The 144,179-nt window shown below is 45.9% G+C and overlaps 1 protein-coding gene across 5 annotated transcripts; it reads right to left on the reverse strand.

Annotated features, from left to right (window-relative positions):
- Positions 1-1,314: 1,314 nt before the first annotated feature.
- LOC135400276 (sodium-dependent transporter bedraggled-like) lies at positions 1,315-110,916 on the reverse strand. Of its 5 annotated transcripts, none has more exons than XM_064632063.1 (17): positions 110,721-110,916; positions 47,392-47,413; positions 20,015-20,329; positions 12,962-13,170; positions 10,399-10,530; positions 10,167-10,319; positions 8,793-8,856; positions 7,861-7,999; positions 7,630-7,761; positions 6,745-6,848; positions 6,532-6,650; positions 5,471-5,730; positions 4,530-4,661; positions 4,361-4,463; positions 4,130-4,248; positions 3,727-3,933; positions 1,315-2,659 (listed from the first exon to the last, which is right to left on the reverse strand). In XM_064632063.1, the coding sequence occupies exons 3-17, from the start codon at positions 20,251-20,253 to the stop codon at positions 2,342-2,344; spliced, it is 2,430 nt and encodes an 809-aa protein (XP_064488133.1). In that variant the 5' UTR covers positions 20,254-20,329; positions 47,392-47,413; positions 110,721-110,916; the 3' UTR covers positions 1,315-2,341. The 5 variants fall into 5 exon arrangements, with proteins under 5 accessions (XP_064488133.1, XP_064488134.1, XP_064488137.1 ...); XM_064632064.1 differs by lacking the exon at positions 110,721-110,916 and adding an exon at positions 64,602-64,659; XM_064632067.1 differs by lacking the exons at positions 47,392-47,413; positions 110,721-110,916 and adding an exon at positions 41,469-41,538.
- Between the last annotated feature and the right edge of the window lie 33,263 nt (positions 110,917-144,179).

Consider the following 144,179-nt stretch of genomic DNA (forward strand, 5'->3'; position numbering starts at 1 on the left):
CGGAACATGCGAACAGTTACGACAAACTGAAACAGAGTTTGCTCAAAAGGTTTCATTTGTCAGCAGAAGCGATTTGGTTGAGACTGAGGGACGGGTCAAGTAGAAAGGTCTAAAGTTTCGCCGACCGAGGTTTGGATGTAAAAGCAAACTTGTTAGAATAGATGCAAAGTGTTGAAGCACTTGGAGATGCCGGAAATATTCTTGAGGCGATCGCGCTTAAGCAATTTGTGCAGGTTCCCGGACGAAGTGCGAAATTGGGTCCGCGATAAATCGGGTTGGCTACAGTGAATGCCGAAGATCTGGCGGATGAATATGTGTCACGCAGGGGTTTCAACGTGAGTGAGATCAAGAACGTGGCAATGCGTCAGAATACAAGGACCTTTTCTGATCTACAGAAAACAAAGCAGAAAATTGGTGCTACTGCTAATCAAGGTGATTCTGCCCGTGAATCGGCTAGTTCGAAGGAAAGTGAGAAGTCACATCGTACAGAAAGAGATGCTGACGCATTCTTCGAAAACAATAAGCCACTGTTATAAGTGCCACGAAGAAGGGAACATAGCAGCAGGGTGCCGAAAGGCGTTACATGACCATGGCATTTCAGATGGATGGCAAAGATCAATTTTCAGGACATGTTTGTGTACTCCCAACGTTAATGGCAAGAAATTCAGGGTTTTGCGCAATACGGGAGCGTTGATTGACATTGTTCACAGCTGGTACGTTCTGCAGCATAAATACACTGGGAGACGTGTTTGGGCGCGACAGGCCTTAGGCAGTGAGCACACCAGCCTGCCTCTAGCAAACGTACACTTGAGTGGAACATTTGGGGAAAGTACAACGGCTGCTGTATCAGACGCGCTTCCCCATGATTTCTCGTACATACTATCCAAGCGGACGGTGCATCTAGCGCAGAGTGGATTAGGAGTGCGCCTATGGGAAGACCACCACAAAGAAAGGTCAAGTCGTAAACAATGACGTGACTACTTCTACGTATACTGAAGTTGGTGTACTATTCGTGTGCGACCTTGGAGCAATCTTGGAGCATCGTATGTAGAACAAACCCGCACTGGGAGGCTGCCAAACAGGGTAGAAATTTCAGCGAGAGAAATGGCATCGGAGATTTTCCCCTCTCACACTCTTGAACGGAGCATCGCTCGGGGCTCGGACATATGTCTTTCTCGTTTGTTTGACACACCATCCACACTTTTCTTTCTTTCTTTTTTGCCAAAAAATTTCGATTTCCCACCTTGGTCGATTTAGAATGGAACTATCTTACAGACACGTTATTTAATTTGGCTAAAGTAAACAATATTAAAATTATGCCATGCGGACAATGATTTATTATCTCACCACGCTTGTGTGAAAATATATAATACATGAAAAAAGGCAATGAAAAAAAAACTGTCTAAACAACCAAACTGTGACATTTTGGTGGGTCATGACTGAGCACTCTAAAGTTTGTGCAAGTCCTGCATTGCAACAATTAAAAATAAATACACTTGCCTAGTTTCCTGAAAGTATTCACTGATCAACAGTCAACAAAGTAAAATTGCTAGGCGTAAAGTTCATGCATCACAACTGCATAACTACTCCATCAAACACTTGGAGTTATTGTCCTGCAAAGCAGGCTGTAGTCCTCAAGTACTCTACGGGCATTTACACTACTTGTGTCCTGTGCAACAGAAACAAGCACACAGTTGGTCCCAAGGGTCACATATTACATATATCACTATCTAAGCATCTATTCACAGCATGTACACAGAAAGCTCTCAGAGCTTAGTCAAAGGGTTTGTACATATGCAGATCACATTGTAGATCTCGAGCTCATTTATCAACCTAAATAAAGTGATTGCCAACGACAAGTGCAGCACAATTCTTCAAAATCAGACCATGCACGCTTTCCGTAGCAGGAAGCCAGTCTGGTTCAACATCTCCAAAAAGAAGACAAAGTGAAACGTGTACAAAATGCACACATATACAGGGTGTTCAAAATTAAGCTTTCACTAGCACTTTATAAATAGGCGAACAAAAGAAAACTGGTGCTATTCTTCACGTTCCTTGAGTAAGAAACGGGTGCTACATAATTAGCAGCACCTGTTTCCTACACAAGTAGCGTAAAGTTTTCATCCGGTTTCCTGTCATCGTTGTGTTTGTGTAGCACTCGTGAAAGCTTCATTTTGAACAATTGTATGTGCGTATGATGGTCTTAACAAGAAACAAAATAACCTCAGAAAAGGAATTAAACAGCATGTATCCAATGCAATGTTGCTTCTAATGATTTGTTTGATTTAGACAAAATAGATTAGATTAGATTAAAATACTGAACCCCCACCCCAAGCCAATTTCAAGCTTCTGAAGAGTTGTCCTTGAATCTAGGTGACCGTATGAGACTTGCCGATCCCATGTGGAAGGTAAGGTTATTTTTTTCTGACCCCTGTGTGACAAAGATTCTACTTCCACTGGCCGTTGGCTCTGTCACACGCAGTTCCTTGAGAAGCATGCGCGCTGTTGCAGTGGAATAAGAGGGCGGCGGAGAGTACTTCGGAGGAACATCTTCTTCAAATGCTACATTTGATACACCTTGTGTTGTTTCAGGCGTCAGGGAGGACGTGCTTGCAGCGTTTGAGGTAACAAACGTAGGGCAGCACCATGATTCAATGCGCTGTAATGGTAAAAACATTTGCTTTGGAATTTCCCACTTCTTTTGAGATATGCAGCAAACTTTTTAAGCAGAACAGCAAGAACTGTTAAAATATCATGTGGTAACAAATCTATGCTCATGGAAATAGTTGATGTGGCTTCATGATATGAAGCCAAGGGTTAGAATTCTGCATTTTGTGACAACCTTCTTGCTCGTGGCACAGCCAGTTTTTCTATTAAGTATTTATTTTCGTTTTCTTTCTGCAACTGTGAGAAATGTAGTACATGATAAGCACCGAATTGCCTGGGTGTACAGTTTGAGTAACATTCGAAATTATGCTAAAGAGGAGCAGTGCAAAACTGAATAAAGGCACACAAGGGAGAAGTTAACAGGACGATCCCTTCCCGTGAACTTCTTTCCTGTGCAAAGTGCTGGATGTACTAATGAAAACGTCTACAAGTTTTGGGGTCACAGAAAGACCACTGAGATTGGTGCATGCAAAAAGAAAAAAGAAAGGCATCATTTCAAGGTGATGAGCGTCATTTCACTTTCTAAATAAATTCTGCGGGCGCTGAGCAGCACACTGTCCATCTGTGCATTCGAAAAGCATGTGCAGGTGCTAAAATAATGACAAGGTAAACTCAGAACTGTACGTGGCACAACCTGTAAATTATGGCAAAAATCTGGTTTGCTTTTCAGATATGCAATTCATTAAGCATCCTGGGTGTGAAAACATCCAAAAACGTCTTTCACTGCACGAGGAACGACAGTCATGAAGATATACGTATATTCAGAAAGGTCTCTCGATATGCGAGAATGACGTGTCAGAATTATGCTAGAGCATACAGGTTTATAGTCAGTAAGGGGCACGAACAGCAGTCAATGAAGAACACTGCAACCAATATCAACTCTGATGCAGGACGAATACGTGTTTCCTAATGAATATCGCCACTGTATGGCGAGATTAACTGTCCACATAAGGCTGCCGTTCCTCGTGACTGAACCTCAAAGTAGGGAGAAAATAACGTGAAATCGACAAGCATTGAGAACACCAATGTGAAGCTGACGAAATTGTCTCAGTTAATTACCTCATGAGTCTGGTTAGGCGTCTTGTTGAAAACAACTATCTTGAGACCCTGAGCAACAGCTACCACTGCTACGGACAGCAAGGGGAGCGTCTGCAGTAGCACACAAAAAGATCCTACCCAGGGTGACCAGTATCGGTAGTACAGGCCTAGCGACTCGGGCGAGAACATTGACAGATGGCCAGACCTCATGAAAATTATTGATAACATCTGAAAGCAGATAAGGGACAGATGTTTAGAGAAACAGTGTTACTCTTGGTACAGCTCAATGCAGTCACGTGGGCATTGGGGTAGTGGGCCACAACCCAGGTGGCGAATTTCCCCATTCATCATCATCACTGTATCTGTTCTTGCTGGTACACCTTGCTCTTGTTCTTCAAAGAAGCCCCTGTTACGTATTACTTACCAAGAATGAAATTGGCAGTAACACGTTCCAGTGAAATGTAAGTACGGGGAGGTAGACGGAAAGCTGAGAATCTTCCTGGATTATCATCCTGACTAGCTTATCTGTGCCAAAGGGTTTTCCTGGTATGAAAGAAAGTGTCCTAATGAATTAGCTGCTCTCTGTAGCACTGCTAATGGCATTTACTGAGAAGACATCTTAAAATATGCATTAAGAAAGACAGGTTATCCTTACCTTGAATAAATAGCACCACTACCAGCATGATAAAGTACAAGGCAACAATCCACCAAAGTGATCCTAACCATACATCTACAAAAAGCATTACTTGTAAACATGCCTGGAAAGGACAATACAACACAATTAGCCAAAATCCTGGAGTATACACAGTACATTCAAAACATACATCAGTTGTGAAGAAAAGGCCACAGAGAAAACCCAATATGCAGGCACCAAACGTAACTATGGTTCTCCACTTGGCAAGTAGTTTTGGCCGAACAGCAACAAAGGCATCTACGATGCAACTCCAAATGCACATCTGAAACACAATATAGGCAGTGGTTATAAGTTTTACAACTTCATAGGGGCTGCATATACAATGTGGTAAACCAACCATGATAGAAATTCATAGTAAATAACGTAGGCAATGGAGAGACAAGCGGTCAAGGGATTTTTTTCTGCCAGGAACATTTGCCACATATTGGGACCATTTTTGTTTCATTTCAATTGATGAAAATTTAATTCCTTCAACTGAACTCTGAAATGTCCCAAGTCTCTAATCCGCGTGGCTTGCCAGTTGACGGTGATGATGACGTTTGAGTTCAAGTACTCGACAGCAGGCGATCTTCAATACTTGGTAACAGGTTTATTTACAGCAATAGAATTTCAGTGGACAAAATTTACATGATATGGCAAAGTGGCTTCTCCGAGCCAGTCTGTTTGCTACGGGGTCCGCAGGCGAAGTCCCTCTAATTTCCCAGACCCTAGCGCACCCTGGGTTGTTTTTTGTCGCCCCTCACCCGACGCCCTCCTTTCGCGCGTCTCATGTTACACACTCAATAAACTATAACAAAACAACCCCGTCACACAACAGTACGACGACAGTTATCGGTAACCCATTTCGCATTTCAGAATTAACACACCCTCTCTATGGCACTACGTTTTTGGGATTAAATGGGTGCATTAGTTGTGTGAGAAAATAAGTTATTCATTCTGGGAATTTCACATAATGCTGTTGTGTACCTGTGCTAATAAGAAGCTGGGAAAAACGGCCACTTGCAAAAGAAGCAGTTTTGCACTTAACGATTCCGCAACCAGACCTACGCAAATATCACTGAAATCTGTTACCTGTTGACTCAATCCCAGTGCTGCCAGCATTACATAGAAGCAGATTGGCCAAAATGGGGATATGCTTCTCCCACTTTCGGCAGACAGGGCTGCTGGAAAAACTTCGAATGCCAGTCTGGATATATGATACCCACTGAGGTGATTGTGCGTCTTGGAGGTCTGTAGTAACACCCCAGTAACCAAGTTCACTGCGGTGGAGTTGTACATGGGCGTCCATGATCCGTTAAAAGATTGCAAAAATCGTATTGTGGACTCCTCCTCTGAAAGAAAGGATGAGACATGTTCAACAACTGTAGAAACGCCTGCCATGGAACGATCATTTTTTCTCACATAGCACGTTGATAACGTGTGGAACGACACAGTGGATTGCTGCACTTAAACATAGTGTGTGCTTTTGAAGTTCACGAAAATGAGAGTATCCTCCAAAGTTTCTTGCCTCACCCTCAGGGATCCCCAGGGTCAAGTGAAGGGACTCAATTTTATTGCTTGTGCAACACTGTTGGATTTTCTGTTGTGGAAAATGTCTGCCCTTTCTTAGCCCAGTATTCCTTCACTAATATGTTAAGGTCACTCGTGATTGCACCAGTGACTTCGCTGAACATTCCTCTGGTATGCACTCAACTGTGTAGAAATGGGAAGAAGAGCCAGATGTCATAGATGTAGAAAAGTATTGACTTTTCTTGATTGATTGTGATGTTATTTGATGTGATTATTTGATTTTGAAGTTGAATTGTCAATTGAGCCACCAAGTGACGATGGTAGCTGCTGGCTCTATTGCCGCTACGTCGTGCGATCACGGTGCCAGCCCTGGCAATGAGCTGTCGATCACAGTCACATACGAATGCTGGCCGAAGGCAAGACTTGGTACGCAGGAACGTTTCAGTCGTGATAGCTCGACAGTGTCATGTTTGCTGAAGCTCAAGACAAGTTTCGAGGAGCCACTGCCTTAGCCTAATCATGTATCCCACAAAGCTTTGACGAGGTCTCTCTCCTGCGTGCATGCATGCAATCTATCCATGTTTACAGATCGGTTTTACAAGTGTGTACTAATGTCTACTCACCAAATGTGGAGCTGACTAGAATCATCCCATGTGTGTACAAAAGGTGGACCATACTAGCAAACAGTGATGATGCCAGCACTAACACTGTGCAGACTAGTGAAGCAACGCAGATCATTGTCCTGGAATAAAAAAGCATTACCTGGTAAGTATGCCACAAAAAATACACTTGGCAAAGCGAGCCAGCCATTTAGCGGAAGCATGTCGCGGGGTTACCTTGTAACGTTGGCAGTGATTTTGTTGTGGCTACACTGATGCAGTGCAAGAGCTCCGAAGAGTCCCCAAGTCATGAAAACTTCACGTGCTGCCATTATCCAAGACTGCAAGAAACATTATAAATTTCATTTGAACTGTTTCATTACAAAATAGTCTCTCCGTCTTGTAATCTATCTACACAATTTTTTTTTATGACAACTACTGGGTAGCATAATGTGTGGAAATTTCAAGGGCACGTGCAAGGAAGCTACGTTGCGTCACCCACAGAAAGCCCAAAGAGCTCGTAGCACTGGGTCGGTGCAAAGATAACGGATCCTCAGGGCAGCCATCCGAGTTCGACAAATTGCCTCACCTAAATGTTAGCCACACTTCACCTCATCTCAGCCCTTTTCCTTAAAATTTTCCTAACCTCACTACAAAGTTTGTGAGATGATGGCGACGTGAAAGTGAGGACGTCCTCACCTTCGGCTGAGAGAGTCCTTACCTTGTTAAGATGCCAACCTCTGGTGGTGATGCACACCTGTACAATGTGCTATTCCTGTGATGGCCACACCATAATGCCATATCTACTTGCATACTTAACTGACATTTTCTACTACAAAATGCAGTGCCACAAAGGGGGTAAACACCCCCTTACGTGAGAAAGAAATTGTTGTGCTCAACTATCATATTCCAAAGCAGGGAAAAGAGGGGGCGTCCAACTTAGAGTGCATTAATTATGCCAGGCAGTTAATTATGCGAGTAAATATGGTGTCGACAGGACATAATTCGCTGTTTACAGATTTGACATTGATTTGAGTTGTAGATTTGACAGCTTTCTGTGCAGCTGTATAGGCAGCTGTTTCTTAAGCCTTCAGTGTCTCCTATCAGTTATAGTGTACCTACCGTTGTGTCTCCCAAAATGCCTCTCCAGTCAGCTACAAACAAGTGAATGATGCCTGCTCCCCACTGTTCGGTCATACGGATAGTAACAAAGACAAGCAGGCAAAGGGAAAGCAGTCCCATCACTAGGAGAATCTGGAAGTAACAAGTGGTGGTGTTACATAACAGACTCTTCAGCACCAGGACATAGCATTCATTCCAGAACCTCCCTTGGAAATTGGGAATAAAAACTACCTTTCCAAATGACTTGAGGCTTCTACTGAGAGCGATGAAGATCAGAAGCCAGATGATACCAAGGTTGAATGCCAGCTCAAACTTGATCTCGCCTATACCATTTGCCTGCAGCGCTGGCCTTCTGTCTAACACCCTACCGCTGAAATGTGAAAAGTCAGAACTGCATTATCAGTGTCATAGTTATGCAATCATTATGTGAGAACTACATGGTTTTTTATCGCATTACGCTTACTCTGCTGCATGTAGTTGATAAAGCTCCTTTGAAACAGCAAACGCTTCAGACACACCAGAAACCCATCGCAAAGAGAAATAGCATGACAAGAAGAGGAGGGCAAAAGTAGACAGTACATATGGGGCAAGTGCTAAATTGCAACCGTAAAAGTCTATTGAATACACCACACAACTGAGAAGCCCACCTGCATCACAACTCTTGTCGAAGCACCCAAACACCAAAAGCGTCCGCGACCGCATTCTTAATTCCGTGCAGCTGCTAAAATTTCATGTTCCTTTCTCTCTTTGCTTCGACCTATAATCCTAGCCTCCTCCAACAAGAGATAGCACCTACAGGCTTACAGTGCTCTGGCACCGGGCCACTTCGGCCAAATTTTCTCTATTGGCCATGTCGTTTCTCTTTGCTGTTTGTTTCAAACAACTGGGTAAACATTTGACACCGTTAACATTAGAAGTAATCTGCATAGACGTTCCTTCCTTGGAAAATAACCCGAAGACAGCCACTAAAGGTGGAGATGGTAGCGTCATTATCAGTAACAAGCCTGAAGTATGCAGTCAGTCAAGCCTGTCAGTATATGTGGCCTTATCTAGTGTATGCATAGTTGATAACAAAGTTACTTACACATCTTACACTTCAATATTTTGTCCTTTTAGTATCTATCTGAGGAAAGAGTGAATCAAATAAAAGCTAGGCAGCTTACTGAAAGTATGACGCTGTCGTCCACCCTAGGAACTCTGGTGATGATGAATTGCTCTTGTAGCAACCTAGAACGAAACAACTTTTATGGCTTCAAATGGCACTAAAGAAAGCGTTCCTTTATGCAGAGTGACATTGTACGAAGGCAGTAGCATCTCCTTGGGTTGGAGGAGTTCACAGGGTCAAAGCGAAGAACAGGATGAGGAGATGCTACCGTCGTCGCAATTACAATAGCTAGCTTGCCTGCTGTGGCTACCTTTGACATTTTCCACTTTTCGCTCTGGTCACTAAGAAATGTCTACCACAAAGCCCTTTCTGATTCCTGTACCACTTCTTGGTCATGTTTCCGACTGCGTTCTGGACACTCATTTCTGACCTGTTCTACGGCGAGCTAGCTTGATTTAGCTTGAAGGTTACTGAGTCACATTCAGTGAAATATCTGGAACATGTACAGATCGTGCCTCGTTAATGTAGACCTCGTTAATGTAGACCCCGTTAATATGGACCCCGTTTATATGGACCCCGTTAATATGGACAACTCGAATTAGGGACGATTTTATTAGGACAAAATTTTTCAATGCATTTTCGTCTCGTTAATATGGGAAATCGCTTTTCGAACAATGGACGGTCCTGCAAGGTACAAACTATATGTAGTCCATGTAATTTCTTCTCGTTATCATGTACGGTATCGGTATGGTGGGCAAGCCTCTCCCCACATTCTACTGGATAACGTTTGAAAGTGGGAGGTTCCGTTGCACAAAAGGAGCCATGCCCTCTCCTTCACAGGAGCATAATAGGAAATGGGGTTATTCGTGGACATGCAGGGCATGAAAAACGATAAACTGAAATGGAAATGAGTGTTCCGAGCACGTCCACTAGCGATTAACCCTCGTGCAAGGGGTCGCGGTGTCTTTAGTTAAACACAGTGCAGTCGCCCGGCAGCTTACGAGAGGCGGCACAGTTGTCAAGGCAAGTTGTCACGCACTGACGTCGACGACTTGAACGACGCCTAGCCAACGGTCACATCTGCTCTGGCTCAAGAGCGACTACAAACGGCTCTTCAATTCTATGAGGACAATATGGTGATCAGCAGCAGGCTCTACGTATTGCCGACGTTTTACTCAACTTAAATCGATGTGCAACCATGTATACCTGCCAGCAGACACTAATTCGGGATTTTTTAAAAATAAATCATTGCTTTTGTTATTTCCTTTATGTTCAAAAAATATGGACGATTTGCCTTAAGGACATTTTCGTCGGGGACGAAAATGTCCATATTAACGAAACACGACTGACACGTAGACAATCCTGTACAACGAATGTTGGCTGTACAACGAATTGCAACTGCTGTGTGTTCAAAACTATGAGTGGTACTTACCTCCGTAGCCAAACCTCGCTTGGCATATGGACCACTTGTACGAATCTCTGGCTTTAATGAAGGAATCGCGAAAATAGAAGAAAAGCCATGACACTGGCACTGGAAAGTAGATGCCACAGAGGAAGTACACAATGACAAATGCGAATCCAACTCCTGGAACAAAAATGTAACACGTCAGTGACGCTCCGGAATACACAACCAACATGCAGGAGCAACAAGTGCAATAACGAACCTTTAAACGCGGGCGAAATATACCACATGCTTAGGATGCTAGATCCCAAGTATTGCCCTAGGGTCATCTGAAGATAGAGGAATGGTATACCGAATATTGCTGACAGAACAAGAAACTCGAACAGGAAACACGCTGAAAGAAACAAAATATGTAGAGGGTTAGCCCTTCGATGGCATGAGTTAATTCAACTTTTGTGTATCATCATTACAATAGTGGCTTCCACGATGTGCGTAGCTGCACCTCGGTGGGGGCTTATGTGCTACAGGGTAGTCTGGGAGGAAGAGGGCACCGAAATTGGCACTATACTGTAGAGCCATATAGGGAATGTGTTAATTACATGAAGAAAAAATGGACACCAAGCGTTCTCTTTACTTTTTTTACAGCGTTTGAGTCGCATTTCCGAGAATGACATGCACTCGCTTATCACTTCAATCACAATGCTTTTAAAAAAAAATAGCGCATTTGCAGCAATGTGGTGAAATGTTAGTCTTTCACCTAAGCCTGCGTGCTTTGAGTCCAAATTTTTAATCTGATGCATGAAATTCACTATAGTTCGATAACCGTGAAACTTAGGCGCTTATTAGTAATAATATTCCCTTATTTCTGTAGCAGAATATATTTTTGGTCAAATTATGCATTCATGCTATAGTGCCATTCCTTCACTCATGCTGCATCCGTCTGTCGGTTTTCGTTGGTTGCAAATGGCATACAATTCCACAAGGTAAGACTGCAAGAATTATTTTCTTGTTTATCAGGGTACGTTGTACAGTACAATCCCATTAATTCGAGGTATCTTAATTCCAACTTTCGGATAATTCGAACGAGATAATTCGCTTGAGTCAAAGTGCCTACTTCAGCGAGAGAAGACTCCCGGAAATCCGAACATATGAACGTGCGCAACGGCTTATGCGAAAGATGCCGCACGGTCGCGCCCGATTACGCACCGGGCCGGTAGCGCACGGCCGGCGTTCCAGAGACACGTTTGTTTATCAAGTGTTACGTTTACTTATTACTTGTAAGACCATTACTCTTCAAGGCGATACTTCTGCAAGAGGGAAGAGGAGCATGGAACGGATCACCGTAATGGTGTACGCAAACGCGACTGGCACGGAGCGATGCCGCTCACTCGTAGTAGGCTAAGCAAGTAGTACCCCTGTCACACGGCGAACTGAATGGCATTACCAGCGAATGACAGTCGCACCGAATGTTATTCGTTTGTTTTACATCGAGCTACACGAAGAAACAGAATGTCATTCGCAAATGATGTCACGTCGATAATCAGGACACCAGGGCTGAACATATGAAGCATTACACGGTACAGCATTACACAGCATTAGTTTTAGTTTTATTACGTTTTCTCTAAACTAGAGAAGCATAAGATTATTTCACAATATCGATGTATTTTCAATGACGTTTAGTTGGCTAAGTATCACAAGTCAAGACAAATAAGAAGCCTATCTGCACCACACCTGGCAACATGGCGACTGGAAACGAGGATAGTTATCCGAATAACAGTGTGTCATTCAGTGCGAATGTCATTCGCTGGAAATGACATTCTGTTTGCCGTGTGACAGGGGTATAAACGACGATTAAACCTGAGAAACGGAACAGAAAAATAACAACACTACACGTTCTCAAAAAAAAAAATTTCTGTTCCGTGTTTCAGGTTTTATCGTCGTTTTACAATGTACCAGCTCGCCTGCACCCTTGCACTTCTACAGGGGTATAAGCCTCACTGTTTTGACTGGGATAAGGGCCCTTCCTGATGAATACACAGCACGCAAAAAAGCATGCGTGGTGCCCCATATGTTCGCGAATTGGCTGACGGGAGTTGCGTTCACCATTTGAACATCGCGTATGAAGAAACGAATGCAACGTGTATAATAGGCTATTTTCTGACCCGAGTTGTATTGATGCTGGCGTGTAAATCAATATTACGGAACACGAAGGAGCCTATCATCTCCTATATCTATACCTCCTATATCTCCGCTTATATCTCCGGCATTGCGCGACCGCGAACGTGCGGCAAGGTCTAGCGAGCCCTGACGCATTTCCGAAGAAGCTGCCATGCGTTGCCAACGCATCAAGCCATCATTCAGGGACACTCGCTTTAGTTATTTATTTCTTGGTTCTTTAGTTCTTAACTCCGCTTTACTCGAACAAATCTTCGGTTTCTTTCGAGTTCTAAATAGCGGGATTATATTGTAATTGTAAATTTTTAGCTTTTATTATTTTATTTTTTTTTCCTGTCTAAAAACCACCATCCATCACTATATTTCGTTTTATGCACTCGTGTGTGAGATAGTCGGTATGCGTGGGAATAACAACGATTTAATATGAGTAACTAGGAACGAGACAATACATGTTGGAACCTATGTCTCCAGACGAATCAGCCAGAAGAATCAGCCAGAAGAATGATCCAGGCCGAGCTCTCGCGCATCGTCTTCAGTGTCCGCAACCCAACCCACTAGCGCCACTACAGTGTGGAATGACATCCACTGACTGACCTAACAATGCAAGTCATCTAGACGGACCCAAGATACGAGATGCAGTGGAATCTCACCTTTATAAATATATGTGAGCAGTGCGAACCTTGTGAGGTTAAACAAGCCGAATATGCTGGAAAATGTTGCAAAGACAGTGAAGATGTCATGTGCCCAGACACCGCGGTAGCTTCGTAATGTCCCCTCTTCATCTCTTTGGTCGTGTGCGTTTGGTCCATTCTCTTCATTTGGATCCTGCCTGACGGACGGCTGACTCCTGGTATTGTTACTGCATGAAAAAACAAGCAATAGCAGTGGTCATTATCTGCATTCCTGAACCACATGTCTAGCGTAGTGGTTTTTCCCACTGTTCTAAACAATTCTTTAAAGTATGTTATTTAGAAATAGCGAATAGCTGCATTGCCGCATTCGTTTGAGTCTCTCGAACGTCCTGAAATCTTTCTGCACTTTGATTTTTTCGCAATTTCTGAGTCATCGGGTGTGTTGTCCCCATGTGACTTTTCCTTTTTTGCTAGAATCCAAATGTCATTGACAAAAAAATAATAATAAGGACATTGGGGACATTCAAACAAATGTGAAAAAGAAGTTTTTCTTTAGTTTAAAAAATGCTTTATAAAACATTTCACTCAGTAGAAACAATACTGGTTGAAGTGTACCGCTTCGGAAAGAGACTACTTCAATGGTAATACGTAATATGTAGTAATTGACGCTTTAAATATTAATTCAGTTTGTAGACTTCTTTTCGACCAGTCCCCTACCTACTTCTGATACAGCGAATTGCATCTACAACCAAATCAAAGGAAGCAAAACTGAATGCAAATTGTTCCACCAAATGGCACATGTCCTATAAAGATGACAGCAATTGCGGCAAATACTATAGTATTGCGCACACCCGACACAAGCACATTTACTCGTATTAAAAGACCGTGAACCGTATTTCTAATCGCACAGGTTCATGGAGGTTAGTCAGATTTGTTTGTTTACTTTTTCGAGTCTTCCACCCAAATGCAGGTTCCCTCTTCAGCAATCCCAATCGGCACGGATGTACCCGCGAGTTCCTCGTCAATCAGCGGCGAACAGCGCCATCTGTTAACTGCGCAGAGGTTCAAAGGAAAACCGCGAAATGTTTTAAATGTCGCGCATGGCAACGCGCCAGCGCTCCCTATAGTACCGACGCTGTGGCTGTGAGCGAAAAAGGACCTCTCCTTCCTTTCCTTTCCTTTCCTTTCACTTCCACGGTACCACCAACACAGGCTAAGAGCGGATTTCACCCACACCGAGCTCCACAGCGATATGCGCTACGACAGTTTGGGCACGTTAAGTAGCGGCTCCGCCCAACGCGCTTGGTGTACTCTGTTCCTCGTGCTCGGATGCGTCGACTAAACGGCCTTCTTTCAGAGCAGGTACGCGCTCGGGCAAAGTTTCCAATGAGGTTCATTTGTTTTCCGGCTTCACCTTCCTCCATACGTCACGGAGCAGGAGTAGCACTTGCGTGTCCCGCTCAGCAAGCCAGAGCTGAGAGTTCATCAAGAGGGCCAAGCACCGGAAAAGAAGTGACCGCGTTTAATAAACAGGGGCGCGCTTCCTGCGCGCCGCAGCTGCTACTTGACGCGCGTGTTCTTCCTTTCCTTACCTTATCTCCTTTGTTCTTAACTCTTTTTTTTCTTTTCCTTTCCTTTTCTTCTTTTTCTTTCTTCTTTTCCTTTCCTTTTCCCCATTTTCTTCTTCTCCTTTCTTTTCTTCCTTCTTTTCTTTCTTTTCTTCTTCTTTTCTTCCCTTTTCTTTTCTTATTTTTCTTTCCTTCCCCTTTTCTCCTTCTTTCTTCCCCCTTTTCTTTTCTTATTTTTTCTTTCGTCCCCTTTTCTTTCCTTCCCCTTCTTTTGCCTTTTTTGTTTGGAATAGCAAGCCGGCCTTCGTCTGGCTGACCTTTCCTTTCTTTTTCTTAATAAACATATCCCCCCCCTTGACGCGCCCCACATGGGAGAGGGCAACGTATGGAAAGGGCACATGACGAAGTGTCTGTCCACACAGAAGGCAGTAATAGCGGGATATTCGAAGACCGGCGTGGTTCCACAGAAGAAACCACATGCGCCTCGTAAGCTTAGTTATTTACTGCTACCTCATTATTTGTGAGAGGGACCAATGAGGTCGCCCCATGGGCAATACAGGAAAGTGGGAACTGGGGAGCTGCGCAGGCTGTACCGAATAAACGAGGCGTATACGGAGGACGCAAACTATACGCTACGATGGCTAGATAAAGACCCTCGGCAGCGTATAGTTTCCCGTCCAGCAACTCAAAACGATAGCTATGGAAGCTCACCGTACTCGAGTACAGAAGTGATTTTTATTCGAAACGTACAGATTTTTGTCCCGAGCATCGTGGTTGAATTTGTGTAACCAGTAACCGATGTGTCTGTCTTTTACTCTTTTTTTTTTCGGTCGTTCCAGCTCTGTCGCAACGTCACGCACGTCTGCACACCCTACGTCTAACGTGCCTGCAGAGAGGACAAAACCGCAGGATAATACAATAGAAATACAGTAGGTGTCACATAATAATATTCTGAACCTCCATGAATGCGCACCACGCAAATAATTTCAGTGCCGATAGGCGGCGTGAAAGTGTACTTGACCACAATGCATATGAAGTGGAAACCCTTTCGTGTACACTAAAAATGTAGGGTGGCGGAAGTTGTAATCTTTTATTACTGAGCGGTTTGGCTGCCCATATGGCAGTATATGTTGCCCGAGAGAACCGTGCGCCTTGGGTCGACTTCATAGGGAATTGTGCCCAGGTTTGCTTTACAGCCTCGGAGGAAGACCCAGGGAACACGCACAGACGACGCGGGGTGAAGTGTATTTTACGAGGGTCGTCGCTTGTTCCTCTTACATCTTACCCTGAGGGAGGGGGGGGGGGGTTCAACTAACTCTGTCTCTCAGTTTCTTTTTCTTTCCTTTATGTCTGCGTGACTATGTGCCGAAAACTGTCTCGAGATTTTTAGTGCACACCCGAAGTGACCGTACACCGTACAAGGGGTTTGCCGTTATTCAGTACACATTTTTAGAGTAAAAACAAGATAGAAAATAACAAAGACGGTTAAGAGCATCAACTATTTACTATATACATTAAAAGACAAGTCTTTCGTGCAGTAGGCTGCACTTCTTCAGGTTACCTGAAGAAATGCAGCCTACTGCACGAAAGTCTTGTTTTTTAATGTATATAGTAAATAGTTGATGCTCTTAACCGTCTTTGTTATTTTTGATTCTGCATCGCCGGAAACTTGTACATTGTTTTTCTTCACGCTCTACGATAAAAACAAGATATCAGAGCATCACACTGAAATGCCATTTTCGCGAGCGGATTATACGGCCGGGCGGACATGCTGTGGAAAAGGGTGTATAAACATTAGATGACCGTAATCACCTACAAGCACGTAGCCATCCGACCTGGAAAGGACGTTGTTCTCCTCGCGTTGGAAACGCGCTTGTTTCGCTTCTGGCTCATTTGCATAGCAAACTTTGGCGATGAATACTTCAACGCACTCGCTCGCTTAAGGGTTTTAAAAAGTAGGGTGGCCTTAAATAGCGGCTGGATCAAGTTCTGCTATCCCATTTCACCGAACACCTCTAATTATTAATTGGCGAATTTTAGGTAACTAGGTGCTTTAGTGGATTTTCATGCTGACCTTTAACCCTTTACATACTGCCCTCGACAGAATGGTTAACGTACTGGTTAGCCCGCTGCCATAATCTAGACATTAGAGCCCTCCAGGAAACCAAACGACCCTCGGTTGAGCGGTAGAACATGGCTATCGTCAGGTGTTTTGGGGGCTTCATTCCATGTATTCTTGAGTGGGAGGTCGGGCGGGAACCTTCGGACATTGAAGTCGAAAGTATTTTCATTGAAAACGGAATGTTAGCTGAGGTGAACAGTATCACAGAAACTTCTCCCTGCACGTTCTCCTCAAAATTTCTGTTGAGGGATCACAAGCCTAATCTACTTGCCAGGATTGTACTTCATGAAAGCTAGTGTCAACATTTATTCGGAAATCCCTGTCAGCTGTAAAGGTACCCAACTCTTTGTCCCTTAAAGAGGGAGACTTCGCAACCAAATGGATTTCAACCTTGTGACATTCCGACAATCATTTACACGAACAGAGCACAGTTGTGAAATGTCTCCCTTGAAAACGAAGCGGGAATCATATAAACGACTTTTGAAATTTGAAAAAAAGATCTGGCTTCGACTAACAAGCCTCGTTGGAAGTATTTCTTTCTTTCTTCCTCTGGTCGACCAACGTCATCGTGCATTAGTCGTGCGCTGTTTCTTGACTCTCAGGGAAGTGGCTGACCGTTGTTTCTTTCCATCAGTGTCTGAGTACTTTGATCCCGAATTTTCGTCCCTTGCTTTGTTTTGAGAAATGTAACGCAGCGGTTGCGACCGGTTTGGTATACTACTTGTCCGCTCCATGCAGAGTCAACGCAGTGGGCTCGGGAGGAAAAAATTTCGGCGACCTCCTCTCGACGTTCCTGTTTCGGTTTGATTGTTTCCTTATTTGAGGCATAAATCGACACATGAATTAGAAACAAAGTTAATGGCAGGTGTACAGTGGATGCGTTCCTGTCATGCGGCGATGTTTTCTTTATCTGGGACGTTCTCCAAGAAGAACGTCTACTTGAGTCGGCTGGCCGAATTCGGTACTTGCAGATCAGACCAGGAACCGAGCTCCCGTGGGACGTACTCATTTTTTAGGCTTGTACGCGTTGTAGGTAGCTCGTCACATAAGGGACTGCAACGATCCTCCAGTTGGGTCCTGTTCTTTTTTGAAGAGGTATGTGATATCGCTGTACAGTTTTTCGCCCCTCCCGACCAGGCAATGCGACGGAACTTGCCTGGCTTCAGGTGGCTTGTTTTATCAAGCGCCACTGAGTATTGAATGACTGAGCTTTGTTCTGAAAGCATATCTACATACTTCACAGGCATGTGTATTATTTTGTATATAGTGCAACCTGTGCATCTGGCATTGTAAATGACATCAACCCCTTCAATTGTAACTCTCTAAAATAAAATGCTTTAGGACTGAAAAAAAAAAAAGAAAGAGTAGTGGTTTGCGAAGTGGTTAGCGCACTTGACCGGAAGTCCAGAAGGGCATGATTAGATTCCCGCCGCTGTCTGGCTTTCTCGAGGACGGCCGTGTTTTATTTCTTCCAGAGAATGTTCTTCTATAGCCCCATAACCCACTTGCAAGAATGGTATCCATGCCGCTTTTCGAAAATCTCTCTGGAATAAAAAAATGAACACTCTGTATAATAAATAAGTTTGTCCGAAGTCACAGAGCCTCTTCTCTCTCTCTCTCTCTCTCTCCGCGTCGGTCTTTTTGCCTACATTCTCGGCAGGTGGCACTGTCGTTCTTCCAAAATACTCCGGGCAACGGTCGCTGCATCGGTGAGAGGATTTTTAACATTACTGGCATACAGACTGCGCCTACGATTACCTGCAGGACCATACTGTTGAGATACGAACTATATTTTGCATTATGTGTGTTTATCACTACTCAAAACGCGAATAGTTTATCCCGTAAAATGGAAAAAAGAACGGCGTCTCATTTAGTAGCACTTTTCAACAAGCATTTCCACACTGCACGGTGTCAGGCACATGTAAGGCCGAAAGAAGTGATCCTTCTATAGGCTCAGCTGCATGTGCAACACAAACGGTTTCTGAGCGACTTCGAAAAATGTAATCAGTTACTTGCTCTGTAATATGCTCCACTACAGGTATCTTGACTTTTGTTCAAATATTTCAGCCTTTGAAGTCACAATAGGTGGTACAGCTTGGGACAAAAGTTTACGGAACACCGGGTGTCGCATTTCTCCGTTGGAACGACACCCTAGCAGCAAACAGAAGCGCATACACATACTAAGGGAAGGGTAGAGTACCCGGTCACCCGTTTCTTATTCGATATCTTCATGATATCCAGCAGGGGGCCGCTCGAATGAAGGAATACCCCAGTGCCGTGTTCCGCAAACTTTGTCCAAAGCTGTACAACACGTTTTATAATAGTTGCGCGATGGATGCTTTGACTGCAGCGTGTCGACGTATCACAGAATTACTTCTGAAACTTGTAAAATAATAAACTTCGGCAGAGAACAAGTAAACCAGACAGAAAAAAAAGGCAATCGAGAACAGCGTACGATCAAGATATGCCTGATCAACAACGAAATTATACCAATCTTCAATATGATGAGGAACCCATACCGTGATTCGCTTCTTTAGGCTACCATTTGATTTTCTTCATGTCCACGATAAACTTTGTCAACGGGGCACATATCAGACATTTAAATTTTACGTTAGATGAGTTGCCACCAACTATGCATATTCTGTAGAACCGCACCAAATGTGCACGGCGTTTTATCAGGTTCCAGAGTGCGCTCCGCCATTGCAAATACTGGCAGGTGCACTGAACAGCACCTGAGGCTCTGAGTACCCAGCCAAAACTGGATTCATAGCGTTCGGATGCTGTTGCGTTATCAGCGGACCAGAAATTTTAAAAAAAATGAAGAAACAGCGGAAACTTGGAATTTACTCCCAAAATTAGTAAGTTGCCTCATACAGGAACGAGTTCCTCAAGAAGCTACTGGAACTCAAACGTAAGGAGTTACGTTACAAAAAAGCATAAATTAGAAAGGGTAATTGTGAGATACCCCCCACACTGCATCGTATACAGGTTTCTCTTAAATAATGACAGTCCTTTTTATGAGAAAATATGAGAGCAGTACAGATGCCAATTTTGGAAGTGAGTTATACGAGTAGGCGACCATTCTTTGCAAGTCAGTATGTAGCTACCAGAGATGATTAACAAACCAAATTTTATTTATAAACTTTTTAAAGCCTTTCGTGAAAGAATCAGGCAACAGATGTGAAGGCTCCCATTATTTTAAGACTGTCATTTCTACAAGGCTGCGACAAAAACATGGTTTAAGATCATTGATCACCAGAGTTTTCTATGCGAATCAGCCAAAACCGAAACTACGGGCGTCAGGAGCATAAGAAGAACTAATATACCGATGAGATGAAGAACTAATGAGCTAATAATATGCCGGTTTGAGTGAAAACATACCTGTCTCCATCGGTGTTAACGGTCACAGCAGTTTCAGACAACGGTGACCCTGTGTCGGACGGAAACCTTCGGTGTGATGTCGGCGGTGTTGTCAGGACAGCTCCTGTCGCAGGCAAGACGGGCGCCGTTGTTGAGAGCGGGGTTCCCGATATGTGAAACACGGAGGCATCCCCTGTTGGAGGAGTGGACTCGGCTGCGTCGCCGGCCCCGGACACAGAGGCCTCGTGTGGGTTACCCATAGGAAGGTTAGGTGTCCTGCCCGTCACCTAGGTTGTAGAACACTTCTGCTCCGCTCTCCGTGTCTCATGGGGTCAGCTGTAAAGAGCAACAACACATGCGTGATGATAATGACATGGGGCGTTTTACAGCAGGAGTTGAGGCACTCTACGCAACTACAAGCGGTTATCGTAGATGAATAAGATGAGTAGCAGATGGAGAACGCACATACACAAGCGTGCAAGTGACTAGAGGTGTGCACTGCTGCGATTGTACTGCAGATCCACGACATCCTCGGTCATGGATAGAAATATAACGATTTCACGCACTCTCGCTTTTTCAACGACTGCTGTACTTCAATTGTTCATGTCCTTAGGAACTTTAAGGATTGTTTTGCGTGCGTGTGTACGTACTTCAGCTTCAGGATAGTTATTTTCCAACTACTGTTCAGTTTTAGGCGGGCCGACAGGTCCGCTTGCGGCAATTGTCCTCTGAGTCAATAGTGGAATGTACCCAGTCATCATGCAGTAATACAGCCATAAATTGCACATTAAATCACATTATCATAACCACAGCTGTAAAGAGTGCACGACAAAGGTAATCGAACTTATTGTGCAAGTGCAAGCCGAGTGATGAGAGGCCTTTCCTGACCCTCTTGAGTTTTGTATGTAGAACACGTGGTACGGTTAAAATGACATCACCATCTCAACTGAGCGTATCCCTACCGTTGCCGAGGAAGAACTGGGGACTGCTGTGTCTGGTTCACAACGAAGCAAGCAAAATCAAGCTTATCCCGAGAGCCGACAATCTTATCTAAGGCGAGCTTTACTTCGATATGTCGGACCGATGGAATCGCGAGCTTTAGAAATTCATTTGAATTAGGAATTCATTTGTTCATGTACCGCACAGACTAATCGTGGTCAGCTCTTCTGCAAAGGTCCACACACAGACGGCCGCGGACGTAAACGAATGAGATTTCTTGGAGATCGTTCTTGTCCCTCGAGACCCTGTCTGAACGACAGGGACGGTATTTGAACAGGCGTCTATGGGAGAAGCCACTCTCTCTCCCTTTTCTTCTTTCTGCTTTTCGTTGTAACGAAGAATGAAAATTCTCATTTCTCGCGTGAAAAAATACTCCAGGGCAGTTAGTATTTCGTCTCACTAGGGGACTATTGGTCTGTACAGCCTTTGTCGTTGCCTAAAGAGCTGTAATTACAGATATAGCGTATAATATAGACGTGGTATGCATCATATAGTCGACATTACTGACTACCAACGTTCGAGAACGCTCTTGAAAATTATCTTTGTTACCAGCGGCATGGCCGAGTGGGTTAAGGCCTCCCGCCCGTTGTTGGTAGCCAAGGTCGTGCTCAAGACTGGGAGGTGGTGGGTTCGAATCCTACAGCTGACTGTGCTGTCCGTCTGATGTCTTCCTTGGGTTTTTCGAAACTTTCCAGACGAATGCCGGCAAAATTCCCCCTGAAGTCGGCCCAGGACGGTTAACTACCCCCTGTTCCCCACTACTTCCTGCTGTCTTCTCTCCGTCTGCACCATGTCTGTACGCCGCTCATAGCACCAGTTGCTTCGCGGCGCTAACACGGATAAAAATATTTGCGTGTAAAGTGTAGCGCCACCTGTTTTGGCATGTATCCCGCCATCATGTAACGCCCCGTGGGGTGCTCGAGGGGCCGTCACAAATAACTAATATATCATATAATACAGATAATCGATCACTGAACAACGCATGTTTCCAGAAGGTTCGTTCAAGGACAAAGCGCGCGTTACCTCCTAACACCCCCCATCAGCGGAAGCACTTACCCTTCAGGCAATGCTCTTCCACTTTGGCGAGAACTGAAGTAAAATGACGTTCGCAGGACCCGGTTATAGGGGCACGTTATGAAAGTTCACCCAGCGCTCATCCGTGACGACCAGAGAATCCCTCAACGGCTGCGGAAAGAAGCCCCACGTCTCTGGGCTAACATTCGCACCACGCGAGGTGCTTGAGTTGTAATTGTAGTTTTATCAGGGTATCCCCGCTGTGACCTCGGACGCGCCAAGGTGATCGACTTCCGCTGCAACAGCCTTGAAAGGACAGCGTTTTGCGCGAGGCCCACTGCCGCCCTACTCTTCGGATGAGCGCGCGTGTAGTATCACCACCTGTGGATTACTGCATGATGAACTAAAGTGCTTGCGACATTTTAAAGAGAAGGTTCTGACCAATAGCGTAGCGCGCCTTCTTTTCCTTCTTCCTTTGTTTTTGGCAGCGTCCGTCCCGCGCCTGAAGCAGAGCAGTTGACAGGTCGCGTCGGCTAGCGGACGATTTTCAGCAGCCAATAAAGAGCGGGCGACTGACCTGACGTCACAATGCGCGTGCGAGGAGCACCTGGGGGGATATCGTCACTGCCGCCGTTGGTATTCTTGTAAAATATATTTTTCCGAAAAAGAAAGGAGAAGAAACGCGCTTTTCAACAGAAAGGCCAGTTCCTGACTGTAGTTTACGTTCATATCACGCAGCAAGAAAAACATACGCGTATATTCGAGAAGCCTACCATGCTCCTTTAGAGGTATTTCGACACTTAGCCCACGTTATAACGGATATATACAGGGTGTTTGCTCTAACGTGTCCAGAAATTATATTTAAAGCGAGTGATAAAAGAAAAGCAAGTGGCACTTTTCTGTTACTTGAGTAAGAAACAGGTACTGCTTCACTAGTAGCACCTGTTTCTTAGTCAAGTAGCACAAAAGTAGCGCTCGCTTCTCTTTTATCGCTCACTTTAGATAAAATTTCTGGACACGTTAGAGCAAACACCCTGTATGTAACGGACGGTTATTTGTATCTTTGTGAATCTGCACTCGCGCTTTATAGGAAAATGAGTAACAGACGCGTAGAACATCGGCACCGCAAGAGCTGAAACTGTCGCAGCTCTGACGTCACGGTAGACGCCTCCGATACGGAAGTCCTCTCACTCTTTCGCACGTAGACGTATAAATAAGTCAAGATGTCAGCCAATCGCCGCGGACGATTTCAAACACAAGCTTTCTGTGGCAATCCGTGGCTACTCATGTGGCTCATGTCGGCTCTTCTGTTTAGCTACAGCTGCCGAAAGCACAGTTGTGATTGGCAGGCTCATAGTTGTCACGTCGCGTCGTTAACTTGCGTCTTTGTTTCTCGGAGGCGTTGGGCTGCGGCGGGCGAGGTCCCGTGCCTTCGAGAACCTATGGGAATGTCTTTCGCTTCTCTGACGTCAGAGCTTGACACGGAAGCTTGTTCGAGGGACTGCATCTGGAGGATTACGACATGCAGAAGAATAATCACTATTTTCTCAGTAATCAGACGCGTAGTACGCTGATCCAATCAACCACATCTGTCATGGTGTCACGACTCCTTTAAAGCCTTCGTTGCTTCGATTTTTCGCTGTTACAAAATGGAACACATCTGTGGTGAGATCGCACCGGCACGATAAGCGCGGCCATGTACTGAAACAGGAGGAAAGACGTCGTTACCGCTGATAAGGGGATATCGTCCAAGGCAACAGCGCATAGCCCGGTATACACTTCCAGGAAGCTGAAACTCGATGTCGAAAAAAATATATAAAATTCCTTGCATCACCGGATGTTTTGCTTCCGTATAATAGCCTATAAATACGAGTATAATGAACGTCACTCGAATCGCATCACGGACCGATTAAACGTTGTTACGGCTTCCACAGGAAGGCCCGTTATCGTAATGAACAACAACAATTATATTTGGACGATGAAGTGGGGAGATCTTCCACTCTTGGAGTGGAACGCTACCCCATCGCTACCCCATATCGTTATGCGGCTTACACATATCACGTTAGTGACGGCAGTGATATTGCAGTTGTCCTCTGCTACATTTTTGTCATGTCCGTTTTGTGTGTTCGATGGTGGTGGTGGTGGTGGTGGTGGTGATAGGGCTTGCCGTTGTCGGCCTCACGTATGTGGGCAACGTCACGACTCACGCCCTGGGGGAATGTGCGTCCTGGGCCGACTTCTAAGGGAACTGTGCCGACATATGTGTTCGATATCAAGTATGTCGAGAATCACTTCATCAGTGAATCAGAGGCTGTTCAGAATATGTTTAACGGTTTCTTCATCTTCTTTCCTTTTTTCCGACGCATGCATTATTTATAAGTAGGGTTACCCGTGGTCGGCATTTGAATATTTTATTGGTAATTCGGTACATTCCGAAAAACTCCGAATTGCACTCTTGCATTATGGTGCTACATGCCGAAATTGCCGGTACCCGATTGTATTTTTTTTCCTCCGGGGCTTCACGTTTTCGCTTTTCCTTTGTCTCGTTTCTAGGTGGAATGCGGGGAATACCGCTCTGCGGAGTCGCTAGCCTTTAGTTCAGAAAAAATCTTCCCTTGGAAATCTTTTATTCCTGGGTCTAGGGTGTTCAAGTGCACATGCAAGGCCCCAACAAACGAAAGGAAATTGTAATTTGGCATCTGTTTGGCACAAACGTTTTAAAATGCCGAAAATATCCGAATTTGACAAAACATATAAATGCCGAAAAACAGCCGCCCAATCTCCCCAGGAATAAATACCGAAAACGTTGAACTCTATTTGTCAGCACAATCTCAATTATTTTCTCCACTCCAACTGGCCATGATGGAGTTATCAAAAATAGTTTTATCTATTCTATTCGTCAGTTTGAACATATTTGGTATCAGTGATTACGTGTGATTGCACTCTGTTGCATGCATCTCTTTCATTTAGTATCTGTATCCGCTCTGTATAAGTTTAACCGGTAATTAAACGCTGCATTTCTTCAACTTATTTCCGAACGCACCCTGGTTATATATTACTCAGTACTTTTATCGAGTTAATTCTTTGTTAGTTCTTTTTTTTTTTTTTTTCATTCGGCGTGTGTCGAGCCTAATGCCGCCATGGCAAAATGTTCTCGAGCTCCTTTTCCACTTTTTTTGTTGTTTGTGTGTGTGCACTACTACTATAACGTTCGCTTGAGACTACAGTATATATAAGTAAATGAATAAATTAATACCAAAATATACTTGACATCTTATTCACACCGGAAAAATGTAACTGACCTCGCATCACATCACGCAACATATAGGCCACCCGTGCCATCTAAAAAGTTGTCGATGGTGTACAGTGCATGTAACATTGTTCTATAGATGCGATACATCCTGCCTACATACTGATCAACCTCATACAACCTGCATGTGCGCCATTAACCGACATTATGTACGGAATAAAGCATGGTATTCTTTTCTCTTTTATTTTGTTTTATTTTTACGGGACAGAGCTTCGCCTGCCTCAAAGACTACGTTATGAATATTCCACGTTATTTTAATAATATGCGTTGATGTGTTACCGTTTTGTTGTCGTCGTTTGCATCATCCGGAAGTAAAACATGCCAAGCTAGACCAGACACCATGTAAAGCCCACTGGGGACAACGAAGCTTAATTCACAGTGGAAAGTTGTCTACTTATTTTGCCGGGGGAAGGGGGGGTCATACTGAACAAAGAGCGAAAAAAAAAAATTTTTTTTTTCGCGCTTCCCGTTTAGTATGCGCGAAGCTTCGCATTGAGTGGAAGCGAAAAAGCGTGAGGTCGACGCAGCGTGATTGCACACACCTCCAAACGAAGCTCTAATGAAACACTGCCATGGCGTGACGGCGAGTTGTCGTGCGCTACCAACAGCTGTGGACGATACACATTAGCCGTGTGGGACAAACTCCGTGCCCCCGCCGTAACATTGTGAAACACCGCCGGGATCGTCAATTACTGTAAAACCCTTACTGTTCCGGAGTCCCTCATATTCGCGAATTTTATAGGTATACCGTGAAGCAATAACGTAGCAAGCTCACGTGCTGTCATTTAAGAACTTGTTACTTATAAATATAGGTGTTCTCGTTTTCGGCGATTATATGTTATGACGTATTACAAAGCGTTGCGAAGATTGGTGAAAAAGAGGACCTATACTGTTTTGTTATAACGCTCATGCCAATTCGGACATGTGTCGCAGCAAAAAGTTTTGTCTTTTTCCTCTCGTTCTTTTTTTTTTACACAAAAATAAAGAACATTTATTTAAAAAAAATTTAAACACACAAATATAAAATATGATAAAGAATAATCGAGAAACCGTAGAGTTACAAATGCATCGCAACGGACGCAACTCGTGATATATCGCTCTAATATTGTTTATTTTCTTGAGAAAACTGCAGTAAAAAAGGTGGAAGCGACTCCTAGTGTGCGACAACCCACATTTACACTGGCGCTCCAGTATCCAGCATTACTTCGTCTTTTTTTTTTTTTTTTGCGACTTTACTTTCCCCGCGGAGCGCCGTGAATGCCGCCTCGTTGCACCCATCATTACGCACTTGCAATGCAGTTTTGCAGCGACACTCGTGTACTACCACTGTAGTATACTGCCATGGCTAACAACGCATGATGATGTTGAAAAAATTTAGATGTAGGTCGCGTACTCAAATCTGACTGGTCAAGTGGTCTAGTATGGCAAATAGTAATACATTTGCTATCTATTCCCCATGCGAGAGAAGCAATGGCACAAATTACTACGTGACCTCCAACATAGCACGGTCAACGCGTTGCTCAAAAAGCTGCAGAAATATACTCCCGACAACTTACCCTATACTTGAGCTCGGAGATGCCCGCACATCAGTCGGCAAATAGGCGTCATGGAGCTAAGCTCACCGCGCAACGCGATGCTGACTTCTGTACGCGTGTCCCACTGATACAATGCCCCAGAAGAGACGCCGTCTGCGCCGGCATGTAGAACGCTCATAAAGGGTGAACCAGCGTGGGTCACTTTCGCAAGGCTCTGCAGCGGAAAAGGGGACCGGTCGTGGCGTAATCACCAACAACCGGCCCACGCTTCCTGTCGTATCCCATTATACGGGGCAGATTTCAACATGGCGCAGATTACGAGCTATGGCTTTTCTTTTTTTACCACGAACAAACACGGGCTTTCCACGCTTGTCGAAGCAATCGATGATGGCGGGTGTTCGATTGGATTGGTCTCAATTGGAAAGGAAAACAACGTATAGCCGTCTACTCTTGGTGGTGGTGGTGATGATGGTGGTGGTGGTGGTGGTGCTTCTGAAAGACCTCGTCGTTGTCGGCCTCACAGAGGTGGCAAACGTCACGATTAACGCTGCGGGGGAATGTGCCTCCTGGGCAGACTTCTAAAGGAAATGTGCCAACATACGAACTGCTAATCTTGAACTCTTAGGGTTGACTGCGCAACCACCAATAGGGTTCGATAAGGTCAATATCGAAGTGACAGCAGAGCCGTTCATGAGGAGAAGTTTGGCTATTCTTGGATCTTTCGTCGCCTCGCAGACAGAGATGCCGCTAACGCGAATGTCGTCACAAAGGCGCCCATTGGGCATTGACATTCTCTAGACGTCATTTTGGAGAGTCCTGCTAGCTGACATGTTCAAGTAGCTGTACAGTTTGTGTACAGACAAACCACGTATCTTGTTGTCTACGTAACTGACGAACTTCCGGTGGCGCACGATGGCGCATTTATGCGTGCGAAATCTACAGAACAATCTTGGAAGCCATACTCAGCTTTTAAAAAAAATAAACAGAATTACGAACACGTCGGCCTCAGTGCATCAGAGTACGACAACATGGCGGACGCAGGAGAGTTGCATTCAGGTTCCGCTATGGGAACTATCGCAATAGAAATCGAAACGGTGTCCCACATGGATGCTCATCGGTAGTGCCCCTATTGGTACCTGCACATAACTCTTCTGAGACCTCCATGCACTACCATGCATTGCCATGACCGCACTATTCTAATGCACGGAAGCCGAAGTTTTCGTCGCTCTGTTTATTTTTACGCTGAGTATGGCTTCCGCGATATTTCTGTAGATTTCGCACGCAAAAATGCGCTCTCCTGCGCCACCGGAAGTTAGTCAGTTAAGTAAACAACATAAGAAGTAGGCAAATGATAGTTAGGTTTATCTGCACACACCCTGTATGTCACGGGCGCACCGAAACTCGCTTCTCGATGCACACAGGCGTACACTCACTACAGGAAACATACTGTGCTGTCTAAGGTGACATTGTCGCTGCCCAAACACATAAAAGGCCCCGTCCAAAATGGTGGCACTGGCAGCATGGGCCCTTTACGCCGCCCGTCGTGCAACTTAAAATGTTGCGCAAAAAATAGGCTCTTCCCAACGGCCAAACTCTCCTCATAAACAGCACTGGGCGGCAGGAAATACAGGTAAGAAGCGGCTCTTCGAAACGCGGACAGTCCTTATGGTTCTGTGGTGAAACGCCCCATGTCGTCATATAGATGTTGTTGTTGCTGCGGCGGTGGTGGGGACAATGCGAATAGCCAAAGTGAACTGGTGCTTGCGATTGCCTGAAAACGCTATCAAACAAGCGCGTGTAGAACTTAAGCAGCCGTTTATTATGAAGGCGAACTCATTGTCTACAAAGGTTTCGTACCATATTTCGTAAAGGAGTACCTTTAAAAAAAAAACGGATATAGACTTTCCCTGAACATGCAAAGATTTGGAGATGTAGTTTGCCGCCACCAACATGAAAAAAAAAAATCCCACACAGCTAAAAATTACAAACATACATCACGAAACTCCGAAGACCGTGCCATTGATAATTCCAGTTAGTCGTCGGTTACTTCCATGATCTCACATTATATTACCTATGGCGAGTGCCCAGGACAAGGTGATGATTTTGGCACAAGTGATCGCTCGATGGTGTTGACAAACACTGCGGGAGTAAGACAGGGCGTTGGTGGGCACGAACCCTCGTTTAACGCTGGCGATTTGGCCACTTGCATTACAGATAGAGCGCACGCGGTTACGGTTCAAAATTCGTAGCTTTCTCATGTTTTCCTCGTTAAATGCCACTCGATGATGACATATCAATGCTCAAAGAAATGCGTTGTCTCTCGTTGGTGGACAATGTCACGACCTGCGCTAAGGTACAAATACAATACGATGAGAATACTGGGGATGGCACCTTGGCTCTTGTCTCTAAGGCCGCGTACCCACATGCGGCAAACGCGCGTGGCAACGCGCATGCGGGGTGCAAAGATTCTTGCCGCGGTATACCGGAGAAGCCACCACCGCGTTCGCTTTTCCTCGATGGTACCAGTGATTTCCCCAGAAATTCACTGCTGGGGGGGGTGCCGAGCTTTCAAGGAGGGGGGTATACTTGGTGAAGGTTGCACTTACGGAATTTTTCTTAGACACGGAAAGAATCGTGGCACAATTGTGATATATCTGCACAGCTTTCCCGTTTTATTTGTACATGTTATTACGTTAGAACACAGTACATCAGTATATAGATTCATTATGATCGGCATTTCAACATTAAGGTCCATAATCGCACGACTGACAAAGAAAAAAAGACTAGCACCTTGTCTCACGAAGCTCAATGAATACCTAGCAACCAAAGGTGAAAACCTTGGACGAAAAAAGCAGAATACCTTGCTTGATTGAGTTGGGCGCAAATGGTTCTTGATGATCCACATTCAGTTTGCGTGCCTGCACGCATTTTTGCTCGTATATGTGCGCAATACATACATTGAACAGTCACTTTCAAATTATTTTGGACAAATGCATGGTACGATCATCTGCATGACTGTGGTCCTACAGCATAAGTTTGAAGGTACAGGATGTAATTCGCTGCGCCGGACTCACTACCAGAACGTATTGGTGGCCGAGCTAGGTGGAGGCACCTGAGAATTTTCAGGGGGGGGGGGGGTGTTACAAAAATGCAGGGAGGGTGTACACCCCCTCTGGGGGGGGGGGGGTTAGGGAAATCCCTGGATGGCGCAATGGAAGATTCTTAGCGGCATGCCGCGCATCATCGGCCAATCAGATGGCCAACGAAAACTGCGTCACGCACTTGTTTTCTACCGGCCTCCCACGCAGTCTGCAGCACGTTGACAGCGTCGTCAACGCAGATATTTTTGTGTGTTCTAGTATGTCGTATGCTGTTGCGTTTCCGCGTGTAAGGGATAGCGTGGTGCGCGATGCGCAAAGCTCTGTTTATGTATTGCGCGTGCGCAGAACCACCAACGCTATCCCTTGCGTATAACGCAACGGCGATAGCGTACGATATCCTAAAACTCAGTAATTGAGAACCGCGGAAACCGCAGGCGATATATAGCGGCTGCACGGAAAGTACTCTTTCTTGCCGCCCAACGGCAGCCAACAGGCGGTTTCCGCACATGGACATGGGCTATAAGATATATCTCCTCTCCGTGTTGAGATGCCACTACAAGCGTTCCATTTAAATCCACTAGCTTCTATTAAGCGGACGAGGCACTTCAGTAGAAGACCCTAGTAACAGGAAAAGCTACTTTCCACGCGACGCAAGACAATTTTCCACAGTCTCCCTGTGAAAAGAACTGAATACCGGCGCAATTTGGTCAGTGGCCGCCGTGGCTGCAAAGGACTTGCCCCCTGTATCTCCGTGAACTGATTTCCTTGGAACGCTGCTCACCTGTGAAGCTGTCGTACGAAACGGCCGCTTGATTGGCAGACGTCTGCATGTACCTGGGCTGACCCCGATCGTTGGATGTAGATGTGCGTTGGTGATCGTGACCTGACCTGTTTTGAAAGCGACGGTATCGCGCGAGATCGCCTGACAATGGAATACAGATGGCTGAAAGTGGGTGGCCATCTCCACGGCCTGACGGGTTTCCGATCTCCTTGGCGAGAAAGTAGGAACTACATATCAAACAGAGGAAGCGCATAGTGCCGCCTCAAAAGCGTCCGGAGCTGCCCAAATCGTAGAACGCCCACATAAGGTACTGAATTGTGTGCTGAATGATAATCTCCGCGGGAGAAACGGGCACAAGCGGATCGGAGACAAGGCAGAACTTGTAGCGTTGGTACCATGCTGCACCCTCATTTCATCCCAGGAGGCCAGACTGCAACGACCTAAATTGAGTCAGGTGCATTCTGCCAAACGAAGGTGACAAATCTGTAGTTCATGGACTACACAACAATCCCGAAATGACAACTGCGCAACGAAACATAAAGCAGCAGACATGCAGTTTACCCGCACCGCTACAAGTTAAAAATGTGACAGAGAACGTTTAATATTTTTAATGTGCTACCAAAACTGGAGGCAAGATGGCTGGGGGCGACATCTGGTGGTAAATAAATCCACAATTCGTCAAGCAACAGTGATCTATGTTCCCGATTGGCTTATTGCTCCTGTTGGCTACGTAGCCGACACGTATAGCCAACTTATTTTGTTTCAGACCTAGTGTTGTTCGCACGCAATGTAGTTTTGCCACCTGACTTGACAAGCAATGCGCAGTTGGGGACCACTTCCATGCAGTGTTGCCCGTAATTTTCATTTTTAATTTTTAAGAAAAACTGAGTGCAATAGGGAGGACGAAAATTGTGACGTAAGAGTATTGAGAGCGCAGGCTATCCAATATATATATCTTTCGAGATTGCACCTGTTGACCGCGGTCCAGGACGGTTTCTAGTGTTCCTATCTCGAAAGAAATCGCAAACAGATTGTGACGATGACGTGTGAGACATTACGTGACTGATATGAGAATGAAGTGAAATAAGTTGAGTAGTTCACAGAATTATTGAGGAGTCCTTGAACGAATAGAAGACGAAATTAAGAAAAGAGCACCGGAAAGGAAAGGAGAGTGTGTGAGGAGAAGAAAGAGGAGGAGGAGCACCGGAGAGGGGGATATATTAGAAGAAAACTAAAAAAGGGGGAAAGGTTAGCCCAATGGAGTGTCGCCTTGCTACTCCGAAAGTAAATAATCGGAAAATAAATTAAAAATTAAAAAGGATGAAAAAAAAAACAGATGACAGTAATGTGCATGAGGGTGAGATTTGAGGGTGGGACACTGACGAACGAGATGACACAAGACTTGCACCGGACAAGGAGAACAGGGTGGCATTCGAACACGGTGTATATAACTACCATAGTGTAACACAGTATAACATTAAACTGTCTGGAGCCAACCGGTGGTCAACAGGAATTCCATTATCATTTGAAATCTCGACAGTAGTGCGCAGGGTTCCAACAAGGGCCCATGACTGTAGCCATTGCTCTGTACTTTCCTGGAGAAAAATAATACCGGTAAACTATTTGAGACAAATATATAAAAGGGTACGAAACTTCTCCGATGAAAGAATTCAGGACAATGACAGGAAGCACGTGCTTCGTATGACAGTGACTGCAGCCCATACACTCTAAGAAGAAGAAGAGGGAGTAAAATGGGGAGTAATTAATTACAGTTCCAAGTACCATAGATCGCAATTACTCCGCATTTTAGTCCCCTGACATCGAAATTTACCTCCCAGGAACGCAAATAGTCACTGAACAGCGCAGATGGCCTCCTGGATGCAACAGTCTATGCATAAATATGTGCGCTTCGTGAATTTAATGGAATAAGACGATATAACTTAGCTAACTTTGCTTAGCATTCTTGCGAAATTGTGTGCTATGCATGTCGTAATATCTTATATAACTCGACATACGGTTTAATTCGAAGTAGTTTCATTCATACACATTAATTATTTACATATGAGACTATTAGAACAGAGCGTGCAATGCAGTCTAAAAAGGGACACATTTTTTGTGGCAGAGCATCTAGTCCCCAAACGGACGAAATTTATTCTCGTCCCCCCCCCCCCCCCCCCCTTCAAGTGTAGGTGAAAGAAAGCCTACTTCAAAGGCGAAATACAAGCCCTGAAGCCAGCCACGGTACAAGCGGTGACACGAGCCAAAATAATGTGGTCAGAACTGCCGTGACGAGGCGGATTTAGTTCGGACTGCACGCATCACTTCCCGAGCACTGTGGCTCCCCCGGTGGCATCCGTCTCGCTCGTGCGTAACAACCTTCTGGTCCTTCTCCATTTCGAGCGGACACCATCTGAAAAGCGGACCCCATCCCAAAGCGAAAATTGTCATTGTGGCAGAATTGTACTGCACGGTCCGCTGACCAGCTATAATGGCCTCCGACCGTTCGGTCTCCGACGTCCCGTTGTGGTCTGCTGAATGTTTATTCGAATGACATGGACGGTACCCGTTGGCTTTGACCTCAATAGCACGCGACATCGAAGAGCAAACGTTCATAAACGTCATTTTTTGCCTCGCTGTTGGCCATGCGGGTTGTTGGCCGTACTATGGGACCGGTGTGCACAGTAGTGACACGGCGTCAGCTACTAGACCTTCAATTGAAATAAGGCACTCGTGGAAAAAAGGCAGACAACGGCGGGAATCGAACCATGCACCTCTGGTTCTGCCTCAGAGCCATTACTTTCCGTCTGCAGACCTTCAAGTTCTGCAACAAGTAATAAAGACTCTGCAAACAGGACTGTGCTCGTTAGGGGCAATTCGGAGTCTTTGCTATACAGCTATTTCCTCTAATATATGGCTTGGTAGTAGTAGTTTGTGCCTTTGTGTAATGCAACTTTCTTTTTTCCTTCGTTTGTTGTTGACTAAATGCCAGACGGCGAATGTGAGCAAATCCGTACTATTTCGCACCAGGAACTCGCGTTCGTCATCAGATCGCACATCAAACGAGCGATAGCGTGGATGACTAAATTGCAGACTTGTGCCCGTTACTCGAAAAAAGTAATTGATTACCGTTACTGTTACTTCTGTGGAAAAAGTAATTGATTACCATTACCAATTACTCGACTTCAAATGTAATTGAGCAACGAGTAGAAAAATAACGCGTTACTTCGGTCGTTACTCTGCATTCACGCAAATTATAACCGTCTTTGTGTGCCTCAGAAAAAGAAAAAAAAGGTTCAACAGCTGAAATAACACAACAAAAACACGTAGGACAAGGAGATCTGTACGCCCGGGAAGACGTTGACACGATTGTGGAAGAGCAATGCGTGGAACTTCCCCATGACTCACTAAACCTCCAAAGCTTCAGGTACCATCACACTGGTGTAGGAAGAGATTAGGGAGAGAGACTCTGAAATTCCAGAGCATTATTACAATGACCTCCGTTTGCTATAGTAGAACAGCCCAACAAAGGCTGATGGCACCAGGGGCTTGACTTGGGGCAGAACATCTGAAAGATAAGCTAATCTCTGCCGGAAAAGTAATCAATTACTGAGTAATCGATTACTCAGAAAAGTAATTGATTACTCGAAAAATTACTTTGACAGTAAAGTAACTGATTACTCGAAAAATTACTCAAAAAAGGTAATTGATTACAAGTAACGCAATTACTAGTAACGCGTTACGCACAAGTCTGCAGTAAATTGTATGGCTTCTTCAGCAAGACAACAACTGTTCGGAAATACAAGTTTTTCAGGTTTGTTCGTGGGCCGAAAGGATATTGTGCGTATTGTAATTGCTGAACCTGGGCATGTTAATGGCCGGATATATAGTCGCCAATCTCGTTCTTTGACGCAAACAGCATTGTGCCTCGAACAATTTGACTTCATCCTGAAGCCTTTTTCGTACCAACGATGGCTGTCACTTGAAGACATCAGCACTTGTCTCAAGGTCCCAATTGTGCGCCATTTGAAGGTTAAGCGACTGTACGCGCTGTGATACGCCTCTTCTCACGGTAAATTACAGCGCGCATTTCAAGGAAGTACAAATACGTGTTGCGTTCGCGTGACGACTTTGAGAAATGCATCGACTGGCAGATAACGGGCGCAGTGACAGCAAAAATGCAAACGCCTGCCATCAACCTTGAACGACCCGGTCTGAATCACAATAGTTCATGCGAGGAAAGCCAGCAAAAGCTCGGAGGAAACGCCGTTGAAACAATGAGGCAGGTTATGCAGCGCAGAGTTTGGCCTTTCCACACAAAAGAAGAACTGAATGGGGCACGAAGGAAAACAACACAGGTTGTGTGGCCACGACCCTAGGGCGGCCCTTACTCTACTGGGGATAGCTTTGTATCGGACGTCGAAGCCGTACCATTTGCTCCACGAAACAGTTCGCTGCTTGTGTAGCAAGCAACAAAAAGCTCCGCAAATGGGACACGGTTGCAGTCATTCCTATTGTTTCCGACACACACGACCGCCTGAACAGTTGAACTGAGCGAGAAATAGACATAAAAAATGTCAAACAGAAAGCATGCTGTTTATGGCATTGCATACTATGTGTCGTTGTCATTTCATTTAGCTAGCGACTGATAAAACAGGAGCATACAGCGACACAACGACAATAACAGCTACATGTATATCCGCATGACGATGTGATCAGGTTGTACGAATGAGATTATATGTAGGTAACACTTCCATGGGTATGAGGAGGAGATACGAAGACAAGAGACACGAAGGGACAAACTTGTTATATTTTAGCTCTTGCTGATAGCGATTTTGCATCCAGACGTATTACAGGAATAAATCGCAGCTATCAGAAAAAGTAGCACCACGAAAAACAGCAATGCAGAAGCGTCTGCAGGCGATGTTCTCAGATGGTGATCGAGCACTTGCCATGCTATAACAACAAAAGACGCGTAATAGTATGGGAGGAAATTAGCACGTTCCGCACTGCCTCAGTACAAACGGGTGCTTAATGTTTCGTGCATTACACATCGCTCTGGTGGCCATATAACGTATGGCGTATAATGTATGGTGGATGTGACGCTGGAATGTTAGCAATGCGTTTGAGGTAAGCGCACATGTACGAGTCCAAAAATTACCAACGTAGCCGCCGGAACACCGGAACCGAAACCGTTCTTGGTCACTCTCAGAGCGGCAGCTTGCTGGATCTTGCAGACATTGCCAATTACGAGAATACGCGAGCGCGTTCACTGATGCCTTCAAATTATTATTTTCTAAATGAGATGTGCAAGACGATGACAGAGAGGCTTCAGAAAAAACAGCCTAGTAAAGTTAAAACTTAGCAAATGCAGCGCACCTGACAGGACTTGCATACTGAAGGGCCTCCACACAGATTCTTAGCAAAGAAAGGACGCTAAACAACTACAGAGTAAATTGCTTCTGTCCCTTTGCAGCGCGAGCGCTCTGCCAGACCCACTGTGATGACAGCAAGAGCAGGAACTCCACTAAAGAGCACCAGAAACGATGTCTCTTCAAAGGTCATTGTGCGAAACCGTTAGGCCGTCTGCTCAACAGAGCGCCGCATCTTCCTGGTCCGCTTTAGTTGGCTCGGAAGCCAGCCATCTGTAGAGCAATGGTAAGGTCTTTCACCTGCGCATAGTAGTGTACACAGTGGCGCTACCGCGACCAAGGGCAGCGACGTTCACGTGCACAGTAGTGCTTGACGCGCCTTGCGAAGTCGCGTTCGTGCTTAATGTTCGCCCACATCATTATCGGGCAGCATTTGTTGGCATAAAATGCGCATAAATATGTCATGTAGGCGTTCGCACTTAGAACTGAATTGTTGTCCCTTTTGTGTTCAGAAAAGACAGTCTGAATCGTGACCCAAGCTGACGCCCTCCTCTTGTGCTTCTTTTACTTCCTTTGTTGTTCTTTTTTTTTTTTAGTGCTGTTGGCCTTGCCGTAGGAACATTTATATCCCGGTGAAAACTACATATTAAAAAGCCAAGTGCTCAGATAGACTGAAAAAGAAACTGTGCGAAACAGAAAGGGACAAGAGCCCTGTAGTTCGTTTATACCCTGTGTTTCGTGGATTCATTTGAACTGCATGTGGCGGTGAACATTAGTTCATCATGCAGTCATTCTAGACGCGACACATCCACTTCGAGATGAGCACAAACCATCAAAAAGACGCCCAGTCAACACTAAAATGTTGTCAACTAAAACAGTCACTTTGTGACCGTGCCAGAAAGGGAATCTGGGTCCCACTGATTTGTACGATACCGATGTGGCTTTACTATTTTGACAGGGAAATAAACTTGACAAGGCCTATGGAAGTCTGTCTTAAAGATCACATTGACGCTGGTTCGCTCTCTCATCCAAAAGCGGCCCCCGGTCACTCTTCCATTTTCAGAGAAGAAAAAAAAAAAAAAGGTGTTATTCCGTGTATAAAGACATGAAAAACAAGCCAGGTCTTTGCGGCATCCCGTTCTCGATCTGGGCGGCTCCATCGGCGGGAAAAGGAGAGAAACAACTGACAGCAATATTTGTTCCCCTCAGCCCTCTGTTCTGCTCAAATCAGAGCCACACGTGCTATTCGCTGCGAGATCGACCTATAGGAGGCGACACTGTCACCACTCTAGTGCGGATAACACGTGGGCCGAATTTCGAATTTAATGGTCCTTTTCCGTAATTCTTGTGTATATTCACCGGAAGATCACTTGTGCCGCGATGGTACGATACTATTCGGTTCCGCATACGGCACTGAACACGGAATAAACGCGTAAAAGCAGACGACGCGCCCACACTGCGATAGTTCTCCGTTCTCCGCAGCGCGCCGACACCGTTCGATCTCGGAGCGAATAGGTTTATTCCAATGACGTCATACGCAGGAGAGCCCCACAATCGATTTCGAGATTTGCCGCAGTTCTGTATGTCCTAGTCGTACTGACACTCATCCTCATCCCACTCACCACCCCATCTGTCGTTTCTAAGGTCTTGTGCTGTACGAATATTGTAGTCATTTTTTTTACATTGTCTCTAATTTTCATATTTTCCACGTTAATAGTACTGTAATGCTGCCCAGTATGTAATGCTAACACCAGCGCAATCTGCCACTCATCTGGCAACACACATTGCTCCTTGAAGGTAGGTTTCTGTCTCCTCACCAAAGCTGCTGGCAAACTTTCAACGAGGTGCGCAGAACGCTGTTGCTAGGAGACAGACGCCAGAGCTGCCGACGGTGCCACCCACCCGTGGAGAATCCGAAACTATGAAGTGTTCAGGGTTCTTTCGAAAATTCGTGAAGGCGCGCGTTGCTCGCTGACGACATTTCTATTTTGCGCACTGACTCTTTGTGCGAAGTTGATCTTTGTACGAAATGAACCTGTCTGTCGGTGTATTCGGATATGTGTCTGAATTATCGAGTAAAGGCTCCATTAAATAAGGGACTATCGCATCCCGAAACGTGTGTATGAGACTGATGCGGTAATGTTCGGCACCGCTTCACAGTCTACTTGACCAAGTTTCTCTTCCGAAAGCAGCTTACGTATTAAATGAACGAGTTTTAAAGGAACGGTAGCATCCGTTCCAGTTGATTTCGAAACTACAGTGTCATTTAATTCCTCGCGAACCACGGTATCGAAAATCCCACGCAAAATACTGGTGTAGTTTCACTGTTATTCGACGGACCACAAGACAAAAGCAGACGCTGGATGTTGAGAGTACGCAGGAATTCCCTCTCTGGAAAAACGAGATAACGTCATACTGTATCAGGCCAATCATGGCACGCCTTTGAGAAAAGGAATGGCGCGGCCGTCTCATAGAGTTACATGGGCGGCTTTGCCTCCTCTGCGCGCAGCCCTCTCAGTCCTCCGCTTACGGAGTGATGTCGCGCCGCTGGAGCTTCCGCAGCCGCGGAGGCAGCGCTGATCTTTAAAATTCATTCACTTAATATCTAGGCACTTCTCGTACGAAAAAAATAGAGAGGTAGGGCCGAAGCCGAACACCGTGGTATCGGTTTCATGGAAGGGTTTCCGGATGCGAACGTCCCTTTAAAGGTTCGCGCTCCCTCTGCAGCTACGGAAGCCCCAGCGCCAGTAACATCATGGTGACGTAGGCCACGCACACGAAAAGGAGCGCGCGCATTGTCTCCGATCCCGTCCGCTTCGCGCTCGCACCACAATATATTGAGTGAGAAGACCTCCATAAATACGCCGTCTTTCCCTTACCAGGGTGAGTCCCAACGCGCCCATGTCGCGTGGATCAAATAGTGTTACGCTCCTGGCTGTACGAGCACGTTCGACGCTAACACAGAAGAGACATTCTGCAGGCCGATCGCAGACTCTCTGCGACCTGCAGACGCCGTCCCACCCGAACGCCGGTTACCAAACGCCCTCCGGCCGCTACCTGATTGAACATGTCGGCACCGAAGAGCGCTCCCTGATTGGCCTTGTCCTAGTGACGTTTTCTCCTATTTTCAGAGATGAAACTCCGGCATACTCTCAACAAGCGTCGTCTGCTGTTGCTATATTACATCAAATTGCACAGAAAGTACTCCACTTTTTCGCGTCGGATATTCGGCGTTATTGTCGGCGATGGACGAAGAGTAATACGACACTACAGTTTCAACCAACCTGGACGGATGCGACGTCTCTTTAACGGACATTCTGTGCAAAAGGGAAGCAAAGTACTCGCTCCGAGGTTCTCGCTACGGTGTCGGCGCGCTGCGGAGAAACGATGAACTACCGTAGTGTGGGTAGTTTCCTCGAGTCGTCTGCTTTTACACGTTTATTTTTCGCCCTCAGTGCACAGTATCTTACCATCGCGGCACAAGTGATCTTCCTTTGAATATACACAAGTATTACGGAAAAGAACCATCAACTCCGAACATCGGCCGGCGTGTTATCCACACTAGAAAGGTAACGGTGTCGCTCCCTATAGGTCTATCTCGCAGCGATATTCAGCGTCACCGTCACTATGGCAAACCGCCGAGAACAAAAAATGACAAAGCGGCATTGACGAAATGCATTAGAGACAAGTACGCGACGCCCCGGCACGGTTCTGCAGAGTCAATGGCCGGATCGTCGCAGACAATATGTCCTGCTGTCACTTTCCGTTACAATAATGGGTACGACCGTGTGACACTGATGGGTATCCACAGCCGCTTGGTCACTCCTTCGTGTCGGTTGACTGGGGCTATAGCGAGCCACGAATACTCCATACCTTGCAGATATGCAAATGCTAAAGGCAAAGATTAAAAAGCGCACCTACTTCGCCCCGTTATTGATTATTTTTTATGTTGGCAACCGATCAATGTGTAACCATGATTTTATCAGAGCGGAAGCGATCAAGCGTGTTCATTGTTTCCCGCTACAAATCGTGCTCCGCTTTTCTTTTTCGGTCGCCACTGTTCTCCATAATACTCACGCAGTGATCTCTAAAGCCACGCACAAAATGTACCTTTTTACACTTAGCTGAACCACGGTATTGAAGGCTAGGCACGTAACTCAGGAAAGGAAGCGTCGTAAAAAAAAACACCCTTAATATTTACTTAAATCCATTTCAATTAACATTCAAAATAAAAATCCTTATACTTACATGTAAGTATAAGAATCACGCTATTTTGAATGTCTTCGAACGACTTGCCCCTTCTGAGCATCGTGTGACGGAGCAGTGAAGTAAGGTAATGATACAACTGTTATCATGCGCTGAACAATAATCATATATTGTTTACGACCCCCGTTCACCATTTGCAATTACAACGTGAAAGCAATCTTCGCGAAGATTCCCAGCTCTTCATTTGACGAAAGGAACGAACGTACGACAGAGACGTGAGGAACGACATCGTGTAGGTACGCTCAATAAATGTTGTTGTAGCCTGCAAGTCCCCACTTGCGCTGTTGAAGCTGATGTGCTACACCTTCTTCTCGACTGTCACAGATTCGACACCCCTCGAGCCACGTTGAGACGACGCCTACTCGAGCTGCGGTGCACGGACTTTTCTCTGGCCACTCTGCTCGGCCCAGTACGAGATCACACACAGCGGTCTGTGACCAAAGCAGTTCTGACTTTCTTGAGAGATTCAGGTCTGATGAACAGCCTGTGAACTCAGTCGTGAAATCTCATTCTTCTTCTGTGATTCATCTCATCATTCCTTCACCGTTTGTTAGTCATCTTTTTTTTGTCATCTTTGTCATTAATCTACCTCATCCTTCTTTGATCATCTGTTAGTTTTTCGTTATTTCCCCCCAAATTCTTTTTCTTTATTTCTTATTTCTTAATTTTCTTCCTTTAATTCTTTCTTATTCCTTCCTATTTCTTTCTTTCTTTAATTCTTATCTTTTCTTTTTATTTATTAATTATTATTTCTTATTTCTGGAATAGCAAGCCGACGTCCCGTTTGGCTGACGTTTCCCCGTTTTTTTTTTTCCTTTTCGTCTAATAAATATATCCCCCCCCCCCCCTGCAAGTCGAAAATATGCGCACATGCAAGCATGGTATCCATCTGTCAGGAGACAGCGCCGCAGCACATAAAACTACCGCTTACGCAAACACCCCGATAGCGTGTCGGCACAATCAACAAAATTTGTGATCGCGAAGACTTACTCTGACGATACCAACAAAATGTTTACGGCTAGATGTTTCCGTCTCATATCAGCGACGACATCGGTTCATATGCACTCGGTTCGTTGTCATACAAGAAGGCACACACTCACCGTCTTTTACGGTCAATATACGGTTCCAGAAGACGAGCAATATCCTTTCAGTAACGCTACAACACTGGAGTCTTCATCTCGTCCATCCATCATCGGTGCACGTGAAACAGCGCGATCATTGTGTATACGTCACGGAACACGCCTCGCAGGAACGACCGATCAGCGACCGGACGTTTCCATGGAAACACGTTGGACAACAAACCACTCTGTGTGGAAAGGGTCGTGCGCGGGCTGGTACAGAGAGGAACGACTCGCTATGACAAAGCAGATGTTTTTTTTTTTTTTTGTTACCGCGGGCGACACTGATTGATCAGGTCACCTGAGCATTATTATTGGCAAGAATTTTGCGGGCGCTTTCTCACAAAAAGCGCTTGCCCCAAGGGTACGTTCAACCCGATCAATATATATATATATTTTAAGTCTAGTCGAAGTCATATTTGGTGTAATTTTCTCGTTCGCAGTGCGCACTTCATATTACCGTTTATGTTCAATTTTAGGAAATGCAATGTCGCCTAAGAAAATCGGGAAACAGAGAGTTTGTGCCATGATGTCTCGTCTCCAGTGGATGCCGACTCAGCAGTTCGATAAGTTTTCGCTCGCAATGTTTCGCATGCGAGAAGCAAGACTAGCAATATACAAAGGCAGGGGATATATGAAAACGGATATGCAAAGAACATGTTTCCTCGCAAAAAAAAAAAGAAAGAAAAAGGAACCAGCTACTCTGCGTTCATAGCTTGCCAGTTGTTAGTAAATGAACCAGGTGCTACCAAAATAAAAGTGCTGGTGGGATACGCCCGAATGCACCGCACCAGCATTGTCCTGTATGCGTAAAAAATCGTATACGAGAGCTTCGATGGTCCAACGGCGCAGACGAGGAATTGACCCGAGGTCAAAAATGGGCCATGTTATGGGCGGCCGACAAAAAAAAAAATCTACCGTGTTCGCCTACACGAAGAGATTACGTGCAAGTGATATGGACGAACGCGGCACGATACGTTGCGGACTGGACTACAAAAACACTGATAATATTCGGATTAAATCTAGGTAACGTCAATTAACGGGTGAAAACAAACTGCGCACAAAAAAAAAGGAGAAGAAGAAATGCAGAAAAACCGTTGTACGATGCACACAAATTGCGTTCTTTACGTTTTTTTTTTAATTCCGTGCGTGCGCGCGCGCGAAGCAACTGTAGCTATGAGTCACAGACATGGACAGATGGAGAGAGGACAGCAGGAATGTGTGGGAGACAGGGGGTCAGTATGCGTCCTGGGCCGGCTTAATTCAGGGGGAACTGTGCTGACATGCGTCTGGAAAGTCTGTCGGGAAAAACCCAGGGAAAACCTCAGACAGCACAGCCGGTGCGGGGACTCGAACCCGCGTTACCTCCCAGTCTCGGCGTGGAAAGTCATCCTATAACACCCACTATGCCACGGGAGCTAGTTTACGTAAATTCGTACGCAACGCATTACAAAGGCTTTACAAACTGCCCGTTAGAAAAACACCTTAGACCGTTAATTACTCTATGGAGCACAGCGTAGCGCGCTAACCGTTCACATCGGAGTCGTTCAAACCTGTGAGATTTCGAAAGTCGGTACGACTAGTCTCCAAGGATGTCGTTATCTTTACCATCGAGACACGCAAATATATACGGCGCACTAGACCCAATAATTTGCTTAATCTGGATGAATTGCACCGAAAGGTCATTGGAGAAACACACGATTGCCTTCTGCGAAGTTTCGCATTCCTTACAAAGCGAACGTGACTTTAAAATGCGGCGCAGAAGATGGCGCAGCGTATAGAGTACGCCGGATGTCGTGATGTTTCATCACGCATGCCGGTATACGTAGAAGGGAGTTTCTTGTAGATAGGAGGTAACCCTACGAAAACGATAGGGTATAGCTGTGAAACGAAAGGTCAGCGACGTGACTTACGGCATTTTCTTTTTCTTTATCATCATTGGTTGCGTTCGTTTATTCAACAGGTGCGACCCGAGAGTCGGAGTCGTGACGTGTGAGTGTCATCGTATACGTCATCGACTCCTGGGAGTCGACTTTCGAGCACCTCTAGTGTTGATTCCTCGAATTTTCGAACGGGAGTCTCTGCCAGGGCGATGACGTCACGAGAGCCTCACCAGGGCATTTTCGCCCAGCAAGAGTCGACTCTGTCTCGGCTCTCGAGTTGCTCGAATCCAATAAAAGAACGCAACCATTAAAGTACAGATTTTCACAGAAATGCATGTTTCTTTCTTGACATGGTTTCGTATCTGGACGATGCCCCATTTTTGCACATTTTTGGTCATGGTTTGGGTCTGATTGCAAGCGTTTCGGTGCATTTAAACGCATGTTTTGCTTGTTATGGCATATTCTGCACGAAAATACCCACATAGTGAATAATTTGCCATATTCAAAGATGGCCAGGTGCGAAGCCCGCTACTTCACCTTTTTAATTAAGGTTCTGCTGGCTTCGGGAACGTTTCCGGTTTGCTTTCGCGAAAATTTCGGTCATAATAGAATATTTTCGATGCTTCGGTGTGATGTGGCGTCCGGCCCTTCCCTAGCTGCTCCGCTGCGCGAAATGCTACCCCATAAATGTTCAAGATACTGTAGAAGTGGTTTTTTTCGCGCGGAATTATTTTTCGCGTTTTTCGCGCACACCTCCAAAATCGCGAATTTAAGTTCCCGCGGATAACTCTGGCCATATGAGGGCGAAAATCGTTCGGCGTTCGACGCTATACCGTGACTACCTGACCTTTTCTACTCCATGTAGCGTAGGCAGTTTAAGCAAGCGCAGAAGATTGTTTTGTCCCATCCGGCAAGATGAAAAGAAATGAAAATTCATCATGCTTTTGTTACTCCTATAAACGCTTTGCACTATACATGCAATATACCACTATACCACGAAGCCAGAACATGCCTTTCCCCGCATTCTCAAAACCAGCTTGAATGATAGTACCACATCTCAACCGAACTGGTCAGTGCCCCGAGTGATAATTAATGAGAACTGCTAAAATAAACTGGCTAACTTGCACACGGCCAGTACTATCGCCTCCTACAGGGTCCCTAAAGGCCATTTGACAGGGCCTTTCCTCCCATCTCTGTGAGGAGAAGAAAGGAATAGACCTAGAATGCCGCAATCCACGTGAACAACGGATGACTTAATACGTGCCGAAATATGCCCGAGTATTGACGGCGGCACGATATGCAAGATCAAAGCACTCCCGGAAACCTGTGTCGCGAATTTAAGTTCTCGCGAGTCAATCCTCAAAGCAGCTCTGCTCGAAAACGCGAAAATATTTTCCACGCGGAAAAAACCACTTCTACAGTATTTTCTTACAGCGGCGCTCAAGGCTTGCGCAGTGCATTCGCTGCGCGTCTATGGCCAGTGGACCGTACTTCGCCTTCGCCACTTTATTTGCCTTTAGGAAGAGGGGCGTAGTTCGCATTTCAATCTGCACTGTCGCGCAATGCCGAGAGAGCAAAGCCTTCAGCCAGATTATTTATGTCTGTAGTGCGAGCCTTTTGTATTGCTAGTAATACGCTCCGCTATGTAATACGCTCCCGAATGAAGGTATGTTATCGTGTGTTCCCTAATATCATACTAAAATGCATGTAAAATATTCATTACATACATTGCCTCCATGAAAAGCAGTGCATATGTTCACAGCGCTGAATATTTCCAAGGTTTTTGCTGCATAGTTGCGTACATATTTCGGGAGCTTTCTGTGCATATTTTTCCCACGCTCTAATCATCATCATCAGCAGCAGCAGCAGCAGCACCGTAATGCCTCACTGCAGTTAGTACAGTACAGCATCTACTAAGGACCGTTGATAACGTTACCGTGAGTTATCTTACCGGAACCAATGGCACCGTTCACGTCTCAGAATCTTATACGTTGATTACATCAAGTAGATACAGTACTTCGGAAGATACATGCTCGACGGTTCTCCTACCACACTGTACAAAAACTCGTTAGTGCCAGAACGCGTTTATCCAGCCAAGCGATCGAAACCCGCAAATTAAATTAAGCACACGCAGAGACACGCTCAATTTCCTGCATGAATCTGTGTAAATCACTTCACCTTAATGAGCTACGCGACGTTCATCTTCTCCGCCGCTGACAACACATTGCAGCGACACTACAGAATCTGCTTCCCGATCGAGCCTCCAGATGGAAATATATCGCAATTACGTCACCGGAGCCGACGTTCGCGTCTCTTGAAAGGTGCTTATATAGGATGTCATTCGAACAATATGTATTCCTTTAGCGGTATCACAGCTGACATGAACACCTGCGAAGGAAAATTCCGATGGAGCGCCATGGCGATGCCCCTACGTCAGCAACTGCTAACAAACAAAAAGAGATAAAACAGGAACAGCTGCCGCTCCAGACGGTGCTGTTGCAAAACACCAGAGTGGAAGCCTTCAATGAAGGTACGTTCACACCGATGCGAGGGCTCGCTCAATAAGATGGACTCGATAGAGCCTTGCCTAGGATACAAGCCTCTTCCGTATCACTCACAACAATCTCCCTTTTAGTTTTCTATAGAGTTTAGTTGCTGGATCGGTCCGTTTGCATAACAGTTGAGTATAGGCACTCAATCTCAACAGCATTGAGGACGTGTTCGCCGCGGGAAGCGCTGCCGAAGCTGTTCAGATTGACGCGGCGTCATGAGACTCGAACTCAAGTTGTATGCAAACGAGTCATCGTCGTCTCCTATAATAGATTAGGAGAAAAACATGGAGATGTAGCACCACTTGGGATGTGATGTGACACGTGAAGAAAAAAATTGGGGACGTAAGTCACGACGAGGTCAGAGGAGGTCAGATTGGCTACCCCAACCACTTACCTAATTAGTTAAAAAAGGGGGGAGAAAAGCCTGTAGTGGGGGAGGGGGGGAGAGAGACATCCCGGACCAGAGGGAACACTTACCACAAACGAGGGACAAGAAATTGTCACAAAATCTGGATCAGATGCGTTTCTTGCAGCCGCAGAAGAGCCGCTGGCTGAAGAGCATACTCTACTTGTGACTTATAGTGTTTTGAATACGCTTTCCTATATAACAATTTATTATCACATATTGCAGCGTAATAAAAGGAAACTGCTCACAGACACCTTATTACACACTACAAACGTACAAAGTGGAGTGTGTTGAAGTTCACTTTGCTTTGGACTGCCAAAAATTTACCGAACAACAATACACGCCGTAGCGTTTCATCGTCGTGATGCCATTATAACTACTATTACTATTACTATTGCTATTACTATTGCTATTGCTATTACTATTGCTATAACTACTATCGCTATAAGTACTATTATAACCTTACTGCTTAGTTGTAGACCATAGTTATAGTAGACCATAGTACAATTTTTGTGTCACTGTACATATGGCACTTTAGAGCAGTGTTGCGAGCGCAACATGTCGACACTAAAGAAAACTCTGCATAACACGGACGCACAAAGTATTACGTTTCACTACTTCTTTTCCATTCATGAGGTGTCTCACTCTTAACGTCATGAACGGATAATAACAGACAAAGCAGATTATGATTCGCTTAAGCTGAGACAGCTGACCTGAGAAGAATGGAAGGAAGTCCTACGCAGATGGCGAACTCTACATTTTATTATCGTATGCAGGTGGGAGTATGTCTTCAACAGCTTCCTTTCTGCTCTGAAGACGTGATCACGCTCCAGAGAGCTGCAGGTGCGAACTAATTCTTTGCAAGCAGAAGTATCAATGCCACATCGGGGTGAAACAAGATATTTGTTACGATCACCCTCAAAACTGCCCAAGGAGGGGAATCCACTTCTACCATGATCTGTGGAAACGCAAGCGTTCCGACCCCAACCTCGACCCAGTACGCACACGTAAACGTGGTCGTTGTTGTGACAGCGCTAAAATTTGGTATGAAATATCTCTCTTACCTTAGCTTGGGAAATCCAACGTCTGTAAAGATGGAAAAGAAAAGTACAAATTAGTACTTGAGGTAAAATATCGTTGCAAGTTATGGAACCACAACAATAAACCTCCCTGTGACATCATCCGTTAAAGGTGCAGGGACTACGTCGTAGCCTATCGCACACGTAGCACGTTTTGTAGGACACACACACAAACTCTTCACCCAACTCATCCCACACGCACATATAACATTATACTGCAGAGTGCATGCAGGATAACGGTGATTATCAACAACAGATGCATGCATCCATTACGGGCCTAAAGCGGAGTCATGCAAGAGGCACATCAAGTAATCATGGCGACTGTGCAGCGATGGAGACCATCAAGGAACTTTTAACGGGATCGTCAATTATGCGCCATTACAGGATCCCTGCTGGGGCCGGTGCTTCTATTTCCATCTGCTATACAGCGAACCAGGACATGACAGATACACATTGGGCCTCCCTGGTTAAGTACGTATACTACTCGGCCGATAAAGTAGAGGCTCGTATTAAGGTGGCATCGGCGGTTGGTAGTCGTTGCGGAGTCCGCTTCACAAGATGAGCTCTACAAATAACATCCCTAAGTTCTACACTTTCCCGAGTAATATGCCGGCAATACCAACGAATAGGTCGTTTTGAATGGGGCACCCAAGTGCTCTGGAGCTCCATGGAAATAATGCGTCATCATACGCATGTCCAGAAACCATATAGTGTTCTGCGCAAAACACGATGGTCACTCATTATCTCTGTGGGATCTTAAAGCGCTTGCACACATTATTATAAGACGGCCTAATGTCCTACAGTTTGTCTACCGCGAATGCTCGTTTCATAAATCATAGATAACTGCCACACTGCTAGGACATGCCAGCAGTCCTGCTAACATAAGAAGTGTTTAAGCACAACATCGTATTTTCGTTCGAGGCAAGGATTGAGACCATCATCTCATTTCTCTCGTCGTGCAGGCCGCAGCTGCTTCCGTCATCACTCCAAAGCACACGCATTTAGTACCAGCTGTTGAAGACGATAAGTGGCACTACGTCAGTATCCGCCGGTGTCGCCCAAAAGGTGTCAGTTATAGGTGTCAACACGGCACTGAGATGGCATGTTGTGAACGTTATCCCTGTATATGCAATTTGAATTACGGTTATTCAACTGTTACATCAGCCATCAAAAAAAGTGAGGGAGGGAAAAAGCAGGACAAAGCAGATCGAATAGCCTGGAAAAAAGAAAGACAAAGATCACGCGCCGACTTCTGCGTGTTCCCGCTCTCCAACATGCCAACACAAATGTGTTGTACACCTCGCAGCAAATATTGCGCCAGAAAACACAATGCAGACCTTGCCTGCTTTTCTAATGTATATTGGCTGCATTTAATTGTATTTTTTCGAGTGAATCACAAATATTTTCAACGCAGCACCGACAGTCATATTCAACGACCGACATAGGTGACGTCCATGACATCCATGACATCATCAAATAAAGCCGTAGATCTCATAACGCTCGTGGTGCGGCCCACCTATGTGAGTGGAGCTAAAGATATCCCGGCGAGCACAGAATAGTTTAGACAGGGAGCCACATGCGAGTTTGATGACAACAAAAGTATCCATATTCTGCCGGTAAACGCGTGTTTGCGCACCGAGATCGTAAACTTGTCTGGGACTTACACCGTCGCAACATTTATAAGTATACAGGCTTCCTCTCATAAAAGATGTCCAGAAAAACGCAAGGCTTTATCACCACGCATGTGTCGATTTCGCCAATAGGTGGCATAAGACACCGGCCGGAGTGGGCAGCTTGCATTTCTTCTACATCGATGCTCGTGAGAGTATACCCAACGCTTGCTCTTCGAATCCCACGGAATCTCAACTGATGGGGCTCATTGTCGCTTTCACTGGCCGGCAACGTTACCGCTTGCTGCGACAAGTGGAATCACCAAGGTGTCATCCACACTCGCCTATCTAGACAATGTATGACTGCAGTCTGAGGGCGGCGCAGACGCGGTAAATGTTTATTGGAAGAAAAAAACAAAAGAGAGGAGAAATGCGAAAGTCGGAAAAAATAGGACCACTTTTATTTTTATTTGTTTTAGCTTGCATATAGGTGGCTGGAACCACTCAACAACAACCACTGTATGTGACTATCGGTAATCTAAATTCGACATAGCTGATCGAATTCAAATCAACTATCCAATCGTGTTCTTCCGAGGTCAATTATGCAAATTAGATTAAGTCGTGCATTAAGTCAGCACTAGCTAGGAGACAGCGTTCATGAATGGTACAGCAGCGGCACAAGCTTCTACGAGCAGCGCTCTTCCTTTAAAAAAATGTGTATTGGTCAACACTTTACATCTAATGTCCATACTTCATAGCTTCTACGCAGCCAACACTCCTTGCAGCCTCCATGTTTTTCCTTTTACCAATACAATACAATGCTTCTTGAGGCGTACGTCGTACGTGGCATCCAAATGTACAAAGCACGCATATCCGTGCAGTACATCCTTTTACTTTCTGGGAACTCCGTTACATAATTTCACCCGGATGTACCTGAGGTAAGTTGTGCACACAACTCTCTGAAGTCATACCCTCTGAGAGAAGCCACGCAGGACGACAGGAACATGCTGACGCCATCGAGCCGGTACAGCTCGCAACATCCTCAGGAAAAACTTCCCCACAGCAGGATGAAAAATCAAGAGTGCGTCTGCATCCGCGACACAATTCCAACAGCCGAGAAAGGGGTGGGAGATGCTTCTGCTTATCATACTTCACGTTTGTGGGACAGCGCCACGGCACGGGGAACGTTACTAATGGCGAATTCGGATGGTCATTTCGTGGATTTGTTTTTTTTTTTTTTTGCCGGATCCCGCTTGCTCTCGCCAGTTTTGCCAGACCTCGCATGTTCGCGTGGTTCTCATATTCGCAGCTAGCACTTTTGCCGCCCGGCCTCGAAACGACAGGGCAGCGGATTGCCCAACTATATCCGCGGTGACGTCACATCCGCATTGGCCCGCACGTCGAAGTTCACGTGGGTTAGCAGACGACGGAACCAGAAGGCGAGCGACCGCGATGCCCCTAGCGTGATCCAAGCGTCTAAAACCCCTAGATTCCTAGCACTCATGTTCGGTTGGCAACTGTCACTTCATTCAACGCTGGCGCCGACGTAGCACTTTCCGAGCGCTAGGCCGTGTTGCCACGAAATGACCATAAATTATCTAAGCCTAAATTATCTAAGCCATAAATTATCTAAATTACCACGCCATAAATTATCTAAGTTAAATTATCAAATTATCTAACGGTAGGCGAGCAGAAAAATTATGATGAACAGAGTGATCCAGGGAAGCCTCCTCCCACGAGCCGCTCTACTCTAAAAACACAACTTCGCCGCGTAGCACGCTGTGCGCCAACCATGGCCACGAATGACGGGGATATCACCATTGCGTAGGAGAGAGCGAGGCGTACGCCTTTTAGTGTCAATGGGTGACTTACAAGTGCAGAGGTGGCGCTATGCAGGCTGAAACCTCGAGCTTCCGCTCCGAAATTTTAGTTTCGCTCAATTGGAGCAAAGCAAAAGTTTATGGACTCTGGCTTAAACGACATTAAGTGCCTCCACCGCTTAGTTCAATTTTTTTCTTTTTTTTTTTTTACGTTGATTACATTTTTCCAAATCCGTAGGACCCCAGGGTACGCGATACATTTTATGTCCTTTTTCTGCAGAATTAGTGCAGTTAAGTTCTGAACATCCGCCCATTTCTGCCTCAAGAACGTTGAAAACCTGGTGACGCTATGCGTCTCCAGCAGAACTTCGGACCAGAAGCATAAACCCACGTGACATTAGAACTTCGCTTACGACATTTTGACAGAAAGTTGCAATCCATCGAAATTGCAGCAGAAAGGCGTGCGTCCTCCTCTCTCTTCGAATCAGCGATAACCCTATCATTCGAGTTAATGGTTGGCGGACAGCGTGCCATGCGGTGAAGTTGTTTTTAAAGTGTCGAAGCTTCTTGTTGCCATCATGTATAAAACAATTTGTGTGTATGTGTGTGTGTGTGTGTGTGTGTGTGTGTGTAGTTGCGCTGTTCCATTAATTTCCTTGAGTCCTTATCTTGCAATTTTTTGTGGTGGTTTTTCTTACCTCACTTTAAAGGAATTCGATCACTTCGTCTCGATTGCGTTGCCTAGACAGAATCCGCTCGTGTAATCAATGTCGTGTTGCTAATTAGTGTACGCAAATATAGATTCAGTGACGCCATGCATTAGCCAACGAGGCTAACCTCGAATCGATCAATAAGGAGACAGATGCCCAGGGTTATGGCAGCACTCGAAAATAGCTACAAGCGAGTGGAGGAGATCGCTCAAGGTGGCCCTAGATGGCTGACGTCATAACGTGTTCGGGGCGATGAAAGATTGGCCGCTAACAACCCAACGAAGTATCACGTTCTGGGCTTTTACCCACTCTTCGCCGTACGCATATGCCCGGATAGAAATAGCGCGAGAAAAGCGGCATCATTACCGGGAGGCAATTCAGTCTCGCGATGGCCATCTTTTGCGCGCGGGAGTACCGGTTCGTGCTTGCCCCATAGTAGGTTGCATAATATTGCAACAGCCACATGCTGCAGATAAACGACTGCCGACCCATTAATGGACTAATTAGGTGGTAAACCAATATGGCTATAGGAAACCTGGGAATAAAATTAGCGATCGCGAGCGCATCAGTGAAAAGAAAAAAGAAACATCAAGCAGTATACAGCTTCTGCATGGTGAGAACAACCAAAGCGCAAAATATCGGCACATAAAAACGTTAAATGTGTAACTCAACAGCATCACTCCAGTCACAAAACTAGTCTTAGCTACTGCCGCGAAAATGTTGTACAGTTTCCAGAAGTAAGCAGTAGTTATAGTTAAAGTAGAAAAGAAGTAGTTATCGTCCGCCTCATGGTATCCAAGGTTCTTGACAGCGGCGAGGCAAAAGTGGTTGCGTCCGCACGACCGGTGAAAAATGCGCTTAATCGCTTCGCAAGTTCAATTTAACGACACGAGACAGCTGAACGAGTCGTTCATGCTAACGAAACGAGCATCTTTATCGATGCTTTTTGGTCACAATCTGCGCCCCTCGTGAAGCTGAGCCTCAGTTCAGAGTGCCTCGCACTTCGTTAGCTCCATGTAGGCGATGAAGCCTGAGAGCACGGGAACACACTCGTTGGCCAGACAACATCGTCCGTCGTTACGCGAGCGAGAGATTACGCCTTTGTCTCGTTAACGAAAAAAGCGCGTCACGCGTCACGTGTTCGTGTTAACGAGAGGCCCGCCCCTCGTTAGCTCGCGAGCGGTGGAAGCGATAAAAGCCCCCTGATCCGTCCACCTCTAGTATCCACGCCTATTCATAATGGTGAGGTCGTGGTCGTCAAACAGCTAGTTGAGGTGCGTCACCCTGGCATACAGGACATCATGCAGAATCACCGACCCTCTCTTCCCACGAAAGATCTTCCCCGTGGTATGCAGACAATGCTCCATCGATTACGCACAGGATCTGCGTTCACGAACTCGCAACTGTGCAAGATCGGCTCCAGGGAGGACTCCAGTTGCGGACACTGTAATCATCCGGAGACAATTGCGCATATCCTGACAGAATGCCGTGCATACCATGCCATGCGGGAAACCCATCTTGTGCGGAACGACTTTCAAAAACTCGCGGCCTCGTGCGCTTTCTCCAAGCAACGGGCCTAGCGGAGAGACCACTCTAGTGCACCTCTCACCTACAGTGTGCTTCTGTCCCATCAGTACCGGTCATCCTGCTTCTACATCACTTTGAAGTCCTCAACTCCCCTTTCTCCCACCTTCTTTTCCTTTTTTTTTTGGCTATAGTCGTGACGATGCCCACTTGAGTGCGGCCAACAACGGCAAGCTACCTCGACACCCCCCCCCCCCCCCCCCCATAATGGTGAGGAACCGATGAGGCCGACGACGGCGAGCTGCCTCCAACGTCACCACCCATAAATGTGTTTCAGTTAGTGCGACTTGCCTGTGATTCCTTCTCGATGTGACGCACCCGAGACAGGCGTTTCATTTGTCAGTTTATGCTTCGTTGCAATGTTTATGGAGAAATTTTATCTCCATCGATCCGTGGGTGCTCTCCCTAAACGGTCCAGAAATTGGAGGCGATTGTTCCCACGCTTCGTCTTCTGTTCAAACATTAAATGTGTGTCGCGCAAGCACACAGAAGAAGTATAAGCCGGCCTTTGTCCCCTCGCTGTGAACGGCGCTCTTCAGTAAGAAACAACCCGCCATGATGGCGTAGTGTTACAATTACAACTTTCTCAAGTATAGTTGCTGCATTGTGTTACAAGAAGGATGCATATGTACATGCGCGATACGTAGGATACATATCGTGACGTGATATCAGAAGAGGAGAGAGCTACATTTTTTTTTAATTCCGTCTTAGCGCCACCAAGCACCTGTGGCTATGAGCGTATTAAGAGATGTGGACAGCTGGAAAGAGCAGAGCAGGAAGGAGTGAGGGGGTTAGTATGCGTCCTGGGCCGACTTCAGGGGGAACTGCGGCGATATTCGTCTGGAAAGACTACAGGGAAATCCAGGGAAAACCCTATACAGCACAGCCGGCGCGGGGACTCGAACCCGCGTCACTTCCCAGTCTCGGGCGTGGAATAGCGGACATCCGAACCACTATGCCGCGGGATCTGGTAGCTCCCAGTGACTCGCTCAGACAGTACAAAGCAGGCTTTAGCGAGCATACAGATCGCGATCATGATTGGATAGTTGAAGTATGAATTTTGGACGTGGAGAAGCCGGCAGACGGCAGTAGCAGACGAGAGCAACGGTATAACAACGTCGCTTCCATCAAAACATGCTCTTCCCCCCCCCCCCCCCCCCGCCACCACCACCACCACAAAATGAAAAAAGGAAATCTCGCAACCCCCAAATACCGGCCAGAAAACCCAAAACGCCGAACGTGGCAGATATGGGCATGACAGACAACCTCCGGGACACCGCCCCCCCCCCCCCCCCTCGCAGATGAAGATCCTCGGAATATCCCTGATGATGATGTAATCAATTTACAATTTACGATTTGTGCAAGGGCAACGTGTCCAGTGGGACATGTCGAGCTTGTCCAATACTCTATGCCCAAGCCCTATTGCCCATACCTTACTGTTCAACAACAACAACTTTATTTCGAGATGACGGGTAGGGAGCTTCATCGCCGGGGGCAATACTCTACCCCATTGCTGGTGGTGATGCGGGGGATGAAATAATGATCCCCTTCACAATAAAGAAATTCAAATAACGTTCAAAATTTTGCCAAGAGTGTGTGATCACAATGAAACAAAAGTGAAATCCGATTGCTCAGCCCTGGTTAGCGTATTGTACGTAAGAAATTCGTCCTGACAATTTTTATCCGCCCTCGCACATATTGAGCGTCCTCGCCTTGGAGGCATATAGTCTGGTTGACAGAAGCACAAACTATAGTCAGCTTTTTTCTTTCTTTTTTTAATACGGTACGATATCGACGAAAGAATTTGATCTTTGTGACAATTCCGTTGGCCCCAGGAGGAGATATGTAAAAACGCTATATACAAATTAGAGGCTAGTCACAAAAAAATAACTAATGTCCTACTTTTTTTACACCATCCCCTGTTCTTGAACGTAAGTTGTGCGAAGAATGTCACTCTGACAAGCATATCCCTTATCATAGAGTTGTACTCACACACGTCCATAATGGAGTATCCTAAAGTTGCCTTTTGCCACCACTAACATATACACGTTTTCCTTTTCTCTGTCATCATCATCATCATTACCATAGCACGCTTCCCACAAGGATAGACTAAGTTTGATGTTGACACGGCGACTATTGCCTCCCATTACAGCATATGCTCATCTTTATTTGGAAACAGCATGACCTTAACACCACAGGAATGCAGCTACACGGGCCTCCATACAGCGGCTGTCCGTCACGGCGCTTGTCATTCCATCCTAATTCGAGAGAGAACCGACAAGGTCAATGGATGACTATAGAAATAAACGGAAGTCCGTAACGCGTGTCCCACGGAGTGACGGAGTTAACGGAGTTAGGTGAACGGTTACGACCTATGACGTGCCTTCTGCCGTTTATATAACGACGAAAACAGGATGAGGCATACCGGGCAGCCTGGTTGCAGCATGGGTTTTCGTTTTCGAACGTGTACTGTCCACGTTACTCTTTTCTTTTCTTTCTGGTATATGTTCACTTTGTCCTCGAACTGGAACTGATCGAGGTCACCTGAACTGTATAATTCCAGTTCAAGACGACACGACTGTTTTACAGGAAACAGTCACGACGACGGAAGAAACATCCAGCTGCAACCGTGCACCCGGACACAGTGGTATCCCATATTGTTCAGTAGACGATAACGTGCCAGGCGCACGCAATGCATTCTGGGCAGGTTCTGGTTACACGTCATCGCAAGTCGCGACAGCAAGTTCATGTACTCTTGTGACGTGCCCGCTAAGTGAGTCCCATCGTCAACATCACTTTCATTAGTTTCATCAGTACAGTTTACCGCTCCACCCAGCCCTGCTACTGGTTCTTTGGTTTCTTTCCTTTTTTCGTTTTCTTTCTATCTTTTCGTTCCCTTTCCTTTTTTTTTTCGAGGCATAGCAAGTCGGTCTTTGCCTGACTAACCTTTCCTTGCTTTTTTTTTCTCAATAAACAAACCCCCCCACCCCACTACTGATAAAAAAAAAAAGAGAAAACAGAAGGCCTACTACTGGGTGATGAGCCCATGTTGCCGTTTTTAAGGATCCATAACTTTCTGAGAGACACTGGCTATCTATCTGCTATGTAGTTCAATATACATGTTTGTACCGTATCACGTTACTGTTTATACGCGTATATCAAGTTGTCAAGCATATTGTTTTTAGCATAAACGTTTAATTTTTAACTAGTTACAAATTTCACCGTTGCTTTGGCGCAATATAGCCTTAGTTGCTTGTGCGTCATTAAAATCGAATCATTATCATCATCATCATTAAAAATGAACATCACCGCAGAGCACGCTCGTAGTCAACCGTCGTCCCGAATGACATCGTGCTCGCCCCTGATTTGTTGAAAACGGGAGGCGCACACCTTTTTTATACCAGTTATGTAGTACAGGACTGGTAGTGATGTTCATTTTTAAGAGTGTAGCTCCAAGGAGTGAGGAATTGCATACACGCGACTGCAAGAATGGTCACTTTCACGATTAGCGGCCAAGCGGTATGCAAATAACAGGATTGCTGTTTCCGGGCGTCGCTCTATAACTTATTTGAAACGCACTGATTAGTTTGATTCGATACCGTCACAATAAAATATGTAGGTTTGCAAATGAGGCCTCGTAATGGTGACCCATCCCCCATGCACATTATGGTCATGTGTACAGACTTTAACTACGGAACTTCACCGCATAGCACGCCCCACTCCCACGAATGATAGGGATATGGCACCTATGATTCGAATGGAGATGCGGCGTACGCCTTTTTGTGGCAATTTGGATATATGATAACTGCCACAAAAAAGGCGTACTCTTCGGATGAGAACCGATAACCCTATCATGCGTGGCAATGGTTAGCGCACAGCATGCTACGCGGCGAAGTTCCGTTTTTGAAGTCCGTCTCTTGGCCGCTATGTCACTGCTCCACGGGATAGATCACAACAGACAAGATGGCATACACTCGGGCAACCTGGTGGTTGAGATCCATCAAAGCAACAGAATGAGTATGGGCAGACCCTGTCGTCTTCTTTCCGTGGTTACTGCTCGAGCTCAGACTGCGTTGTCTTCGTGGATGGATCACAACCTCACGCACTCAACACATTCGCGGACGCCCGACTACTGCAGTCGGCCCAATGTTCCCCTCGGTCAGGCGTTTTTCCACCGTAAGTGCCTCACCATGCTATTCCCAATCTAGGCCGTAGCACAGCAAAAATATCGCTGGATTACGCCTTTTCCTTTTGCCATAGCTCCTCCCACTATGGTGCTTGCTTGGACAGCCACTGCCTCGTGATACACGCGCTGCGCTTGTAGCATGCGTTTCTAATTAGACTAAGTTCATCCAAAAGTTTCCAAAGTTGCCAGCATCATCATCAACCATAATTGCTATACCTTTAGATAGGGAAGTCAATGAACGATATATGAACATGCCACTAAATGCAATCATTGCAATTATTCTGCATCATTATAAACAGCAAGTAGAATCTAATGTGCGTGCAAGGTATTCAGTTCCAGGAACGCCGCGCTGTGCAGGCGACCCGTGCTTCAATTTTTCTCAAGATTTTCCTCAGCAAGGTGACCCCTGTGCACATGTTCAATTAGCAGTTTCACGACAAAGAAGATTCGCATATCGAGGCAGGAAACAACAACGATGTCACTTTTGTTTCGGTTTCATCGGGAAATTCCAGAAGGGAAATCCCAACACCTGCAGCGCCTGTATGTGACGCAACAAGTTCGTTGTTACACGAATGTTATAGGAGACGTACACAGACTGCCGGGGGATGTTTACTGCGTTGAAGGCCGAGCTAAATTAAGAATTAAAATTCGCGCTGCAATGCGATGAGCGAGATTAGCGGGACGTTTTCAAACCGACCGTAGCAGCGTTATACCGTTGTCTGCAGGGGGCACAGGAGTTATGCCGGTCAGCTGTGCATCACATGTCGAAGCAATCTGACGTGGTTCAGGGACAGCAAGAGATACTCATAAGGAGAGCAATTTTGCATCTGTAGCAGGAAACAAGAAGCGTGGGACGTACGGTACGGCTGGCAAGATATCAACATGTTACGTTGTGCACAAAACATTACATAATTTTGGAAGATGCAGCGCAAGTTCAGCGTACCCTATGTTCAGCGGACGGAAATGCATACAACGCACGAGATTTTTTAGGATAGGGTTTCCTCACCGCAACCCGAAGCGCAAGCACCTTGAGCTTGCAGCACCTATGAAGCGGTAGCCACAGTATTCACCTTGTGTACGAAATCCGTTAAATTTGAAAAAAAAAAAAAAAGAGTACAATTTTTAGTCCCAAAGATCGTTGTTGAGTAGTCTAAATTTTCCTGCTAAATTTTCCTGGCTCTAGAGATCTTTCGTAACATCTCAAATCAGGGTATCAATCGACTATCTGAAATGAAATAAATTGAATGAAAATCTCGCGCTTCATGAGTGAGACGATTTTTCTTTTCATTCATTTATTCTGTTCACCAAAAACGTAAAAAAAAGAACAAAAAAAAAACGGCCATGTAAAGTTTACATGCCATGTCTATATGTGCTTGTTCGTTGATCCCGAGTGGTTTTAGCGCATTGGAACGCGTCCCGAGTTCAAACTACCGACAAGTCCAAAAGGAAGGTTTCGTGATGTACACATGCCGTTACGGGTCATGCCCGGTATAATTCCTCTAATTTTCTCCATAAACGGAGGCGAAGTCCGTACACATACTATGGGTGCATAATTTAAAAACGTAAATTTCAGGTACGACGAAGCTGCCTTGGCGACCCCACTTAGGAAACGGTAAGCGCGCCAAAGGGAGCACGAATGATGGAAAGTCGTGCAACGCCCGAAGCAGATGCCATGAATCCCGCATGACCTCATCAAACGCTTATTGATTTACGATCGGCTGTCTCGCATGCGAGCGATTTAGTAAGTGCTCCGGAACGGTCACTTACTGCGTAGACCTTGACAGGCGAAGGCTTTGTAGGAGGGGAAGGCCAGGCACGTGCACATTGTCTGCGGTCCTTGGCGGCTGCCGTCCAGGAAGGTTGGGGAGGCCAATGTTGGATTCGGTCGAAAACAAAAAGATAGGGAGCAGTTGATCCCGTCGCCCGACGAATTTTGCTTAAGTCCCATGCTGACCCTCCCTGGCACCGTCGAATATAAATAAGAAATGGCCAACTATGTTTCGAGAAAGGGTCAACTCCGCAAACAAACCTAAACATGTCTGTGATTGGCCTAAGCGGCCAGATGACGCTTTCGAGTCACGATACAGTGCACCTATACGTGCTTCAAAGTGTTGGCTTGTACACAGGCCATCTCGCGAAAACACACGACGGAGGCGACGTACTTCGATCACATTTACACGCTGTTAAAGTAAGCGGATAAAATATTCGCCTTCACAAAACATGTGAATCGGCTTCCCCCGTCTCCTTGGCATCCGCCATCTTCTCGTATTCTTTACTCTCGATGTGTGGACTACATTATACAGTGGCGGAAGTATACCTCAGTGAATGCAGCTCTTTAGTTGCCTCGGAGTGTAAGTGGTTGCTCCGTAATGGTACCCCACCTCATGAATCTTCATCTTGTCGCGACAGTAGAAATACGGCGAACAATAAACAGCAGCTACCCCACAGAATCCTGGTACACTTTCTCCATACCACAGCTCACTAGTCATAAGTGCTGAGAAGTCATGACGGTGAGAAGTCGTGCGAGTTGGAGAATGTCTAATATCAAGAAAATGCCTCGCTGGCGTCCTCGGCAGGGATTGAACCCGCTACCATGGTATCAGTGAGCGGGCGTGCTAGAAACTGACCCACCGAGGCCGGTGCGAAGTTATGAGAACTTGCTCCAAGGACTCAGCAGCTCAGCTGCGAGCGTGTCCGATCAATGATCGATCGAATCAGACTGAGGACATCAGCAAATTGCTTACAGGCGTCGTCCAGAGACGTGCAGAGACTTGAGAGCTTTCTGATGGCCCTTCAGTTGAGCACACTTAGGCCCGTATTCTTAAACGATCCTCGGCTCGACGCTCCACTCGACCTACTCCTTGAGACCTGTTTTGTGCATCAAAAATCTTCCTCGACTCAAGACGCGCCCCGAGCAGAGAAAGTCCTTCGCACTTTCCCCGAGTGCTACATGGTAGCGGCGGTGCTTCCTTGAAACCCATTCGCTCGTTAAGTGGAAGAGATCTCCTTTCCTCCACTCACTGGAGTCGAGGCGGGGTACGCAGTCGAGGATCGTTGAAGAATACGGCCGATAGTGTCCTTCACTATCAACCCCTAGTGGTTCTTGTTCGACCAACTGTTGGTCGGTTTCAAATTCGTGGAGCCACAATGACCATATTATTTTTTTTTCTTTTCAATCCAGTCATACCCAGTCCAAGATTAGTTCACCATCCAACCACCGCGTGGCGCCGCTCATTTTCACTACTATCTCGAGAAAAAATAATAATCATAAACAAAGAACACCACGATGTGATGAGCCCCATCGCCTATGCCAACAGACACTGCTCACGGACAAGTGCACGGACGGAAAGCAGAAGCGCTAAATACGAAAGTTTCAAAATTATCGCGCGGTCAGATTGTGGAAGCTATTTCTTTGAACAGAGTTCATGCGAAACATTTCGCATCAAAAGTAGCGTGTTCACCTGACGAGCCGCTTCTTATTTATTTAAATGGGGCGGTCGCATCCGAAACCACATCTATGAAACTGATACATATTCGGCATCGACCGACGAAACACCAGACTAATTTTGTTAAATAAACGAATTTTAAATATGAGCTCTGCTTCCGCGGCCACAGAAGCTCCGGCGGCGTGACGTCACACCCTAAGCGGAGCAGTGAGAGTGCGGTGCTCAGAGGAGGAAAGGAGCCATCCACTCTAACCCCGTAACACTATGAGACGACAGCACGTCCGCGGCATTACTTTTCCCAAGGACGCGTCCTCGTTGGTTCATAGAGAGTGACCTTTTCTCGTGTTTCCAGAGAGGGAATTCCGGAATACTCTCAGCATCCGGCGTCTCCTCATGTTGTGTATTCCGTCGAATAACAGTCAAACTACGCCCCTATGTCGCGTGGGAGTTTCGATAGCCTGGCCAGTGATCCAGGTGGAATGAGATGACACTATAGTTTCAAAATAGACTGGAATGGGTGCAGCGCTTTAAGCGAACGTGTTCTTGAACTGGCAGTGTGTATTGAGTGCATACATGTTCGGCACCAGGTGTTTTGCGGTGAGCCGACGCGATCAGCTGGTGGTTCGCCTACGCGCGGTAAAAAAGCGAACATCGGTTCCCCGTAATTCGTTAACAACAGCAGATTGTTCGTTTCACTTTGTGCTAGAATTAACTTCATTTTAACAGAAGAGGAAAAACGGTGGTGAACTAGACTGAACATTTACGAACGAGTTTATTGTGTTTCAACCATACGTCCAGCTGTTTTTGTGAACAAATAAAACTCACACGCTGCTTGTATCACGGCCTGCAGTGCATGAGGTCAACCATTTAGTGCAATGTACATATCTCGCATACCCTTATAAGCACGACGGCTCTTGCGAAATACAAAATTGTGTGTGCCGTTTCTGCGTACCACGCATAACGGTCGTTTAGCGGTAGCTGTCCCCGAGGCGTACTGAAAGCAGTAGAAACATAGCATCAACGTCAATCAATGCCGGCCTTTGGTAATCAACGTCAGAGAATCTCCTAGGTAAAGACACAGTCGCCCCTGTAACACGGAGGGCGTGCCCGTTTTGTTTCTTTATTTCCGCAGCATGCGTTCCATTATCCTAAGATTATGGAACTATGCAGACCTCATACGGACATGGAAGCAAATGGGGAAATATTATGGGCCAATACAAAGAAAGGGAGCGTTCCCATATAAAGTTCCACATTCCACCCTCTCTTCACTTGAACGAAACGGACAAGAAAGGTGTAACATGTACTACGAAAGCCGAATGTTTGGATTGGTGAGCAAAGACGCCCAATCACAGTAGAGTTTATTCACATGACGTCACTCGCAGAGGAGCGCCACTATCGCGGGGCGAATCCGCCGCCATACTATATGCCCTCATGCATAGACTGTTCAAGCCTTCACCCTCGTCGTATTCGGCGTACATTTTGTGTTTCTAAGTTCTTATATTGGGCGAATGTTGATTGATTGATTCATTGCAAAAAGAAAAAAAAAAGTTGAGATGTTAGGACGCCAGGACGCGCGAATTAGGACTCAGTATACAAAAAGCAAATGAAGGAAAAGGAGGGTGGGGAAGAAAGAGTTAATAATAGGGATGTGCCAACCGAATCAGCGAATCCTCGAATCCTAGGCAGGGACTCAAGATTCGGGAATCGGAATCCCGGTGCCCAAAAACGACGAATCGAATCTTTCGAATCCACCGACCATGTTTGCTCGTTTCTTTTTTCGAATTGGCGCCTCCGGAGTCCGCTGAAAGCCTCATTGACCGACGGGTATTTTCTTGTTTCTTTGTTTACATTGCTCTCGACTGAAAGAGTTCAGGCTGGAACTGTTACATTACAAGTTAAAAAGCAATATGGTTTTGCTTTTGATTGTTGCTTTAGCTTTATGGAAATAATTCAGACTCGAGAATTTATGTATTTCTTGTAGTCGATGAACAATATGTTAAATAAATTAAGACCTATATGGGTATACTTTCTCCCGAAACTTAACTATTATTTATTTATTTATTTATTTATTTCATTAAACAAACGTATCATATTCTGCTTCAAAACACTCTCTAGTAGAAGTTTTTTTTCTCTCTCTCTCTCTCTCTCTTTGAACTCTTTTTGAAGAAAGGATTCGAAAGATTCGACATTCATAAGATTCGAGGATTTGCGGAACCTTCCTTGGATTCGAATATATATTCGGATTCGCAAAATTCTGTATTCGTACCATCGCTAGTTAATAATAATAATAATTCGTAGCCTTGTGTTGTGAGACAACTCTGATCATGAGAGAAAACAGAAATGCAACAGATCGACGCATTTGTGAGGCACACAGGGCCAAGCGCGAGCAAAAAATAGAATAGGTGAGACCATCAGCACATACTTGGGCACAAAATGGAAGTCGACAAAGAAAGTTTCATACAACAGGACCACTAGCACATCACGCACAGCGCAGGAGGAGAGTTGAATGTACGAAAGAAAGCATCGTCACAGAGTGTCAAAGAGGTCCGTCGGGACGAGGAATGGCACAAGGGCGCGTATGGCAAGCATGAGTTGATTTCTAGGCCAGCACCCCAGAACCCTTTCGGTGAAGAATGGGCTATTGTCCAGGCGAGCCAGCGTCGACACAGGGGCAGGACAGTCTGCACTGTACCTCGGGCAAACCTTGGAGGATGCGATCCATATCCTCAACTGTACCGCGCGAATGTTATTTCCAACATATCCAAGTAATTTCCATGTTTTCAACCTTAGTAGCCTTCCGAATAACATATGACAGCGAACGAAAACCGAAACCAAACTCCGTCGGACGTACATCATGACGACAAGTTCGCCTTTTGGATGCTACTGCCCTCTACAGAGTGTCCCAGAAAACGTGTCATTGAATTTTAATTAAAAAAACTACGCCACATAGAATCATGCGGTCAACGGCATTTGTTCTTACTAGGTTTTTGCCACCTCCTGATGTGCACGTCATGTAACCGAAGTTTAATTATGTAAATTTTTGCGAACTGAACTCGAAAATCGGCGAAGTAAAGGTCACTTTTCTTACCCCACCAATGTGAAGAGCGTGCCGAATTTACTCAAATTAATGATAATTGACAATTAATCAAAATAATGAATATTGAGGAGCTATCGTATCGGAAAAAATAGCCGAAAATCATGCTCTACGGAGCGCGCGCGACGAATTTTTCAGCGAAATGATTGTCAGTCCGACGAAAGGAGGTTAGAAACCCAACCCACACGGGCACGGTAGAAAGAGATAACACAGACATAGCTTATCCCGCCCGGCTTCGGCTGGGACCATACCTTTCCTCTCCCAATTTCAGGAACTGTCACTTTTTCTACTATGACTCTGTGGGCTGGGTTTCCAACCTCCTCCTTTCGTCGGACTGACAGCCATTGCGCTCCCCGGGTGCCAGTCCTCGCGCGTTATGCTCAAGTGCCCCGAGAAGCATGATGTTCGGCTATTTTTCCCGATAGGATAGATCCTGAATATCACTGTCAATTATCATGAATTCGAGTAAATTCGGCACGCTCTTCATGTTGGTGGGGTAAAAAAGTGACCTTTACTTGGCAAATTTCCGAGTTCACTTCGCAAAAATTTACATAATTAAACTTAGGTTACATGACATGCACATCAGGAGGTGGCAAAAACCTAGTAAGAACAAATACCGTTGATCGCACGATTCTAGGTGGCGTAGCTTTTATATTAGTATTGAATGAGACGTTTTCTGGGACACCCTGTATAGCGGTGACGTCAGCGAAGAAACTCTATAACAACCAGTTTCGAAACTCCTTACCCGAATTAAGGTATCTGCTGTCAATACTTTACAGGTTCCAGCCATCTGAGAATCACGCATCCCTTATGGCGACTCCGTTCTGATGCGGTTTGGGTTTCCGTTACTCTTCACCGCCTGAACAAAATGCAAATCACCGTAGGCGCGAAAGCTTCGCGTTTCTGGAGATCTGTCAAGTGCCTCACAAGGTCGACCTCTTTATACTGACGGTCAACACGCATGAGCAACAACGGCATGAAGGACGTCCTCCTTCCAGAGAGGACGGGCTCTTCCGATATGTATGCAAAACAGTGTGGACTAGAGACCACCGCATCACTGTCATGGGACGACGGGTGCGAGCGAGCTGTCCAGCGTGTCTCCAGAGTAGCTTGTTACTGAAACGACGAGACAGCGCAGTGTTGCCCGTCAAGTGGATTACGTCATGCGGCAACAGCCTATAGTGGCCATTTATAGCGCTATGGAACGTACTTGAAGCACAGCGATTGATCCCGTTCCTGTAACGCGGTTTGTACTAAAGCCGCATTATGTCACTGAGGGATTACTAACCACGGCATCATTGTCCACCACTTGATTTTTCATTGTTGCTGTTCTGTTATTAATTGAACGCGATTCGCTCGTCAAAGTGTTGTTGTAAATGGACAAAAATACGGACAAAAGCTTAGGACGGCCACAAGACCCTATAATGTGTGGACCCTGTAGTGAGTGTGGCGTTGTAGAGGATGTAGAACACATCCTTCTCAGGTGTCAGAAATACGTCGATGCCCGAAGGACATTAGAGACAAGCCTCTCTCGTGTGGACTCCCGAGCCTTCGACATCACGAAACTGTTAGGTCCTCCTTCGTCCGACAAGGCGCTAAGGGCACTTGAAGACTTTTTGCATGCAACCGGGCTTATGGACATCCTATGACACGGTGAATGTGTGATGTGTCCTGTGTGCCCCCGGCGACTCCGCCACTTTACTCTCACTTGGGCGCAGCTCTTGAACTTTTGACCTACATGTTGAACTCCATTATCATCTCTGTTCGACTCTGGACATCATCCCTTTGTGTTTTCATCATCTCATCATCGGTTTGAACTTTCTGTATTAAGTGTACTGGGGTAGCCAGTTTGACTTAGTCGAAACTAACATCCCCATTTTGTTCTTTATTCACATCACATCACATCGCATCACCCTATAATATGAGCGGAGTGCTACATCTTGTGAAAAACATGGTTGGTTTGGTTTGGTTTTAAGACAAAACAGAATGGAGATTTTGGCTTCACTAGTGTGGGGCCCGCAACTCCACATCACTTGCACCAGTTACCTTGGTCGAAAAACACATCGTTATTAGATGTGGCGTAGAAAAGGTTATGGGTAGCTGTTTGTTGTCCCTTTGTGGGCAGATAATCTATCACATCTTTGAACATACAAAAGCATATTTTAAAGAAGTACAGAGGGCCATCCAAAAAAAAATTCAGATTAAGACATTTGATGAAAGTGTGTGTGTCATTATACCGAATAGCGCGAAAGGTTTTGATGTGTGCAATTTGTTTCCCAGAAAAAAACTCACATAAACATAGCTCCGCGCCTTCACCCTTAACTCGCCACTCCAGCTATAACGAGGATGAGGAGGTATGATGGCACGTCACCGATGACGGCATAAGGAGACTCGTTCTGGTTTGCCGGTCAGTGGGGGTCAGCGCATTGTCCCTTTGCCGCCGTAAACCTGTTTTGCCAGTTTTCCCGGAGAATTGGGGATAGAAAGAGCGGCCGAAGCATTACCGAGCAAGGAGAAAGGCTTTATCAGAACCCCGAACAGCTGAGTAGCAGACGACAGCGGAGTAGCAGACAACATTTCTCCAGGCCAATCAGCGAGCGTTCTCCTTATAGCGTCAGCGGGAGCTTACAGACAGATCACAGGCTGGTACTGTTCTTCACCACCGTTGCGCACGGTCGCTTTTTGCGGCGTATTTTAAATTCAATTTCTGCGATAATTATGACTCTGTGGTATAAATTACTTCGCATGGTGCATCTTACTGGCAAACTTAACAGTTTTATAGGAAGAAAACTGGGTGTTAAAAATGACTTCTGTGCTACTTTAAAGGGAAAAACTTCCTAGTTTGTAGTGTTACGATTAGGGCGAGAAGGAAGGACGCGTTTGCCGTGCCATGCTCTTTTAATTTCCCGCCGAAAAACGTTCATAAAGAATACTGAAGCTTTGCTTCTGAATGTTGGGCTTAGTTGTTACATTCCTGCGTAGCAGCTCCTAACCTTCAATAATCCAACGCGAAGCTACACTGCAAAAAGCCGTCGAAAACATTTCGTGAAGTCGTAAAAGCGCTTATCGTAAATAGCGAGCGGATGTCACGCATACATGGCCGCCATCGTTTAATGCCCCGATATGGCTTGAACGTGTTTGATTTCAGCGATCCTTCAACTGGTGTTCTCTCAAGGCAGTCATATGCAGAAAAAGAAAGAAACTTGGACATTTGCCTAAGGCCACGTTCACACGGGCCGATTTTTTGCACCACCTCGAACCAACGTCTCATGACCAACATCGAGACGGTGCAATGCCCGCACGTACCAACCCCGTAGCTCCACCCACAAACAACCTCACGCCAATCGGAGGCTCTGGGTTGAAATCCAACTGGTGGTGACTTTTCTTTGTCATTATTTAAACCTAATTCTGTTTATTTCACCAAAAGATCATCATTATATTGAAAAATGCCTATATTGATATATTTATGTGGAGTTTATTAAAAACAGAAAAAGTAATTAATTTCTCAGCTACGCCTGTAGGATTTGAACACATGCCAGGCAGTACGGCACGAACGAAATCACATCACGCCATCGGGAGTCACGTGACAATGCTCCTCTCGTTGATTGGCTAGAACACCACCAACTCTCCAAAGCATTCGGTCGGCGACCGACTCGGAGCAAAACCAGCTTGAGTGGTTAGCGTGCTGGCCACTCCACGTCGGGGTTGGGAGGTACCCGGGTCCGAATCCCGGTGCCGGCTGTGCTGTCTGGGGTTTTTCCTGGGTTTTCCTCAGACGCTGTCAGACATATGTCGGGACAGTTCCCTTAGAAGTCGGCCCAGGACGCACATTCCTTCAGAGCGTTAGTCGTGATGTTGCCCACCTCTGTGAGGCCGACAACGGCGCGCTCTTTCAGCAGTGCCCACCACCACCAGATTCGGAACAACTCGACCTGGTCGTGGTTGGTGGTGTCGGCAGACTCGGACAAACTCCAAAGTTGGTCATAGTTGCTGGAGAAAGTTGGCGCATGTGAACGCAGCCGAAGTCATGATAACCCGACAGAATCTGGACAATTATTTCCCTTAGACACAGACTAGAGTATAGGCAGTGCTTCGGGAACACAGCAGTAATAACTGCCGATAAAACGACCGCGTAAACTGACAGATGTACCCGTGCGTGTGCAAGTGTAGCGACAGTGCACTGGACAGTCGATAGACATTCCACTTCTGCATTGAAGCGGTACTCTAATGCAAAGAGAAACTCTTCCGCATTATACGGGAATAATGGTCCTTGTATATGCCGCCTGACTCATTCCACAGGGTGGAATGTGGTATGGTTCATAACAATTCCAAACATGTCTCCACCATTGCGGTGGACGCGGAAACATCGAAAACATCGTGGAAACGTCACCCGTTAAAATAGCCTGCACTGTTGCAATAGAGCTTCGCCATATAACACCTCTAGACGTCATTGAGAACGATATAGTTCTCTCTCCTGTCTTGCTGACAACACAAATGTACGCCTCTTTTGAGCAACTCATTCGAAATCCCAAGTGTACGAAAAAGACACCTCTCATTTCTGACATATCCCCACCCCCACCCCCACCAGAGCAACATGCCGCCAGCTAGTCAGGCAGACCGCTCGTCTACCCAACGTTATCCCCCCCCCCGCCCAGGAGATAACATATTGTTAAGTGGAGAACCTCAGGACTAGAGCCGCCGGTATATCGAACAGAGACTGTTCTTCTGGCAAAAGCAGTCCCAGAAGGAAAACTCTCATCCAACCCTTCACCCTTCATATCGTTCTGGTTATAGTCGTGACGATCCGCACTCGCGTCTGGCCAACAACGTTCACCGAGTGATGCCATCAGAGCCCAGAATCGAGCACGCTTCCTTCTTGAAACGGGGCTACCTCGGAGACCTTTGTGAGGGGCTAGCCCCCTAACTTACTCTACTAATCATGTCACCTTCTCGCGCACAAGTGTGACAAGCTGCTCGCGCCATTACCACCGGCTGATGCAATAGCACACCTGGCAACACTGGCAACAGCTTTCCGCTGACGCGTAATATGCGCAAGCGTGTTTTTCCTCTTCCGACAGTGGGACATATGCCGCGCAGAAAATATAGGATCCTCCCCACTTTGTTTACCTGTTGCCATGTCACAGAAGCTCTGCAATGTGAGATCGCTCTCTGCGTATGTGGATGAGTCATCTCAAACGCAAGTAACGATCGACCGGCCAGATGCTGTCGCGTCCCCTTCATCCATATTGATATAGGACTGGTGTGCGAGTGTGCCACTGAGAAGGTCAAACTCCCGCGGCGTGGTGGACGAAACCGCGTTCGCTGTTTCGTGCTGCCCGAGCGCTTTAATCAGCGCTGTTTATAGGCCGCAGGCGCTGCCGAGAATTAATTGACAGCCGAAGTTGTACGTCCCACGAAGGTCAGCTACGTGAATCAGTGACGCGTGATCGTCTGATACCTGTTGGAACGAGAATTGATGTTTGGGATGAGCTGTCACGACTGCGACGGGTACCGTACACGTGCATTCCTCTGTGCGTACACATACTTAGGCTGGTTTCGTAAGCACGTTTTCCTCGGCTTTGTTTTTAACAGAGCCAAAACGAACCCATTGAAACCTACGGAGGTCGGTTGCTTTCATGGTTCTACTTTTGAAGCCGACGGACGACAAATACGGTTGTGTGTAAGCCGGCCTTAAGCAGAAGTCCGAGCAGATTGTACACGTAGCAACGGTATAAAGAAAAAGTAGTTGTGCGATACACTGCCATCTCCGGCCTATACTGGTTGACGTACGACCACGAAACGTGGTACATTCACTGGGAATGACCTCCACACCTGCAAATTTTTGCAGCCATTAAGATCCACTGGTTACGGTGAGCGCCATGTCGCCTTACAGAGCCGTAGCAATAAGGGGGGGGGGGGAGCCGCCCCCTCTCCCATGGCAGGCCCTTGCAAGGCCTGCCATTCGGCGCCCTCTCTGGCAGGTGTTTCTACAGTATGAAGCGGGAATTAAGAGAATTTTAATTTACGATATCGGCAGTGCGAATGAGCGTTTACTTATCTTTGTTTACAGCGCTTCTGACTGCAGTGAGAGAGGGCGCTTCAGGTTTACCCTACTCCGGGCGCAACCCCGCCTCGCAACAGCTCTGTCGCCTTATGATCCACATGATCAACGCAACCTCCAACGGAATCTCCAGCAGCCACACGTTCCTGTAGGAGACAGGAGTAGCTGGCACGCCGAACCAAGGATTTTCATCCCGTGGGGCGTTGGAATAGGTTATGTGTCACGCCCACATCGGATGACTGTTCGTGCTTTCTGTGCCTTTTTTTGCAGGTATTCATGGTAGGAGTGCCAAACTTGTGGAAGACCAGAGGAAGCGTAACGCCTACTGGTGTACTTTAAACCCTTCATATCAAGTCTCACAGACTCTGAAGAGTGCCCTGCATAGGCCGGACGGTCGACCACGCAACGTGGTGAAGGTGCTGAAGAACTAGCAGGACTAGCGGCATGGTCGAGTGGGTTAAAGCGTCGTCTCGTTGGTGCTAGCCAAGGTCTTGAGACTGGGAGGCGGCGGGTTCGAATCCTACCACCGGCTGTGAGGCTTTCCCTGGGTTTGCGGCAGACATTCCAGACGAATGTCGGCACAGTTCCCCTTGAAGTCGGCCCAGGCCCGACTGCTAATCCTCCTGTAGCCACTCCTTCCTGCTGCTTTGTCTCCGTTTGTCCACGTCTGTACGCCACTCGTAGCCACAGTTCCTTTGCGGCATTAACAGCGAATAAAAAAAAAAGAGCAGCTCCCCGATCTTGAACTTTCACATAGCGACCGTTATCGTTATATTTAAAGTTCGTGCCCTCCAAAGCCGCTTTGATTGGCTTACAGTCACTAAATAGGGGTACAGAGTATCGTATTCCCTTTTCCGTGCCGGAGCCGCCGTTCGGTGTCCGCGATTGGGCCGATTCTGTCACGTGGTTTCACCTTCCAGGAACTCGCCGTCCATGTTGAGTCATCCCCATGCAAAACTGGTTTCCTGGGTTGCGAGCTGGCTCGTCTGCGCGGTGTCCCCCGCCGGAGAAGGGGGGGTTGGGGGTTGACGTCCCATTGCTAGACGACGCAGCCGCGCCTGACTCAAAATGGCGAGCGAGCTCGCCGGCGTGGCTCAGTGTCGCTACTCTACTCCCTAGTTAGTGACTCTACGTTGGCTCAAACAAGTGCTCGTGGCGAATTACAGGCCGAAGTGACGTGCCGTCTCTCGACGCGATATGGCGTGCTGGCCATGCCACGTCGAGACTGGGAGGTACCCGGGGTCGAATCCCGGTACCGGCTGTGCTGTCTGGGATTTTTCCTGGATTTTCCTCAGACGTATGTCGGCACAGTTCCCTTAGAAGTCGGGCCAAGACACACATTCCCCCAGGGCGTCAGTCGTGACGTTGCACACCTCTGTGAGGCCGACAGCGGCGAGCCCTTTCAACACCACCACCAGCACCACCACCGAAGTGATGCATTTAACGCGCGGTATGGGATAACGACAAGTTGACGAACAAGGCGCTGGTCAAATGAGCAAAGAAAACCTGTACTTTGCGCATAGGTGTGCGTTCTGAAAGCTAAACGCTCATTCTGCCTCAACGCTCACAATGGCCCAAGAAAGCGAGTAGGTGTTCTGGGACAGCTGGCTGCATCATTTATATCTGTCTCCCTCTCCGGCGTGCAGTGAGTCTCATCCACGAGAATATAGTCTCGAAAGATAGACTTTCTTATCCGTAACTATTAAAATTTCACACTTCTTACTGCCACTATGCGAAAAGGTACAATCAAACAAATATTCTTGTCGAGAGATGCCACAGGGAACTCCTAACTGAGGGATGCAAGTGATGCTATAGCGACAAATCCCGGTGAACGTCTTCGCCCATCATGTGCCGGTAGCGCCCTACAGCGTCTTTCACATTCCAATATCAAAACAATGGACCGTCCCATATCAAAAACCTACGCTATGTTCATCAGGATTTTGCCAACAGGAATAATATGCATCAGTTTTGCTCTGTTTTATGTAATGTATCGAACCACAGTAGTCTGAACCTCGTACCAACCCTTACAGCACCGCATCTTCTACCTGTCCGCGTTTCCGTGTCGCACCTGTTTCTCTTCCCGTGGCTCCACTACAAGAACCTCTCAACTCATTCTTTCATAAAAGCTCTTCACATACGCACTTGACGTCCCCGACAATGAAAGCACGAGCCTAATATGGCACCCGCAGTCTTCCGGAGAGCAAGTTTGCCAGTGTACACAAGCTGATAAGGCCACATATGGTAAGAGAAGCAACGGAAGCGCATCGTTATCGTGGGTGCGCCCACAAGCAGGTGGGAAAACGGCATGGTGCAGGTGTATTGAACTACGATTTGAGAATGTTACGCTGTCGGTTTTATAACGGTTTGCATCGCCTGCTTCGGAGCTTCTGCTCGAGTCGAACGCAACACCAGATAGGCTAGGACCCTGTGTTGTTGCTAAACTGTGCTAGAACACCGGCACTCGCGAATGCGATTATTCAAAAACGTGCAGTAGTTAACACCGTCAACGTCACTTCTTCATCTTCTTTCGTGGACCTCTCCTCTTGTTCTCTTCTTCGTCCTGCATTGATTACACACACTTGGGGGAGTCCGTCTTGGGAGAGTCCGTAACACTGAACGCTGAAGAACCAGTTGGGATACATAACGGGAAAATAACGAGAAAGCAATACCTGTCCCACATATTAGTGGCAGTTGAAATTATAAAAGCCACCATCTCACTCTTACATCTTGCTGACGCAAGAACAGAGATGATTTAGGGCTTCTAGAGGCCAGCACAGTGCGTGCTCGAACATGCACGAAAGCTTGGTTCTTGACTATTTGAAGAGACGTCTTCAGAAATTCCCAGAGAGCTTAGCGCCACTTTGAACTAGGGGGACTTGCATGGAAACATAGGAGGAGAAGGTCTCCAATCTGTTTCTGTTCCGTCTCTCTAGGCAGATTGTCCACGAGGAGTCAAGGTCGGCGAAAACGAAAGGTGAAGGGAGAGTTCATTCTAGTTATCTCCCTGGATGCAACGCGTACGCAAGGAGCACCGGGATTTTCTGAAATCGTCCATTGAGTGGAATTGTGGGGAGAAAACGGAAGAAATCCAACGCCTCACCCGACGAAATCTGCAACCGTAACATTGCCCCAATTCGGTACAGCGAGCTGATTCATGTGCAACGAAAGCGAGGACAAATAAAATATGCAGAGCAGAACAAGGAGCTCGAAAACACAAGCGTACCACGTGAGCCTAATACAGTGGCTCCACTAGATCCTGGAGTAGAAAGAAACCATTCTGCGTCCTTGCCCGATAGAGGTCAAGAGAGGTCAGTCAAATTACGTGACTTACTACTCTTCACCTCTTTGATTCTTTTCTCGTTCCTACGTCTTTAAATGGGTTGGGACACTTTCATACATGCGGTTCGTTACATCATGGACACATTGTACTGCATGCCAGAATACTGGGGAAAAAAGAATTCTTTTTCTACTTGTCGTACTTAGCGAGATACAAGCTCTCGAACACAACAACACAACGTTCAATGCAGGTTCAGATCGGTGCATAGAACCGTCTTTTACGTTTATCTGAGATAACCTGGGATGACCTGTTGCAACCCCTTTAAATGTGCCATGATGCCTTATCGGCTTCCTGTACCTTGTTTCCACGCAAGGTCACCCGTGCTTCTCTGATTATTTGCTTTTTGATGTAGCCTCGTCTCCAGTGTCGAGACTCCACGTGTTTGTAAACAGCAGGTCGCTTAGAATCAGCTCAGAAACAACAACAGCTAGCTGTTGTGCTCCGTAGTGTCAACCAAAAAGCAATTCCGCGATAAGAAAAAAACATAAGCACGTCATAACCGCTGTCATTTATGATCCGCTATTCTCCATGTGATAACAACTGAAACACTCTGTATATAGAATATAGATAAGATGGAGGGAATTATTTCCGGCGACACTTAGGAAAATCGTTATGCCGTTGTTATATCGTTTGGTTTGCCCACACCTTTCCTGTTTACCCTCAGTGTCGTAACCTGCCGCCGAATTAAATGGCAAATTTCCTCATTCCTTGTCACTTCATGTTGTTGGGTGGCATTCGAGATGCTGGCATACCCAACGTCATGTAACGAGTTATTTATACGGACACATAAACATTGGCACACTCACGGGTTTTCCAAGAAGCAAAACACCTACTATAATTAAATACGGCTCTCGTTGTTTATCAGTGGTGATTCATCACATTTCAATGTAGTTTGGTCAGGATGACGAGTTTGGAATTCGTTTCATGAGGGAGGTGCCCTCGCATTCGCAAATCTCCTATACACATTGCTTGTTTCGATTGTGTTCGTCTCGGTGTGAGAGTGACTCGAGAGAGGGAAAGAGACGTGTAGAGGGTGAATACGTGTCCTTGTACTTCGACTGGAATGGCTGTGTTCACGAGACGATGTAGATTCCGACGAGTTGGAGTTGCAGTTGGAATGAGGAGAGATAAATATGGAGATGGTGGCTCCTACGAGACACTGGAGCCGGCTACTCCAAAACACTTGAAAACAAAAATCAGTAAGTCTAAAAAGTTAGAGGCGCTGTAATGTCGACAAGAAATGTCATTAAAGCAGCTGTTGCACGCTGTCTAAGATCCCCCGTTCATTCTCCAGGAGTTCACTAAGTCTAGACGACGGTGGTCCAGACTTTCCAAGGCGGCTCTGAGATCATTACGTTGGACACTGTAGCTGGAGCAGTTAATTAATATATGTTCAGTGTTTTCCGCTTCATCACACGTGAGGCAGTTCGGCGAGTTTATCTTTCCCATCTTAGAACAACAGGGCACTGCTGAAAGGGACGTCTAGTCGAAGGCGGTGCACTAATGATTCAGTGGCACGCGGCGTGCGACTCGGGAGACAGAAGCGTAAATTCGAGTCGACCCTGGCTAGCAAGCTGGACTCCGCGTCAACCAACCATGATTCCGACGAAGTACTCCGCCTCGGATAGGGCCTCGCATAATTAGATAACAGGCATCACCAAGATCGCGTAGTATGACAGCCATTGTATGAACAAAGCTCCGTCAACACTTTTTTTTACAGTGGCAGATCATGTGCACAAACATAAGATCACGAAAGGAAGTAGAGATTACATTAGAAGGAAATTAGATAGTACAGCTACCCATTATCGCTTCGGTGACATTGCCTAAGGACATCGGTTCATAACGATACCGATTGTCAGGAGGCTAGTTCGACACCTACCATTGAAATCACCACAGACCTCGAAACTCAGCGAAGCATATCAGGCAGACAACAGATGATAGAGGAGAATTCTCACGAAACAACCTGCTATAGGAAACCCAAGAGGAGGCTGCGTGAATGACGTGAGACAAGCAGAAAGCAAGGGCGCGTCTCAGAAGCATGACGACGACATCACGCGAAGCGGACACGCGAACTCCCGAAACACAAACACAGAGCATGGAAAAAATTGTCAACATTTGGTCGTCCGTAAAAATGGTAACGATCTCGTAAGTACAGGTGGGCATGGGTGTCGTCGATGAAACTCACCAATCGTAATCATAAAATAAAGTTTGTTCTTGGATGGGTTTCTGCCTCTCGCCTGGCTATGAATATTTGTCTCGACCAGATCACGGAATCATCATGCCACACACACACACATACATTGGATGATGATGAGGTGGGCGATTCACCGCCGCTGAGGCGGTACACTGCCCCATTGCGCGTTGGGAACGGATGAGGGGATGATGCCCCTTTCAGAGGGTCGTCAACAGACCGGTGGAGCACAAGTACACTCTTAAAAATGAACTTCACCACATAGCACGCTCCTAGCCAACCATCAGCCCGAATGACAACGTTCTCGCCCTAGATTTGTTGAAAACGGGAGGAGGAGCCAATTTTGTGCCCATTATGCACGGCACAAAATAGGCTCCTCCTCCCGTTTTCAACAAATCAGAGGCGAGAACGTTGTCATACGGGATGGTGGTTGGCTAGGAGCGTGCTATGTGGTGAAGTTCATTTTTAAGAGTGTACGCCGCAAGAAGACGAAGGCCTTGCATCTGGTGTGCATCATGCCACAATGCTTTGACAAACTAAGTTTTGCTGCTGTTGGTCAGGAACAAGCGGCACGAATATTTTTGCTTGTTTGTTTGTTTGAATCTCAAAGCAATCTTTCCGGTTTTTCTTTTCTTTTTTATTTCGTGTTAGCGTCATGAAGCATGACTGTGGCTATGAGCGGCGTACAGACGTGGACAGATGGAGAGAGGACAGCAGGAAGGAGTGGGGGACAGGGGAGGTTAGTGTGCTTCCTGGGAAGGACTTCAGAGGGAACTGTGCCGACATTCGTCCGGAAAGTCTTCGAAAAAGCAAGGGAAACCTCAGACAGCACAGCCGGTGATAGGATTCGAACCCGTGTCACCTCCCAGTCTCGGCGCGGAAAGCGATCACCTTAACCACTACGTCACGGGAGCTGGTCATCTTGCCGTTGTGTACTATACATTGTCACAAAGAAACTGAATGTCCATTAGGACTCGGCGACCTATAATATGGATCGTTGCCATTTATCGTGATAAACATAGTTGGAAATGGTAATTAAGAATTTTTTCGTCTATACATTGTACAGAATTCTTGTAAATACCTGTTTTTATTAAGATTGATATTATTTACATACTCGGGACTGCGTCTCCGGCTTGCCCTGCAGTCCTCTGTACCCGACAGAAAATGTATATATTGAAATATAACAATAAACAAGTAAACAAATAAAAACTAAACAGAAATGAAATTTCTAAAGTGCGGGACGCTCTCGCTTTGTATTGAACAGTCTCCGTTAAAGGTCCATTTTCCTGGTGACCACTTGAGGGCAGCAGGAAAGTCTTGGTACAGTTAGAGTCGAGAGCAGCGTTTCACACGATGTTGCATTGCGGCTGGAGTGGCGTTACGGTCGGCGTACGATGAAGGACAGGGAAAGTGATGATATTATAGTGATGACGAAGCCAGCGCGTCAATTTTACATGGCGCGTTGTTGGATAATACGTATTACTATATACAAGGTGGCCCGAATAACGTACACGAACAATAAAAAAAAAAGACAGTGCTCTACGCGAAGAAAACGAAGTGAATGTCGTCAGCAGTGTTGTATATCCTAGTCATCAGTACACGATATTTTTTATAGAGTTGTCTCGTGACGTGAAGCCCAAATTATTATTAATTAATTGTACGGATCAGACTAATTAGCTAACGCCTAAAATATTGGTCCGAGGTGTCAAATGGAAAAGTTGTATACAGCACCTTGAGAAACGTCCGACCGAGGTGTCACCACGGAAAAATCTACAAATGTTTTGTCTCAGCCCCAGACGGTCGTGTGGCGGTCATTCTAATAACTTTGCGTCTACCATATGACTGCCTTATTTTCCATATTAGGCACAAGGACTGCCACAAACAAACCGACAAGAAAAATGCTTAAAACATCTAGGACCTCTTATGTAACATTTGGTTTACGGACAGCGATCATGGAACCTGTATATAAAGCGGCGTAGCCCTACAGTGTAATAAAACAGCAACGCAATAACACGTCATTACACCGCAACTGGAAGAGACAACTTCACTCAAAGGCAGCAGTTCTGTATTTCTCAACATCAGCGTAAAAAACATCGCCAATATTTCTGTGCTGCTCGCGTTAAGTAGCGTAGGAGGCAAATAATTACCTGGACGGTGTGACAGACAGCTGCAGAAAAGTGACCCAGCATTCACATTTAATCCCCTCGAGAGAACACTATCAGCATCACAATTAATCGCAAAGTCTTCATCATACACAATGACCGTCACTGGTGACACGAATGTGTACGGTAAGACCTACTTCTCCATCCTTTGGCTCAACCACAAGTTCCACACCGGGAACGAGATTAGCGGGTAGTTTGTGGAGTAGTTGTGGTAGTAGTGTGTGTGGTAGTAGTTTAGGATCGCACCATTGCCGTGAGGCAAGCTGTATACGTACCTAACCGGGCTAACTTCACTTAACAAGGTTAGCAGGAAGCGACGTCATACCACAGCAGTGAGGCAAGCTGCGCGAACCTCACCTGTACTAACCTCACTGTGACGCGTAGATGCCGGTCAGGATAAAACGCCGTCTGCTTGCCTCACCGCCAATCTCGTTCGCGATAGCTACTCTTATGTTTAACATGTGTTAACTCTTGTCTAACTCTTGTTAACTCTTCTCACTCTTCATCTTTCCCTACACTCGGAATGCCTTCGGCCGTACCGCCTCCGTACGCCGAGGCGCTGTCCTTCGACACTTGTATAGTCGTACTCTGAGCGCCGTGACTTCGATCGAGTGACCGGTCATACCCCGACTTGTTGATCACCCGCACACAGTTCGTGCTCTTTCCCACGTATGAAAACCGAAAATGAAATGACCTTCAAGAAGAGTTCCCACAAGTGGTGACACTGAGATGGCAGTGATAATGTGGTTTCATGCTGTTTCATCCTGTCTGGCTGAGTGCTTACATCTTGGCAATGCTCCATGACGGTATAACCCGTTCGTCCACGGAGGTGTGCACTATACAAAAGTCATGAAGGCGAATTCAAGCTGGGTGAGCTGCGTTTGTGTTACTGCACAAAGTGTTAGGGTCGAAACGATGACGTTGCTTCCTCAAACCTGGGTTGACGATGTCAATGTGCTGTTGGGCTGCAAGATGAGGAACGCCCGGCGGTTCAGTGAACACATTAATCTTTTTTTTCTTTTTCGAATTTTTCTTTTTGATATAGTAATGGAACTGAACTCCCTCTACTGGCGCAAGAGAGATATGTTGCACTGCACTGCATTTCCGGTGTTACGACTTTAATGCTCGATTGTGCTCCTTCCTGGGCGATTTATGGATGTAAAGCGGGTCAGCATTGAAGCGTACAAACAGACAAATGAGAAGTTCTAAAGCCTGCCCTTAAATATTATAGCTGTAAAGTACAGCATGCTCCACAAACAAGCTGTATAAGTGATAATAGCCTATAGTCTAGCCCGTGTGTTGGACGATGAATTTTGGATATAGCGTACATAGGTTATCCATTATAGTGCCTGTCTTTTTTCCCGCGTTGTATATAGTCATTAAAGTCTCTAAATTTCCTAGTTGCCATCTTTTTCCCGTTTTAGCTTTTGTTGTGTACCAGTTGTGTATTACGTAATTTTCCCATAAGAACAACTAAAATAAGAACTAAAAGCAATGAAATCAAAGAATACACACGTAATACTTAAGGATTGCGACTCAGTCACTTTCAATTAACGCACAACCTCTACATCACCGAGGCGCTACGTTGTTCCCAGCAATAATACTATCCTGTAATTAAACAGGTCGGTCCGTTAATTTCGCAGTTCACCACGGAAACAATTTTACGCAGGTCCGTTCATTGTAAAGAGAAAAAGAAAGTGCGCAGGAACCCGCGAACTTTCCAGGTCATCATTGTTACACGAAGGTAAACGTTCTATGGGAATAAGCCGCGAAAACTGTAATAAGATGCGCTGCAGGAAGGCTGTGAAGCCGGCAGGAACAATGCTTGAAAATCTGGTTTCATCGTTAATTTCTCATTAAATGTTTTTAAGAGGGTAGCTTCCTTCAGTTCGGCAGTCAAAGACCCTCGGCACGCGGAACACCAGGGTTCCGGAATCGGGTCTTGCATTCCGTTCCAATTTCATTCCGAGGAATGGAGATTTGCGATAATTCCATTCCTTTCAATTCCCCGGAATGAAAAGGTATGGTCAATTCCCACTCCTGGAATGGCTTGGCAACCCAATTCCATTCCGTTATTTCCCTCAAGAAAAGAACAGGACCGGTAACCGTACTGGCAAGTCCAGCAGTGCTAGAGGTGATTGACATTGCCAAGCACGGAAAAACCACAAAGACAAGGTTATTTCACTCTTGACCGTGTGCATGGTGCGGTGCAAAGGATGCGAGAGCAGAAACCAGCACGTTGAAACCAAAATTGCCACCGGGGCACCCAGACCATCCCATTCCAATTCCATTCCAAGGACAGTTTCTGCCATTCCATTCCAAATCCATTTCAGGCTCTGCTAAATCTGGAATGATTCCGGAATCATTCCAACTCCGGAGTGGCAACTCTGCAACCCTGGAGGACACTGCCGTCCGAAAAGATACCCAAGTAGCACAATATCTTGGCCGAATGTTGGCTGGATATCGGCAACACTGGACCACTACTGGGCCGTTATTGCCAATTTCTAGCCAATATGTTGCGCTGATTGTGTAGCCGCAGGGATGTCCTACCATATGTCCGTCCATAGACGATGGCGTGCCAGGCGAACGCAATGCATTCTGAACACGACCTGGTCACACGCCATTGCAAACGTCAGCATGCACGTGGCCAAACAAGGCGACCGCTGCTTTTGTAACTTCCCTCAATCTCGGTAATTAGTTGTGTCGAAAAAGACAGATTTCCAAATGGGGTCCCGTATACTGCTAACCACTCCCGGAAATGCGATAACGGCATCGGCGCTAAGACTCACTCAGCTGACGCGATGCGCTCGTATTTCCGAGTAATAACTTACCATGTCGGTGTAAGAAGTAACGCATAATTTACGCGGGTAAAATACGTCCGTTCGTTCCTCTGTTAGATGCTGATGGGAATATCAGCAAAGTCACATGACCTCAAAATGACGTTTCTTGTGACGCGTGATCGGGACATGACAGCGATTTCGTCACAAGTAACCACGTGAGCAGGTATAGTTGTATACTTGAAGTATAGTTACAAAAACGTAGACCGTAGGGGGGGGGAGGACGGGAAGTCGATATCGGCTCACCGTTGTTGGCTATACGCTACGACAGTTTATCTCTGCGCAGGGGAGAGCAAAAAGTGTGGAGAAACCACGTGACGATGTCTCTCTCCACTTACAAGGCAGCAATAAGGGAGTATTCGTCGACCGGCATGGATTCACAGAATGACCTCGAAATATTACTCCCTTATTTGGGATAGAGACCAATGAGGTCGTCCCAGGAGCAATAGGGAAGTGAGGGAAACCGTAGAGCTGCGAAGACAACTAACTAACTAGAGGTGACGTAAGCAAAGGATGAATAAGTAGTGCACTTCGGATGGGGGGTCCGATAGAGGGGTCCGTGCGCGAGGTCCGTTATGTTAAGAAAACGCTCAAGATTGCGAGTGTTTGTGAGCCGTTCAGCATAAGAACCGGGTGTAGGACATCCCTGCTGCAACATGGCGTCGGCGAATCATCTAGCGATTTCAGGATTAGCCAAGAGACACGAGCTCGTTTGCTAGCAGCGCACAACAGAAGATGAGGTCAACAGACAAGCATATTTCGAACCGGCATTGCATATGATATCCTCGATACGGCATTGGGTGACCCATTCGTATATTGAGGTTACCCGCTAAGCGATTAATATTCGCAGAGCACCGTAGCAGGATCTTGCCAAGAGGAAGCCACTTCCGTCTCGTCCTCGTATTACGGCACAAAGGAACGGAATAGAATAGCGCGTGTTTTTGTACATGTTTTATTGCGGACCCAAGAGCATTCATTTATTCACACACTATGGAGTTTTAGAATAGGTGGCCCCATTTTAGCGTGCCCAATATGCGGCGCGCAACGGTGGGCGGAAACAAAGACAACGCCAGAGAGCTTTATGAAATGATTTCCCCGTTGCAACCCAAGACGCAAGCACCTTGCGCGTGTGCAGCACTGTTAAAGGAGGTAAGAACTCCGATCTGCAGGTATTTAGTTACGGGTGCAATAGGTGTAATATTTTTCTTCTACGCTTCGTAATTCTATTTACAATTTATTGTTCAATACTTCTTCTTCATAACGTGTGCAGCGTTGATACAAAAACGCACTTTTTTTTTCGGACACGGGCGAGTAGACTTACCGCCATCCAGATACCTCTATCCACTGTTACGTCATTTGAAGTATTGTAGCACCCAATCAGACGCCAACGCGGAGGTACACATAGGTTCTGCTCTACACTCTTAAAAGTGAACCGCACCACAAAGCACGCTCCTAGCCAACCATCATCCCGAATGACGACGTTCTCGTCTCTGATTTGTTGAAAACGGGAGGCGGAGCCTATTTTGTAGCCGTAATGTCGTACATAATAGATACATATAGGCTCCGCCTCCCATTATCAACAAATCAGGAGCGAGAACGTTGTCATTGGGGATGATGGTTGGCTAGCAGCCAGCTATATGAGGTGAAAATACGGACCTATGGGATTCATCTATACAAAAGGTGTCACAACCAACAAGGTAAAATCGCCGTTTGAAGCTGACACAGTCGGCGGGATAGCTTGGGAGAGTTCATAGCTCCTTTAGGCCGCAGCTACACTGCTCGTTTCCTGCAGGAAATTCATCGTAATTTGAGAAATACAAATTTCTATCTGAAGTATCGTCTTTGAACTTACGTTACACTAAACGCGGTGTGTTTCATTCACTTTTCCGTAGATCGCGCTGCGCGAGGATGACGTACCTATGTTCTCCTTGCGGCGAGCTTGGGCACCCACGGTATTTGAAAAGAAAAGAAAAAGCAAACATCGAGCGCAAACCGAAACTCAAAACGCTCAATGCTTTCTCATTTTCACACGAATGCACTCATTTGCATAGCAAAACTCGGCGATGGATATTCCTAGCTTATACGGTGGAAAGTAACGGTTCTGGGGCAACGTATACGCGCTCGTAGCAGGATTCTGAAAAATGGAATGACTTTCAACGGGGACTGTCGATTGCCTCCTATTCTGCTACGTCACGTTTGCACGAAATTCCCTAACTAAAGAGTACATTAATAAATCTAATCATCTAATATGTCCGCGCTGCCGTATAAATCAACTGCGGAAACGGCATTCACCTTAACTCTCGTAACCTTTTGCATTAAATTGTTGCGAATAAGAAAGAAACTTGTAGTTTGAACGGCTTTCACTCAACAGTTTAAGAAACTCAACATTAAAAAAAAAATTACTAAGGAAAGCGCATTCTGCAGAGAAGGGGCACGAAAGCAGAGCTCAATCTCATTGTGCAGACTATACCCCGTACGTGATAGCAGGAAAGAATGAATGTCGCCCTTCGTTAGGTGACGGAACAACATTTGAGGAATTACTGTCCTTCACGGATATGCGAGCCAACACAAACCGAGACCCGAAACACCCTTTAAAAAAAAAAAGAAGTATACCATCCTGAGCATCATTGACGATCAACCAAGGGGCAACTCGTTAGTCGCTATCAAAGACACTTACGTGAGATAGCGGATGCTCCGCAGCACTTCTGCCATTCAAATAATACGTTGTTTTTAATCCGAAAATGACCAGTGCATACCTGTGATATTGATCCACATTTCAGATATAGTCCGGACCACGACCTACTAGATTATAACGACCACGTCAGGCGCACCACTCCCATGCGCCGCATTTTTGGAAGGCAGCGGTGGCGCTTCTGATCGTCCTTGTTATTGCTTCCTCAACTTCTACAATACTTTGTACTTCAGCTTACCTTAGTATTTCTGTACAAGCTGTGGACTTCCACAGATGTTTAATTCTGAGGTTGATTATTATCATCATTCTACGCGTTTTCATGGGAGCTATCGCTGTCGTGTGCTACGGTTGTCGTACATACGCTTCTGCGAGTTCAAAATTCAAATTTCCATCGTCCAATCGTGCGCCAGTCTACCAGGGTGCGTCAGTAGCGCCCCTGGCGGATCGTGCGGACAGGCACCTCATAGGGTTTGCTGATTGTGACATGGTCGTTACAATCTAGTAGGTCGTGGTCCGGACCCAACCAAGGAGAAAACGTAGCAGTCGAATGCTGTATTATGATCCTTACCGCGTACCGTACGAGCGACTTTTCCCGGAGTAGAGCGTTTTAGTTCATCGTACACTATCGACTTTGCGTTGGTTGTTCTGTGCACTGCGCGAAGCTCTCTTTCTGTTATGGGTGTGCGCTGAACCATCAACGCCATCCCTTACGTACGCAAAGCCGATAGCGTACGATGTATTAAAACTCTCTAATACTCCAGCAGAAGGTGCGAGGGACGTCATCGCTTTCTGCTGCACGTATAAGCACGAGATGTCAACAATATGCCTTTTCTTCGTGCTCTTCTTATCATGGGGAATGTCCTGCGATTCAGCCACAACTTATTTATTTATTTATTTCACAGTACGCCAACGGTCCTAATGGACATTACATGGAGTTGGGAACACAGTGATAATTAACAAAGGAATGTTAACTATGCACAGGTATACAATACTAAGGTGTGATATGTTACAACAAACAATACAAAAACATGCATACCGTATATATATATATATTATTTAGATATTTATTTATATATATTATTATTATACCGTAGCAGACGACAGGGCCAATGGTGTCGTCTGCTATTCGTGCGCACGAGGCCATTACCGATATTACGGCGCCGGCCGAGCGAATACATAAGACGCGGTGTAACTTCCACTAAAATATTCCGTGGTAATGTCGCTCGTGTTAATACACGGTAAGAGTCATCGTGCGAGGCATTTCAATTAAATTCGCAACCTGTTATTTCTAATGCAATTTTAAAGGCAGTGAATGCTTTTGCAGTCCAGTCGACAGTTGCTTTCGGTATTTCGTTCTGTTAAGCAACTGAGCCATCCGTTCGAGAATAAACTTGCCGAGTACGCCTTACGATGCCTCAAAACAGCCACACGTACCACGGTCATGCACCCTGGTGACGTCTGCCAAGGCGTCGTACCTCATGCTTGCGTCATGCTGTGCTACCGTTCAGCTCATGCAACTGTAGAACCGAAACCGGCCTAGCATCAAAATGACGTTCATTCTTCTTGTTTATCACAAAAACTACGACATTCTGGTGGATGAAGTTTAACATTTTGCACCTGCTCGTAATTCCACAGCTAAATAAAGCTCTAATCTCGAAATCAGTTTAAGACTTCAGAGAGACGCCCAAGGGACAACATGCTTCTCGTATTCTCATTGGGGGCGACCTCTGTACGGTGTAGCGGCGGCGTAGGAACGCATTTGAAGGTTAAAAACCAGTGCCGGTAATTCTTCGCGAAGGTCGAGGTACGCGCACAGACGGTGATGACTGGGCACGTCCGTCTCAGGGCTGTTCACGCTCGATTGCGTGAAGCGATCCCTGCTCTCCGAATGAAGGGATCTCGGATGGTTCTCGTGTGATAAAGAACACTCAAAGCGGCGTCCAAACAGGAACAAGCAGGAGCCACAAGCGTCGGATAGTTCGTCGCCACAGATATGACATCGCCACAATAATGTTGGAATGATTCGTGCAGTTTATTTATTTATTTATTAATAATACCTCAAGGGCCCTTGCGGGCATTACATGAGGGTACATAGTTGGCATATGGAAAAAATTAAATGATGCACAACAAACATCAGGAGAACATAAATGTACGTAGATGATTTCGAAATGTGTCTGTATTATCGATGATGGCCAAGGCTTTGGGAAGGTCATTCCAATCTTAGCTGCTGCGGGGGAAGAAAGATTCCAGGAAGTATGACGTGTGGGCGACATGCAGCTGTACTTTCATAGGGTGATCTCGACGCTGAGAGATGTGTGAAGCAGGTGAGATGTATAATGCAATGCAATGAACTAAACTCCATAAACGCCATAACGCCATACTCTAAACGCCATAAACTCCCTTTCTCTTTTTTTTTTCATTCTGTTTACAAAGCGCACAAAAAAGGATCGAATAAACCTCCACCCGAGAAACGTCATCGTGACGTTGGTAGACAGAGTGAAACCGAAACAAAATCAGAATGGGACGGCTGGGTTCCACGAATGGACATTTGTTCGCTGCCTCCTATTGAAAGAAAAGAAAGACCAAAAGTCGCATCCCTTTCAGGGACCATCGTAATCCCCTCAAGACCGTGGATTTCGGGCGCGACCTTTTTCGCCCCTATAGCCTCCAGCGTAGTTCAACTCTACCAAACTGCTGGTGCTGCCGAACTATGACGTCATTTGTTTACAAATAGGGAGAGGTTTATTGTACAATACACGCTACCCGGTGTGCAAGAAACACTCCACGCAGACTTGGACGTATCTTGAGTACGTACTCAAAATACAGAATTTTATATACTTTTTCCGGTATTTTTGGCACTCTACTCAATAGTTTTTGCGACAAGTATTTTTGAAGCATTTAAAATACATTTTTCAGTATGTGCTACTTAGTGCTCAAAACACTTTCCTTCCTGGTCAAGCCGTATCCGGCACACTTCTCCGCCGTGTTTACAGCTCCACCAAAGCAATAAACACGCTTCCAGTACTTAGTACTCTACTCTAATTCCTTTTAGTTTTGACTATTCTGTACTCTATTTTAAATACTTTTTACGCGGAGTATGCAATATATTATTTTAAATACTTTTGCGTAGTATTTTTGTACATGTCTGACTCCACGTACGTGCATGCTAAACAGCTTCCACTTACGGCTGTATAGTCATGTTGAGCCTAAAAACTGTCCCCTAATTCTTTTTCTTTATTTATTTATTTCTTATTCCTTCCTATTTCTTTCTTTCTTTAATTCTTTTCTTTTTATTTATTTATTATTTCTTAATTTTATTTATTTATTTATTTATTTATTTCTGGAATAGCAAGCCGACGTCGCGTTTGGCTCACATTTCCCCCGTTTTTTTTTTCCTGTTCGTCTAATAAATATATCCCCCCCCCCTAAAAACTGCAATAGGGGTGCCTCTGTTTCTTCCTGTATTTAACCAGTGAACGACGACATTGTTTCTTTGTTTCTTAGTTTCTCCGGGTCATATTTCCGTCTGGCAAAACTTATTTTCACAGTTCAATGTAATCAGAATATATTTCAAAATTCTCCTTCGCAGATACCGAAATTCATGCAAGCGAACAAGCAATATCCGCGTGAAAATGCGCCTAAAGGACAGAATGCCGTGCAGACATCATGCCCGATCTCGAGGCGGGCGAGGGCTGCCACCATCCGACGCCCTATAGGAACTGGAGAGCAACATTCGTGGGACGGTGAAGTTTGCCAGGCTATCCACCCTGTTAAGCAAATCGCCATATCCCGTTGTCAAGATGAATAAACTGCAAAAAAAAAAAAAGAGAAAATATCAAGTGTGTCTCCGCTTAGTATTGTCACAGGCTGTGCAGCTGCAATGCCCATCGATCACTCATTGTAGTCGTCATAACATCACCACCTGTCCGACTGCACTGCGGCCAGTTGGACGGCGATCAACCGTACTATCATCACATTTCCGGTGCACTTCACATACAAACTCAAGAGAATCGAATGAATGAAAAGTTCCCCTCTTCTGAAACGAATGGTGTAACAGGTGAAAGTGAAAACATCATGCATTTTGTGCGACGACCTCAAGACTGACAGCGTCAATAAATAAGAGCAACGTAAAGTTGACCAACCGGTACCTCGTCCCAATGACCCAACCTCTCCGGCTGAAAAGCGGCAACAGTGATGAGGAAAATATACCCATGTATGTATTTGATAATAATGTAGGGGGTGGGGGGAATGGTTTAATGCAGAGAAGAAGAAAAAAAGAGAACGGAAAGGTTAGGCATGATGTAGGCTTGCTATTCTCAAAAGTAGGGTTGTAGTACATCGCCTTATATTATTCAACCTGCGAAACTAAGCCTGTATAGAGTTATTCGAATATGTGGGTCATGGAGGCGTTTGTAGAGCTGACTAGAACAAAAGCGACAGCAAATCCTGTCTACACTCCGCCTGTTCATTCGTACCCCGCGAACGTTTCTGATTTCTGGAACGCTTTCATGGTACTTTCCCATCAACGGCTGCTTCCCATTCCCTATTCTTACCCTGCAAATATTTTCCAGGCACACGCCCTAGGCGTGTATTGAAATAATCTTTGTGAACCTTTCGAAAAAAGCGTGAGCAAGAACTCAGTCCTCCTAAGCCTATGTCCCAAGCAGCAAAATGTACTGAAAGTCGGGTGCAATAGGGGTGGACGGGTAGGTGAAAGGCCTTGAACAGACTCGTGAAACTAAGGAACATCGATAAGACACATACCGTCCACCCCTATTGCACTCGACTTTCAGTGCATTGTGCTGCTTGGGGTGGAACTTCCGAAAAAAGCATGAGCAAGAAGAACTCAATCATGATGATAAGGATATGGGGAAATTATCCGCTCCAGGAGCAGATCCTTACTTGATTAACTTTGGGTGTAATATGAGGAGAACGATAGTGATGTTAAGAGTAAATGCTCAGAAAGAAAGAAAATAAGGAACAACACATAAATCGTGACTACGACTAATGGTGATTCACCGCTAGAGAGCAGTACCCTACCCCATTACACCGACCCAACCCAACCTCTCCCTAACCTAACCATTCCTTCCGTTCCCCTCTTTTTTTAAACCTGACCATTAAACATATTCCTCCCCACTATACGCGAAACATTAGATCAAAAGGTGGGCCGGGTCCAGCGGCGCAGTGGGAAAATGCGAACGCTATGCGACATCGGGAAGGGAGGTCGGTTGCGAAAGGTTGACAATAGAAAGCGATTTTAATTTCTGTCGCATTATCGCAAGCATTGCCAGGACCGAGGATGGAGACCAAGCTGACAGGTCGTAATCGAGACCTGCTCCAGGATTTGTTCAATGTTGATGTGCCACGCTCCGTGTGGTGAGCGAGCGGTCTGCCTCGGCCTCCTCTTCTACGCTCACGCACGTAAAGATAGCAATATATCGCGATGAAGTCGCCTTCATTCAGTTATCCCCGGCCTCGACTTCATATCGTTTATCCTTGGCGAACGCGCAGACAAGCAACAGCACGACCACAATCGCTATACCCTCGGGAAAAGCAACCGCCCTCGTGGAAATCATATACTCCGTACAGCAAAATAGATTACGCATTTTATTCCGTCGATAACTTATCTAATCGCTGATTGCAGCTTAGTTACGCTTATTTTAGGAAGATCTCGGCGTCCAGAGTCTCGTTATTATGCAGAATTGACGATCGACCGGAAAACTGCGACGATACCACATCTCTGGCGGAAAACCAGCGTTACGAGGCCATTGCCGCGGCTGTCACCGACTTGCTGATGCGAACCAGGACAATGCCACCGTTCAATGCGAGTTCCGCTTCCCTGGGGAACTTCCTTCTTTCGACGTTCATCTCACAGGGCCTATTGTTCACGTGCTGTCGGCTCGTGTATCTTGTTTTTATATCATTCTCCTCCTCTGCAATGAAGTTCGTTCTGGAGGCGCTCAAATGTCGCCGAGAAGACTTGCTTGAAAACGTTGTCCGTGACATGCACTCACGCTGTCCTTGCAGTTTTGTTGTTGCTAAGAGCGCAGACGGCATGGCCGTGTCTAGTGGCTCTTCTCAACAACAACGGAGCTCAACAGTGTCCTCGATGTCGTGACTTCGTGGATGGAGTACATCTTAGTATTCCGCGAACCTTACAGCGAAGCCCGCCTCCTGCGATCGGAGTTGGCAGCACCGGACAACGGGCTTTTCGGTGTCTTCAAAGTACTTTGGCCGTGACAGCCTCAAGTCAGTAATCGGGCGTTCCGCGCTCTCGTAAAGTATCTCCAGGACATCCACGTGGACACCAAGTGTAGAAACATAGTGGCTAATCGAAAAAAGTTGGAACCTAGCGGTCATGTATAATAATCCCATATATCCCACTCTTTCTCACTATACTTCGTTTTCTTTTTTGTTACTTCACCATTAATCCCACTAATCCCGTCACAGATACAGGACCCACGCCCGTCGTGATGCAAAGTATATCAGTCAATAATTCGTCATAGGTATAACGCCGCACCAATGAATCAGCATTGAGGCGACATCCTCGAGATTACGCATTTCGAATCAAATTCTATCACTCTGGCCTTGACCGTGCGTGAGTTGGAGGACAACGGACCGATACTGAGCTAAATTGCACCTTTCAACCCAAGCAGCACAATGTACTGAAAGTCGAGTGCAATAGGGGTGGCCGGTATGTGTCTTATCAATGTTCTTTAGTTTCACGGGTCCGTTCAAAGTCTTCCACCTACCCGGCCACCCCGGGTTTTGCACTCGACTTTCAGTACATTGTGCTGCTTGGGAAGTTTCCCGAGCGACCAGATAGCGATAGCCGTATATTACAAACAATCGTTTCTAGTTCCTAGAAAAACTGGAGGAACATCCAGTATTGTGTTATCGTTGATCAGTATTCATTTATTTATTTATTTCGGCTTAATCGCCAAAGTCCGGAGGACAGTGATATGAGTATGATAAGAGGTGTGAGCGACCTAGGCACTTAATACCACTTCCCGACACTTGTCGCCGGTATCATTGTGCCGGCAACAAGAATAAGATGTCCGTTACAGTGGGTTCCCTGTTAAGTGGGGGAAACACAGTGTCACGTCGACGACGTAAGCGCCTGTGCGATGTGCTTTTGTAGATGACGCATCAAGCGTATCAGCTTTGCTTTGTAGATCTGCAAACGTATCAAAGCGGCGACTGCGCCCACAGACGCGGAGTACTGGAGAGTTCTAGTACGGCGAAATCAAGGGTGCACACAACGGAAGAACTCGATATTTACGGTTGCGAAATACCCGACGTCAAAATTTACTTTCTCGAAACAAGGAAAATCAAGGAGAATGCTCGACTGCTTCGTAAGATGATGATGATGATGATGATGATTCGGGTTTTCATGGCGCGTAAGATGATGTGCCGTGTTTAACAAACACGTCATCACTATTTAACCACTCGAGCTGACGGGTACTCGATGTCTGTCCAAGTCGTTTTAGCCAACGAAAGGCACATTAGGCACGTTAGGCTTGGCAGGGCGGACAAGACGGAGTAGCGTGTTGGTTAATTTATTACTATTTTAGTCCAAGTTGGGTGCTTGCATTTATACGTCCAAGTTACTCTACGTTCGCTGTCGGCAGTTTTCCGCGCGCGACTGCGCATTTTATAGTCAGAGCCATTTATTTACAGTATATAGTCTATTTTTCAAAGGGGATTTCGGTCACTTTACTTTTGAAAGGTTTGCGTTATCGGCGCACAAAGCGCTTTGCGTAGTTTGCGTGTGCCTATGGTGGTACCTCTCCAGTTATCTTTAATTGCTACTGCGCTGGAGTACCAAGGGCGCAGCAACCATATCCATTTCGCGCGGAATACGACAGTTCACTTTAGACGTTTCGACGACGGTGTCACATTTTGCATGGGGCGTACGCACGAGGCTGAACGCAACGCTAGACACTCTATTGGCTGTCTTCTGTCTGCGTCATCCACGTGTTCTCCAAACAATTTCTCTCCCCAACAACTCTGTATAATCCATTTTTTCTAATAAAATATCATACACTTCACAAAATTGTTCGTCATGTAAGAGCCATGAACAACCTCACGTGCATTACGACGTCTCCACATGAAGTGACACTAGCGATAAGGTGCCGCAATAGTGAGTTTTAGTATATCGAACGCTATCACCTCTTAATTTAATAATAGTTAATTTGATTAATTAATTTAAGTTTTCTATAACTTAGAGAGCATTAGTTGTAGCGCAAGCAGTCACCTTACATACACAAGGACGTAACGTGCTTGTCGCACAGCGCACACGCCAAAGCCACGTTCTGCGCATGTACTCAAACTCTCATATCATTAATGAGTTTTAGCATGTCGTACGCTGTCGCCTTTGCGTACGTGAGGGATTAGCGTGGTGGTTCTGAGCAACGCGCAAAGCTCTGTTTATGCCTTGCGCATACGCATAACCACCAACGCTATTCCTTGCGTACGCGAAGGCGATAGCGTACGACATACTACTATTACCAGTTGGTCAGACGCTGTGTATTCTGCGAGCAGACATTACGGTGCGCGTGAAATGAACCGCGACGCACAGCCAAAAAGGAACACATCTCTCTTGTACCTCAAGGTCACCAAGGGGTGCCGGAGGTGTTTCCTTGTCAGGAAATAAGGAATGAAAAAGTTCCGGAGAGTGCCTGGAACGCCATCACCTAGTTTCAACACATCGGAAGACGTTCACGGTAACGGTTCCGAAAGTGTATGATGACTCAACCGCGTTGTTCCTCTGAAATAGTTGACATCACATTAGTGAGCTTCATGAGTCTCCGACCGCCGTGCCCATTGTGCTGTCGAGGGGGGGGGGGGGGACTACTAACTGCGCGGTTTCAGCCCCTGGCTCTGCAGCAGTGGCGCCGGGACATCACGGATGAATCTCTGGCGTATTCGATAGAACCAAAATTGTCGTTTTCTTTCCCTGGCCGTTTATAACGCTCCAGTGTATGAAACCCACCCACACCGTCATTTCCATGAGTTTTACACATACCATTTACCTCTCCATCCTTCCCTTTTACTAGGGGATGAAGCTTTCGTACCGTTTGAACGGATTTTTAACTTCTTCCAAAACATTGGTCTTTTAAATGCACTCTAGTTTTACAGCTTTCTTTTATGCCTTTCGATTGGTAATGCGTTATTTTTAATGAAATCCTTATACCTTTTAATGAATCACTGGATCATTTTCTCTTAAACTGTTAATGCTTTTATCATGGTCTTGGCGCATTATGGCCATAGTTACCGCTGCGCCATTAAAACACGAATCATCATCATCATCATCAGTTTATTACGCAATTTTACCTCCCTCCTGCGTGGACTCCGCCACAATGTGGCTTTCACCCCACAATTCAAATGCACGATCAGATGCTGTGACACAAGCCTCTGCTTCACCTGCGGTGCCGTGGCGAACACAAAGCACATTCTTATGGAATGTGCACCCAACGGCCCGCAAAGGCGGATACTGCGTGATGAGCTTGCTCGGATCAGCAAAAGACCGTTCAACTTCACTGCACTCACTAGGCCTCTATGAAGATCCTGTGATCCATTATCGGGTTCTTCACCTGTTCATGGACGTCCTGGCGTCCACTGGATTGCTCCAGACGCTTTAATTTGTTCTCGTGTTTTCATCCTTCCTTCATCATCTCCATATAATGTTCCACGTGCAATGGGGTAGGGTACCGCACCGCGGCGGAGAAACACCCCATCTCATCGTCAGCATGAATTGTTGTTGTTGTTTTAGTAGAGCGGAAGCATTCTACAAAAACAATACAATAAAGGAACCCTTATCGTGAACACCCCCCGGTACCAAAAACGCGCTATTGTTGAACTCGGATTCCGGCAGCTATCATTTACCTATAGAGTGATTCCGATCTACTAAAAATCGCTACTAACAGATGGTTGCCACAAGCTCGCATATCCGATTCGGAGAAGGTCACAGAGGATAAAAGAGTTAGGAGGAAAAACACTTCCTCGTTGCACGGATGCGACTTCAGGAGGAGAAAAGATACAGTCTGCCATACTTCCCACACGTGTTTGTGCATGTTTAAGGATAACAGCACCCGAGGCTGTACCGACGTAACTCGAATATCCGGCAACATATTAATCACGTTCCGGTTTCTGGTGGGCGTATTCCGGCTCATATGTGTCTCTATTCCCGAAACATCACGAATAGACCCTGAAGTTTTAGGGTTAAACCCGATTTTTCCTCGAATTTGCACCCCGAATCGAGGTTCACCGGTTTAGGGTTAAACCCGATTTCTACCCGCAAAACTGCACCTAAGCTAGGCACCTCACGGCAATGCCATACTAATTTTTCACAAAATACACGGTTGATCTCAACGTCTGATAACTCTGGATAGGCTGTACAACGAACGTTTGTTCGACAATAGAGCCCGATTTATCCCCAAATTCAGTCCGATGGTAATTTTTCCGCCCGAATTTGGATGAATTTTCGACATCAAGTGATTGACCCGAATTTTACCCCCCGAATTTGGAAAAAAATAAAACCCGAAAACTTCAGGGTCTAATCACGAAGCGTTTAATTTACGCTGCTCTATCATACGCTTGAGACCGCGTGTGACGCTGCATCGTTTCCTTTACCGTACCTTCGCAGGAGCGACATCCCAAAGGAATATTCTAGTAAAGGGAGAAAAAAAAAACTGCTTACGGTGCAGTAGCTTCTCCGCGTCACATGTTAAAGGTGCTGTAAAGATGCAGAGCTGCAATCTCATAAACTACTCTATCTATTCGATACACTGAACTCTCACTTAACTTTTACGAAACAATTTTCGTCCAAATTGTACTCATAGTTTTTTAAATTTCAATTGAAAATTTCGGTGTCGAAATCAAACTGCGCACTGCTCGTCAATTACGGCTGCAAAACTACATCGCATGCGCATAACGCTGCGTCTAAAACAAATGAAGATGCGTCTCAAACAAACAAAACAAATGAAAGAAACGGCTACGTGTCGGTACAGTGAACTAGAAAAGTACAGTGGAACGGCCGGCGCTCTCTGCGTGACTGTCGCGGCGTCGACAGTCAGCGGCGGCGCTGCAATCGACGACTATGGAGACGCCATAGACTTAGTAAAGGAGGAAGCGCGGAATAAAAAATACAATTATTATTGCAATTATAATTAATTGTTCTCAACAGAATAGAGAGAACAAAAAATCTCAATTCGCAAAATTGTTGAGACGCAGACGACACGCTCTGCAGAGCATGCCCGCGAGAGTTGGCGACAGCGGCGCCGCCGCAACTTTCGCCATTTGCTCTGACAGTCGTCCCAAGGTGCAATCCCCTTTGTTCGCTGCATTATGCCTCTTCTAGTTCACCGTAGTGTCGGCAAGCCATTCGAGAACATAGATCAATGTTGTTTGACACATTAGTGATGATTTCCCACCAGGCGTCGCCCTGAACCGTTTTAACGCCAATTTGACTTCCAAATTAGAACTACTTAGCGTTCCCTGCAACATGTGTTTACAACATGGGATTACAAGCAACAAGCTGTCATACTTTGAACATTTCGTAGACAAGTGAAATAAATATTCTATTCAACCACACCGCCAATATAACCTGGTCTCTCTGCTGCTTTATGATACTGCTTTACGCTTTACGGTACGCTTTACTGCGCTTTACGATACCAGACCACTCAATAACAAATGGAGTAGATAGGGGAGTAATTACAGCTTCTACTCCCCGAAATTGCAATTACTTCCCATTTTGATCCGCTGACCCTCGAAATTTGCTCCTTAATGGTCCCTAAACCTCGCACAAACTTCCTTGCAGTCCCGGAAGGCACTAGTGGTTGTAGTAATTCGTCTGTAGTCCCCAAAAAGAACTAAAATCACAAATATTCACTTAAAGTTCGGCAGTGCTGTGTGGGCGGTTTCGCTGAGCGGTCTTCCTCAGACGTTGATACAAATGTAAAGTCGGCTCTATGAAGTCGGCCTCGGACGCTTGATTCCCCGAGCAACGTACCGCCACAACAGCGCGTAGCCAGCCCGGTCACAACAAACCACCAACAGGAAGGGGGCATCCGTAAACACGAAACCATACTTCACACCATGCATGGGACGGACATGACACGGACGCTGAAGAAAACAAGGTAAAAAGAAAACAAAAGACAGAGAATACGCGGACACGGACGTCATGAGGGATCTCCTATATTTAGAGTCAATGAAGCCAACGTAGAGAGAGACCCTGAGAGTGAAGGCCGGGACGAAATAGACGTAAAAAATAATGGAACGAAGAATAGGTAATGTCAAGCAGACTGGGTGGAGCAGTATTCGCACAGTGCAGGGGCGGTGTCCATGAAGGCTCAAGGTCCATTTGTGCAGCAACGAGACCGTTACGGGACAACGGGAAAGTCGGAAACCGTATTTAGTGAGTCGAAGATACGACCTTTGCAGGCTTCGTTCACAAAACGTACCCCTTTATGCGCCAAGACAATCGCCATGATGACCATCCAACAACAGTCAGCAGCTCTACATGCACGACAATGGGATGAGGTATTTCGCCGCAGGAGCTCAGTGCATGTGGGTTAATATACAGGGCGTTCTTTCTTTTTAATCCTTCACAGAATATTTGAAAGCCACCTACTATATCACAGGTTTTCACAGGTGGGGTATGCAGCGAGGTAGACATCCTGATGTGGGAAAGAGCGAGGAACTACTGGACGACAAATTACATAAAATTCGTTAATTAACTCAGTAATTTGATATTTTCCAAGATTGCGAGATAACAGAATTTGAGGCAGTCATTATTTAAATCCGTCCTGTTTAAATATGTTTGAGATATAAATCGCCAAATGTTGCAACGCAGATGAGCCGAAACCGAAACTACCCAGTTCTCGAGCGCAAAGAGAGGGAAAGGGCCTTCATGTGGGATGGCCACGTGTTTTGTAGCGATCGAGCTGATTAGAATAAACGCTTATCTGTTGGCCAGATAGACCACTTTCCGATCCAGATAAGCCGAGAACTCTGTAGTTCTTGTTTCGGACTAATTTGCACACCAAAGTTTGGCGATTTTGTATCTCAAAGTACGTCCTCGTCTCGGGAATTTTAAGAAAGAAGGCGGATTCAAATAACGATTGCATCCAATTCTGCTGTCTCGCGTTTTCGCGAAAACAACTAACTAAAAAGCTAATTAATGAGTTTCACGTAATTGCGCGTCCATGTCGTCCAATGTTACGTTGAATATCGGGAACGGCGCGCCGCGCACTTAGCAGATGACACGGGTTCCGTCTTTTGCTGTCGTCTGCAACGCAATAGCTTTTTGACTCTGACGCGTGATGTTCCTTTACAATCAGCAGCGCACGAAAAAACGTGACGTAGAGCGCTCGCTGTTACGTGGCAGGAGAAAGCTACGATTTTGTGTGTGTCTTCCGCTGTAACATTACGGGGAATGTACGTACACGGTAAATCTCCATCGGACTGAAATGGAAAGCACCCTCTGTTCTTGCGCAGTAATTCCGGCCCGTCGTCATTTCATGCAGGCGGCTTCATCGTACCACATTGGAGCCAACGAAGGAAATGGGACGGCAGGGAGTGTTTCCTAACCTTGCGACGAGCAGCAAAAATAACTCATGCGTGAGACATGTAAAGCGTATCCCATTTCACTCGACTGGCTAGATGGCATGACATCGCACAATGTTACGTCACGCGAGGCAGTCGCATCGCCGAGCGCCGTAGTCGTCTTACGAAACTAACGTGGCGATGTAGGTGAAAGCAGGAGAAACTTTTGATCTCTGTTCGCTTCTGGAAATTCAAAGCGTCTTTCTCGTGCGTGAACGGACGAGACGCATCCGAGCGATGGCGCTTAGCACGCGATGTTTCTTTTCGCGTGTAAACTACGACGCACGAGAGCCGTCTGAAAAGCGTGTACTCGCATCCGTGAGATATGTATTCTTTCGAAAAGCTCTGCCGCGTCGGGGATGTATACGCCTTCAACGACTGCTCGTTTCACTCGCTTGACCTCTCGACGGTCACCTTCGTGCATGGGGCTCGTCCTTGTACGTCGTACGTGAACCGGTATCTAAATTATCTTTCTGTGTCAGCGGTGGTCAACCGTGGCTGACAGGATCAGTTCATTCGGAGGGTGTGAGTTCGAATTCCACTTGATGGACTGCTTCGAGGTTCTTTCGCTGTGGTCATTCCGACAGTTTTTCGTCGATTCATACCGCAGGTCCTTATAATTGCGAAGGAATGACTCGAAGAGGGAAGTAGATGGTGAAGCGAGTAGTCGCATTTATTCAGGTGAAACTGCAGTTTGGAAACGAAGTTCCACGTGGGTCTTGGTTTTCCAACCAGATCAATTTCATGTCCCGAGTTTTTAAGGACAGAAACTTTGGGACACATCTCAAAATCTCACAAACCAATCAAAAATACAAAACTCTTTCTCAGACATCGCATCGGTCGAACAATAGCTAATACAGTGAACCCTCGTTATTACGACCATAGTCGTTCCCTAAAATTTTAGTCATAATGCGGAATTGTCATATTAACGGGGGAGATTTGCAGGGGTTTCCCTGCATTGTTCCCCAGGAGTATGGTTGTAAAGCGCGTATGTCAGATTATCGGGGGTCATATTAACGAGGGTTCACTGTAGGGAGTTTTCGGGAACCGGTTGAGCTCACCCGGTACGATCAGTTGGGAGTAGGGTTGCCACCAGGCCGGTATTATACCGACACGGCCGGTTATTTGCGCGCTCTGCCGGTTGCCGGTAGGAAGGTGATACCGGCAGACTTTTACCGGTATTTGTGGCTCAAGACCTTTCATAAGGGCTTTTACGGGGTTTTCCCTTCAACATTTCACTACAGCTTGAATAGATCTGGAGCACAGACCCAACTCCGCAGTCACCAGTCGTTTTCTTAGTTATTCATTATTATGATTATTCATTGTTATTATTATTATCATTGTTATTCATTACGTCTTGTGTTCGGAGGGGACAAGAGCAGTGGTTGTGCAAAGCTGTTGGTGGTTGTGTCGAGCCAGCTAGAACGTTCCTCGCCCACTTTCCCTTTCCCACGAGCCTTTCCTCCTTTCCCTCTATTCCACCTCCTCTCCCTCAGCCGGTATTTTTCACTCCCAAAGGTGGCAACCCTATCAACGATGCTGAAACATGACCGCCGCGATGGATTCCATTTACTTGGCAGCAGTCAAGCATTCTTTGGATGGCCGTAATGGTTCCTTACAAAGATTCATTCCTCGGAAACCTCGCGGTGTGTTGATAGTTCTGGTTCAACATTAGTAAGATTAAAGGTCAGAAAGTCGCCGTAGAAAATATCGGAAGAGACCATTGCCGCCATTTTGAATGCCGTTCCATGTGGGGATGCCTGTGGTGTCTTAGAACTGTTCAAACGTTCCATTTCGTAGATTGTACATTGTCTTCTCGGTCGAATATACGTGTGGGAGTACGCTTATTATTGTTCCATGAAAGGATATTTACAGTGCATCGGAAAAAAATTTTCCTTCTACTCTTAACGAGAGATGGCGCCGCACGTGTCGCGGCGGTTGTTCCTCTTCAGTTCCCGAAAACTACTTTTGGCGGGTCAATGAACAACCAACGCTCCTCAACGCCCTTTCCCAATCATACGATACGTACAAAACAACACACAGTACGCATTATATCTGACCCCAACAGCTCCCAAAATCCCTAAGTTATTCATTTGGTTAAGAAATTACACTTAAAAGATTAGTACAAAGAAGCCAGCAACCACATGTACACAAACCTTCATGTTTCATCTTCCACAAACCTTGCACCTTTCGCATGTGCACAAAGGTAGACAGTCGCCGAGGTCGGATTTGTCACGGTGCCCACAATTACCCTTACAAGGCTATGTCCCTAATCGTCCCGTCGGCACATCCTTTACACCCACAGGAATGAGGCACACACATCCCGAGGTGCATCCATAGGGGCCTACGAGATGTGGGGAACGTGTCCCTGCTTTCCAAGGTTGTCGTCGGCGTCTACGGACAGGGCTAGCGTTGTCTATCCATGAAGACACAATGCCAAAAGAAAACACACGTGGGAGATCCCCAAGGTCACAGTTAAAGGTGGCGGAGCCGTAATGTGTTGTGCCCAACAGCACTGCTTTTGTCTGCTGTTCGTTCTTCTGCATTTAATAAAGGTGGTGTCCGGACAAAAAACGCAGTTGAACTGAAGGTGCGATCGGAATAGTGGGAGACTGAAATACATGTAGACGGAATATTTCGTTTTCAAACAGTTGGAAACGTTAGAAAATCGATTTAATGGGATTCTGTAGCCGGCTGCGCGCTCCCGGCTAAATTCAGGCAACAATGTGCGGACTGACGTCATTGGAGTCCGTTATGAAGGCAGGCTGTCCGTCACATAATGCGGCCTTCCGACTCGCAATCTGCTGCCGAACAGTCCCTGGAAGCATCTGCGTTCATGATTTCGGTGGTATCGAATAGCAACCAGCTTTGCGACGCCATCAGCTCAGCGATTGGGAATCTTGCCGGCAATGCCAATTACGTCATCGGAAGAGGTGAAGCAGGGAAGGGCCGTTTCAACCGGAAGCTGGCAGTTGGTTCCGAATTCGGTGTTTTTGATGTTTTATGGGGGAAAAAAACACGAACGAATTGCGGGAAACCTTTTTGGTGTTTTCTTCTTGGAAGGCATCTCCAAGTGGATGTCACGTTAAAGGGGCACTAAAATGCAAAAACAACTTGCTCTCAAATGAAAGTCTGTGTTTCAATTAGTACAATTCAAACAAACCTAGTTCACACAACGCTACCGTTTAGAAGAAAAACGTAATGGAAACAGAGCCGTCTTTGGCGGCAATGAATGGGATCCCCAGGAGACAAAGTATGGCTAGACATAGACAAAGCCATAGACAAAGATTGGCGGCATCCAATGAGAGAGCAGGTGAAGCGCGCGCATACCTGTCGTGCGTGTCTGGACTTGGAACGGGTCCGATCGTAGTGTTCCGTATATGCGCGGCACGATGCACCCTGCTGCATTTTTCAATACCGGTTCACTGAATTGTAGCCCACAACAGTTCTCGCGAATGTTCCACTGACGACATTTATCTTCACGTCCTTCGGACGGCGACGCCAGTCCGCTTTGGAACGCGCACTATGTTTTTTACCGGGACTGCTCCATGGCACTGCTTCGGCTAAAAACACCGATGCACGAGCTGAAGCGTCGTTTACTGCTTAGCACCGAAACAACATAGAGTCCGGTATAATTTTGATTGTACGAGGGGTGTTCAAGTCAAACCGAGACTTTTCATTTTTCGCAAAAATAAAATGAACTTACAGGCGAGAAATTAGTTATATTTTTCAACGTAATCTCCAGCTGCACTAATGCACTTGTCCCAGCGCTTCACGAGGGCTTGGATGCCAGCAGCGTAGAAATCCTTACTGGCGCGTAGCAGCCATGGTCGGACCGCATTCTTGACCTCGTCGTTGCAGCTGAAGTAGCAGCCCCCAAGGAACACCTTCAGTGACCCCAAGAGATGGAAATCGCTGACGCCGAGGTCTGGACTGTAAGGGGGTTATGGCAGCAACTCCCAGCCAAGTTCCTGTAAGGTGTGTGTCGTGAAATGCGCGGTATGCGGGCGTGCATTGTCCTGTAGGAGGAGGACTCCTATGGTGATGAGGCCCTACCGCTTTTGCTAAGCGCCTTATGCACATCCCTGAGAAGCTGGCAGTAATATGTACTATTGATCGCACTATATATGCACTATTCATATCGAGACATGTTATCCGTCGGTCCTTGAGGATCAGGCGCTCCACAAGTTGGATGTTCTCAGGAACTCTGATACTGGGCTCTGAGCCGCCCCGGCCTGGATCGTCCTGCACTGATGTACGGCCGCCTCGGAACCGTTTGCACCACTCAAACGCTCTGTATCGTGGCCATACTGAGCCTGAAGTCTTCTGTGAATTTCAGATGACTTTACGCCTTCATTCACGAGAAATTTCACGACAATTCGCGGTTCGATGTGCGCGCTCACTTCGTTGTCGGCCATCTTGTCCAGCACATGTCTTCTGTTTTGCACAAACTTTGGACCACCACGTGGTGAACACGGAGGCCTGTCCCGTGTGAAAATGACGAAAAAGAAGTAGAAAGTCCCGGTTTGACTTGAACACCCCTCGTAGCTTCGAAACGGAATCAAGGTTTTGAATTGTGATAACAAGTACGCAATTAACATAGCGCGTAACGTAATTTGAAGTCAACTTGCTTTTGCATTTTAGTGCCCCTTTAACTTTATAGTTCCGGATTCCTCGCGGACACCACTTTTAACCGTCTCAGCTTCTACTCTACGTAACCGTGGCTGTTTTCAGCTGCATAGAGCACCGGCTGCTGAAAGGGACGGCTAGGCCGTAAATAAACAATGGGAGACGAATCGCTGCCTTCGACTCCCTACATCAGAAACCCTTCCGAATTAATCAGATAGCCGTCCATAATAAACGGGTATTCCGCCCATCACGTTGCACGTTATATCCAAGTAGCCACTGACGGCACATTACAAATAAAATGAACTTGACCGAGTGAAAGGCTGCAAGACCTACATTTCCAACTGTCCATAACTTACGAGTCTGCGTGATACGTGGGCTCGCGTCTCGTAGAGCTCGGCAAGAACACGCCACTCAAACCAAATCCCGAAATTGAAACGCCCACAGTATCGCGTTATATGCAAAAGCGTGCGGTAATTTATTGGCTCGGACCGTTCGGCGCGGAACCGTCGGCGTGCTCCACATGTCCCGGCGAAGGATTGTGGCAAGGACACACCATTGAGAACGAGACAAGAAGAATCAATCTGTTTGATAAAACATTCATTAGGTTACTTCGCATTCTGTTCGACGACGTGAGGGACGCCAATGAGCGAGACTGCACCTGCATGATTGCCTCGAATGCCTCATGTAATTAATTACCACTCCGGAACACAATTCGTCACTGGAATACGTGATACTGAGCTGATTAGTAGTCAGCCGTTTGAAAAGCTGTGCCATGTACTCTTCACTATTTTAGTGTGGCTGCTTGTCATTTAATAATGTCCAGACGGAGCCCACTATATAATCCGATCGGATCGTCAGGCAAAAATATTAGAAAGGGACTGCGAGGACGCGTCAGTGGGCGTGGTCAACAGAGAGTCTCAAACAGCTACCCGTGCACGACGCTTTAAACGCAGAGTCGCAGTGTTATTAGGGATATTGACGTCAGAAGTCTTAGATGATGACGGCACATTCTGAGGAAAAGGTCGCGAATGAAAAACGTGCGTGCAGGTGCAAGTTGTTCTTCTTTTTTTTTTTCTGCAACCCCAGAGCTGTTTGCTATGGCTTGCGCTCCACATGCGTTCACTCTAACGGGGAAATATAGTATGTTTAGTCTTTTCGGGGACTATAGTTGTTAACCCTCCGGGACTAAATACGAGGGATTAAATGAATGACAGAATGGGCGAAAAGGGCATTTCTGGTTTTGCCCTCGCGGTCCTCATCAATGGAAAGAGTTTGTATACAACTGATATGTGAAGTTATAAAATATATTCTGTCATGCATGGGGCGCAATTTGTCAAGGAGGAGTCACTAACCATTCCTTACACTGTAGAGAGAAAATTGTTTAATTACATTGCCTTGTTTCATCAAGTTCCCACAGGGAATATTTAGATAGAGACTACTATAGAGACCCCTACTATAGGGACCAGAGAGAATACTAGAGAGAGAGAGAGAGATTGGTAGTAAATAGAGAAAAATAAATAAGAATAAAATATGAAAAATAAAAAGAGAGAGTGTCTCTCTTTTTTATTTTTTTTATTTTATAGTTCACACACTTGTGAATAAGTCTTCGGGGCAATGGACTAAAACGGACAGTAACTGTAATTAACGGGACCAGAAGCTCTAATTACTTCCAAATTCGCTCGTTTTTATATATATATATATATATAAAGTACAGGGTGTGTGCAGAAAAACGTGACCCGCATTTAGGCACATAGCTTGTTGCCTACCTAACTAACGAACTTCCGGTGGCGCACGATGGCGCATTTATGCGTGCGAAATCTGTAGAAAAATTGTGGAAGCCATACCCAGCTTAAAAAATAAACGGAACAGCGAAAACGTCGGCTTCCGTGCATCAGAATAGGGCAACATGGTGGACAACAGGGTGTATGTGAAAGGGCAACATGGTGCACGTAGGAGAGTTGTGTTCAAGTACCGCTAGGGGAGCTATCGGTGCATAAATCGAAACGATGTCCCACATGGATGCTCATCGGCAGTACCCCTAGCGGTGCCTGCACATAATTCTCATGAGACCGAAATGCACTACCATGCACTGTCATGACCGCCCTATTCTAATGCATGGAAGCCCATGTTTTCGCGCGCTGTTTATTTTTTTACACTGAGTATGGCTTCCAGGATATTTTTGTAGCTTTCGCACGCATAAATACGCCGTCGTGCGCCACCGGAAGTTCCTCGGCTAAGTAGACAACGAGTTACATGTAAAAATGCGGGTCATGTTTTTCTGCACACACCCTGTATATATTGGCGGTGTCTCATGACAGTACATACGCGTCGCGAAGACTTCACTGTCGTCAATGTCTAGTAGAAAAAGAGCTTCTTGCCGTGAGTTAAAAGAAAAGAAGCTAATCCGAAAAAGGTAGTTTAATAGGTGCCGTAATTGTGGTCACCAATGTGTACGCAAAGTATACCGTGTTCCTGGAACTCTATTTCAGCTCTGCCTGCTACTTTTATATACGCGGCAATAAACCGGTCAGCGCTTACAGATGAGCATGTCCAACTTCCTTCCTTGTGTCCGTAACTGGTGCCAGAAGGGTTAATGCGGTCAGAAGTGAGCGCGAAGCAGTCAGGCAAATATTCACAGATGATTATAGTTTCTGCGAGGTACGTCTAGTATAAACGTGTTGCCCTGGTGCATTATGGCGTACGATTTCAACTAGCAACGCGTGTATGTGGCACAATCATTATCGTCATCATCATATCTTCTATTCTATCTACAGGGTGTGTGCAGAAAAACATGACCCGCATTTAGGCACATAGCTTGTTGCCTACCTAACTAACAAACTTCCGGTGGCGCACGATGGCGCATTTATGCGTGCGAAATCTGTAGAAAAATTGTGGAAGCCATACCCAGCTTAAAAAATAAACGGAACAACGAAAACATCGGCTTCCGTGCATCAGAATAGGGCAACATGGTGGACAACAGGGTGTATGTGAAAGGGCAACATGGTGCACGTAGGAGAGTTGTGTTCAACTACCGCTAGGGGAGCTATCGGTGCATAAATCGAAACGATGTCCCACATGGATGCTCATCGGTAGTACCCCTAGCGGTGCCTGCACATAACTCTCATGAGACGGAAATGCACTACAATGCACTGTCATGACCGCCCTATTCTAATGCATGGAAGCCCATGTTTTCGCGCTCTGTTTATTTTTTTACACTGAGTATGGCTTCCAGGATTTTTTTGTAGCTTTCGGACGCATAAATACGCCGTCGTGCGCCACCGGAAGTTCCTCGGCTAAGTAGACAACGAGTTACATGTAAAAATGCGGGTCATGTTTTTCTGCACACACCCTGTAGAAGAATGTCGGGATGATTGTTCTCACTGTTGCTATTCCGCGGGTAGTATGTTCACGTGGAAACTGGCACGTGAAAGATGTGAAGGCATCATACGAGAAATTCCAAAGCCAAAGAAGAAGCGCCGAGGGCGGTGGAAATGTGGGTGAGGTAAACATTGCTTCCAGCACCGTGTGTCGGAGATTTCCGGCGCAAGTCAAAAGAACCCCAGCTGGTCCAAATTATCCGCAGTTCTACCCTGCGGCACGTGCAACATGTCGCCACATTGCGCAGGCGAACCTTACGTGTGACATCACGGTACCATTACCATTACCACGGTACGCGCTGCCCGCTTCCAGCGTGGCCAACCACGGCGAGCAGTTTTCATCTTCACCACCACCACCACCAAAGAAGAAGCCATGTATCATGCATGAAAGCAGGTAACCCAAAGCAACGACCCTCTATGATGAACGCACGTATAATCACGCTTGTACCACGATGCAAATATTAAAAATTATTATGTGAAGGATTTAAAAATATTGAAAAGTAATTTCTCCCTCCCCAAGCCGGGATACCGTCAGATAAAATATTTTCTCTCTCTCTCTCTCTCTCTGTCCATATCGCATTGGGGTACACTCTTAAAAAAAGGGTGTACTTTAACTCCTTTTTTTGCTACATATATAACACCCTTTTGGAGAGTACAATTACGCTCAAAAGGGTGTCTCCTCACTCTCTCAAGGGAGTATAGCATAAAACCTTCTCCTTGCCGGGGAGTAATATTATATACTCTCGAGTAGGGAGAAAGGTGTTATGCTACTCCCTTGAGGGAGTGAGGAGACACCCTTTTGAGCGTAATTGTGCTCTCCAAAAGGGTGTTATATATGTGGCAAGGAAAGGAGTTAAATTACACCCTGTTTTTTAAGAGTGTAGGTTAGCCCCCACGTTGTTGCCCCTTCATTCTTAACAGGTCATTCGGTGGAAACAGCATGGTCCTAGTGGTCCTGGTAAACAAGTACTACGCATCTTTGTCTGTACCACCATCTTTGGTCCGCAAGTTTATCTTTCACCGGAAGCGTTCTATGGATAGTTTCGAAAATATCAAGCGCAAGCCCGACGGAATACTGCAGGAAACTTATCACATCTCATGCAATCAGCAGAATGCAGAACTCGAACCTCACGCTGCGGGAGTCCCCCCCCCCCACCCTCACACATACTTTTTTTGTGTGTGTGTGTCTATGTACGGACAGGGTTTCTAGCAGGGATCGGAACCGAAACTGAACCCGAACCGAAAACCGGAAAAAACCGTTATTTTCTGACGAACCCGAACCGAACCGTACCATACCCGAACGATTTTTTGCTTGTCCTGAGCCGAACCGGAACTGAACCGAAAATAATTGATACGGTTACCGGTTCGGGAATCGGTTCAGAGGTGAATTAATTGTACTACTGACCGACCTTTTTTTTTTTTTTGCTCACCTGAACGGTTATCTCACGCCTTTCTCTTACAATCGTGTACGGTGAGCGTAAGCTTGCTTGCACGTAGCAAAATTACTGCCCGTGGACCGGTTAAACCGAGGCCGAAAAAAGTAACTGTTCGAATCCCTGTAAATGCTCCGACCGCTGACATATTTTTTTTTGTCTGTGTATGTGCGGGGGTTCTCCCTGAGCCGAACCCGAACCGAACCGATATACCTGAACCGGTTCAAGCTGATAATTTCGGTTCAGCGGAGCTAAACCCGAACCGAACCAATATGCCTGAACCCGAACCGGACCGAAAAAAATACCGGTTCCGATCCCTGGTTTCTAGTATATTTACGCTGAAATTTTTAACAGACGTGCGCTATACTTCGCACAAACATGGACCGGTACCGTTGCAACCCTTCTGACACAAAAAAGTTACGCATCTGTTATTCACGTAGAGGATGATGCTTTCGCTATAGGAGCTAGCTCTAGCTTTTCGATTTCCGTTTGTGTGGTTCGTTTTCTTTTCTCCCCCGAATTCAGGGACACGATTCTCCATTCAGCACATCAGCTGTCTTGCCTCATATTCATTTCTTCATTATGTTTAGCTATTTTCTTTTTTTTTAATTTACCGAATTCCGTAAGTATAGACTGCCTGACATTGTTCGGGTCATTTTGTACTGCATGCGGGTAGCGCCCCTGGCAACCGCGAAGCAAGCGTGGCTGTGACCGTGATGGGGAGAACAAGCGAGACTAACACAACCACACGGCGTATACTGACGTGGTTAGAAGGAGGAAGGATAACAGGAAACAGTGGGTGGTGCAAAGGCATAATAACCCACTCTCATTCAGAAAAAATGATATATCAATCATTTTTTTTATCCTTCAAGTACATCATTTGATGAGATCAATGACATACTGGTCAATCAATGACATGCGTCTCGCGCCTGAACACCTATAATGTCGAATAGAATATCCTTGGCAGACAATAAAGACCAGGGCCGGCGAAAAAGGGGGGGGGGGGGGGGGGTAAGGCGACCGCCTTAGGGCCGGGGCACGAAGCCCTCATCCAGGGATTACTTTTTTTTTAATATCAAGTATGCACTTAATCGCGCACGCGACGTTCGACTAAAGCAGAAATGAGAGAAGAATGTGTTATGTGCCATTCCGTGGTGTGATGAGAAAAAGTCCCACTTTTGAGAAAAATCCGTCAACCCTGCAAGTTGTACCGAGGATTTCGCACCCTTTTCCCCTGCTGCCATTTCTCGTACGGCTAAAATCTCCCACTGCGAAAATCTTATCATTTCTTATCTTTTCATTACTGCTGGTGTGAAACAAGCCCTGCCTTTGCCTCAGGCCCCGCACACCCCTTGCACCGGCCCTGATAGAGACATGGGGTCTGACGCGAACCCTCATCGTACAGGTGCGCACGTATTTTCTCTTGAGGGACACGGAATTTAAGGCAAATAACCAGTTTCTTTCTTCGAAAATCTGAACAGTAGTTAGAATTAATTAAACCGAAAAAACGGCGCAAACGGGTTTGGAGCAACATACACCAATATACTGATGCGTGCGCGAAAGAAGATGTCTATCGAAAAAAGAAAAAAGAAGATAGACTCATCCCATAATCACCATGTGTTTGAATATTAATTCCACTTCTCTTACTTTTTTTTTAGAATCACGCCAAGTCAATCAACCGCTCCCAAATTCAAAGCTCTGTGACGTCATATATGCTCCAGTGTACACCATATCGTTCCCGCATGCATAAACACCAGGACCGACACCAAGGATTCTGTCTTCAACAGACAACACGAGTTGAACACCACTGAACATTGAACACCGCGAGTTGATGCTGTCATCCACTTTGTCATGTTGCTGGTCAAAAGAAATGTGTCGGCCTGCAATGTTTTCGCTCACTTTTCTTCTTGTGTGCCACACATAATGTGTTTTATAACACACATGCCCATAAAAAGCCGTAATAAAGACGAGTCATTACATCAGAAGGCGGATCCCGTGACTAAGCTGATGACACGCGCGCGCAACGCAGCTGATTTGTGAAAGAGACCCGCTTGAGTGTCCGTAAAGAAAATAAGTGACGGTACAAAGGTGTTGCGAAGAATTATGAACAAAAAAAAAAGTCAGTTTGCCGGATGTTTTTACCCTGATGAAATTTCGCCGCACGCGCAAGAAAACGCAGGTGTTTCATTTCGGACAAAACGCAGAAGAGCTGCAACTTTTGCCAGAGTTACGTGCACCACACTCTGCACCAGGTTTTCAATCCCAATGTGTACGGTAGCCTTCTTTGTGCAGTATGCTTACCACTTCACTTAATAAACCGGAAATGATAGGTGAACGCCCTTTGCAGAAGGCGCTTTGCTCGGTTGTAACGTTACGAAATACTTTAAATTAAACGTGTGGACTTTAAGAAAGTCGAAAGAAAGAAACTCAGTGCCTTAGGTGCGTACTCTTCTAGCACCGACGAATTATGTTCATCAATTTTAATTACTTGCAATCACACACACTTGCATACAGCATCTCGAGCATACTAAATGAGAAATCTGCGCGGAATAATTTGCACCCAGAATTAAGGATCAGTGTCACGACAAAGGAACTAAAATGCCAAGTTCAGCTCATGGTTTACAAGATCAATAAGGACGGGAAAATTATGTATCTAGTTACCAGAACCAGAAAGAGGGCGAAATGTATTCAGGGGCGAAAACAATGGCTTTGGCAACCCCCTTATTCGATCAGTTCCGGTGCGTCACACACGGTCCAAACTTCCCCATGCGCTCACAAAACTATGAAAACACTGCATGCTCGCCTTCGCTCTTGGAATTGAAAAACGTGGTCTGTCCCCATGATTCTTGCAACACGACGCTGTAATGCAGCCCAATATAACGAGAATTTCCTCAAATAAAGTTTCTGGACGCTGTGCACGGACACATCACGCTCCACGTGGCATTGGAAATGGGAGGAACGAGGATGACAACCTCTACATTTTCACCTCCGACACCGGGAGTTACACAGACAAGCACGTGTTCTGGACTTGTGCCATCTCCCGAGACGATATGCTCCTAATGACAGTTCTCGACTGACTAATATTCGGACGAGCATTGGCCTGGAATGGACCATGCGAGACACCAATGGCGCAGTGTGCACACAGGTAGATGAAAGTAAGGTCGGCCAGCGAAATTTGCATAAAATACGTACTGTAGACAAAAACATTTTCGTGCTACGGTAATCCGAAAGCGGTTCGGCTGCTATGTGACACCGAGAAGTTTTTCTTTCGTCGTTCTTTAACCGGACGATTTGACGAGAACACTGCGAAAGCGAAGTGACAGTGGGTCACTATATCTCTCGCCACCTGTTGGCCATGATTGTGAGAGCTTCGCTGCGGAGGTGAATGCCCATGATACCTACATTCTTTCCTCTCCTGGCGCAAACTCAACATACAGTGCAGTGGGACCACATCGGTAAATTACTCTTTTGGAACATTATGCGTCGCCATAGCCAAGTTCCCAGAAGCGATGAGCGAGTGTAAGTGGATAGCAACGTGTTCAGGAGGACGGTTCCGAAAACATGACAAGCACGCCGTCCTATGTGTTTTGAAGTGGCTGACACCACGTTGCTGATCTTTCACTACTCAGCTGCCTTTAGCAAATCGTTTTCGTAGAGAGATCCCGATCTACTAAAGCGCGCTATTATTTCGTAACAGGTCCGCCGCGAACAAGCGAACGAACCGTTGATGTAACAAGCAGCAAGTGAACCGCCTTAGGCCCTCTGTTAGAGACCCAGTTCTGAGTCGCTCCATGACAGATATCTACAGATTGGAACATACATGCAAATGTATCCAATCTTCTGCGTAGAGTAGTGGCACCTCATCCCTTTATCGTCCTATAAACGTCACAGGGCAGACATCCATAGGAAGTCACAGGTGCAAAAATTGAATAAAAACGCAGCAGACGCTCTTTGGCGTCGTCACATTTGTTGCCCGATATCATTTTTTATTTTGCAGCAGAGTATAGTACTAGCACCCGATTGATGTGTGCCACCACTGAACTATTTTTTATACGCAATGTGACAATAAGTTTTGGGGAAATCATACCCCAATGGTACACCGATCCAGACGTCGACAACCTCTACAGAGCGCTGTAACCCTTAACCGTATTCATAATTACATGCCCAAATCATTTGTTCACAGTTTACCTCCTCCTCCTGACAAAAAAAAAGAAAGAAAGACGTCAACGCAGCAAAAAACATTAACAATTATACTCTTTTTGCGCTGTCTCTCTCTCGCGCGCTTTATTATTATTATTTTTTATTATTCTGCATTTCGCTTTCTGTTGTTTGTATGCATCGCCGCTTCCACTTCACTTTACGCCCTGCTTTCCGACCCAACCAATCCGAGTCTAACGTGCTGGAACTTTGTAGACGTACCAAAGATAAAAAGCAACAGAAAGCGTATCTCAACTGTTACTAATCGCCCCCCTCCCCCCCCCCATTCCACGGATGACAGCACATGCACAAGATAAGGAAAAATGAGTAACAGGCCTACCTTGTAATTGGCATCACACGGGACAGACGATCAGATGTAATCAAACACACCGCACGAAGCGATAAAAAGAAGCACACCACAATCCAAAACAACGTGCCAGACGCGACGGAGCAAAGACAGCTCGTGTCGAACGTAGCAGAACAGATACAACACACGCGCCTCTCCCAACCGAGTGGTATCGTGACTGGTAAGCCAAGCCGACTCCCCAGAGAAGAACAACTCCCCCCTCCCCCCCTTTCCTCTTCTCTCCTCTCCTCTCACAACTTTGGGAAAGGAGGGTGCATGTGACCTCGTGACGCCGTGCGAGTACGTCGCTTCCGGCGGCGGGGTCCCCTTTCAAGGTTGGGGACGGCTAGGTCATCGCACGGCACTTCCTGCTCGAGCGCCTACTTACACTTTGAGCATTTGAAAACAAGTTAGCGAAGGAGGAGTCACTTCCGTATGCGTTGTGGTGGGAGACGTGCGCCCGTCGGCCCCAGCTGTCTTTATTCCGGAATGGGAAAGCGGGCCTATTGTCGCGAAGAGTTGGGGGGAAGTATGATCCGACTGGGCACGACGGCCACTGTGGCTGTACGTGTCGTACACGGATGATAGGGCGAAGTTGGTTGGGACAAGATGACCCAGGCAGTGGCGTAGCCACGGGGGGGGCTAGAGGGGGCTGGCTAGGGGGGGCTAGAGCCCCCCCTACCTGCCACGGACCGACCCACAGAAATCGTGCAAATCCGAGAACATAATATATGTGTGTGTGTGTGGGGGGGGGGGGACCAGTGTGACGATCGCGAAAGTTCTGGCAGTTCATGGCGTCTATCTAAGAAGCACTCTTGAATGGTTTTCAAAGTATGAGCTTTTCAAAATACTTCCAATCTCGTGACACCACCCCATTGGTCATGACAGCCTATACATGTAATCGTATTGTGAACGTCTAAATAAACTATTTTCGTTCCTTTTTTTAATCCTCAGTTTGCAGTGTGCACAAGTATGTGTGTGTTGTCGACACAGGATCAGCGGGGGGAAGGGGGGGCGAGTTTTCGTATCGAGCCCCCCCTACCTTGGAGGTCTGGCTACGCCACTGGACCCAGGCAAACCGGGTGACATCGGAGTGACAGTAAATTAACCTCTCACACTGCCTTCTTTTCTTTTCTTTTTTTTTTTTTTGTGCGTGAATCGTCACTAATATGATTATTTTTTATAATTGTTCAAAGTATGTGGGTTATTGTGTACCTATTTGTCGTGTATTGTACATACATGTGTACTATGAGAGAAAAAAAGTAGGTATTTTTTTTTATTTTTTTTTTATGAGCAGATGCATTGTCGCATCCCCCTTTAGGTATTGAATAAACGGAGGTTTATGCAAATTTACGATGCAATTTAAGGAGCTGGGGAGTAAATTTCGGGGTTGGGGACTAGATGGGGAACAATTACAATTTAGGGAAGAGTATGTGCAATTGCTCCCGAAATTAATGATTTCTTCTTAGGTTGTAGGTACGTAACCCGAACATCATATCCATGGCGTATAAGACCTCTAAGTTGCACAACTAGGTCAAATTCTTTTTTTTTTTTTTTTTTGCTTAGTGTCGAGTACATTTTCATGTCACAATCAATTAAAAGACAACGTGAAATTAAGCTTGCCTAAATATCGGCTGGCCAAATGCTACGCCTATCAAGCAGAGAAATGGCATTGGTGGGCGGTGGAGCCGGCGGGAACCGGCTGGCTGTCCTCGGCCTAAGCCATGCGGCAGAGAAATGAGATTCGTGGCAATGTTCGCATTGTTTCGACAAGTGCACATATGACGAAGCACTCAGAGTTGCCCACCTTAATATAGGGTCTCAAGTTTCACTACCTGCTCATAGGGAGAATTTTTCCATAAAAACATTGCTTAAAAAGGTGTTCTTCTAACAAAAGATGAGCACACGGTCAAGGTCATTCCTAATATATGCACGAGATTGCCTAGCTTCTGCTTTAATATGTTGCTCCGCTGCCCCAATTAAACGAGCGAAAGGAGAGGTAAGGTGCAGGCAAGCTGGTAATGAAGTATGGTAAGAACGGAAGAGGCGTGGATACAGAAGCCGACGTCGGAATCAGCACCTGTGCTGACAGAGTGATGGACAGATTATACGTGTCCGCAGACACGGATCCCCTAAAAACTCACTCTTGCGGTTGTGACACTTTTGCGGCACTTTTTCTAAGCGTCACTTTTTTGTGTCGGTTGCGTCAAGTGTCAAATACTGACGTTTGTGGCTGTGCCACCCTCAGATATATGTGTCACAAGTTTTGTGCTCGCAAGCATCATGCTTGTTACGTGCGCGAAATGTCACAGGTGTGGAAATGTGACTTGTATGACAACTGTGCTCCACTGAGTGTTGATGTCAGAGATGCGTCACCGATGCTCAACGCAATGCAATACCGTGACACTTTCCACTCTGTAGGAATCGCCCAGCCATGTTCAACGGGGGTATGGCAGTGACGTCATAAGGGAAAAGGTAATACGTTTTATTCCACACCAATATACAGGGTGTTTCAGTAGGTTTCGAAGCGCAAAAGGACGTAATTCATTGGTGTAAGGACGTAATTCATTGATGGATAAGGGAGTGAAAGAGCGTCTTTTTGCGCTTCGCCGCGACCAGCCGCGACAAAAATACGTAAACCGAAACCAATTAATTACTGCAACAAATGACCCGCTTCGGTGGCAGATTTTTCTCTGAAAGGTGTCCACTGAAGGTCCCAAAAGGGAAAGCACCCATTTTAATGCCGACAGCGCCCTGCTTTAGAAGATACGCTTTTTGACGAAACTCATTTGCATTTTTATTTTAATAATGAGCGCCTCCCACTCATTCACACGGTGTGCAGCTTGTAGGTGGTATCGGACAGCTACTTGTAAAAAAGAAAGTTCGTGGATTGGTGCACCCGTTCGCGAATTATTTAGCCCGGGGATTTAACTGAAACACCCTGTATAAGCCGGGAATTATTTTTAATCCCCGAAAAGAAAGAACAAGCAAAGCGTAGCTTCTTGAAAACACCCCGGCCCTTAGAGCAACATTGTAGTTGATTATACTCACGTAATTAATTGTAAGTAAGTAATTAATTAGGCAAAATGACAAAAATGCACTGGTGACACCCGTACGCGCCTGCTAGCAACGTTCGGTTGGTTTCATTCGCGCATAGAACGTTCCATCAGTTTCTAAATCTTGATGCATGTTAGTTCCTCTCCAATCCACTTGACACACCCTAGTGTCGTTTCCCAAGCAGCACAATGTACTGAAAGTCGAGTGCAATAGGGGTGGACGGTATATGTCTTATCGATGTTCCTTAGTTTCACGAGTCTGTTCAAGGCCTTCCACCTACCCGTCCACCCCTATTGCACCCGACTTTCAGTACATTTTGCCGCTTGGGTTCCAGTATGGAACATCAGTGTTATAACTTGCATGAAGGTTGAATTCTGTAGATGCAGGGCATCACGCATTCCTGTTGGGTTCCTGTACCACAATGGTCTAATGGACGGACCTGTACAGGGCACATCCGTAGTCAAGGGTTCGGATCCTGGGATCCTCAATTTCCCGGAATCCCGGCATAGTTTAATGTCCAGAAAATCCCAAGATTTCGCCATACCAAATCACTGGGTATTGCTATTTTAGTAGAGTGGACACGCAAATGGATACAGTAGGACCTTGTAGGAGACAGTTGCACAAAAGTCCCGATTCCGTCCTGGGATCCCGGATCCACGTTTAGAAATTAAAAAAAAAAATCTGAGACCGTAAAAACTTCTTCTCGGAGAACCATGTTTTATCACATTAACGTTTTAGGGAAAGTGGCGACGCGTTATGTTTTAGCGAAAGCCGGTCTAGTGAATTACATTTTTAGCGAAGTGGCCAAAACTTTGTGATCGCTTCGGTTTCGTTTTTGCTTCTTTCCTATGTTGAGATACGCGAGAAAGGATTAAATAATAAGTAATAGTGGCGAAAGGTTAGTTTATTGGATACGGTTGATGCGGGTTTATCCGCGGTACCCGAGGACGCTTTGTTGCAGTTCGGTGACCGGGAGGGGTGATGTTTTTCTATTGTTATCTTTTCATTTTTCTTTTTCCTTTCATTTCATTTCATTTCCTTTGTGGGAGTAGCAGAATTAGTCAGGTCAGAACGTCAGGTGACGAATTCAATATCTTCCTTTTTTTTTTTTTTTCTATAATCAAACGCAAACTCAACGATGCACTAAGATTCGCTAAGCAAATTTTAGGAGAACGTAGAAGTTTCACGATAACGTTTTCGAAAACATGATAAGCCAATCACCTGATTCCTTTAGAGTGACCGACATCACGTTGCTGATATTGGATTGACTGACATTTGAAATAAGTGAAACTAATAAGTGAAACCTGTTGCATAATCTTTGCATAGGAAGCATGCATTCTCTACGAAATATCGGTGCTCTTCTACAAGGGATATAGCGCAATTAAATATAAGACACACATAAGACAAACGCGCAAACAGACAACATTTATGCGATCGTCGAACACTGCCGGTTAATTGGCTCGATCGCTATGCAGGGTGTCCCAGAAAACGTGTCATTGAATTTTAATCAAAAAGCTACACCACCTAGAATCATGCGGGCAACGGCATTTGTTCTTGCTACGTTTATGCCACCTCCTGATGCGAATGTCGTGTAACGTACGCTTAATTATGCAAATTTTTGGAAACTGAACTCTGAAATTTGCCAAGTAAGGGTCACTTTTTTACCCCACCAATGTGAAGAGCGCGTCTAACTTACTCAAATTAATGTTAATTGACAGGGATACTCAGCAGCTATCCCATCGAAAAAAAAAATAGCTGAACATCATGCTCTACGTAGCTCCCAGAGGATAGCGCGCAATCGTTGTTCGGTCCGACGAAAGGAGGTTGGAAACCCAGCCCACACCGGCATCCCAGAAAGACATAACACAGGCGTGGCTTATCGCGTCCGGCTTTCGCTGGGATAATGCTTTCCCTCTCCCAATTTCAGGAACTGTCACTTTTTCTACTTTCACTCTGTGGGCTAGGTTTGGAACCTCCTTTCGTCGGACTGAGAGCGATTGCACTCAAAAAGTTATTGCGCGTTATGGTCCGGTGCACCGAAAACCACGATGTTCGGCTATTTTTCGCGACGGGATAGCTCGTGAATATCACTGTCAATTATTTGAGTGAATTCGGCATGCTCTTCACATTGGTGGGGTAAAACAGTGACCTTTACTTGTCAAATTTCGGCCTTCAGTTCGCAAAAATTTACATAATTAAAGTTACGTTACACGACACTCACGTAAGGAGGTGGCAAAAACCTACTAAGAACAAATGCCGTTGACTGCATGATTCTAGGTGGTGCAGTTTTTTTATTATAATTCAATGACACTTTTTCTGGGACACCCTGAAACCGAAACCACGTTGAAACCACGTTGAAACCGAAACCAACCGAAACCATTCGCGGGAACGGTGTGCGGTTTTCTAAAACGTTTTCTAAAACGTAGCCCGATAAAACGAACAGAGTCATCCCTCTTGATCCCTTCCGCAAAAGCAATGGGGCGGTGTGAACCGTCATAGCGGCGGTGAATGGCCATATGAATCATATGCCATGTGCATTGATGTGAAGGCTATACACATAGGCTGGGAACGACTGAGACAGTCAGAGTAAATTAGCAATCCAACCAACGGATCCTGCACGAAGAAATCAAAGCTAAGTGGCCAAACCTTGTTAGCACCACGAACTTTGTTGTGGAACAAAAGGAAGCGACCTTCTAGGATGACCTTGCGCCCTCGCTTCCCCACCACGTCTAAGAGGGCCTTTGCCATCTGGTTGATTTACGTCCCTCTCAAGGGAGCCCACTCGGATATGTATGCGCAGAGCCGTTTATGATGAGAGCTTGGCCATTCTGTGATCTTTTGCCGCTCGGAGATGGGGAGCCGCCGTGACGTCAGAGTTATCATCGCTCCGCCCACTTGACCGGGATGAAAGGCGAGCCGCGGCGGCACGGGGGAATTTCAAGGCGATAGCTCTGATCCCAAATGGCGCAACTGGCCTTGGCGCCTCCCATCGTGTGACGTCAAATGGCGCGTTTTGAGACAGGCTCCTCCCAATGGCCAAACTCTCCTAATAAAAGGCTCTGTGTATGCGTGTTCATTCATATGTGCATATTGTACACAAAACTCACAGCGAGTGGTGTGATTTGAAGGGTGTGGACATGTGTCTGCTTCGTCGGCACCAATTGTGCACCAACGCTCTACCATTCTGAACATCGGCATTGTTTTGTAGATTCCGGCTGACAGCTGCTCTATTGGAAGCGTAGATATCAGCTTTCAATATCTTGTTCATTCCCCTTCACCAACCTGCTGGTGTCACCAGACCTGCTGAAAGCTGCGCTTCCTCCGAATCCCGCCCGCACCCCAAACCGTGCATGTTATTTACTGGCGCCTGTCCCTGATTTTGACATTCCACTCAGTATGGTCAGTCATTATGCCCTAAGTTGCTCATGCGCCATACAAGAATACCAATAACGTGGTCAGAATTAAAAAGAAAAACATGTTTATTTTTTTTTAAGTACAGAAGTACACGACATATCCTTTGCTAAGTGTGTCATTTCATGACCGCACACGCGTCCTCCTGAAGCGTTGCCGTAATGAATTTTCGCTAACAAACTGCTTTAATTACACTTGAAATCCATCGTGTTCTTTAATTATGTGGGTGAGTGAGTGAGTGAATGAAAAAGAAAAAAATGGAGAAAATTGGCACCACCAACGTTGAAGTCGGCTACTGCATACCACGTAGACAAATCAGAAAACATACCAATAGTCACACAAAGTGAGGACAGTAAAAAAAAATGAAAAGGAAAAAGAACAGTTATGGAACAGTTGATGCATTGATGCCTTTGCCGTTTTCAGAAAATCGATGGATCCAATGTAGCGTGAGGAAATGGTCTTGGAAAAGCGGCACACTTACAGGCCATTTCCTTCCACTACATTGGTGTAGTTGAAAAACAAAAGAAAGAAAAATCTGTATTTTTAAAAGATTATGACCACAGTTTGTGCGGACACAACTGTATATATGTATACTATAGTCGTGTTCAACTCAAGAAGGAAAAGAAATGTGGTCAGTCATTTCTCAAAATATTACTGCACCGCAGATAGGATGGCTGGGCACAGATAGACATCACTTTCCCTCCTCCGCCAGACCCCCAATGTAATCCATCACACTCACTCTGCTTCCGTATTGGATGTGAAGACTGGCCGCATAACACTACGGGAGACTTCCCCCATGGCGGCGCTGCACTGCTATTGTGCATCGTTATCTCGAACGGCGTATGTATAGATGACGGACTAGAATTTGTTTCCTGCTTAAGTTAAACACGAGTATAGTACGCTCCGCATTCTGTATTTTAAAGATTGTAGATTATGAACCGAATTTGGACTTAATGAGCCGAAATATACGCATTAAATTAAAAATGCAACATTCGTTTACCACATTCTAATGTAAAGTTTGGTTAAAAAGTTATGCAGTACAGTAGATACAGTTAAAATGGTTAACAGTGTACATAGCAAACGAAATTCCATCTGATTCGCACCCTGACATGCGTGCTCCATTCATTTCATTCCCGTCCCGTCCTTTGTTTCCTAATTCTTTTTCCTTTAATTTATTTATTTATTTATTTTATTCTTCTCTTATATTTTTTCTTTGCGGAGTACCAAGCCGACGTCCCGTTTGGCTGACCTTTCCTCCTTTCTTCTTTGTTCTAATAAATATATCCCTCCCCCGTCTTATTCACGTAATTATATCATCACTCGCATCATTCCCAACGCGTAATGCGGTAGGACATCGCAACTCCTGCTGTCGAAACACCTCATGTCATCATGCATCTGTTGTTGCTGTTGTTTGTCTGTCTTGTTCATGAGTTAGGTCGTCTCTATACTTTACTTCTTTTCAGCACAATGTGGAGTCCTCGCGATGTCCGATATCGGCTTGAGCAGTGAACGCAATTGCGAGAGTAGATTGTTGTACAACGGCTCAGTGATGCCAAGTATCTCAAACACACACACACAAATAGGGATACGATGATGAGATGGGGCTGATGCCGGCCAGCAGGCTGGGCGCTGCCCCAGTGCCACTTGTACGTGATGAGAGATGATGATGATTATGATAAGGGGTCCGGTAATCAAAGCAGGGTGGAGAGGCCTGTTGATGACAAGAAGTCCCAGACGTGACGCAGACCTTGGCGTGTATGAGCTGGACTGGACCATGGGCCCAGCACCTTGCCTATGGTAAAGGGGCGATGATCGATCGCATGCAGTTCGTGCTGCAATATCGCACGCTCCCGCTGGTAGTCCGGGCAGTCCATAAGTAGGTGGTGCAGGTCTGCACGTACACTGCATGCTGCACAAAGGTCCGAGGGCGCACGGCCAAGACGCTGCCTCATAACTGGTGTAAATGCAACATTCAGCCGCATGCGGTGAAGCAGGGATGCGTAGTGTCGCGGAAGGCGATGAGGAAGCGACAGTGAAAGAGAAGGATCCACTGCGTGGAGCAGAGAGTAGGGTGTAATGTCATGCAGCCACTGTGATCTTGTCTTGTCTGCAGAGAGAGCACGGACGAGGGCCTGACGATCACCTTTGGGCAAGATGATAGAGTGGGCTGAAGCTATATGATGACCCCGCAGGGCCGCCCGGTCGGCCTCTTCATTGCCGGGTACGCCGACATGACCAGGTACCCACTGTAATACTACGCAGTGGCCCAGGTCTAGCAGCTCCTTGTAAGTTTCAAGCACGTCAGCAACAATGGACGCGAGAGGACCTCGAATGCCCATTGTTGCGAGGCATTGGATAGCAGCTTTCGAGTCTGTGTAGAAGACCCATGGCCGAGATGAACACTGCAGGATCTTGCGCATGGCAAAGAGCAAAGCATGTAGCTCAGCACATGTTGACGACGTCAGATGCGAGAGACGGAAGATACCAGTTATGTCTTCGGACGGAATAATATAGGCGCATGCAGAGCTGGATTTTGTGGACGAGCCATCCGTAAAAACAGGAGTAAAGCCTGCATACAGCTCGCTCATCATATCCAGTGTGAGCGCCTTGGACACACCTGCAGCGACATCATCCTTTCTCTGCAGCCCGGGAACGGATAGTGAAGCAGATGGCAGAGGGAGGGTCCAAGGTGGTGTTGAACGCGCCTGGGGTTCAACTTGAAAACGTGGCAGGTGAGGCTTTAGCTGTTGAATGCAGGGCCTGAACTTGTTATTCCTGCGACGGGAAAGCTTCCGCAGTAAAGGGTGGTGCCGGTGATGAGCCAACAAACGGAGATAGTGACGGCTCGTCTCATTAAAGCGCTGGATAGCAAGCGGAGTCTCTCTCGCTTCTGCCATGACTAAACAAGTATCCGTTGTTCTTGGCACGCCCAGGCACACACGAAGGCTACGTGCCAAAAGACACTGAAGCTTGGACTCGGAGGATGGCGAAATCCCGTGTAATACTGGAAGGCTGTATAGGAGCGGACCACGCACCAAGGCTCGATGAATGGTCAAAAGAGATCGCGCATCGCAGCCCCACCTAAGGCCAGCAATGTGTCGCATTAGGGCGATCCCTTTGGAGAGTTTCGCCTCTAGGCCCGCTATATGTCTTCTCCACGAGAGTCGGGAGTCCAGCGTCCAGCGTCCAGTATCTCAAAGCTCCACTAGCATCACTGAGAAACTTGAAATTTGAACCATATTCGAAACCAAATGCGTGCCTGAAGCAGCTGTTCTATCCAAGGTGTCTACAATCCTTAAAGGGACCAGTAGCTTTGGTTGCTTTGGTGGCAGAGTACCAGTTGCTTTGACACGCCGTCTTCCGCGAGGGACGTTAAAGTGCAACTACGGACTAAATCTCGTGTCTTCAGAATCCTACTAAAGTTATGTTACTGAAATCTTCTTGTCTCACTTTACGCTCCTGCAAAACATTTTGGGTTTACGTGACGCGAAAGCTAGAGAAAATTAATCTTTATTTTTGAGAACTGTAACGTCATGTTATGCTCCGACGAAGCGCCCGGCTCTCATCTGGCAACGTTGTTGCCCTTCGCGTCTTCCGGGGAGGGGGGGGGAGCTCACTTTTTGACTCTTTGAGCTGAGCCCCGCGTGACGTACCATCCCATCTCTTGAACCTTGGAGAAAACACAAATGAGGGAGCTCTAGTCGTCTGCTTTGGTGGCGCCGTGCTGTGTGGAGGGTCACGTGGTAGACAGGAGCATCCGAGAATGTAGTGCGGAGCCGGCTACGCTCGTCCCGATGGAAACTGTCGGAGAGGCCGCTCCTGTATTTCCTTCCTCCGTGCTTCCGGGGGGCTCCCTTGTTGCACTCCGGTAGCGGAGCCCCACGTGACATACCATCCGACCGCTCCGACCTTAGAGAAGACATCTCTCACATTTTCCCGTCTTTCGATGAACCTCACACGCCTTCCCCGCCACGTGACCCTCCATGGACGTCGTCGTCGTTGCTAGGAGATGAGTGCCCTCTTCAGAACATGACATCATTGCAGTTTCTGGGTTAACGATTACGTCACTCGCTGGTTGCGTCATCGAAACTTGTGTGTGAGACTGGTACGGTAATGTTCGGCACCGTTTCACAGCCTACTTGGGCAACTTTCTTTCCCGAAAACAACTTACACGCTAAATAAACGAGTTTAAAAGATTCGCACTCCCCTCCCACCCTGCAGCTGAGGAGGCGCCAAAAATAGTAACACGTAATGACGTAAGTAGGGCACACGAATGGGAGCGCAGCGCAGGCGATTGTTCACAAGCTCCCCTGGTTCGCGTTCGCACCGCAATCGACGAGATGCAAAACACAGCGCCCTCTTATGGCGTGTACGGAAACTTCCTGAATTCCGCCATGTTTGAGGCTCCCTTCCCGACCCGAGTAATACACACGACTCACGTAGGTGCAACCATGCCATTGCGTGTCTTGCCTCACTCTGCTCCACTATGTGATTCACGTAGTGAGACGAGGGGTTCAAAAGAGAATGCAAGCAAGGTAAGAGTACTTCTGTATTCCTTATTGCATTGAAAGCACTGGAGCACGGTCATGTCGACTTGGTGAAAAGTCGTCGTTAAACACGGCGACTTTCGCTTACCAGTGCGAGTTCTCACCACGCGCGACCATATTGCGTGGAGAACGGCGTTACGCTCCTGGCTGTACGAACACGTCTGACGCTAACCAAGAAGTGACATTCCACGAGCCGATCACAGATTCGGCAAGGCCTGCAGACGCCCTCCCGCTAGTCGCCAAAGGTTCCCCGGTCACTCTCTGATTGGACTCGTCTGTGCCAAAGGCCGCTCAATGATAGGTTTTGTCCGAGTGACGTTTTCTCTCATTTCCAGGAAGATATTCTGGCATGCTCTCAACATCCGCCTTCTGCTTTCGCCGAGCATTACATCAAATTACACAGAATCTACTCCACCAATACGCGTTATTGTCGGTCATGAACGAGGAGTAAAACGGCAATACAGTTTCCGAATCAACTCGGACGGATAGAACCCCACGCAGCACCCCGATGTGCTCCTGCCAACACAACGGATATCTGCCCAACACACACTTTGCAACACTGCCCTGAGTTGGGCCGATGTCGGATAAGCCTATTGGCCCGATGTCATATCGACATGCTACGGATTTGTGACCGATGTTCCGCCAATATACTTTTCTATTCTTATTCGTGTGTTGGCAATCGTAACTACAAAAACAAAGTTAGACTGGTTATTTTTTATTTTTTTACAACGTTTTCTTTCTGCCATTGTTTCGTACTCGTTTCGTTTTCTGATGGTTCCCTTTGTTTCCCATGGTGTGCAATGAGCGCGGCGTTACAAGAAGCAATAAGATAAATAGTGAAACGCTCCTGGGACCACCAAGGGCAAAAAGCTTTTAAGAAAAAATTTTCCCGGGAACAGCACCGCAAGCGATACTGCCCCGACGACCTTTTTATCGGCCGCGCATTCACACGCGGCAAGACACGGCCCACCCGAGGGCGGACCGCGCTATCAAGGGGCCCCTCTCCAGTATATGAGGGACCGGCTCCTATTTGCCTCTCTCCACCGCTTACGCAGAGTTTAAGGGAGACAAAAAGCTTTAAAGCAAAAATCTTCCCGGGAACAGCACCGCAAGCGATGCTACCCCGACGACCTTTTTATCCGCCGGGTATTCAAAGACACAGTCCACCCGGGGGCGGACCGCGTTATCAAGGGGCCCCTCTCCAGTATACGAGGGACCGGCTCCTATTTGCCTCTCTCCACCGCTTACGCAGAGTTTAAGGGAGACAAAAAGCTTTAAAGCAAAAATCCTCCCGGGAACAGCACCGCAAGCCATGTTGCCCCGACGACCTTTTTATCCGCCGGGTATGCAAAGACACGGTCCACCCGGGGGCGGACCGCGTTATCATGGGGCCCCTCTCCAGTATATGAGGGACCGGCTCCTATTTGCGTCTCAGTTGTCTCGCGACGTAAACGCCAATTATTATTCATATTTGCGTCCCTCCACCGCTTACGCGGAGTTAAAGGGAGACACGAAGCTTTTAAGAAAAAATCTTCCCGGGAATAGCACTTCTACGCATGGAGGAAAGAAAGAGAGGAGGAGCTCTATTGTGCCGAGAAGTGAAGCCGAGATAGACTTTTCGAGAAAAGCGTGCACGCCCTCTAGTTTGCGGCGCAAGGCGTCTTGGAATGTTTGAGAGACGCTGCTCTGTCGTCTGCTTTTTCGCATCCTGACAGACCACGCGGGATGTGATATTTTCAGCGATTGTTTTACTTTGTGAACACTGTCGCGTACTGCTGCTCTCTTTTGAGTGCTTAAGGCATAACAAGACGTCATGGCTTGCTTCCGCGTTCGTTACAACTGGCAAATTGTACACAAAACGCAATCGATCACGTTTCACAAAAAGATGTAACCATAGCGTCTGCCACCTGCACAGCGTCTACACATGCACCGGTAGCAGTAAACAGGAAACTGGCGCTCCAACTTCCCATGATATATCGGGCGCCACAAGTGGCGCTGGCTTTTCTCGAAGGGGAAGCCACTCCTACGACGTCACCACCCGCTTTCCCCTGTTTTGGTTACATACATCTCTATGGGGACTCCACGGCATAGTTTCGGAACACTTTGAGAAGTGTGGTTGTAGCGCGCTGAAGTGACCCCCAAAGTGACCCCCTGCGGTGCTCCAAAGAAGCTACAGCTCGTCATCTATCCAAACGTCCACTGACGTCACTTGCCCCACGCTCCTCTCTTCTGTCGAAGAGCCGTTGGGGCGCCTCCTTTTGCTCTTTCCTCAATGAGGCTACCTGTCGGCTACGTAGTCACAATCAGACCGTCGGGAATTTAGATAATGTTGCATGTCAAATTTGGGGTTATTTCCCACCAGACGTCGCCCCGAGCCGTTCTGCAGCAATTTTACTAGCAAGTTGAGAATATAAGGCGTTCACTATATAGCTAGCTGTTACATGTATAACTTGTGCTAGGTTTACAAGCAACTAGCTGTTAAACCACGCCGCCAACAAAACCTGTCTGTCTTCTGCTTTTCTGTACCTTTAACCACGGGAGGGTAGTGATAATGGTAACGGAAACAGGAACGGTATATTAACTAAATTGGAGATGGTAACGACTACGGAAACGGGAACGCATACCACGGTCCTCCATTTATGGAAACAGAAACGGAAACGGAAACAATCGTCCGCTATTGAATTTGGGTAATGGCTATTCCTGTTGTGCGACGACATTTGGGTGACTTTTCATTTTTTATTTTGGTGTTTTGATCACTCCATTTCCTGTAATGCTCTAAATATTACACGAAAGCATCCCGAGGGCGCATCCCTCGCATACCTACTCGTCCCAGTCCTCATAACTCCATGACATCAACACATGAGACTTACACAATATAGACTCCATGCATTCTACTCCACCATAGCACGACGACGACAGCCTACGATTTTTATTTTTTACTTTTTCACTTCACCGTGGCTACGGCAGTATTGTTTACTACTGAGAGCGTTCGCCTATGAATGCGACATTGGATGAAGGTTACGCCCATCTTGGTTTGTTTGACCCAGACTAACTGAAGACACAAGACTGACTGAAGACTGAAGCCAGTGATGGCCACTAACTACTTCTACAGTAGTTTAACTATAACTACTAACTACTTTGTGATTGAGTAGTTTAACTAGTAGTTCAACTGCTTTTCAGGGGAGTAGTTAAAACTACTTTTTTAACTACTGCAGTGTAGTTTAACTACATCTATAACTACTTAAAGTTGTCCACCAACACCAATCCCTTGTAGTGTTCTTGGATACCTAAATATGAATCACAAGCAATAATAAACTTCGGCTCAAGCCATTGCTACAATCGTTAAATACGAAGCTTGCGGCGGGATTCTTTCTGTGCCTACGCGATAAAATAAGTTGCAGAATTATTTCACAGCAAAGGAGGCTTCACTAGACAAGCATTAAAAGTGAAGATTTAGTACAGATGCACGACACAATTGCTCTGCACCTCCGTTCTCACCAAACAAGTAGTTCAAGGTAAAGGTCGGAAGCACAATCGTGCCGTAAAGCTTGCGGCAAAATCGGAAGTAGTTGGCGCCTTCAGTAACCTAACTACTGTAGTTAACTACTCAAAATAGTAGTTTAACTAGTAGTTGCCACTACATTTCTGCGAGCAGTTCATAACTACTTTTTAACTACAATCAGGTAGTTTAACTACATGTAGTTAACTACTGGCCATCACTGCTGAAGACATGTTCCTACATTTCTTTCAAAAATATCTTGCAAGACGAGCTCATGTCAACGACGCAAAATTACTTGTGTAGTGCGTACGCGTGGTACCGAAGCAGCACTTGGGTAAAACAGGCTGCTGACACAGCCGGACGGGCTGTCCTCTCGCACCTCTGTAACAGCTGTTGCATTACCGGAAACAGTACCGGAAATGTAACGGAAACGAAATTGAAAAGCTGGTATCAGAAACGGGTAGCGGAAACGAAAATATAGCAGTAACGAAAATGGAAACGGTAACGAAAATACGTCCGTGACCCTTCCCCTCCTTCACATAATTTGGTCAAGCAACAAGATGACTTAGTACCCTCACGTTGAAAGTTTCAGAATAGATATTGACACAGTCACATGCCTAATAGCTGTTTCCTCAATATGGTTTCATGTAGGAGCAACACGTCTTTTCACAATACATGTATTTACAAAATACTTCAATACATAGATCGTGAAGTTACCCGTCGAAAAGAACTCGTTACGAGTTAAGTTTACCGTGTGAAAAATGAAATAAGTTACTAACGAAGTTCTTTAGTTAGACTTTAGTTAGACCTTGAGTTGCCTGCGAAGGAGTGGAACACGCTTGGATCGTTTTCGTTTATGCCCAACAATTCGAGCGCTTCGCATCTTACTCCCTGTGGGCGCACAATGGTTCAGCTTCATTTCCATGGCAGCGGTTCTTACCTCTTGAATAGAGTACTGTCATTGATTGAATACCACGTTTTATGGCATAAAATGCCATGAAAGAACCGGAGAGAAAGCAAGAAAATATGCGGACGTGAGTGAAAAGCGAATTAAAAGTAACTTGGAACTTAGTTTAAGTTACTTTGGCAAAGTTACCTGAAACAGAACCGAGTTCCTCTTAAAGTTACCAAGGCGCAAAAGTACCGAGTTAAGTTACAAGTTACCAAAAAAGGAACTTAGTTACAGTAACGAGTTACCTCGAACTCTGCTTCAATGTGATACCTTCACATCCATGCTAACACTGTAAAGTAGCTGACGGTCAGGTTATGTCGGCGGCATAGTTTAGCAGCTTGTTGCCTGTAAAGACAGCACAGCAACTTGTACATGTGACAGGGTATGCTAAATATGTTTAATTTACTAGTAAAATAGCAGTAAAATCTAAAACGGCTCGGGGCGACGTCTGGTGGGAAATATTTCTCAAGCAACAGTGATCCATGTTCCCCACTGGCTTGCTGCTCCTGACGGCTATGTAGCCAACACACGTAGCCGACTTCTTTTGTTTTAGACACAGTGTTACGCGCATGCAATGCAGTTTTTCCGTGGTACCTGACGAGCAGTGCGTAATATGGTGGCGACCTCGACACAGTGCCGTCCGTAATTTTTAATTTGAATCTTCTAAAAAAAAACTGTGAGTGCAATTTGGAAGAAAATTGTGAAGTAAGGCTTAGGCTATCAATAGATAGATTTCTTGAGATTGCAGCTCTACCGCTTTACACTACATTTAACTTGTTTCCCATTCATCAGAAACGTTTCCCCCTTCAAATCGAATGAAATCGCATTATAAATTAACATTTACATGATATTTCTTGCAACTTGTGATAATTATGTGATACTTCTCTCATTCTTCTCGATACAACTGTCAGTTCAGTTGCCGTTCGAGCGGCGGCCAACAAAACGGACGCCTTTTGAGAGAGGTTGTGCTGCAAGAAGGGAGAGTGGTCCGCAATTTGGATGAGGAGGAGGAAATTCCTGTTTCTTAACAGGAAACAGGAGCTTCCAACTAATTATTGGTAATATATGTATCAGTGTATATGTATGTCGAAGGAAGAACCTGTCGTCGCCATTTGCTTAGAAGAAGTATTGCGAAAGGATATACGAAAGAAAAAGATGGCTACATCGAGCTTCTTAGGAGCTACGTAGCCTATACGGTAAACAAAGAAAAAATGGTTGCGTTTTAACACTCACATTTGGCCAGATTATGTGCCAAAGCGAGTGTCGTCATTGTTGCTGCAGGAAAATTCGGCGACCAAGTTATAAACATAATATTTGGAGCATGAAGCAGGACGAAGGTGTCCACGCACAGTTAAAGGTACTGTAAAGCAGTAGACAAGCATGATATGCCGGTGATATGACTAGAGACTGTGTTGCTTCTAAATACCATATGCAGAACCATACGACCGACAACGCGCTCTAAATATTTTTTTAATTTGCTATGAAAAATGCGGCGTAGAGGAGCGGTGCGACGCCTGGTGTCAAACAACGACCTGTACAGCGGGCAACACTGAAAATTGGTATCACACACTATTACATCGGAACTTCGTTATTTTAGTAACCATATTATTAGTCTCCCTGTTTACCTATGTATTCTGAAACCCGTGTTAGCAGTGTTTCTTGCGAAGTAACCCAGCGCTGGCCGCTGTTCGATGGAGGCTCTCCCTACTTCTCTACTGCGCGTGCGCGCTCCTTCTGTTCGCGGCCTCTTTCGAACGAACAGACTCTCTCTGTGAACCTCTGTGAACAAACAAGTAACGACGCTGTCTGGCTTCTTGAACGTCTGACACATTTTTTTCAACAGCTCAGCATTTCATTTGAGTCCGCTTATTCGTTTATCCTCAGATGTGGATCGTTGTGTGAATTGCAGGGACAGATTTTATGGTGGATTGTTATGTCGGGCCCAGTGTTATACGCATGCAATGTGGTTGCCGCCGTATGTGGCAAGAGTATGGAATCATTGCGAATACCTAGTACAGTGTTGCCCGTAATCTTTAATTGTAATTTTTTAATTAATTGTGCCGTCGATTGGAATGAAACTTGCGCAGTTTTTGTCCTGGTGGCTTGGACTATCGAATAGCCACACTAAATGACATTTGATCGGTGCTGCTTGTCAGTACCTTTAAAGGTACTGTAAAGCAGCACCAATCGTATTTTTATGGTCGCTATTTTTATCGTCGGACACTCTATACGCCAGTGCGACGATTATATTACATTAAATTATTGAAAAGAAAATTATGGTGTTGTTCGTGCAGACGGAGTCAGGACTGACTACTCCGTCAACTGAAGTGTCGAAAAATGGGGCGTGTTGGAAGAATGTTGTTGTGATGGCGTGTATGCTGAAATACACTTAAAATTAAAACATAAAAAAATCCGCGCTTAAAATTTCGCCTGTCGAAATCCATCCACCGAAATAAACCATTTAAGAATACACGCCCTTAAAATACACACTGTCAAAATAAATCAAAGTTTTGCCTGGGATGGTTCTCAGTGGTACTTTAGTTTATGGGCGGCACTATGTTCTGTTCAACGAAACTCACGATATTAACGTTCGTTAATCATATCCCTTAATTGAGCAGTGTTTCTTCCCATAATAGCTATCGAAATCGAAATATCGACTTGGAAAATGCAGAGGACGACACGTATGGATACAAGCATAACGCACACATTCCTGCGTTGAGCTATCATCGAGGTAATGGTAATTGGAGTCATGACGGTTAAGTTCATTCGAAGAGTGAACAGAGCTCTATTTTCCGACTGGGATATAGGTAGCTACCGCTGAGCACCAATCAGAGAGGGTGTATTTTGAGACGTTCATTTCAAAGGGTTGATTTTGCGAAGTTTATTTTTCCCAGTTTATTTGACGCCGTGGATACACGTATATCATAAATTTTCAAAAGTTTATCTCGAGGGCTGTATTTTTAAGAGATTTATTTTTCTAAGTTTTATTTTCAAATGGTTATATCAGCGCCCCCTCAAAAGACGACGTGCGGTAAAAGTGGACTACGCGGTCCATTTCGCTCCGTCACCCGCTATTCGCGTGTCCACCTCGCGTGATGTCATACGAGATACTGAGCTGCCGAGCAACGTATTGGTCTCTGTGTATTTGTACGTCGTCATGCCTCGGAGACACACCCTTGCTGTCTGCTTGTCACACGTCATTCATGCAGCCCCCTTTTCCGTTTCCTAACAGGTTGTTTCGTGAGAATTCTCCTCTATCCTGCGTTGTCTCTTGCCTGATACGCTTCGCTGAGTTTCGAGGTTCGTGTTGGTTTCAATGGTATAGGTGCCGAACTAGCCTCCTGCATATGTAAGAAAATCAGTGTCGTGATGAATCGATGTCCTTAGGGAATGTCACGTGCGCGATGATTGACACGTGCACTATCTAAGGCGACCTTCTATCTAAGTACGTGACCTACCATTTTAAAGGCACCGTAAAGCGGTTGAGGTGCAATCTCAAAAACTGCATCTACTCGATAGCGTAATACCCCTGTCAGACGTACTAATTTAGTGTCACTTATTTGAAGTGCACTCCGTCCTGTAATGTCACTTTCACTAGGCTCCTGCTACACGGCATAAGTAAGTGTCACTAAGCAGTCATGGTGATGACGATGGGCGAGCTTGAACTCCCACCTAGCATCGGGGAGTGCGCCATGCTTTCTTGGTAAAATCATTTTTCTTACGTCCAGAAACGTTTCATAAAGATTTTCTTCGCAGTTGAAGTCGATTGAACGTCATAAATATAATTGTTGCGAACCAACACAAGTATATTTATTTGGCAAATTTTCAATCTTCTTCCTCACCTCTTTGGTGGTGTTTACTATGTCTTGCGCGTGCAACTGGCCCGCGATGTCAGCATACACATGAGCATACACTTTCGCGTTTCGCTTGGTCCTCCCATGTTCTGATAGCAAAGGTTTCTATCTCAGACCACCATGCCCTGTCTTTTTTGTCTTCCATTATTCAGTGCTTCACTGCGAGTATTTCGCGATTTCGCCGGTAACACTTAACCACCGTGCAATGTCAACAAATATGGCTGCCGCGAAGTGGATTACGAACTCTACTGGGCAGTCTGTGAACGAGAGCACCGGTAAATCACGCCAAAAATCATTACGTCTTTCTTATACAAATCAGCGCTGTCTTAACAAATTTGTCCAAAAATAAATTCCGATTGGGTTGTTTCTCTCCTTTTCCAAAAATAAGCTTTTTGTTACGCAATCCCTGCCTACGTACTTGATTGTCGCAGGCAAAGTGAAGTGGGTTTGGCGAACTCACTTCATCGTAAGTGTACTTTGCATTTAGTGTCACTAAAAGATGCCGTGTGACTCCGAAAGAATGACACTTACTGCAAGTGTACTCGCTGAAAGTGACACGAAATTAGTACGTCTGACAGGGGTATAAGCCCACATGCACTCTTACGTCACCATTTTCGTTCCAATTGCAGTCATAGTTTTTATGAAGTTAAAATTGGAAGTAACGGGCAACACTGTGTCGAAGTGGCAGTGTTGCCAGCCTGCATTTTTTTTGTCCCAGAGCGGGCACTGAATTTTCCCCAGATTTCCCTGCAGTGCATCCCTGCGGTCAGGCGCTCCCTCGTCAGCCTGTCACATTTGCCTGTCACAGCCTGTCACACGTGTTGTAATGACTAACAACAAGGCGCTACTCGCGTGCGAACACGCGAGTAGCGCCCATTGGACAGACCTATTGTATAACTGCTCATTTTCGCGAGGACTTAATTTCCGCGAAGTAAGTGACACCCCTAAGAACTCCGTTGTGCAGGATCAACGCACCGCGAAATTAAGATCGCGCGAAATATTCCCCAAGGGTGCCTCCGTCCGAATTCGTGAATTATTAAGGTCGCGAAATTAACGTTTCGTTACCGTATATCTTCCGGTGTATAACGCGCGCGTTATACAGTAAAAAAAGTGTTCTGAAGAGGTCCTGCGCGTTATATAACGGTGCGCGTTATACACGGAAATATTTTCCTGCAGACTTCCTTTTCAGGTCGGTGACGTACAAATTCTAGCCTGTTCCAGGGTGTGCTGTGGCTTTATCCCATATCTCTTAGGATCAGTTGACAAAACCTGCGACGGGGCAATGAACTTCATGAAAGGTTGGTGCTGCTGCTTAAGGATGCTATTCAGCAGTCAATAATCTTGAATTCATTTCAGAAGAATGGCGTGATTGAGAAGGGACGCGAAACGGAAAGCAGAGAGGAGACTGAAGTATACTATGACAGCGACGCTGTTGCATCGGAGTTTAACGGATTTAACTAAATGTGTTTCAAATATAGAATATGCATATATGATATACCGCTTTGGTTTATTGTGCATACTGGTGGCAGCACAGAAGCTCGTAGCACCATTGCGGTGCGCGTTATACATCGAACATTTTCCGAATTCGCCTCGCTTCTAGGGGTGCGCATTATACATGAGTGCGCGTTACACACCGGAAAATACGGTAATTCTTAGCCAAGTTGGAGTCCTGATAATCAGAATATGAAGAAGTTACAACACATAAAATTAGCTCTGCAAATGATCCACAGAAAGGTAGTTAGTAAACATTGCAAAATTCCCTAGATCATGGGGAAAATATTTTTTCCCGGTGTGAATTTGAAATTCTGTAGATTTAGGGAAATTTCCCTAGAGTTGGCAACGCTGCCAAGTGGTCATCAACTGCGCAGTGTTCGTCAAGTAGGTACTTCGGCGATATCACACTGCACGTGGGCAACCCTGGATCTAAAGCGAAATACGTTGGTTTGGTTTGGTTTGGTTTGTGTTAGCTTGGCGCAATTGGTAGAGCCCTGTACCGGTAAGTTGGTTACGTATAGGTTACGTAGTACGGATGGAACGATATCGATATTCTTATCGATATTTTATGCCTGCGATGTTATCGATACTTTTAAAATGGCGGTATTTATCAATAAAAGCATTGATATTGACATCGATATGAATATCGATATGCATGCTGATAGAAATCAGTAATTCAGTCGCTTCTGCGCCCGGACAGGGTGTGAAAAAAGGAGCGGGTCAACGAGTTTATTAACCAAACTACGGCTTTTTCCCCTCTCTCCCTCTTCATTTGGTTTTGCTACACGCGATGTCGATATTTCCTGTAAAGATGTAATGCACGTTAGGCGAAAACTTTGTTATAGTTTCTAAAACTTCGTGGTCGTCCAGGGATGCATTTCGGGCTGAAGGACGCATTGGAACGTGCAGAACGAGTACACCGAGCGCGCAACGTACACGGCAGTCGAAACCGATGATTTTCTGTTGCGCGTGGCTCCGTATCCGAAAACATCCACTCCTCGAGGAAAAAAAACAAGAAGGCAGGCAAGATGGTGCGGATCCGAAGAGGCCGACATCCTCTGCGCTCACTTTCTTGCACTAATTATTTCCGATACTTTCTTACATGGTGGTGGTGGTGATAGGGCTTGCCGTTGTAGGCCTCACGTATGTGGGCAACGTCACGACTCACGCCCCGGGGGAATGTGCGTCCTGGGCCGACTTCTAAGGGAACTGTGCTGACATATGTCTGAAAGCGTCTGAGGAAAACCCAGGAAAAACCCCAGACAGCACAGCCGGCACCGGGATTCGAACCCGGGTACCTCCCAGTCTCGACGTGACATGGCCAGCACGCTAACCACTGAGCCATGGGATACCACTTGGATGAGCCACCACGGATGAGCCACTTCTTACATGATAATTGAGGACGCATCCACATTGGTACTCGTAATGCACGGTGTTCGTCGGTTTCTTCGTCACGTGCCTCAGGAAGATGATAAAACAATGGTGAATTTTTTTTTATTGTTCAAGTCGTGGCGTGACGGATTTTCAAACATCGATATATCGGTGTATCGATCGAAACAAAAATACCGGTATATCGATAAAATATATATACAGGGTGTCTTCTTTTTTCGATACAGATTTTCATAAAAAACTATAAGGGCTATAGACATCCTGTTTTCACTTCTATCATCTCTGGGCCGGCGGACGTTCTTGGTCATCCGTTGCTCAACCGGCGATTGACTAATTACCTAAAAATCGTTAATTAACTTTTTGATTATAAAACCTAATACCGTAGCCGTTTTCAGAACAAAAATCCGTTCGATAATTTATCGATAAAAATATCGATAGTTTTGCATCACTAGCCCATGAGGAACAGAAATCTGTCGTCCGCAAAAAATTCGTGAAGGAACACCATCTTTTCTTTATTTTGTTCATTGCGCATCTTCGGAGACGCGTCTTTCCTTCACCCCCAATGTGAGAGTGAGGGTGAAGGAGCACAGTGCCGCCTCACGCGTCGAAGGTGAGCTTTGACTTGCGGAAACAAAACAAAAACAAATGTATCGGGTGACGCTATCGGAACTGCCCTTATCTTGGTTTGCATTTTATGTTTTCTTTTAATCTTTTTCCAGGACGCGAAAAAACAACACATGGACATACAATTTATCCACAATAGTTCATCACAGCGTTACTGAAAAGTCTATAAGACGGCAAAGCTCTTACTTCAAAAGGAATAGAGTTCCACTGCTTGGCACCACTGTATCTGATACTATGTAGTCTATAGTTTGTCCGCAAGACGTAGTTGCAAATTGTCTGGACGATGAGAGTAAGCCATTGACATTCTTGCAACTTTAATATTTTCGACATCAATATACCCGTGCACCAACTTGTACATGAGCAATAAAATGCGAAATCTCACTAAATCAAAAATTGGTTTGATGCGAAACAGTGTAAAAGCAAATGTAACGGAGTCTCTAACATGAATGCCCGATATAACTGTAAGGGCTTTCTTCTGTAGAAGATAAATAAGGTTTAAAACTGAATCATACGTTAGGCCGTATACTTCAACAGCGTATACATGAAATGTGAGTGGACCGAAGCGTTATATACCAATAGCAAGACGTTGAGAGGAAGGATATGTCTGAGCTTGGTGAGAGCAAAGATGCCGTTGGACATCGTCCTCCTAACCTCCAGCACATGAAGGTTCCACTTAAGGTATTTATCGAATATTACGCCGAGGAATTTAACGGAGCTAACTTCTTGCAGTACCGTGTTACTGAATATCAAGTTGGTCATTTGGTCTGGAAGTTTCTTTTGTTTGGGATGGAAAACCACGTAACAAGATTTATTGACATTAGGAGTGAGCCTGTTTAATTGCAGCCATTTAGAAAGTGTCCGAAGCTCGTCATTGGCTTTACTAAACAACTCCTGCTGCCCAACAGCAGTTACAAATATGTTGATATCGTCCGCATATAATATGTTTTTTCCCTTTAAACGAGTTAGTCAAAGCATTAATAAAAACTAGAAAAAGAAAGAGGCCCAATACAGAGCCCTGTGGTACGCCGTGGGAGTTTCTTATGATGTTAGAACTTGACCCGTTCACCACAGTATACTGAAGTCGATTAGATAAATAACTTGAAAGCAATTCTAATGGCTTGCCTCTTACTCCATACCGCTCAATCCTCTTTAGTAAAATGATTGCTTGAAGAATTTGGCATTATTTCCCACCAGATGTCGCACCGAGTCGTTTTACCGCAATTTTACTAGCCAATGAAAAATATCAAGTGTTCTCTGTCGCATTTATAACTTGTTGCGCTGGCCTTACAAGGAACAAGCGGTTAATTTACTCCCTCAACATAAACTGCCCGACCGCTAATTTACGCTACCTTTAAAAGAGTAGAAATATGTCCACAACGTGCACGAGGTACGGAACGCTGGTGGTGCTAACCGTAAACAGATTATTATTATTATTAAACATTATTATTATTATTATTTAGCATAAACACGTATCGGCAACCAAGCCATATAATCATCATGACACTTTGTCCGAATGCAAATTGGGGCTGTCATGGGGCAAACAGTCCCATTTAGCATTATACCTATGTTCGTTGCCATCCCAGCTGAGAGAATAGAAGCTCCATAGTGATCACAGATGGAGTATATTTATCAGCCCTTGAGTGCACTTGCTTTCGTAGCATATGGGTGTCAATATTGATATCATTCAAATGCTGGCAATTCCTTCAATTCCTTCTAATGTGCAAGCCTCCTCAAAGGTGCGATAAACAAATCTAAGTGCACGACCCCTATGCTTGCTACAGTATACTCCTTGTGTGCATAGTAGGTCGTGACACGGTACGTGTTACGGCCTGTCAGGAACGAAACCATTGTAGCCGCGCTGAACATCAGAACGGCACGTTTAAGCCCGCCCTACGCTTGTTCCCATCGGTTGCAATAGTAAGCCGCATCACCATACGCCACGACAAGGACTGCGTCGACCCCTACACCACAAGAGCTCAATAGGTGGCACCTGGTCCCGCCGCTGCTACAATTTCTCCGGCGGAGTAATTTTCTTATCGTTGACGGACTACATTCCGAGCCACTCTTATGTTGAACACGTGTATAGTACCTAAATTTGCACCGATACGTGTGTCCTTGTCAAGTTATCAGGAGTGGTTCTAGACAGCTCCGTATTATGGCCCGGCGCTGAATAAGTATCGTCTTGTGTTGTTTTGAAAAATACCCGCGGCAAGCAACAGCAAGGACGACCTTGTATATAGCCTGCGCTTCCTTATCACAGGATGCGTCTCTTGTCCAGGGACGAGTAACGGCCCCGCTCTTGCCCTTCCTCCACGAGGCCATTCCCTGCCTTCCACTTTATGACGTCAGACCACACTGGCCTTCTTAATTCCTATTACATCCAAGACCATTACGGATTATGATAATAATAGAGATAAGGCATCGTCGCTAATCGAATTGAATCGAGATAAGGCATGGTCAGAGTATAGGGTGACGAACGGGTGACGAGGAGCAGTCTAGAGGCCCACAACTTTGTTTCTGGTTTTGGTCAGTATGGAATGTTAGGCGGCCCAAAACAGTTCTCCCACAATTAGTACAACCGTAGCGAAATTGGGACGCCTGAAATAGCTCCCCGAACTTCCCGTGCGCGAAACACCCTCCTTCGCCTTCACGATAGGCACGTGATGAGCCCCACAACACGCGTCACGTGTGACGCAAGTGGTGAGGACGCTCCTCATTGGACCTGGGATCACATGATCGAGGTGAGCAACATCGCGCAGGCTGGAGCGTCTGCTACCGCTTAGGAGACGCCATGCGTTCTCCGGCTACGTGATGTCCGAAATGAAGGGTTTGAAGGCTGTCCACGACACAACCATGATTTTTTGGGACCGCAGATACCACGGGAAGAAGGAGTGGTGCAGCCCGAAATTAACTGCGCTTGTACAGCGAAAATCCCGTGCTTCTCGACAGTGTGCAGCCTGTCCGACAGTTTTCACCGCGCAGTTGGTTCAGTTGGCTAACAGGTGGCGCCACAATACCGCCGCCATCCCTTGCTTTCTGCTACTGTAGATTTTGAGATTGCACAGAAGCCACGGATATATTACTCTTGTGATCGTAATCTTATTTTCTCAGGCTGCATATATGCTTTGTTTTCTTTTGTTTTTGTTTTTTTTAGAAAACGTGATATAAATCATATAAAGACTAGAAGTCCACAAGAAATAGCTCGCAATGTTCGTAGCAGACGGTTTTTCCTGCGAACGAATGAGCGGCTCTCTACCACCAACGTCACAGTAGAGTGGGTGTGGTCTGCAGTTGGAGCGCTCCGGCCTGTCACCGCGGCAGCGATTTTCCAAATTAATTGCACCGTGGGGAAACAACTTTGGACAGAAATATTTTGTGGGAATGCTTTTCACATACTGCTTTACAAGATGACAGCAGTTTTTGGCCATGTTAGATACCACTTTAATGCTCCTTTAAAGTCGCGGCCGATATCTATATCAGCAACATACCGCACAACTGGCAGGCGAGTCGTTCCGTAATAGCACGCCAACAACCGACCGACGGCTAGGAAGCTAATATTTTTCCAGTGCTCTCCAAGCTGACTCGTGCAGTAGAACAGTATATTGAAACAGGTGACTCTTGAGTTGTTCCAGGGCACCCACATAGCCGCAACGGACGGTCCACGCTCTAGTAAAATATTCCCGGCACACTGAGGCGTATACCAACTTGTAAAGCTTAGGGATATCAGTGAAGGAAAGTGAAACGTGTACGGCTTTATCGCTTTGATAGTTTCGCAGACGTACGACAGTAACATCACTCTTCCCTAACTTTTCATCTGAATTATTGTTGACATTCCTATTTTTTGCTCCTCCATTTCTAATTCAATACCAAGCGGTTGCTGAGCAGCCCGCTTCAACTCCTATACAGTAGAAGTGAAGCCACCAGCTTGCCTGCATATACGCAATCTTGTCACGCATGCAGTCCACATTTGTGAAACTACCATGTACATATTTTCTTTAAATATCTATCTGTCCATCCTTGTTGAGTAAAGTTCACCCTCTATGACTACGTTCCCTGACGGCGCTTTGCTTCTCATCGACGACAAAATTTGAATGAAAACCGCACGTGAAAAACGATGGAACTAGCCCGCCATAGTGTCTCAGTTGTTGACTTAGGAAGAGCAATAGGCTGTCCGAACTACAGCACGAACAGTCAGCACGAGCAGAACAGTCAGGCATTGCTCGTTGTCGTGACCAGGTGTCGCCGCAGGCTAAACGGTTAGGGAAAGTTTATGAAGATGACAATACAACCTTCTGTGGCTCATTTTACAGAGTCAACAATACAAACCACACACACAGAGATAAGACACTGTTTCCTTCCTTCAAACATATACGTCAGTGCATTCCGTCTGATTGGCAACAAACGTCGATTCAGAATTAAAGAACGACAAAGTCTACAAGTTATTCACCGCAAAGTTGCGCTGAGACGCCCGCACGACAAACACGTTCTGAACACATACGTTGCCCACTATGTCACCGCTTCCCTCGAACAACATAACGGTACTATATGGTCTACAAGTACAGCTGGTCACTTGGTGAATATGTGTAAAAAATTATTTCTGAGGATATAAAATAAAAGCGAAGAAGAAAATTGTGAATTTTGCAGAATTTGATAAATTAGCTTTTTTACTAGCTGAAAAAATCGATGTGACCGTTACGAGCATTCTGTCAACGCTAAAATGATGGTGAATGTGTCCGTTTGAACATATATGATAAAATTGGGACGGTATTTGGTCGTGTGTTTTGGCTGTGATTCATTGAAAGTAACACAGTTGCTACAGAACACACAGTTGCTGCTATGAGACGTTGCCGAAGTAAAACGAATAAATATACAGCGGCACCCGATTAAAGACACACTTTCTACGAGTCATGTCATTAGACGGACGACGAGGAGTGACAACGTATTATCAGCAGTTGGACCATTTTCCTGAGATGTGGCGCCCTCTCGAATGTCGTCTGCTACTGACTTAAAACAAACGCACGTGAGGAGCGCTGCGGTTTCGTGCATTTACTTTTTGAGTATCCATCTGAGGCTTCGAGGCCTATTCCTGCTGCTTCTCCCTGTACAAAGTGTAAGTGTCCGTTTGATGTATGCAACATGACCCTGGAGCAAACCGTGTCCGTGTCATTCCATGCCAGACCAATAAGCTGTGCACAACTGTTTTGAAGAAGAGAAAGAAAAAGATTCTTGCGCTTATTGAGTGCAGTGCAGTCATCCAGCACTAAAGCTATTCGTTATCGTTCCTGGGTCCTTTCATACATTTCTGGTGCCAAGAAGCGTAGCCTCACCCATTGACGGAAGCAATCCAGGAACGGGAAAATGGTGTATAGCAGCGTTAACGTAGTAATGGCTACGGCTGTTTTCAGCTATGGTTCCATTGTTTTCAACCAGAAGAGTAGAAGATGCGGGATGCGCATGCGCACAGCGATCGCGTAAAAATGGCGGAAGCCGTTTCGATGACTGGAGCACCTAACGTTTCGTCGCCCTAAGATTGTATACCCTGGCTGGAGTAGACAGTGACATCCACTTTTCTCGTGGAAACGGGCTCGAAGTAATGAAAATCACGTGTGCATGGAATAGCTTTTGCGATTGCGTATCATGCTTTCAACGCAATCTGCTCCTGTGACGCATCAGTACAAGGCACCGACACTGGCAATATATTTTGTAGGTATTCTTCAGCCCGCAGGAAATTGTCCAGAGGAGTTAAAATTTACTGTTTGAATGGTCTGGGAAGAATAGCCTTTGCCACAAGTCGCTTCACCGTACGTCCATCCCGTCACAGATTGCGTTGAAAGCGCGATCCTTTTTCTTAAAATGGCAGCAACGACATCAGCGCACCAAAAGAAACATATGTTGCCATTGCCCCGTCTACCTTTAATTATTTGAAGGATCCTAAGATAAAATTAATTAAGACGACGCCGCAGGAGGCTGCTAGTGCGGCCACAAGAAGACCCACTTGACCTAGAATATATCGCCACTGATAGTACTAATTGACAAAAAAGGCATGTTCGCATTCCATATAGTAACTCAATTAGCGCAGACCTGCTGAATTTTTGCGCCGCATATTTGCGTAGTGAAGTGCCGCAGATGTTTATTCTTTCGCATTGAGTTTGTGCACCCCGTGTTAACACAGTTGTAGGGATTTGCGCAGGATATTGATCTTGTGTGTGTGTGTGGGGGGGGGGGGGTCGGAATTTCATTCGGTGGGTAGCTGGTGACATCAGAGTCTGCTGGTTCTTCGAGGCATTTTTGGTGCCATCTCAAGCAGCCCAATGTACTGAAAGTCGAGTGCAATAGGGGTGGACGGTATATGTCTTATCAACGTTCCGTAGTTTCAAGAGTCTGTTGAAGGTCTTCCACCTACCCGTCCACCCCTACTGCACTCGACTTTCAGTAAATTGTGCTGCTTGGGGTTCCAAACTTTTTTGGCAGGTATATTGTTTGTCTGTTGTTGTTTTTCCTTTTTTTTGCAAGGTCTTTGGGAAAATATTAAAGAGTGAGAGGGGGGTACTGGGAAAATACCTCCTCGGACTATTATACTACCAAAAAGCTGTTTGCCCGTCCGAGAGTTCCGTCGACCCTTTCGCAACATGTTTCATCTGTTCAGGAGATCGGCACGAACGAGCACTTACCGACTTGGCAACGACGAGATGGGCACGTGGGTTTCGATTCCGGAAGAGAAAGGTGTGGAGGAAAAGTGGTTGTTGAACTTGTTTTCGACAGCGAAAGGTCGAGTCCAATGGAACCGTTTCGACGAAGACAATGTTTTCACTGTGGGTGATAATACGTAGGTGACGCAGGCTGATGAGTGGGTTCGTGGCCACTTTTACTTGCTTTTTTATCAGTGCGCAACATTCCGTACAGGAGTTCAACTATAGCCCGTTAGGTGTCACCGTTAGTGAGCGCGTAGTTTGGATGTAGGAGCAGGAGGCAGTTGGAAGGGGGGATATGTTTATTAAAAAAAAAAAGAAACGGAGGAAAGGTTAATCAAGCGTAGGCCGACTTGCTATTCCTTTAAGAAATAAGACAAGGAAGGAGAAAAGACAAAACACACACGCACACACATACACACAAAGGAGCCTTAGAGGCTGGCCGAAAGGCCGGTGGCACGAAGAAAGCTCAAGAGGGTACACTCTAAGACAAAAAAGCTAGAATTTCCTACCCAAAGTCGCAGCAGGACAGTACTTCTACCATTTTGTGCCAATCCACACGCGACTTCTTCCCCGCGGGTATAAGCTGCGGCGTCCCTTTCCCTTGCTTCTCTCTCTCACGTTTGCTCTAAGAGAAAATGGTAGAATTTCTAATCCAAGCTGGTAGAACGACAGTTTCTACTCTGCAGTTATACCCAAAAGGCAAAACTGGTTGAAGTAGAATTGTGGTTGCAATGCAGCTCCACCGATATGGGTAGAAAATCATACTTTTTTTTTTTTTTTCTTAGAGTGTAGTCGTAACCGCCCTCAGTTGGAGGGATCAGCATGACGCTGAATCTTGAGTGCTGCGTGGATGCAAGACTACGTTTTCGCGAATGTGTTTCTGCTTACCTGTAGAAGGGTTTACCTCCATAGGTAGTTCTGCTACTCGATGACAATACATGCTTTGAACCCCCCTTACCCGTGTGCCTCAGTGCGCAAGTGTTTGCGCGGCTAATGTAAATAAGTGGCCTCAAACAACAATATTTCAAAGGAACCTTGACAGTGCTTGTGTTGTGTCTCGTACCATCTCGTTGTGCCTTGCACTGGGGCTTTAGCGCTTTTGAGATGCACTAAACCGCCCAATTCGTAATTTTGTTCAACTTTGAGAGGCTGAACTTAAAAGCAGGGTTACCAAGAAAACTCGTCCGTCACTAGGGGGGTGCGGTCCGCACCGGTACCTGTGCGATGACGCCAAAAACAATGTGAGAAGCCCTCGGCCCGTTATTTTCCTTTTTTTTGTCTGCTTATGGTATAATATTGTTATTTATCGCGTATCGCCTGATGCGGAATGCAATCTATTTATGGTGTGTGTGTGTGTGGGGGGGGGGGGGTGACGCGAAGGGCTCCCGCTTCGTGTAACGCGTACCTTAGTAACGCCACTGGTCCACCGGCAAGGGCTTCCACTGTCAGTGGTATAGGCAGACCTCGATTCCCTTGAAATATGCACTGCTCGAGTCTTGACCGTTTCCGCAAGTCATGGACGATCTGTGTTGTCAACCAAAAAGGAATCTCCCGCGCAACTTGGTTGTATAGGTTGTAGTCCATAATACAATATTCATCCCCTGCAGCATATGTCCGGAGGTAGATCTTCTGCGACATCGATCCGCATCATTGTTCCGTTCAGGCAAACGACTTTCGATCTCTCTTTTGATTCTTCGCATGTTACATTCTGCATTTAGCTCATTTGCCGTTATATGAAGACCATGTGCTCCATGGTCGTGTTCCTTCACCTGTTCATGGACTTCTTGTCGTCCACTAGGTTGCTTCTGACGCTTTAATGCGTTCACGTGTTTTCATCCTTCTCTCATCATCTTCATATAATGTTCCACGCGCAATGGGGGTAGGGTACCGCACTGCCGCGGTGAAACACCCCACGTGATCGTCAGTACCTACTTACTATTGACGTTGTTTGCATTTAGCGGTTTCCTGCAGATTCAGTAAAAATAAAATAATTCTCAATCGATGTAAAACTAAAACCTTAGAACTCAGGCGTACCAAGTGTGACATTCTTGTACATTTTTTTTTTTTTTCGTTTCCTATCAACTCAACTCAACTCGTTCTTGTACAAACGTGCGCATGGACTATTGAACTGGTCAGATTTTATCGGATCTCTTATCTTTTACGCTCCTGTTAGGTACTTTAGACATCCGTTTGTTTTGAAAGTGTATGACAGTTCTTCCCTCAGTCCAATAGACCGCGTACAAAGAACCTATAACATGATGGCGGTTACAGACATTGATATTTTTGCTTCTTTTAAGATTTTCAGATCAACGTTAAGTAGCATTACGTAAATAATTTTAGGTAACGTTTCGAGTATGGTGTTTTTAGGTGTCATTGACTCTGTAAGTGATATATAGGTGTCGATGACTATGTTTGTTGCGATTCTTTGCACCATAGAATGAGGTCTTGTGCTATTTGTGTGCAACCAGCTAAAAATATGTAAATGAAATTAATTAAATGAAATATGATACGTAGAGACATCGAAAATATCGCAGAATACAGCATATTTCTACCAACATGTCCTTAAAGGGACGGCACAGATCCAAAACCAATGTTAAACGATTTCACGTGCCTTCTTATGATGCTGCGTGCCATCGTGTAAAATACCTGAATTAAATTCGCGTACAATTATTTATGATCAAATTTTATATGCAGCGCATTCGATCCCTTGACGTCACCGCCAATAACTTCCGGTTTCGCGTTTGCCAAGCAGAAGAAACCTGCTGATTCTGTTTTGCCACCGTCTCAAGACAGTTCGTCAGCCACCTTTATCTCGGTCGCAGGTCGTTTTAGCTCCCGCCATGGCGTCGTGGCTCATGCCTACTTTACAGTGAAACCGAAACCAGATGTGAACGTGCCGTTGGTTTTTCTCGTTTACTTCAAAGACTACGAGATTTTGCTGAATTAAATTTTGCATGTTGAATATATAAACATAACTTACTGTCAGACTGTCAGACATGTTACTACTTATCTCTTATATTTGTCGAAAATATAAACAATAACATAAAATATAAGCAACGATAAATTATGCACCTTAAGTCCGAGCAAGATTAAAATGAAACTTAAAAGGGCATTAAAGTACAAAAAGTTCCTCCTCGCTGAACGAGAGATACTGTTACCCTGACAGCAATTCAGAAGGAACGGTATTTATCTGTTGCGTCATTCGTGATTTAAAGAAGCGCAGCCTGTGATTGGCCTCCTCAAACGAGTTACCTAATCACTGCTGAGGATCGTTTGAGAAGACCAATGACAGGTCGCTCCGCATAGCCGCGCTTCTTACCGCGAAAGAGAAGCGGGAAAAAGGTTACATGCGGTTTCGTCCGCACAAAAGTCACGAACCATGCAACCGACTAATCCCGTTCGTTTTTTATTGCTGTCAAAGTAAAGCTATCTGTCATTCAACGAGAATATATATTATTTCTTCTTTTTCTTTTTTTTTCCACTTCAGTCAAGGTCAGGGAACTGATGTAGTGGCACGCGCAAACATTATTTGTTGGAACGTTAGATGACTGTTAACATAAATTATTATAGAAATATAAGCAACAGTCAGTTAATCAATAACAATCATGGTAAAATCAGCGCCAGGGCTCGCATCACGACACCTGTCTCGCGAAGCAAACTTTCTTTAGCCCAACAGCTAACTCGTTAAGTTCGCGTCGTGCCAAGTTTATCTGACCAGTGAACTGCTCCGAGGCATTATGTCAGTAAATGAGCCGCGACTATACCTGGTTTCCAAATTCCAGTGCAGCGCAATGGCAAAACAAGACTCGAGGTCAAGTTCACGCATGAGCAACCTGGTCTTGTTGCTTCGTAAGGTGAATTAGAGCCTGCTTCGGCACTGAACCATTAACGGGGGTAGTGAACCTCGCCGAACGCCAAAAGAAAGCACGATGAT

The sequence above is a fragment of the Ornithodoros turicata genome, chromosome 7, assembly GCF_037126465.1.
Source record: "Ornithodoros turicata isolate Travis chromosome 7, ASM3712646v1, whole genome shotgun sequence".
Lineage (NCBI taxonomy): Eukaryota > Metazoa > Arthropoda > Arachnida > Ixodida > Argasidae > Ornithodoros > Ornithodoros turicata.

What these genes read in the sequence shown, in the direction of transcription:
- LOC135400276 (XM_064632063.1), bottom strand. Translation starts at nt 20,253, where the DNA reads ATGGGTAACCCACACGAGGCCTCTGTGTCCGGGGCCGGCGACGCAGCC. An exon ending in GCTCACATATATTTATAAAG is followed by an intron (nt 10,531 to 12,961) that starts GTGAGATTCCAC and finishes TGTTTCTTTCAG; the next exon opens with CGTGTTTCCTGTTCGAGTTT. An exon ending in GCCTTTTCTTCACAACTGAT is followed by an intron (nt 4,464 to 4,529) that starts GTATGTTTTGAA and finishes TGTCCTTTCCAG; the next exon opens with GCATGTTTACAAGTAATGCT.